Source organism: Haliotis rubra, unplaced genomic scaffold, assembly GCF_003918875.1.
Source record: "Haliotis rubra isolate DU_JTF1 unplaced genomic scaffold, ASM391887v1 Scf1442, whole genome shotgun sequence".
In the NCBI taxonomy this organism is placed as follows: Eukaryota; Metazoa; Mollusca; class Gastropoda; order Lepetellida; family Haliotidae; genus Haliotis; species Haliotis rubra.
Window position 1 is genome coordinate 36,848 of NW_025765384.1, and position 144,179 is coordinate 181,026.

General features: G+C 40.2%; 6 protein-coding genes across 6 annotated transcripts in view; 2 read left to right on the top strand and 4 right to left on the bottom strand.

Annotated features, from left to right (window-relative positions):
• Positions 1-2,983, bottom strand: part of LOC124269366 (serine/threonine-protein phosphatase 6 regulatory ankyrin repeat subunit B-like) — a 10,268-nt gene extending 7,285 nt beyond the window's left edge. The window contains exon 1 of the mRNA XM_046704383.1: positions 2,980-2,983. Within this exon, the coding sequence (XP_046560339.1) occupies positions 2,980-2,983 (4 nt within the window). The remainder of the gene's footprint in view (positions 1-2,979) is intronic.
• Positions 2,984-15,653: 12,670 nt separating this feature from the next.
• On the top strand, positions 15,654-23,218 carry LOC124269371. Its single transcript, XM_046704388.1, has 2 exons — positions 15,654-18,306; positions 22,758-23,218. The coding sequence occupies exon 1, from the start codon at positions 15,918-15,920 to the stop codon at positions 17,073-17,075; it is 1,158 nt and encodes a 385-aa protein (XP_046560344.1). The 5' UTR covers positions 15,654-15,917; the 3' UTR covers positions 17,076-18,306; positions 22,758-23,218.
• A 1,864-nt stretch (positions 23,219-25,082) lies between these two features.
• LOC124269368 (ankyrin repeat domain-containing protein 29-like) lies at positions 25,083-25,373 on the bottom strand. The gene has a single exon (XM_046704385.1). It carries the CDS (start codon positions 25,371-25,373, stop codon positions 25,083-25,085), a length of 291 nt encoding a protein of 96 aa, XP_046560341.1.
• Positions 25,374-32,389: 7,016 nt separating this feature from the next.
• Positions 32,390-72,323, bottom strand: LOC124269370. Its single transcript, XM_046704387.1, has 12 exons — positions 72,248-72,323; positions 71,607-71,999; positions 62,281-62,625; positions 50,610-50,665; positions 50,176-50,272; positions 49,859-49,918; positions 49,325-49,381; positions 48,472-48,527; positions 47,967-48,075; positions 35,376-35,432; positions 34,983-35,042; positions 32,390-33,160 (listed from the first exon to the last, which is right to left on the bottom strand). Exons 1-12 carry the CDS (start codon positions 72,309-72,311, stop codon positions 32,544-32,546), a joined length of 1,971 nt encoding a protein of 656 aa, XP_046560343.1. The 5' UTR covers positions 72,312-72,323; the 3' UTR covers positions 32,390-32,543.
• A 19,868-nt stretch (positions 72,324-92,191) lies between these two features.
• On the top strand, positions 92,192-98,116 carry LOC124269369 (ankyrin repeat domain-containing protein 29-like). Its single transcript, XM_046704386.1, has 5 exons — positions 92,192-92,218; positions 94,169-94,314; positions 95,865-95,878; positions 96,061-96,099; positions 96,427-98,116. Exons 1-5 carry the CDS (start codon positions 92,192-92,194, stop codon positions 97,737-97,739), a joined length of 1,539 nt encoding a protein of 512 aa, XP_046560342.1. The 3' UTR covers positions 97,740-98,116.
• A 4,894-nt stretch (positions 98,117-103,010) lies between these two features.
• On the bottom strand, positions 103,011-105,189 carry LOC124269367 (scavenger receptor class F member 1-like). The gene is made up of 2 exons (XM_046704384.1): positions 103,523-105,189; positions 103,011-103,216 (listed from the first exon to the last, which is right to left on the bottom strand). Exon 1 carries the CDS (start codon positions 104,869-104,871, stop codon positions 103,876-103,878), a length of 996 nt encoding a protein of 331 aa, XP_046560340.1. The 5' UTR covers positions 104,872-105,189; the 3' UTR covers positions 103,011-103,216; positions 103,523-103,875.
• Between the last annotated feature and the right edge of the window lie 38,990 nt (positions 105,190-144,179).

The window sequence follows — 144,179 nt, forward strand, 5'->3', positions numbered from 1 at the left end:
TGGTGAAGGCTTTGGTGTGAGTTATTTTTCTAATGTTTTGTTGATATCTCACAGGCGCGAGCTTTTTATATGTTATGACAGTAAATTAACTCTTTATATAATTTCATTTGTCTATTTCACCACACGTTCTCCTTACCGAGTCACTTTCTCAATTCGATACTTAAAAGCAATGTCATTATTTAGCGTTGACAGAATTTCTAACTGTGATATAGATATGTCGTTGTCACAGACAAAACTCAATGTCTTGGTTTATTGACACTTGTGTGTCTGTCTGCCTGTCTGCTAATGACAATATTCAATACACAGCTGCTATCACTGACCACATGCAATTTGAACTTAACACCAATCAGGCTATACACCATAAACAAAATGCATTGATTTATGGCCCGAGTTCGGTCTCTGTCACATTATGTAATTACACAGACAGGCAGGTGTGATACTTGAACACATGACATGTTATGATGTCTGTTGATTGCAAAATGTTATACACAAAAAATGAGCATGTATTTACAAAACACAACATCTCTATATATACACACACAATAAGCCGTGAGGGCATCTGCAATGAACCAACCGTTACACTTGAGTGCACACCGACCCGCTCTGACTGGGTTCGGTATCCCGGCTGCTTCGTTTCTTGGGAAGTAAACCCAAGTACACAATATTGCACTTTTGATTTGCGATTGTACGCTTATAATTTTGTTTACCAGCAATGTATATTATATGTCATGAATAAGTGATACTTGTGTTTTAATTATGTTTGATTTTTTGGTTGCATGTGACCTTTAATTCCAAACTTTCAACGTTTGACAGCAAATATCTCAAGAACTAATTGTTCCAACACTTCCAACTTTCTTGTACAGATGCACAATCAAATTCCCAACAATTTTGCCTGGACGGGTCAAGTCGCTAAAACGTACCGTTTGGCAGTTATTTTTGTTTTCAGTTTTTGGCCATGTTTTTCAGCAGTTTTCTGAGTAGTTTGCTCCCAAAATGTGCACATTCTGCACAAAGAGTGCCAGTATGGTAGATGGTGCCTTGGTGATTCCAGGACACTAATTGGTTTGAACGTAGACCCAAGAACAACTAAGATACAGCCTTTTAAAGAGGGAACTATATCTTCTGCGGAACTTCTTAAAAGGTACATCACCCCCGTGACCCCGGCTGTATTTGGGAGATCCGCTCGCCTGTCAAAACACGTGTTCTGGCTCCGTTTTGGACGATGATGTTTAGCCCTCAGATACAATAGATAGAAAGTAAAGCCAATGAGACCTCATCGTTGCCTGCAACTATATCTTAGATGAAATATGTTCTTAGAAAGTATTCAAGAGTCAAGAGGATTACCATTGCATTAGAAATATGTATAATGCCGTTTGTAAACAAAAACGAAGTGAATATTTTCAAATTGAAACGAAAACAATTAGAAAATAGTGTCAACACTTCTAAACAGTTTTGTTCTTCTCTGAAACGTTTGAATGGGGAAGCAAGCCAAACAAATGACATTCAGATCAACGAATACTATTCGTATTTTAAAGAATTATTTTCTACATCTAAAATTAATGATGGATAACCATTCTGACAGCCAGTGCGATGAGAATAATTATCAAAGATGTCATATAACTGAATGACAAATGACATACATGACGCTCCAATAACTTGAGAAGGAATCCTAAATAGTAAAAGACACTTGAAACTGAACAAATCACCCGGAATAGATGATACTATCCCAGAATTTTTGCTACACTTATTAGATATTCTACTCCCGTATCTTGAATTTTAGTTTTTTGTCAATGTTGAGAATGGGGCTTTTCCACATTTAAGGTAGGTTGGTATCATTATACTGATTCATAAGCATGGTGAAAATTACAAAAACTCAAAATTATAGGGCATTACTCTTCTAAGTGTATTCAATAAATTATTCACTGCCAAAATAAATAAACATTAAGTATTCTGGGCAGAATCCTTTGATAAGATAATAAAATTCCAAGCTGCTTTAAGGAAAGGATATACTACTACTGACAGCATATTTGTTTTCCATTCACCTATACAGAGCTACTTAAATAAGAAAAGTACAAAATTTTATGTTCTCTTTGTAGATTTGGAAAAAGGCTTTCGACTCGTACAAAGAGAAAAAATATGGAATCTTCCAGATAATCATTCCTTAAGCAGTAAAATAAATACACTTCATTTATTATTTATGCTAACGTAAAGATGTGTGTGAGAAACAATAATGAAATATCTGAAACATTTGAGAGTCAACTATGAGTAAGACAAGGTTGTATTTTGATCCCATTTTTATTTTCTTTCTTTATCAATGGGCTAGCAATACAGATTCATGAAAACTGTTCAAATGGTATTCAGTTACATCCCGATATAACACAGCTATTTCTTCTATAATTTGCTGATGATATCATTCTTTTGGCTAGCACTATACGAGCATTACAAGCTGAAATAGTGAGTGAGTGAGGTGATATTTATCGTTTCATCGGCAATATTTCAGCCATATCGTGACGAGAACAATTGATTAATTAATTAATTATCAGCAAAGGTCAATGATATAAGAAGCTAAAAAACTATTTACGATGAACAGTAAAACTACTAGTTTATCACAGATAGAGGACTCAGGTATAAAACTAGCATGCAACTAAAAACCTATACTATAATGCAAGACAATATAATATAAAAACGGGCTATAAATCAGTAGCAACTGAAGGTAGATCACCCTACTAATGTCCATGGGGACTTACAGTCCCTTTGCTACCTGCATGGACCCTAGTTGGATTTACACCATCCCTTCAGCCGCTGGCGATTGTAGGAAAACAAGCTGAAATAGACGAATTGTTAAAATACTGTAATGAATGGAAACTAACCGTACATAGAGATAAAACTAAAATAATTGTGGTCAAGAATGGAGGTAAACTTGCTGCAAACGAGAAATGGTATTACAAAGGTGAAATGCTAGAAACAATTACGTCTTACTCATACTTAGGAGTTTATTTTACAAACCACTTACTGTGGTCCATACATGCCAGAAATGCATCGATACAAGCAAAGAAAATACAATTGGTATTATTAGATATATGTATATTTTAGGTGACTTGTCACACAAATCATTCTTTAGAATGTTTGATGCTAAGATTAGTCCCATACTTCTACATGGTTCTGAGATTGTTGACTCCTAACATTTGATATACTAGAAAAAGGACACTTGTATGCAAATAAAAGATTTCTCGGAGTGAAAGTTATTACTTTAAACACAATGGTTTATGGTGAATATGGTAGATGTCCTTTATTGGTTGAATCAAAAATGAAAGTAGTAAAATATTGGTTAAAAATCTTAAATATGCCATCCTACAGATTACCCCGACAATGTTGTGATATGGTGATTTTGTGCGATAGAAATGGAAAACGTAATCGGGTCACAGATGTTAAGCATTTAATATTTGGTAATATATGCCTTGGGCAGTGGATAGACTCGCATCCAAAGTTTCTCATATCCATTAAACAAAGGTTACAAGATATCTCCAGAATTGGCTTGACCAATTATCTGTATCAAATAAATGTTTATATTGCATAATGTTTAAGCAGTCTATATACAGTGAAACCTATTTATCATCTTTGAATGTTCGGAAATATAGAATCACGCTTGCAAAATTTCGCTGCTCATCCCATGATTTGTTAATAGAAAAAGGTAGATAGATTGGAATAAAAAAAGAAGATAGAATATGTAAAATCGTTCGAAATAATTATGTTCATGCAGTGCCCTTGTACATTAATTAACCCCTTTGCCTAAATCATGTGTCACGCAGAGAGTTAAGAAACCCTTTCTTCATTTGACTGATGTCGGAGAGATTGTAACCTTCATATAAGCATAAAAGCTTACCTTTAGGTATTATATGGGTGGACATATCTGTGGTAGACATCCTTCAGGAAATGAAGATAAACTGAAAAAATCCATTTGCTAACTTGTATAAAGTTCCGGAATGTCGAATTACAAATTCCAAACGGAACAGTGTAAGGAGAATCACGCTGCCTTCCCAACTAACTATATAAACTCTTCATTGAGCACAAAAAATAAAGGCTTAAATTTGTTCCCATGCACAAAGACAGATTACCTATAAAGGGCATATAAGGTGTATTGCACAACCGTGTTCGCAACACAGCCCCCTAATAATATCCCTTTCCCTACATAATTCTAATGATATTATGTTTGGTTGGATATATTAGACAGTCTCCTATCTTAATATATAGAAGGATATTTTGTTTTATAATATGTCTTCTCTCTAAATACAAGCACTCTCAGTCTCCTTAATGCAATTTCCCCTTATGCTTCCTGAGAGAAATTATAGGCGTATTTATTTTACTATTTAAAGCCAAACTTTGAACACGGAGAGAAAAAAAATAATGGAAGGAGAAATTTGTAAGTTGCTACCAAAGATTATGTCCAGTTTGCAATTACGATACAGAGGAAGTATTCCAGCCTCCGTGTATTTTGTTCTAATTATGAGGATCTGTGGAAAGGTTCATGAATACATCATTACTCTGTTACATTTAAGTCAATAGTTTTTGTTTAAGTTCACCAGTCTTTCACACGGAGCGTGCATTGCGTGTACATCTTTTCCTTTGATGTATGTGTGTCACCTTTTCTTTTGATGTATGTGTGTCATCTTTTCCTTTGATGTATGTGTGTCACCTTTTCCTTTGATGTATGTGTGTCATCTTTTCCTTTGATGTATGTGTGTCACCTTTTCCTTTGATGTATGTGTGTCATCTTTTCCTTTGATGTATGTGTGTCATCTTTTCCTTTGATGTATGTGTGTCATCTTTTCCTTTGATGTATGTGTGTCATCCCTTTCCTTTTTGATGTATGTGTGTCATCTTTTCCTTTGATGTATGTGTGTCACCTTTTCCTTTGATGTATGTGTGTCATCTTTTCCTTTGATGTATGTGTGTCATCTTTTCCTTTGATGTATGTGTGTCATCTTTTCCTTTGATGTATGTGTGTCATCTTTTCCTTTGATGTATATGTGTGTAACCTTTTCCTTTGATATATGTGTGTGATTTGTATGTTAATTGTAATGTCTCGCATTATGAGAAAAGCACTAGATTTGTTTAGATGTGCGGTAGCGCTGCTAAGAATCGAAACTGTAAAGATTTGATTGAAGATGAGTGTCATGTTTTATTGCATTGTCCTTTGTATGCTGATCAGCGATTGCAACTTTTATCTAAATGTACAAGTCTTTTAGATGTTTTTTTTTTAAATGTTTAAAAAGTTAGTTTTCTTCTAGCTTGTCCAGGTGTATCGTTTTTATCTGTCAAAACCTGCCTTAATATTCTTAAAAAGTGTACTGCAAATTTGTATGTAACTTCTTAAATGTAACTTGTACCCTTATTATTGCATTTTTACTATTGTGGCACAAATGTCTCTCATAATTCCGTACGGAATGGCTCAACATTTTACAGTGATATAGCATCATTCGTTTTCTTTATTGAAGAAAGACATTTACCTTTAAACAGACTAGGCCATTCATAGAAACAACTTGGAATATACATCATCCCGCTGTTGAAGAAGAGCTTTGGGATATGGGTTCGGGAAGGAAAGGGTATTTTTCAAAGCACATATTTCATGTATGTCCTCAGCGTCTTCTTTCTACGAATAATGTGACAGTGGACTGTTTCTCCACACAGCTGTGATTTTCGAGTCGAATTGTGGTGGTCAGGGTTTCCATAAATGTAACCGTTGTCCTAACCAGTGTAAATCGATACCTTGTAAATGTTTTAATGTGCTACTGAAGCTAATATTTCAGTAATTTCATGAAATCCCTGGAAATTGTAGGGAATGCATGAAATCCCTAGGGGTCACAGGGATTTCATGAAATCACTGACTCTTTCAGGGATTACGTGAAATCCCTGGTTTCACACATTCCCTGTAACATATATAGTCCGTACAACAAAAGGACAGATCTGGTATTGGCAAAGATACAAAATCAAATAAAGAACCGACCCATCTCCTTATTTTAAAACACTTTACGAACTATATGTCAGTTAAAGTTTTCTGTTACAGAACTAGAACATGTAATAACAAAATGGCAGAAATATGAACAGCTTACCTTAGATGTACATGCAACACTACCGCCACCTGCCAGCTCGACAACACACGGTCTGTACAAGCTAGCATTGTAGTCCTACTTATAGATAGTGACATTGTTCAGATTTGGGCACGTCTACACTCGAAGAAAAACACCTTTTGACATGACAATGAAACTGTAGTTCGTTTGATTAATGCAGGATATTTGAATGATAAAAGCGTCCCTGAATGATCATTGCGCTACCATACAAATATCTTCATAACCTCGCTTTTCTAATGTCACTGACTAAGCGTAGAGGCTTTGAATATGTATTGAGAACCACCATGTGTATAGGATTAACACCGAGACCTTCAGGCGAATAGCTGTTGAGGTGTTTCCTTGTTTATCTGAGCGCAGAGGAGCTTGTCTATGGCAAAATATGTTGACAGTTTGGTAATGATTAACTACTTGGAGGGGCATTTTAGAAGTTGTAAAGATGAAGGAAAACCAATTCTATGGATAGTCAACTTCTTTATTGCAATGTGACGGTTTGGTGTAGATACTAACACCGGTATGAAACAAGTGATATCACTTGCAATACAGAAGTTCCATTCCCCATATGGTTACTATATGTGAAGTCCATTTAGGCGTCCCCCGCCACGATATTGCTGGAATCGTGCCAAAAGCAGCGCGACACTCACTAACTTACTCTATCGAATTCGTACACTAAGTTGATGCAGAAATTTGTACCAGAGAATTTAATGTCAAAATACAACACAAACAATTAACTAATGGTTTACAAATAAAATCAAATTATTGTTCGTGTCACCACATTCACAGCACGTAGTGTAGCGGCATTATAAATTAATTCAATGTCTCTTTTAGAACTTCAAGAGTTTGTCACATGCTGAATAACACCATGACGGATAGATCGATGCTAATCTAAAAGCTTCAAAATTTCTTTTGACTCCTAGTCTAAGTAGCACACTACTGCCCGCTGCAGAATCTAAACAGAAACAATATAATACTAGTGCTTCCCCCTGGATCCCAAAACGTTGAATATTCATCACAATACAATATATTAAGAGGTTATAAAAATACTGAGTATGTTACAGATTAAAAAGAATTTATGGTTATAAATAACTATTCCAATTATAAAATATATTCCACCTATAAAGAATAATAAAGATAGAATCACATTTACCTTTCTATTTAACTGTCATCAAACACGCATTGTAACCAGAGTACATGTAACTTCCCACCAGTTAACTGTCCTAACGCTGTCTATGCATGGAGATACAGGATAGTAGTAGTTTCTGAAATGTCCTCGGATTTCCCAAGAAAAGATGACGTCACGCATTCCCACAATTCCACTGTATTAACTTGAATCAAAAGCTATTGTATGTTCAGTATCGGCTACACGAGAGACGTTGACTAGTAACGAGGAAGGTCGAAGCTGCAGTTTTATTAATTATTCCAATATAAACTGTCACTTGGTTACTCTTATCCCTTACTGCTCGCACCGGCACTTATGTTGCACGTCTCGATTCTGTCCCAAACGGGTTTCCATACACTGTACTGTCGTGGCGCCATTGACAAGCACAGACAGTGGGGACCATAAATATTCACAACCCGTTTGTTTGACGTTTTAAATAAAAACAACTTTTTTAACGCATGAATCGGTGAAAAGAGCCATTATAACACAGCACACATAACAACATCGCTTTTTATAGTATATATAGTATACTTTACAGTATACTTTTTTCGCACATATATACATATACGTTTCTTTTCACCAGTCAATTTAATATCAAGACTCAATTTTTACTAACGGATAGCTACTATATACAAAATGCAATAATTCCCTCTTCAACTAATTCCTTTTGGAAAGACATGTTTTTAGAATGGTCAAACTTTATATCCATGTGTAAAAGAGAAATTGTAAATGGAGAAGAGATACAATGCCAATCCTTATGGAATAACGACAATATTAGAATTGATAGCCATCCCTTTCTGTATCTTGAGTGGTACAAAAAGGTGTTGTTTTCGTGAGTGATTTGCTACGCTAAGAAGGCAGACTGTTCACATATGAAGAATTTTCCAATAAGTTTTCAATAAAAACTACCTTTTTAACGCATGAATCGGTGAAAAGAGACATTATAACATGTGCTCGAACATTGAATATAAAGAAATTTAAAAAGAAATGATGCGAACCAATTTATCCTTTTAATGTTTCAGAAATCTAAACCATAATTTGGAGTAAAAATCTATACGCCTCCCTCTTGAATTCCAGAGTGATTTTACTGAAAATGACTGCAAAATGTTTAACATTATTGCAAATAAATGCTCGCGAAGCATAGACTTGAAATGGTTGCAATATAGAATTATTCACAATATTCTCCCAACAAGGCAATTACTTTATAAAATTGGATACACATCTTCGCCAATATGTCCATTTTGTGAAAAAGAAAAAGAAACTATGAACCGTGTGTTATGGGAGTGTGAATCTGTTTTTAAATTATGGACAGAAATAGAATCATGGTTGAACTCAGTACAAGTACAACTGAAATTTACAAATAGAATCGTTATATTGGGTCTGAAAGGAAGAACAATAATCCTATTAATGAAATCATTTCAGTAGTCAAGCAGTATATCTATAGATGCATCATAAATGATTTCAAACCAACGTTAGAATATTTAAAAAATGAAATTGTCCGTCACTATGATATGACAAGATATGTTTACCTATCAATGGGAACTGAGCAATTGTTTTTCTCAGTATCGGTCTACTTTACATTGATTACTTGGAACATAATCCTGCCAATTGTCTATTTTCAGTCAATTGTACATTTTTATACATGTATACATATACCATTGTATTATTACGAGACTTATCAATACATGTTTGCCTGTACCCTAAAAAACAACAACACACAAACACACACACCCCACACACACCCCACCCCCTAGATCCCAAATAAATATGATAAATATAGATTTTTTGGCACATATATACATACATTGGAAGAATGATATATGTTTCATGATATCAGTTTGTTGTGACGTCAGTTTATGAAAACTATTACTTGTAAAGAATAATGTCCGGAAAACTACCACTTCAATTGGGTAAAAATATATCAAAATATCACCCTATTGAAAGGAATAGCATGTGAAAACTCTCACTTCGTTGTGAGGAATAGCATGTGAAAACTGTCACTTCGTTGTGGGGAATAGTACATGAAAACTATCACTTCGTTGTGGGGAATAGTACATGAAAACTATCACTTCGTTGTGGGAATAGTCTAGTACATGAAAACTATCACTTCGTTGTGAGGAATAGTACATGAAAACTATCACTTCGTTGTGGGGAATAGTCTATGAAAACTATCACTTCGTTGTGAGGAATAGTACATGAAAACTATCACTTCGTTGTGGGGAATAGTCTATGAAAACTATCACTTCGTTGTGAGGAATAGTACATGAAAACTATCACTTCGTTGTGGGGAATTCTATGTGAAAACTCTCACTTCGTTGTGGGGAATAGTACATGAAAACTATCACTTCGTTGTGGGGAATAGTCTATAAAAACTATCACTTCGTTGTGAGGAATATTATGTGAAAACTATCACTTCGTTGTGAGGAATAGCATGTGAAAACTATCACTTCGTTGTGGGGAATAGTCTATAAAAACTATCACTTCGTTGTGGGAAATAGTATATACAATATTTGGCATCACAGAGCGTTGTCCTACCCTGTGGTACCTTCCAGTGATCTGTGTTATCAGCGAGAGTGCACCGTACGGGGCACTAAAGTGTAGTGTAGTGTAGTGTAGCGTAGTGTAGTGTTAAGAAATTAATTCAATGATGATACTAGAAGTTAACTGGGAATCTGTCAAGCAAGCCGTTTTCACTGATATCGTACTGATATTTCGAAAAGACAAAATCCATTGAGAAATTACTGATATCGTAACTAATCTAAACATATCTTGAATGAAATATATTGATTTGAATTGGAGATATCTGGAAATGAATTCCTGTTCCTTTTATTACATATATCATTATACTACATATATAAATAACTGATACAAATACATCTTTAATTGAGATATCCTAAATATATTTCTCATATAACTATGTGCAATGTGGTGGTAATTGTTTTACTGTTATCCAAAACACATTTAGCGATATCACGAAATATTTTTATGATATCTCAGCAACGTTTTACTATGTCAGTAAATCTGTTCGGATATTAGAAATTAATTAAAGATATGTTCAAATATTTTGTTTCTTACATACAGTGTGGATATTTTTAAACAACTGAGGATATCAGTAATTTCAATAATCCCATTACATATTCATAATTGTATAATCGACTTTTAGCAGAGATTTCTTGTGGAAGTGGAAAGCTTGTTGTCGCTTCTCTTTAATAAAAAATGAATACGTTTGCCATGAGCCTGTAAAAGGATGTGAAACCAGTAAGCAACACAACAATATAATATAATTAACAATTGTATTCTAAACTTATCCAAGTTTATAAATTGATTCAAATTACAACTCAGGTGGCATGGTGACAATACCTGACAGACCGTCAGTCCATATTCAAAGTCAGTATCATACAAAAGCAGTGACTAGAGCAATACAGACAGTGATGGAGATTCTAGAAGATTATCTAGTGGAAAGGGCCTTAGTGTTGTCCAACACTGTAGTACCTTCCAGAGCTATGTACTATCAGTACTATGTACTTATAAAGATTTACATGCGGATGCAACTACCTAAGGATTGAACTTGGACGAAGACTTGGAATAGATGAGGAAAGCAGATTATTGTAGCCGCTACATTGTAGCCGCTACGGAATAGATGTAGTTGAGAATGAATTCCATTTCTTACTTGTATGCAAAGCCTTTTCAAATCTACGAAAATCATATATTCACCCTGCATACCATGAACATCCTTCTGTTGCAGCATTTGTAAATCTCATCAATTCCACATGTCCTCAAACACTGCTAAATTTAAGTAAGTATGTATTTCTAGCATTGAAACTTTACCCATCGGTACACCAATAATGTTATTATCGTGCATTGTGTATCACTATAGTACTACCTTGTGAAATATATTGAGGTATAACAAAATATGTATGTGCGGTTAATGCACGTACTATGGGCCTGTGGCCTTTGACTTCAATGAATAAACAATATTGTACTATCAGTAAGAGCGTATCGTAGTACCATCCATATGTGTATCGTAGCGCTATCTAAGAGTGTGCATTTGTAGTGCAATGCTATCCTAGAGTGTATTGTATTTGTCCTAATGTTAATCGTGGTGCTATCCTAGAGTGTATTGTAACTGTCTTAATGTAAATCGTGGTGCTATCCTAGAGTGCATTGTAACTGTTCTAATGCGAATCGTGGTGCTATCCTAGAGTGTATTGTAACTGTCCCAATGTTAATCGTGGTGCTATCCTAGAGTGTATTGTAACTGTCCTAATGTTAATCGTGGTGCTATCCTAGAGTGTATTGTAACTGTCCTAATGTTAATCGTGGTGCTATCACAGAGTGTATTGTAACTGTCCCAATGTTAATCGTGGTGCTATCCTAGAGTGTATTGTAACTGTCCTAATGTTAATCGTGGTGCTATCCTAGAGTGTATTGTAACTGTCTTAATGTTAATCGTGGTGCTATCCTAGAGTGTATTGTAACTGTTCTAATGTTAATCGTGGTGCTATCCTAGAGAGTATTGTAACTGTCCTAATGTAAATCGTGGTGCTATCCTAGAATGTATTGTAACTGTCCCAATGTTAATCGTGGTGCTATCCTAGAGTGTATTGTAACTGTCCCAATGTTAATCGTGGTGCTATCATAGAGTGTATTGTAACTGTTCTAATGCGAATCGTGGTGCTATCATAGAGTGTATTGTAACTGTCTCAATGTTAATCGTGGTGCTATCCTAGAGTGTATTGTAACTGTCCCAATGTTAATCGTGGTGCTATCATAGAGTGTATTGTAACTGTTCTAATGCGAATCGTGGTGCTATCCTAGAGTGTATTGTAACTGTCTCAATGTTAATCGTGGTGCTATCCTAGAGTGTATTATAACTGTCCTAATGTTAATCGTGGTGCTATCCTAGAATGTATTGTAACTGTTCTAATGTTAATCGTGGTGCTATCCTAGAGTGTATTGTAACTGTCCTAATGTTAATCGTGGTGCTATCCTTGAGTGTATTGTAACTGTCCTAATGTTAATCGTGGTGCTATCCTTGAGTGTATTGTAACTGTCCTAATGTTAATCGTGGTGCTATCCTAGAGTGTATTGTAAGTGTTCTAATGTTAATCGTGGTGCTATCCTAGAGTGTATTGTAACTGTCCTAATGTTAATCGTGGTGCTATCCTAGAGTGTATTGTAACTGTCCCAATGTTAATCGTGGTGCTATCCTAGAGTGTATTGTAACTGTTCTAATGCGAATCGTGGTGCTATCATAGAGGGTATTGTAACTGTCCCAATGTTAATCGTGGTGCTATCCTAGAGTGTATTGTAACTGTCCTAATGTTAATCGTGGTGCTATCCTTGAGTGTATTGTAACTGTCCTAATGTTAATCGTGGTGCTATCCTAGAGTGTATTGTAACTGTCCTAATGTTAATCGTGGTGCTATCCTTGAGTGTATTGTAACTGTCCTAATGTTAATCGTGGTGCTATCCTAGAGTGTATTGTAACTGTTCTAATGCGAATCGTGGTGCTATCATAGAGGGTATTGTAACTGTCCCAATGTTAATCGTGGTGCTATCCTAGAGTGTATTATAACTGTCCTAATGTTAATCGTGGTGCTATCCTAGAATGTATTGTAACTGTTCTAATGGTGCTATCCTAGAGTGTATTGTAACTGTCCTAATGTTAATCGTGGTGCTATCCTTGAGTGTATTGTAACTGTCCTAATGTTAATCGTGGTGCTATCCTAGAGTGTATTGTAACTGTTCTAATGCGAATCGTGGTGCTATCATAGAGGGTATTGTAACTGTCCCAATGTTAATCGTGGTGCTATCCTAGAGTGTATTGTAACTGTCCTAATGTTAATCGTGGTGCTATCCTAGAGTGTATTGTAACTGTTCTAATGTTAATCGTGGTGCTATTTTAGAGTGTATTGTAACTGTCCTAATGTTAATCGTGGTGCTATCCTTGAGTGTATTGTAACTGTTCTAATGGTAATCGTGGTGCTATCCTAGTGTAACTTGTCCTGTGGTGTGATCTAAAGAAAGTATACACCGTGTTTGATTGTGGCTAACAATTATACGACAGGACATGTTCCATCTCCAGTTTTGTTTTGAATATGGGCGATATTAGATGTATGAGTATATTACAATACATGACGTGCACAAGGCGACGTAGGAATGGACCCAGCATGGTTTGAAGGACGTCATCCGTGTAGGTCTGGTCGCTGAGGTTGCCACTAATGAAGAAGAGGTCCCGTCCGTTGCCACAATATTCTCTCTGATCTATACTACTGCTACTACAACTGCGACAGAGTTTAGTCAAATGCTTTTTGTGTATTTCAGCGTATTGTTTTTCATCCAGAACTCACTTTCTCTTAACGCTCACTTGCTCACAAATAACGGCAACCGTTGACTTGACAACATCTTATGTGATGCGGTCTTGAAGATTTTACGACTCCTCATCAGTCCAAAGCGGCGAACCATACACGATTTATCTCCCTTGACTTGTCCTATCGCCTGATGTTTCAGTAACTCTGTTGTATAACGCGGCACTCAGCAATCTTCCAGCTATGTGACCGCGGTCTGTAAATAATCGATTCTTGTCCAGACAATCCAGTGATTGACATCAGGAGCCTCGATCTAAGCGATAGGGATAAGATGACCGAATCCGTTTGTAGGCTCTTACGACAAGCATGGTTTGCTGAAGACAAATTTTAACCCGGATCTCCACGGGTTGTTTCAGTTGCGGAATATGTGTTTTTATATGCTGCCTTTATTCTTCTTTCGTCTTAAGTAGACTGATTCTTCTGGGGTTATATTGTTGGATTGCGGGGGGTAGCTGTTTCAAAACGTAAACTGAAAATCTTAGAGTATTTAACAATTAAATAATATCATGTTATTTACTTTTGAATAAGAATCCTGCTTATTGGTAGATGTGGTGAGTAAACAAGACCGCGAGTTTCTTACCCGAGCTATCAACAGTATTTACAATCATAAAAGTATCCAATTACAAGCTTTAAACATATCTACCATATCTAAATATTGGTGATTCCCTGAACACAACCAGTCTAGTCAATTTCATGAACACGAGGTGCGCGTGCGTGTAGTAAATTATTGCTGACCGTTGTTACAATCAACACGTCGAATTTCTCTACTTACGATCTAAAACCGACTGGCGTATCTCGCCGTATTTTGGGTACGATCGTCCGACCACTGTATTTAGCTGCACTGCCAAGCTACATTTCAGGGAACAACTCATTAACATGACGTCAACAAGTGCGAGAGTATGCTCAAAGTTTGAGGCATGAGGTCGTTATAGGACACAGATGTTATGACACGAGAGTGTTCTGTCATGGTAAATATCCTATATCCTTGTATTTAGTGAGACTTGGCGAAATCAAACATAGTAATTATTGCTAATAAAAGATATTTAGGTAAACACAGAGAAGGTGGGTAGTTGGGGGCAGTCCATCAACAGACATCAGAACAATGACTTGGAACTTGGCTGGGTGTACACCTGTCTAACACGCCTTTATAGAAGCTATGGTGTTGTTTGTCTCCTTGAGGTGTGGTCAAAGGATGAAAGTGGACTCACTTAATTGCTGTTTCACTGTTTCTTATCATCTCACCTTGGTCGAATTCTGAGAGGAGTATGTGTTCATGTTGGAAACTGTTTGAAATAGATACACTGTTTAAAATAGATGACATGACGCTCATTGAAATCTTGGTTAAAAGGAGTGTTATAAGGTAAAAATTCATCCCCAAAACCATGAGAGAATTATATCAGATTCGCATTTAGATTTGCAGTTTGTTCATGAGTCATAACGGTTAGGCATGGTATGGAGACGGAAAGTTTCCATACAATGGCGTTTAGCCGTAGGCTATGGAAAGAGAGACAGAACACATTTGTTGTGAAAGACATAACAGATTAATCTTATATTGAAACAAACAAAAGGGATGAGTAACCGAATGATTTTTACCGGTACTTTTCCAATCGTAATATTCATGAGTGCAAGGTCGGATACAGGCTAACCGAATCAAAATGATTAGTTGAAACATGTGATCAAGATCAGGCCAGGCTCGAACCATATAAAAAGATAGGTTGGGCACTGAGTGAGTGGTGCGCGCTTTTGTAGTGACGGAAGCCAGTCCACGCCACTCAGTTGCCTCGTGTGGTACGAACCTGCCTTGTCTGATGTTGAAGTTGTAGAGATGGACTGAGACTGAGTAAAAACTATGTGAGTATAAACTTGTTGTTGCGTTTATCTTTGAATGTATGTGTGCCAGTACATGACTGTTATGTGGTTAATTAGGAGTCACGGTCGTCAGAACCCTCACTCCTTGACTTAGCGTCCTGCAACGGACCATGCGAGTGGAGCGCCAGAGCTACCATCTCCCCGACAATGTGGAACGACCATAATTAATAGGTAACTGTGGTAGGGTTTACTAACACCCAATCGCCAGTTACGACATGGTGGAGATTGCGGGTTCTTCTTGAACAAAATGTTTAAGACGATCCCTTTAGCTGTTTTTCTTATGGTCGTTCCTACCCTTTTGTTCCCTTGCATTGACGTTTGACGGTAGGTTCCTTTTTCACGGCTGGGATATGTTATCTGCAGTTTTCCTTCAGGATATTTGGAATTTTTGTAATGCCTCGTGGAAATGATTCAGATTCATCTACGTCCTATGACAGTCTGGTCCAATCTCGTCCCATTACGTCTAACATTTTTACTAATCCAGTCCGACTTGGCATAATACAACCACCGTTTCAGCCTCTATCTGCTCCTCGAGACCTCTTTCTATCTCTTTCCCTGGAGGATTTAGACTTGTCACTTTTCAGTAACGAACTTCAGCACCAGGCCGGTCTCCCTGATCTGTCCTCTTTAGATTTGTCATCATCTGTCAATAGTTCTTATTCTGCCCCTGACTTCAATATGGGTGACTCCACTTTAATGCCAGAACATTTCACAGGTAGGGACACGTCTCATGCTGCCGAGTGGCTTGACCGTTTCACTCATTTTGGTAACTTTAAAAGGTGGACTGATGCACAGAAAATTGAAGTTTTCCCACTGTTTTTAAAGGACGCGGCGTATCTATGGTACAAAGATCTGATAGAATCGGCAGAGGAAGAAATAGTCCGTTTTGATGAGATTGAGAAATTGTTCAAGGACAAGTATGTCCATCCGACTGACCGTTGGGCCCTTTTGGAAACTTTTGTGAGTCGAAAGCTTTCCCCTAAGGAAGCTATAGATACTTATTTGGCAGACTTGACCGAAACGGCTAGCTTGTTAGGAAAATCAGACACAGATTTAATGGACGCTTTTGTTCGGGGATTAGATGACAATACCAGGCGACATGTGTTAATGAAACAACCAACTGTGCTAAACGAGGCAGTCTCATTTGCGCGACTGGCTAGATCGGTCATTCCCCAGTCTGAAGACAGTACAAACGTTATGCTAGCAATAGATACGCTGAGATTACAGATTGCTGAACTTTCGGCAAAACTCGCTCCGGTATCGTCACAGATCAATACTTATGAGTCCCGACAGAATCAACGTCCCCAGTTCCCCAGACAATCCAGGTATACAGATCGACCGTGGCAGCCCACTCCTCAATGGACAGACCCAATTCAAGGACACAACATGGCCCGTGGAAGGCAGTGTTACAGATGCGGTGGTGAGTATGATTTTTCTCATTCTGATTTCTGTCCCGCACGGAATGTTCAGTGTCATTTTTGTCACAAGATAGGACATTTTCAACGAGTATGCAGGGCTAGGTACCAGTCAGGTAACCCAACTAGCAGATAGCAATTACAGTCAAGACCACGCAGGAAATTTTCCCATTGTGCTGAACAAACGTTCGACCATACTTATTTAAAATCACAAGTTTGTAATTCTCCTCGTTACAAACAGCCGAAATCTAAAGTTTCGCAGACTACATTTGAAAGCGACAACAGGCTTAATACAATTCATGTTGTTTTGGGAGAAAAGTTAGTTCCAACAATTGTAGATTCAGGCGCTGGTTCTAGTGTTTTAAGCCTAGAAGTTTTCAATGGTTCAGGCCTATGGAAAAAAATCCCTATTCAAAAGTCAGATGTGCCATCTATTCAAGGGATAAGTCAAAATATAATGCCAGTATTAGGACAAATTGTACTTCCCATCACTATTGGTGATTTTCAAACAGAACAATGTTTTCTAGTTGTTGCAAATTTTGAGTCTCCCATGATTTTAGGATTAGATTTCTTGATAAGTCAAAAGACTGTCATGAATTTTCAATCTTATACTTTGGCTATTCAAAATGGTTCAACAGTTGTTCCAATGAGGGCGAATGGTACTTTATTACCACCTGTTGCTGGTAAACAATCAATCCCCACGAAGTCAGAACAAATTCCTGCTCGCTCGCGGCAAAATGTCACAATTGCTCCCCCATCAAATAAGGAACACTGCCTAGGTTTTACAGTTCAGTATCGACCGGGCAAACACTGGCATCCCACAGAGATTCTGTCAAGCTTTCCGTATTCAGAATGTTCACCGAATTCAGACAGTGGTCTTCCCCAGTCGGATAACAACAACCAAATATCGATTCCAATCGCAACAGATTTGTCATCAGACTTGTATGATGACAGCTCACTTAGGGTAACCGCTGTCCCGACAGGAGATTACTCCACATCAAACAGACAATTTGACGAGTCCAATCAATTGCCACCGTGTACGTGCAAACGACCACGTTATGACAATCGTAAACGACTGAAAGTTCCTGGTCATGCTAAACGGCTTAGGCGGTTTGTCAACCGCAGACACAGGCCAACTAACCCATTTCCAGTTGTCGGTCATTACAATCAAATTAATAAATTGGATAAATCTGGTACGGATACAGACATCATAACCCCCATTTCCCAGGCGTTAACATCTGACAGGCATAAAAAGTCACCTTGGATATACAGGAATACTTTGCATAGCAAAATGGATGCGAGCGCGTAGAATACTCAGTGGAAAGAAATACTACAGGATTTACTAGGAGAACTGCACTTTACATGAGGTAACTGCACTTTGCATGTGGTTACAGATAATCACGAATCCAAAATCCCTGAAGGAGACCTATGATTATATGATACTGAAGTCGTTAAATGAGAAACGAAAGCGTTAGAATTTTTAACAAAATATTTGAAATATTGTTTTTGACAAATTGTTATAATTCGTTACCTTTTTAGTTACGACACTGCAAATATCATGCTGAGGACTGATCACCCACAAATTGATTTTTGCATGTGTTTTATTTCAGGATTATTACTATATGATGCTATACGCATGGTGCTAGCCCATGCTATAGATCCTTCTTTACGATGTTACATGATTCAATTGTCACCAGGTTACAAGGAAATAGAAGTGTGCATATATGTTGAACTGTGTATTGTTTCTTGTCAAATGTCTTGTTGAATATATTCAGAATACTTCGACTGCATACAGTCACGTGTTGGTTGATATTGAAAAATGTATTCATATTCACGGGTTAGTGACCAAACGCTGCGAAGGTTTGGGTCACGTTGCGTACTACTACTTGAAGAATACATTCCCGGGTTACTGACCAAAATGTTTGGGTCAGGTTATACATATTCATACTACTTCTACGGGAAGGTTACAGGTCGCGCTGTCCAAAAGGGACGTTGTACATATTCGCGGACCATTACAAAGCGTTTCGCTATGCGTGTATATACGAGAAAAAGAAATGAACTACGATCCAAAGAGATCTGACGATGATGATACGACATACATACAAATACAATGGTATTCAATGAAATACGATGACGAACAATGAATTACAGTTACATGACTCGAAAGGAAGTCAAGAGAATTCAGTGTTCAATGGTTATACCGTACCGATACATATATGTTCCGTGGTGAGAAATCTTCTGATGAAACAGGTTGATGAGAATTTACTACTATTGTTGAATGTTGTTTATTCGCACGAATACTAGTGTGAAACTACCATTACCTGCATGTGACAATTGTTATCATATGTTTAATACAGTCAGTTTCAATTGACAGGAGAAGACGTCATATGAATGCAGTTTTACATGGACGGAAACTTTTCATAAGAATATTGATGAAGTATATGATTTCATTTCAAGTTTCTATTTATGTTCATAATCACGTTCTTTGAATTTTAGAATCCAGGAGTTTCCTTCGACCAGTTTGGGTCTTGTTCACGCTGATAGCGCTTGTCAGCATCCAGAATCAAGTTAATTCTGTCCATACAGAATTTCGACTTCCATGGGGAGTTGTATTTATCCATACGTCACGTATCGACATTTCACAAAATAAATAGATTTGTCTGAAATGGGTAATAAACCACATTACCAACAGTTTTGTAAAACGCACGCGTAACATTGTTATTCTGTGAATGCTATAGATGGATATATAAAGAAAGCGGAACAAGAATTGCTCGTGTATTGGACGAATGTCAGTAAGGACATTAAAATATTAATTCCGCATATTAACACTTTTCAAAAGGATTCACGCACGAGACGGGCAATTCTTCCATTTATCGGATCCATTAGTCGTTCAATTGTTGGTACTGCTACAGTCGAAGATGTAGAACGGCTGGCGCAGTATGTCAAACAATTATCAATGCATGTAACTAATACTTATCGCGTTGTACAAGTGCAAGTTCGTCAAATGTCGTCATTTATAGCTAAAACCAATGACAGTATTTCTTCCGCTCTTACAGGTATTGAAACGAATCATAGGGACATTTCTCAGGTCGCTGAACAGGTACAAGATGTAGAAAAAAGTATTTTCATTTCTATGAAAATTTTGCTAGATCGTCTGACATTTTTGACGACTATTCCACAGGAAATTGATGAAATGTATCTTGGAATACAGCAATTAGTTAACCAACGTTTGAGTCCATCTTTGCTCCCAGTCACGGAAGTAAAGAAAGCTCTACATATGATTCAAAAACGTCTCAACACAGAATATCCGTTGTTTCACGTTGCTCACAAGGATCCAGGCTATTATTATTGGGAACGCACTGTTCATTGTTCTAGAACTGGAGATTCAATTTTAATTTCGCTCATTGTCCCTATCCAAACTCATTCAACTCTCCTCGATGTATATCGAATCAATTCATTTGGCTTACCAATTACTCAATCAAGTTTATACATGTTTTTCAGCTCATGAATTTACCTGATTATTTGGCAGTTTCGGAAGCGAAAGATCAGTATATTGAATTTTCTACCAGGGATTTTCAAACATGTTTTGGTGAACACGAAAACATTGCCCAATTTTCTTAGCCCCAAACCAAACACTGTTCTCACCTGCGCACTTGCTCTGTTTAATCAGGACGCACCAGGAATTAAATCCTTGTGTGATGTTAAATTTAAATTGAACGGGCTTCGTTCGATGGCTCTCGAAATCGAACCAGGCCTTGTTTTGCTCAGTGGCATAAAAACTATTATATTAACTTGCAATGGTCGCATTGAGAAGCGTCCAGCTTGTCAGATTTGTATATTTAAAATTCCTTGCCACTGTGCGTTGAAACTGGATGAATTCGACATAGACATGAGAATTCATCACTGTGAAATAAAGTCAACATCTTCAAAATTGTATCCACCCAATCTTCTACTCTTATCGGAATTTTTCAATTCATCCGCACTGAAACCTTTCGAAACTTTACAGCCTCTTTTAGAAGATTCTGCGTTCAAAATCCCACATTTATTAATCGATGATAAAGTTTTCGATGACATTCGGAAAAAGGACAAGAAATTTCAAGTTGATTTATGCCTTATTTCCAAGCGTATGAAAAAGGCACAAATTATTTCGGATAATTTAATTGAACATAATTGGATGGATTCCCTTCCATCGTCTGCTTTGGATGGGTCCTTAACCAAGCCCTATCATTTAACGGCTAGTTTTGCCGCAGGTTTGTCCTTATTTCTATTTATACTGGTTATGTATTTATGGTTAAAAGTTAGACGCCTATTTTTGGCTTTAACGTTACTTACAGCAGGTTCCCCGAGTAATGGTTTGACAGATTGGAAAGCATACCACACAACCACCCCTCCGAACTATCCCCAGCCATCTTTTATGTCTTTGATTAAATCAACTATTTCAATGGATGTTTTCCTCATATCGACAGTATTTCTGGTGTTTATTTTACTTCTTGGCAAAGTGAAAAAGTTCAATCGACCGGTTACGACCTTAGTTTTACATTTGACGAATTCTTGTCATGAGATTGTTCTGTCACAATTTTATCTCTGAACCCGTGACCTCACGTTGTCAGCTGCAAATTTTTGACTAACTTTCGTATTCAACGAGTTTTCATTACATATTATTTACTGTTCGATAGCCCCAATTCAAACCCCATCTACATATATATATATGTCTGGAACAAGTGTTATCAGTTGGTGAAAAGCGTTTCAATTCAAACAATTCCTTCCAACTATAGCAAGTTTTTTTTTATGGTTTTACAACATTATGGCATTACAACCGTACCCTTAAATCAGACGGCAGACCCCGGTTATCCTATTAGCAATAGAAAGCTTTTGTTCTCCGCCAAATGCCAGATATAACGGTCGCAGCAAAGTGTATTTGTGTCGATGACGAATTCAACCGTTGTCTTATAATGGTTGACTGTCACCGTGTAAATGCATTGTGCAGAAGACGAAATCAGCACCTAATCTTGATAATGGAGTTCAACAAACTTTTAACGACCAGTCATTTTTCAGTGTTAGAACACTTGTCATTTGGTACATTGACCATTTGAGTCTACACAATGGTTTAGAATTGGAAAAGCGATAGTTTTCGATAAATACTCCATGTTTTAAAGTTATAGTAATATTTTGTTAAATGTTTTAACAGTAGAGATCATCGTGCTCTTCCCTCCTATATAATTACCAAGTCACAAAGTGAATGTTCAGTCATATATTAATATTCATTCTTACGACAATATTGTATAACTTTTCTATAGAGACAATACCTGTATTCGGAATTGATGTCTCATACATTACGGATAGATGGAAGTTATTTATATTACATAATTCTACTGTGGATTCTCTTCAATGTTACTTGTTAGGAAATGTTCTTATCCGTGTTCTCAATGTATACTTTCAGTCCATCCCATATTTATCTATGTTGTTCGTTCCTGTTGTTTTAAACTGCAAAGCATTTACTGAATGTTGTGAGTAACTTGCACCTATTTAACCTATTACAGGTATTACAGATGTCGTCCATGGTTAAAATAACATTTGATTCCTATTTATTGATGCCATGTTACATAGGTATCAGAGAATATTCATGCAACATAATGGACTCAAATTGTTTTCGGCACGCAGTCGGCAGTCAAGAATGCTGTAATTGTCTACTGTGATCTGTACACAGGTTGCCATTTATTTGAGCGTCATGTTTTAACATGTATTGCTGTCGTATCTAATGTATATTATAATACTAATTATATTCGCCGTGGTTTAACACTCGTTTCAAGTGTTGTAGATTAATGGCCGGACCTCCATTCAGACGGGAGAACAGATTAGCTCCTCCCTTGCTGTCGTCTGGTCCACGCCACATCGATTATCTGGCTCCACACTTGCTGTTACCGGCGAACGCTATCACAAGGGTTGCGACGCTGAACACCGCCCATGAAGGCGCAGTATTGACGATAGACACTGCAAGACCTCTACGATGTCCCCCCCTCCAAGTTGTGAAAGCAACAGGGTACATCATCAGTGAAAATACAGAGCTCACTCTCGCAGTGTGCAGAACATTTCGTCTCCTCACTTTGATGACCAAGCCAAGAACTATGCTGTGTGATACACGGCCCTGTGTTCAGACATTAATTTTGTTGTGGCCTCGCACAGAGTGAACAGCGTTCAGTGTATATCCAGTGACAATCAGAATATGACTTTTCCAGTACACGTGTGCCAGTTTATTCGATGGGACCAGAGACTTATGAACTTTTTTCACATTTAATATTGACTTTAATTCATTGTTGTGTTTTCATCTTATAATATATATGATGTATATGCTTTGTGGTTCCCCGAAGTAACATAGGATCATTCTCTTATTCCTTGGCATGCTCGTTTTTTTAAGGTACAGTGTCCTCGAGTTTTTCCGAATATTTCGAAAGTTTGAAATGGGTTATCATTTCCTCTCAGAAATTACCGATCCTGTTTTGCTTCGATGGTGTTCAATGTGTTTAACTTTAACATATCTGACCTGTGCTCATGTTTAATGTATCCGAGCTGTGGGCAGCTCTTGTCCACAGGCGGAGGATGTTATAAGGTAAAAATTCATCCCCAAAACCATGAGAGAATTATATCAGATTCGCATTTAGATTTGCAGTTTGTTCATGAGTCATAACGGTTAGGCATGGTATGGAGACGGAAAGTTTCCATACAATGGCGTTTAGCCGTAGGCTATGGAAAGAGAGACAGAACACATTTGTTGTGAAAGACATAACAGATTAATCTTATATTGAAACAAACAAAAGGGATGAGTAACCGAATGATTTTACCGGTACTTTTCCAATCGTAATATTCATGAGTGCAAGGTCGGATACAGGCTAACCGAATCAAAATGATTAGTTGAAACATGTGATCAAGATCAGGCCAGGCTCGAACCATATAAAAAGATAGGTTGGGCACTGAGTGAGTGGTGCGCGCTTTTGTAGTGACGGAAGCCAGTCCACGCCACTCAGTTGCCTCGTGTGGTACGAACCTGCCTTGTCTGATGTTGAAGTTGTAGAGATGGACTGAGACTGAGTAAAAACTATGTGAGTATAAACTTGTTGTTGCGTTTCTCTTTGAATGTATGTGTGCCAGTACATGACTGTTATGTGGTTAATTAGGAGTCACGGTCGTCAGAACCCTCACTCCTTGACTTAGCGTCCTGCAACGGACCAAGCGAGTGGAGCGCCAGAGCTACCATCTCCCCGACAATGTGGAACGACCATAATTAATAGGTAACTGTGGTAGGGTTTACTAACACCCAATCGCCAGTTACGACAAATTGTACCTCAAATGTTGTGAAATGTAAACATCAGAGGCTGGAGCTGTTGGAATATTGTTCGACATGAACTTAAAGTTGACTATTGGGAAGCTGAAATCATCCCTTTAGGGATTTTTGTCACTCTAATTTTTATTGATAGATCTAAACATGAAACAGTTGAGGCGGTCTCACGTGGCTCCTTCATTGCAAATTCAGGTGGGTAATTCAGTGGAAGTCAGTTGGCTATTTGATGGCTATTGAACGATATCAAATCATCGATATACCAGCTGAAGCTTAAGTTAAACTTCTAGACCAGGTTCTTTAAAACATATAAATGCCCCCCCCCCAAATAATGCACACAAACAGTTTGTTGTTGTCTGTTTCATATTTAATTATTAACTTATGACACCTAATTAAACAGAGATATACATGTGGAGTTCACATATCGTCCGTATATCATCAATATTTACACTCAGTGAAAAATAATGTCACCTGATTATGCGAAGGTAAAAAAACAACAAATGACAAAATTGTTTTTAAATGTTTGAGGACGTTTTACTTCTCCTAAACAAATATTCTCACCTTGACACTGAAGTATAAATAACGCGACGACGAGGAATGACACACCACGTCAGTGTCAGTAACGACATGTCCTCCATCACCGTCTACATCGACGTTAACACTACATTGGCTTCAGGGAAAACCACGTGACTCCAGGAGTTCCTTGCGTCTCGCCACGTCGGCCCCTCTGCCCCTTTTGTTCCTAGAGTTGATGTCTACCACTTTCTGAGACAGGACAAAACTCCACTCTCTCCCTGTCTCCTCCCCTCACTAGTGAAAGATGTTGCTACCGTCATCGTCCACCAGTGACACATCAGCCCCTCTACCCACAAGGAGCTCCACCACATCTCTGTGACCCCACCGTGCTACCGCCATCACCGGTGTCCCCCCGAACACTCTTCTAGAGTTGACGTCAGTCCGACCTGTGTCCAGGAAGAACTTCACCTCCCCCAAGGTTCCCCTCCTTGTTGGCGTCAAGGAGGTCGGCGTCTTCCCGGGTGTCTCTACGTTGGTGTCGCTGTAACACAATGTAAACTCGGAACACAGGTCGGACATCTTCATCTTACAGCTACAGTGACGTGGCAAAAGTATTGCAACAAACATGTTTGACGTCACCGGCGTTGAATCAATAGCGCTCCATAAATAACGTTAAACAAGAAGAATACATGTATTGACTTACCAAAACTTGTTAATATTTTGTAAAATAACCCTTCTGGATTATGACACTTGGGATTCTTTTAGGGACTGATTGGTATAATCTTCGAATATAGACGTGTGGGAGAGTGGTCCAGATCCGCTGTACCGCAGCTATCAAATCATCACGGGAGTTGATGTTTTCATAGGCATTCTGGGGTTTAATTTTAACACATCTCCACATATTTTCTATGATGCTAATGACTAGGGATTGTGCAGGCCAGTCCATTCATGGGATATTATTATTGGTTTCTCCCGAGACCGGTGTACAGGCGCATTGTCGTCCTGAAATATCCAGGGGGTTGTCCGCAAATTTCATGGCTACAACAGGCCACAAATTTGTATCAATGTACTTTGCTGAGTAGAAATGTCCTTCACCTGGAACCAGTTCACCTATACCACTGTAGCTAACACATCCCCAAAACATTCCACTCGCCGTGACAGGAGGTTTCAGTACATACAGACATTCCACTCGCCGTGACAGGAGGTTTCAGTACATTCAGACAGTCCACTTGCCGTGACAGGAGGTTTCAGTACATTCACACAGTCCACTCGCCGTGACAGGAGGTTTCAGTACATTCAGACATTCCACTTGCCGTGACAGGAGGTTTCAGTACATACAGACAGTCTACTCGCCGTGACAGGAGGTTTCAGTACATTCAGACATTCCACTTGCCGTGACAGGAGGTTTCAGTACATACAGACATTCCACTTGCCGTGACAGGAGGTTTCAGTCCATTCAGACAGTCCACTCGCTGTGACGGGAGGTTTCAGTACATACAGACATTCCACTCGCCGTGACAGGAGATTTCAGGACATTCAGACAGTCCACTTGCCGTGACAGGAGGTTTCAGTACATTCAGAAAGTCCACTTGCCGTGACAGGAGGTTTCAGTACATTCAGACAGTCCACTTGCCGTGACAGGAGGTTTCAGTACATTCAGACAGTCCACTTGCCGTGACAGGAGGTTTCAGTACATTCAGACATTCCACTCGCCGTGACAGGAGGTTTCAGTACATTCAGACATTCCACTCGCTGTGACAGGAGGTTTCAGTACATTCAGACATTCCACTCGCCGTGACAGGAGGTTTCAGTACATTCAGACATTCCACTCGCCGTGACAGGAGGTTTCAGTACATTCAGACAGTCCACTTGCCGTGACAGGAGGTTTCAGTACATTCAGACATTCCACTTGCCTTGACAGGAGGTTTCAGTACATACAGACATTCCACTCGCCGTGACAGGAGGTTTCAGTACATTCAGACATTCCACTCGCCGTGACAGGAGGTTTCAGTACATTCAGACATTCCACTCGCTGTGACGGGAGGTTTCAGTACATTCAGATATTCCACTCGCCGTGACAGGAGGTTTCAGTACATTCAGACAGTCCACTTGCCTTGACGGGAGGTTTCAGTACATTCAGACAGTCCACTTGCCGTGACAGGAGGTTTCAGTACATTCAGACAGTCCACTCGCCGTGACAGGAGGTTTCAGTACATTCAGACAGTCCACTCGCCGTGACAGGAGGTTTCAGTACATTCAGACAGTCCACTTGCCGTGACAGGAGGTTTCAGTACATTCAGACATTCCACTCGCCGTGACAGGAGGTTTCAGTACATTCAGACATTCCACTCGCTGTGACGGGAGGTTTCAGTACAGTCAGACATTCCACTCGCTGTGACAGGAGGTTTCAGTACATTCAGATATTCCACTCGCTGTGACAGGAGGTTTCAGTACATACAGACATTCCACTCGCCGTGACAGGAGGTTTCATTACATTCAGACATTCCACTCGGCGTGACAGGAGGTTTCAGTACATACAGACATTCAACTCGCCGTGACGGGAGGTTTCAGTACATACAGACACTTCACTCGCCGTGACAGGAGGTTTCAGTACATTCAGATATTTCACTCGTCGTGACAGGAGGTTTCAGTACATTCAGACATTCCACTCGCCCTGACAGGAGGTTTCAGTACATACAGACATTCCACTCGCCGTGACAGGAGGTTTCAGTACATTCAGACATTCCACTCGCCGTGAGAGGAGGTTTCAGTATATTCAGACATTCCACTCGCCGTGACAGGAGGTTTCAGTACTTTCAGACATTCGACACGCCGTGACAGGAGGTTTCAGTACATACAGACATTCCACTCGCCGTGACAGGAGGTTTCAGTACATTCAGACATTCCACTCGCTGTGACAGGAGGTTTCAGTACATTCAGACATTCCACTCGCCGTGACAGGAGGTTTCAGTACATACAGACATTCCACTCGCCGTGGCAGGAGGTTTCAGTACATACAGACATTTCACTCGCCGTGACAGGAGGTTTCAGTACATTCAGACATTCCACTCACCGTGACAGGAGGTTTCAGTACATTCAGACATTCCACTCGCCGTGACAGGAGGTTTCAGTACATTCAAACATTTCACTCACCGTGACAGGAGGTTTCAGTACATATAGATATTTCACTCGCCGTGACAGGAGGTTTCAGTATATTCAGACATTCTACTCGCCGTGACAGGAGGTCTCAGTACATTCAGACATTTCACTCGTCGTGACAGGAGGTTTCAGTACATTCAGACATTCCACTCGCCGTGACAGGAGGTTTCAGTACATTCAGACATTCCACTCGCTGTGACAGGAGGTTTCAGTACATACAGACATTCCACAAACCGTGACAGGAGGTTTCAGTACATTCAGACATTCCACTCGCCGTGACAGGAGGTTTCAGTACATACAGACATTTCACTCGCCGTGACAGGAGGTTTCAGTACATTCAGACATTCCACTCACCGTGACAGGAGGTTTCAGTACTTTCAGACATTCGACACGCCGTGACGGAAGGTTTCAGTACATACAAACATTTCACTCGCCGTGACAGGAGGTTTCAGTACATTCAGACATTCCACTCGCCGTGACAGGAGGTTTCAGTACATACAGACATTCCACTCACTGTGACAGGAGGTTTCAGTACATTCAGACATTCCACTCGCCGTGACAGGAGGTTTCAGTACATACAGACATTCCACTCTCTGTGACAGGAAGTTTCAGTACATTCAGACATTCCACTCGCCGTGACGGGAGGATTCAGTATATTCAGACATTCCACTCGCCGTGACAGGAGGTTTCAGTACATTGAGACATTCCACTCGCCGTGACAGGAGGTTTCAGTACATTCAGACATTCCACTCGCTGTGACGGGAGGTTTCAGTACATACAGACATTCCACTCGCCGTGACAGGAGGTTTCAGTACATTCAGACATTCCACTCGCTGTGACAGGAGGTTTCAGTACATTCAGACATTCCACAAACCGTGACAGGAGGTTTCAGTACATTCAGACATTCCACTCGCCGTGACAGGAGGTTTCAGTACATTCAGACATTTCACTCGCCGTGACAGGAGGTTTCAGTACATTCAGACATTCCACTCACCGTGACAGGAGGTTTCAGTACTTTCAGACATTTGACACGCCGTGACGGAAGGTTTCAGTACATACAAACATTTCACTCGCCGTGACAGGAGGTTTCAGTACATTCAGACATTCCACTCGCCGTGACAGGAGGTTTCAGTACATACAGACATTCCACTCGCTGTGACAGGAGGTTTCAGTACATTCAGACATTCCACTCGCCGTGACAGGAGGTTTCAGTACATACAGACATTCCACTCTCTGTGACAGGAAGTTTCAGTACATTCAGACATTCCACTCGCCGTGACGGGAGGATTCAGTATATTCAGACATTCCACTCGCCGTGACAGGAGGTTTCAGTACATACAGACATTCCACTCGCCGTGACAGGAGGGTTCAGTACATACAGACATTCCACTCGCCGTGACAGGAGGTTTCAGTACATTCAGACATTCGACACGCCGTGACAGGAGGTTTCAGTACATTCAGACATTCCACTCGCCGTGACAGGAGGTTTCAGTACATACAGACATTCCACTCGCTGTGACAGGAGGTTTCAGTACATTCATGTTGAAACATGTTGTTTTGCCTGTGTCACACAGTATAGATGATGTATACAAACAGTCGTATTCTGAATGATGCGTCTCACGGCTCAAATGTGTGTGGGTATATAGAGATGTTGGGTTTTGTAAATACATGCTCATTTTTTGTGTATAACATTTTGCAATAACAAGTCATGTCTACAAGTATCATATCTGCCTGGGGTTATAGCTAAAACTGCACGACAGCAGAACGGCATTAAATTTGTTTGGCGAAAACGGCACCATATTGGTGAAAACGGCTACTGATTTCTGGGCTAAAACGGCACCTTATATAAAACAAAGTATGACGTTGACTTATGTTTTATTTCATATCATTATAACATTAGCAAGATTATATCAACATATGAATCATTCTCAAAATCCGTGCATATTTATGTCAGATGTTTGTATCCGACAAACTTAAGCCTTAAACTTATCCCAGTATCTTCTACACTTTACAGTAACACAATTAGGGAAAATTTATTTTTATATTTACTTTACACCACCCAATTTTACTCAGTGTTCATGTGTCACAACTCCAGTGGCTGATGTCACAGATGTGGCATTTGAATTTGATTTCAGTTGAGTAAATGTACTTAAAACATCAAAGGTTGCGATGTTTTCACGCTAAATTGGGATGCCCTTTCCAATCACTGTCGGCACAGTAGATGTATTTACTATCTAAACATTCTGCAATCCGATTATCAGCTATGGGATGCCCATTTCCAATCACTGTCGGCACAGTATATATATTTGGTTTAAACACATTTTTATTTCGTCAAAGAAACCTGGATAGGCGAACAAACGTAGTGGCTTATATAAACGCAACTCCAGTACATTGTTCCAATAGCTGGATACATAACTGAAATAATTTGACAACAAAAGAAAAATACTGTGACAACATAACAGATATATGTTTGAATAATAAATATGTTCGATATGGTGTTGGTTATGCCCAGCAACGAAATGAGCAGCCGCAGAAAATCTTATATAAAACTTGCCATACATTGAATATATACGTAGAGTTGATAATTACTGGAAGCGGTTACTTTTAGAAATGCGCCGTTACCGTCTAAAGTAGTTTTCACATCGTGTCACATTTATTGAGTATTTACAAAAATTCAAGCGTACTTGTACGCAATAGACTTAATAGGAATTGAGTTTTCACATAAATATTTGCGTAATTTACGCAGATACGCAGCTTATCTGTACCTCTCTAATACATAATGTGACAGAGACCGAACTCGGGTGCACGAGCCATAAATAAATGCGTTTTGTTTATTGTGTATAGCCTGATAGGTGTTAAGTTCTAATTGCATGTGGTCAGTGATCGAAGTTGCATACTGTCATTAGCAGACAGGCAGGCAGACACATAGGTGTCAATAAAACAGACATTGAGTTTTGTCTGTGACAGAGGCATATCTATATCACAGTTAGACATTCTGTCATTGCAAAATAATGACATTGATTTTAAGTATCGAACTGAGAAAGTGTCTCGGTAAGAAGAACGTGTTGTGAAATAGACAAATGAAATTATATAAACAGCTGAATCTGTAATCTACTGTCATAACATATAAAAAGCTCGCGCCTGTGAAATATCAACAAAACATCAGTAAAATAGCTCACACCAAAGCCTTCATTGAGTATTCACCGCCAGCGAAGTTTTTCCGTCTTGAAACGTGGAACGCCTCACTGGTTGACACATACCTGAGTAGATCTAGATCCTACCAAGGTTCTTTTATGTAACGAGTAGATTATTTACTATTTGTTTTGATTAGACTACTCCTGCTCACAGCCTTATCATTCGGACATCCCGCTTCCAAGCTGCGCGAACCTATTCACTGCGCATGCGCAATGAGCGCAGTCCAGCACAGCTGTTGAAACCACTTTTCACCTGAAGCTGGGGTGAAATTAGCGAATTTTTAAACTTCGATTTCGCGGGGTTTTGTTTCATCACGTTATGTTTCAACTTTATAAGTTGAATTTGCATTTTTGATGATTTGTATCTGAAAGTCCATACCGACACATGTCATCATATCTCAACTGCCTAGAGCGATGCTCATGATGTCAGTCACTGGATTGTCTGGTCCAGCCCGCCAACATATACCCGGAATATTGCTGAGTGCGGCGTCAAAGAACAAACAAGCAAAACAACGCCCCTCAAACGCAATTCTCCCACAAAGATTCAGACCTTATCAAAATGTGCGTCAGAGAAAAAAAATATCTAGGGTTAGTTTATTTATGTATATGACCGAAAAACTTAAGTCGAAAAAAAACCCGAGAAAACTATTTTTATATAACCGACTGAAACGCTAATCCTTGAAGATTGAGTGTGTGGGTGAGCTTAGTTTTAAGCCGCTTTTATCAACATTCCAGTAATATCACAGTAGGGGACACCAGAAATGGGCTTCATTGTACCCATGTGGGAATCGAGCCCGGGTGTTTGTCGTGATTTAACCATTAGGATTCCCTACCGCCCCTTGAACACAGAACAATGAACAGCGGATGACTGTGTTGTTCTATACAGGTGATACAGTAACCCTGTCATCAAGCCAGCAGTGTGCGGCAGTGTAACACTTGGCACAGAAAACAGCTGGTCACGACCACAACACCGTGACGTCATCAGCAATGTGACGTCACTGTACATTTGGCGCCACGCCAGTTGGCGAGCCTCGGCTCAGTCTGAGGTCACAGAGTGCAGCGAGATGTAAACAAACAGTTTGTTGTTGTCTGCCTCACGATTAATGATAAACTTATGACACATAATTATAACAGAACTACATAACGAGATGCGGGGTTCATGTACCGACGACATATCATCAATATTCACAGTCAACAATATCCTAACCTGTTTCTGTAAAGTTCCATAAACAACAAAATGTCTGAAAATGTTCTCAACAAGTTTTATTTCTCCTCAAACACAACAAATATTCTCACCTTCATACTGAATTATAAACAACGTGACGTCGTGAACGGCACACACCACGTCAGTGTCAGTAACGACCTGTCCTCCATCACTGTCTACATCAACACTACATTCACTTCACTGTGTACCACGTGACACCAGGAGATCCGACAGTTGATGACGTCGCCCGTCTCTCGCCACGTCAGCCGCTGTCTTCCCGTCGTTGTTCCTGGCGTTGATGTCCATCCCGTCCAGAGACAGGACAAACTCCACTATCTCCCTGTCTCCTCCAACACAGGCCCAGTGAAGGGTGTTGTCACCGTAATCGTCCACCAGTGACACATCAGCACCTCGACTCACAAGGAGCTTCACCATATCCCTGTGTCTCAGCCATGCTGCCCTCATCACCGGTGTCCAACTCCCATCTCCTCTACTGTTGATGTCCAGCTCGTCCAGAGACAGGACAAACTCCACTGTCTTCCTGTCTCCTCCCCGACAGGCCCAGTGAAGGGTGTTGTCACCGTCATCGTCCACCAGTGACACATCAGCACCTCGACTCACAAGGAACTCCACCACATCCCTGTGTCCCCACTGCGCTGCCTCCATCACCGGTGTCATCCCGAGCACACCTCTACAGTTGATGTCAGCCCGACCTGTGTCCAGGATCCGCTTCACCTCCGCCAGGTTCCCCTCCCTGCAGGCGGCATGGAGGTCGGCGTCTGCCCGGGCGTCTCTCCGTGCGGGTGTCGGTGTCGCTGTAACACAAAGTAAACTCTCTACACAGGTCGGACATCTTCATCTTACAGCTACATTGTTCACATCTTACACTGATGATACAAAACACTTGTACATCATCTATACATGCAGTATGGCTGACAGCAACATGGCGGGTGTACAGGGAATCACAAGAACTGACAGCAACATGGTGGGTGTACAGGGAATCACAAGAACTGACAGCAACATGGCGGGTGTACAGGGATCACAAGAACTGACAGCAACATGGCGGGTGTACAGGGAATCACAAGAACTAACAACAACATGGCGGGTGTACAGGGAATCACAAGAACTGACAACAACATGGCGGGTGTACAGGGAATCACAAGAACTGACAGCAACATGGCGGGTGTACAGGGATCGTGCTAACTGACAGCAACATGGCGGGTGTACAGGGAATCACAAGAACTGACAGCAACATGGCGGGTGTACAGGGAATCACAAGAACTGACAGCAACATGGCGGGTGTACAGGGAATCACAAGAACTGACAGCAACATGGCGGGTGTACAGGGATCACACGAACTGACAGCAACATGGCGGGGGTACAGGGAATCACAAGAACTAACAACAACATGGCGGGTGTACAGGGAATCACAAGAACTGACAACAACATGGCGGGTGTACAGGGGGCGCGGTGGGCGAACTGGCTAAAGCGCCAGGCTAGTGATCCAGCGAGCGTGAGGTGACGGGATCGAGCCCACCTGTGACCGGGTGTAAAAACCTTGGAGTCAACTTTGTGTGCAGACTCTTTCAGTGTTGTCACAACCCCTAGTGTACAGTACACAACCCTGTGCACTTAAAAGAACCCACGAATCCGTTGGTATATGACCAGATGGTGGCCACATGAATACGTGCAAACACCCAGTTGCGGGTACAGCAACGTGCAGCAAACTTGGACAAAGTACTGTGACTATGTGTCCCAGTCCACCCAGCTGTGAATGGGTACCTCGTAAGGATGGGAATGCCCCATTAACTCGGTGCGCCTAGTGGCTGCAAGAGTTGTATGCTCCCAAGGGAGTTGAGATTGACAATACGATGTGCCGTTGAGATTGACATCCAGTGAACGAGGGGAAAACAAAGCGCCTTTGAGCAGCTGAGCTGAGCTGGATATCGGCGCTATACAAATGTTAGTATGTATGTATGTATGTATGTACAGGGAATCACAAGAACTGACAACAATATGGCGGGTGTACAGGGATCATACTAACTGACAGCAACATGGCAGGTGTACAGGGAATCACAAGAACTGACAGCAACATGGCAGGTGTACAGGGAATCACAAGAACTGACAGCAACATGGCGGGTGTACAGGGAATCACAAGAACTGACAGCAACATGGCGGGTGTACAGGGAATCACAAGAACTGACAACAACATGGCGGGTGTACAGGGAATCAGAAGAACTGACAGTAACATGGCGGGTGTACCGGGAATCACAAGAACTGACAGCAACATGGCGGGTGTACAGGGAATCACAAGAACTGACAGCAACATGGCGGGTGTACAGGGATCATACTAACTGACAGCAACATGGCGGGTGTACAGGGAATCACAAGAACTGACAGCAACATGGCGGGTGTACAGGGAATCACAAGAACTGACAGCAACATGGCGGGTGTACAGGGATCACAGGAACTGACAGCAACATGGCGGGGGTACAGGGAATCACAAGAACTGGCTCATGTTTTTACACGTTGGTTATTTACATAATTAGAATGTCATCTAACAGTTCTAACACAGTTTTGTGTGTGTGTGGAGAGTGGTCTGCCAACTACAACACACGTGACATTGTCTCCACCCACCTCGTGTGTCAGGTCTGGAGCGGGTTCCATACTTCCGTGTGTCCCCCTCTTTGATCGTGGCTGTGGAGACAAACAGGAGGGTTAGAATGAACACCAGATTCATTACATTACATTTCATAACATTACATTACATTCTCAGAGTTGTTATCTTGTTTACATTTATCACCGAAGATGTCACACTACAGATATATAAGATATACATCAATAAGCTGAATGCATAGAGTTAATTTCTATAAAGGATAACTTTTGAAAGCCACACAGCTTTCCGGTAGATGACACCGGGATTGTTTTTAGAAAGGACAAAGCTTTCTGGCAGATCTTATAACCTGATACCATGTATACTCAGTGCGACGTGCGACTATCACATCTGGTACACAATATACCCCCACCTACCGGGTACATCAGACTTCTGTGTAGGTCCAGGTCTCCGTGCTTCCATCCGTCTCCAGGCTGCAACACAGAATATGTTATGTAGAACACTTCAACACAGAATATATGTCATGTAGAACACTTCAACACAGAATATGTCATGTAGAAGACTTCAACACAGAATATATGTCATGTAGAATACTTCAACACAGAATATGTCATGTAGAACACTTCAACACAGAATATGTCATGAAGAAGATTTCAACATAGAATATGTCATGAAGAAGACTTCAACACAGAATATGTCATGTCGAATAATTCAACACATAATATGTCATGTGGAAGACTTTAACACAGAATATATCATGTAGAAGACTTCAACACAGAATATGTCATGTCGATGGTATTATTATGTATAGTGGTATTAGTGTGTATGGTGGTATTATTGTGTATGGTGGTATTGTTGTGTATGGTGGTATTATTGTGTATGGTGGTATTATTGTGTATGGTGGTATTGTTGTGTATGGTGGTATTGTTGTGCATGGTGGTATTATTGTGTATAGTGGTATTATTGTGTATGGTGGTATTATTGTGTATAGTGGTATTATTGTGTATGGTGGTATTATTGTGTATGGTGGTATTATTGTTTATGGTGGTATTATTGTGTATGGTGGTATTATTGTGTATGGTGGTATTATTGTGTATGGTGGTATTTTTGTGTATAGTGGTATTATTGTGTATGGTGGTATTATTGTGTATGGTGGTATTATTGTGTATGGTGGTATTATTATGAATAGTGGTATTATTGTGTATGGTGGTATTATTGTGTGTACAGTGGTATAATTGTTGTGCATGGTGGTATTGTGTGTGTATAGTATTGTGTGTGTATGGTGGTATTATTGTGTATGGTGGTATTGTTGTGTATGGTGGTAGTATTGTGTATGGTGGTATTGTTGTGTATGGTGGTGTTTTTGTGTATGGTGGTATTATTGTGTATGGTGGTATTATTGTGCATAGTGGTATTATTGTGTATGGTGGTATTATTGTGCATGGTGGTATTATTGTTTATGGTGGTATTGTTGTGTATGGTGGTATTGTTGTCCATGGTGGTATTATTATATATGGTGGTATTGTTGTGCATGGTGGTATTATTGTGCATGGTGGTATTATTGTGTATGGTGGTATTGTTGTGCATGGTGGTATTATTGTGTATAGTGGTATTATTATGTATGGTGGTATTATTGTATGGTGGTATTATTGTGTATGGTGGTATTATTGTGTATGGTGGTATTTTTGTGTATGGTGGTGTTATTATGTATGGTGGTATTATTGTGTATGGTGTTATTATTGTGTATGGTGGTATTATTGTGTATGGTGGTATTAGGTGTTCATGAGGGATGGTTCTTAATTCCTTGTGCAACAAGGCTGCAACATTATTGTTGTTTCATAACCTGTGATACTCATCGATTCAGATTGTTAAGTTAAAAACATATTGTAAAGGTATTTGTTAAGAAAGACCTATAAAAAGAAAATATATATGTTCCGGAGTCATTTCTTTAAATTACAAGATTCGGTGTTTTCTACATTGAGCTGTGATGGTGTGAACTTCCATATGTCTACATTTACATGAATCAAGGTTTTAAAACTGTAAATACCATTGTCTTGCCAACCTGACCAGCTCATACATCTACAATGTATTTACAAGTTGTATGTCGTGTCCTGTAAATCAGATATTGCTACGTTCAACCAAGTAACGGCATTCACTCACGGCTGCTACAACAGTTGCCGGTGAGTGTACAAAACATGCGTGGTCACACGTTAATTATTTTTGCCCTTTTTGTACAATGTAAATGCAGCATTCTAAGCATATTTTATTTCTGAAGTTTATGAACAGAGCACCTTGTAGGAAGGTAATGGTGGCGGCTATACACTGGTGTCAGTAGTTTCTCAGATCATGAAATCTTTTGTATGGTCTTCACAGTAGCATTATTATAGAACCAAGTCTGATGACAATGTCACATCATAGGTGTACATTGATCATCATAGATCTGCATGTCCATGTGATTCCTATCAGGAAGATCTTGTAACTTCTGTACATTAAGTTATGGAAAGTATCTAGGATACGGAGAACGGAAACTACATCTAGAGGCTGTCGTTATTGTTCACCCGGGCACACAACGATAGCATACTTGTACACATACAAGTACATACATAACGTCTACATACAAATATAGGAACGGCATACATTTGCCACGAACTTTTCTCCTCGACACAAACTTTCTACAGTATATTGTACTGTACACATGAACCCACCATGCACAAAGACTGAAAGAGCTTGTATCTATTCACATTTTAACAAAGCAAGTACCTGCTGCCTAATCCCTACAGTAGTCGTTGTCCACTCTGCTCTGTTCACAACCTTATCTACTGGTTCTAAAAGTACAAAATATAGAGATAAACAAACTTACCCCGCTATCGTCCTCACACAACACACACATCTCACTGTCAACCTGGAAATGCCCTGACTAGCGACACCGGTCGCGCTAAACTGCGAGTTATGACGTCATTGTGACGTGTCATATCAGGCGCAACACCGAGTTTGGCGCTCGATATTGCTTGTGATATGGTCAAGTGGGCAACCCGCCACACTTACAAACAGACATCCCCACGTCTTCCCCATTCAGCCACACCTCCCTATTTCATGCACGGTGGGGTGAAATCTGCCCGACTTACAACAATAGCCAACATTAACTAAGCTTCTTCATCATGTACTACACGGTGCTGGAGATAAATAAGTAGCGAGATCAAAGGCACCGCTGGCCTCTATGTTCCACATTCACACAACAACAGATGCACTGTATGTAATCAGTGTATGAAATAAGGCCCGTCCGACCGCCCGACACGGGCTAGATTTCTTCCGGACGGTCTAATTTTACAGGTAGCCAGCCCGATGGACGGATGAAAAAATATATATTGATAACGTGTCCACTGGCACTGTCTATTTAGTATTTAAGAAGGACAGGTTAAAGCTCTTCTGGGCTGGTAAGTTTTTCAAGTTACCAGCCCAGATGTCTGGCTGGGGTTTGGCTTATTTCATACACTGCGTATATGCACTGAATTACAGTAATACGGCTTCACGTGGTGTCTATTTATCTACTGAGGTCTCAGTGTTATTCGAGATGCCTAGATACATCTCTATAACAATTATCACCAAAAGCTACACTGATTACTAATTGTAATTTTAACACAGAATCATATAACTTTGACGTCAGAACATTTTCATCCCTGTACAATTCGAGTTTTAGAAAGAATCGCTTCAATGAAAATCATGTTAGCTGTGCCTTCAATATAATGTGGACATTATTACCTGAATCACATGGAGTGAGTGAGTTTAGTTTTACGCCGCACTCAGCAATATCCCAGCTATATGGGAATCACATGGAGCAAAGGTTATGGTAAAACTGTTCTCTGTCTATACAAGATGCCTTGTTTAACTGGAAATACAGTAACTGTTGCAAAAGTATAAAAGCATCCAAAGTCGTAATGATTTATCACCAAATGTACGTCAACACACGCTGTTACATTCAACACACGCTGTTACATTCAACACACGCTGTTACATTCAACACACGCTGTTACATTCAACACACGCTGTTACATTCAACACACGCTGTTACATTCAACACACGCTGACTCATGGTGCTCACAATTTACAAAAACCTACCAACAATCATTATGTACCAACACAGATGTATTTGATGCTCGCGATGATGCTCCTGATATCAACCACATGATTGTCTGTTCAAGACTCCATCATGGACGCAACGTACACATTCAAAAACATTACCAGAGAAGATCCTGTTTAGAACTGGTCTTCAGTAACCAATGCTTGTCGTAAGAGGCAACTAACGGGATCGGGTGGTCAGGCTCGCTGACTTGGTTGACACATGTCATCGTATCCAAATTGGGTAGATGGATGCTCATGCTGTTGATCACTGGATTGAATGGTCCATACTCCATTATGTACAGACCGAAGCCACATAGCTGGAATATTGTTGCTGAGTGCGGCGTTAAACATCAACCAAACCCAACCTAATTTTGCAACAATGACTCTTTCCCCAACTGAACAGTAACACACGAGAATTGTCTTTTAGCAATTTTCTTTCCAGTAATTTGGTTTAACACATAACATTCTGAAACGTTAATGACTGGAGCCCAAATTTAAATGTGTATTCGAAATCTTGTTTATTTTAATTTGATTCACCTGTATACACATACATCCGTGCACCACCCTGTACTTTTACTAATTAATTTTGCTTGAAATGAATATTCTAAAATCTTAAAAAAAAAATAACCTTTATAATTTGATAGAGTAGGCAGTTAACATTTCAAAACGAAAACATCATTGAAATTACCATGTACTTGAATTATAATAATTGCCTTTATTTATAACAGGTGTTTTTCTGTTCTAAAACACTTTGGCTTATTTTGAAAAGTGAAAATAATAATTGATTGTTATGTGCCCTATATATTCGTTATTTATTGTGAATGGATGAAAGTTTGTAAACTAAGATTGAGGAAAAAGTTACAGTCAAACTAAAAATAATAGAATTTCAAAATGCAGTGAAAGTTACAAACAAAACAGACATTTAGCTGTAAGTATCAGTATCCGACAAGGAAAGGTGTTTATTCAATACAATAAACTCAAAACCATAATTTTTTTATTCCAAAATTTTATTAATGTGGCCTTTTTCAGTTTTTTTTAATTAACAATCTGAATCTTTGACATTCGGGTTCTTCCTGATTATGCATAATTAAAGCTTACTTGTGTTGTTTGAGCAGGAGAGGGATAGATATTTTGGGTAAAAAGTCAGTCCCATCACATTTTCATCAACATATTCTTTTATAAAGAATCGAAAAAGGTTATGGTATTTGTAAAACTGTCAATGGATAAAGCTTCTTTAACTATAGGTTGATTAAATTGATGGCCATACCCTATATTTTCTGTACCATCACATCTTATTTTCAAATAGGGTGGTGCTGAATTAATGCACGAGTGTAATGAAGGACATAGATTGCTTCTGGGTGTTGGAAGTGCGAGGGATCATACACCTTCTCTACTCACCTACCTAGACGTTTTCTTAAAGACCAAACCAGACCAGTGCTATACTTTGACAGGGGCGGTGGGGTAGCCTAGTGGTTAAAGCGTTCGCTGGTCACGCCGAAGACCCGGGTTCGATTCCCACATGGGTACATTGTGTGAAGCCCGTTTCTGGTGTCCCTCGCCGTGATATTGCTAAAAGCGGTGTAAAACCAAACTCACTCACTCACTATGTCTTGACAGAGCCAAGTAACTAATCACGTGAATTTCCATCAATTTCGTCTTGATGTCAAACAAATATAACACGTTCCAAATTTTCAATGAGTATATATTTTGACATAAATATAGACGTCAAATATTGTACTTAACAATGACATGAATTACCTGACAAACAAAGGCACTTATTTATCTGTTCTTGCCACATTGGCAGGCCTCGATATTACGATTGATGTGAAAAGGTAACCAACTTAGAATACCGGCACTTTCACACCTGTTGTATTGGATGTTGGAAAGACAATAAACTCAAGTTGATCTTTATATCATTCAGTGTCACTTGGTGCAGAAACAGGAACGTTGTAACACTTTTATATACAATGTATACCTTCTTTAAACCGCGACGTCAGAGCGTCACAGAGCGGTACACAAAGCCAGCTGACGGCCAGCCACCATGACGGTAACTTAGTGTGATGAGACCCTGCTTGATGATTCAACTAATGGTGGTCTCTGCCTGCCGGGAACTATCGTTTAAAAGAAAGCTATGATTCTATCTTTAGGTTGTCAGCATTAGTTAACTTCTATAAAAGCAGAAGGTAAATGATCCTACCAGACAAACCAGTGATCAATATTGGGAGTAAGGCCCCGTGTCCAGGACCACGCGATACACACACCGCCGCTCATTGAGTTTTACACAAATTCTAAACCAGATTAAACCTGAAACGTACCGGGAATGTACGCGTGTAGCTAACTGTTCTAGTCCTGACTTGTGTCAGTGTTACAGTACAGAGCTAGTCCCGCAGTTTAACATGTGTACCCCAGTCACACGACACAGACAGCTTCACAACCGGATATCCCGCTCAGACCACACAGATGGCTTCAAAACTGTATACCCCACTAAGACGACACTGAACATAACTACATACCAAACTCAGACGACAGAAACGGCTTAACAACTGCATACACAACTCAGAAAACAAAGACGGCTTCGTTACTGCATACCCAACTCAGACGACACAGACGGATTCACAACTGCACACACAACTCACACGGCTTCACAACTGCACACCCAACTCAGATTGCACAGACCACTTAACAACTGCACACCAAACTAACACGACACAGACGGCTTCACTGCTGCACATCCCACCCACACGACACAGACAGCTTCACAACTGCATAAACGACACAGACGGCTTCACAACTGCACACCCAACTAACACCACAGAGACGGCTTCACAACTGCATACACGACAGACACGGCTTCACAACTGCATACCCAACTCAGACAACACAGACAGCTTCACAACTGCGGACCCCACCAACACGACACAGACGGTTTAACAACTGCATACACGACACAGACGGCTTCACAACTGCTTACCCATCTCAGGCGACATATACGGCTTCACAACTGAATACCAAACTCAGACGACACAGACAGTTTCACAACTGCATACCCAACTCAGACGACACAGACAGCTTCACAACTGCCCACCCAACTCAGACGACATAGACAGCTTCACAACTGCTTCACAACTGCATACCCAACTCAGACGACACAGACGGCTTCACAACTGCATTCCCAAACTCAGACGACATAGAGAGCTTCACAACTGCACACCCTACTCAGACGACACAGACGGCTTCATAACTGTATACACCACTCAGACGACACAGACGGCTTCACAACTGCATACCCAACTCAGACGACACAGACGGCTTCACAACTGCAAACCCAACTCAGACAACACAGAAAGCTTCACAACTGCACACCCCACCCACACGACACATACGGCTTCACAACTGCATACATGACACAGACGGCTTCACAAGTGCATACCCATTTCAGACGACACATACGGCTTCACAATTGCATACCCAACTCAGACAGCTTCACAACTGCATACCCAACTCAGACAGCTTCACAACTGCATACCAACTCAGACGACACAGACTGGCTACTACACACCCAACTCACAACTGCATACCCAACTCAGACGACACAGACGGCATCGACATAGATCAGCTGCACAACCGAATACACGACACAGACACCAACTGAATACACGGCACAGACGGCTCACAGATCTCGACGACATACGGCTTTCATACCCAACTCAGACGACACAGACATCTGCGCTGCCAACTCAGACGACACAGACAGCTTCACAACTGACGGACCCTCACGACACGGACGGCTTACACAACCGCATACTCAACTCAGACGACACAGACAGCTTCACAACTGCTTACACGGCACAGACGGCTTCACAAGTGCATACCCATCTCCAGACGACGCAGACGGCTTCAGACGACACAGACAACAACTGCATACCCAACTCAGACGACACAGACGGTTTCACAACTGCACACCCAACTCAGACGACACAGACAGCTTCACAACTGCATACCCAACTCAGCCGACACGGACGGCATCACTACTACACACCCAACTCAGACGACACAGACGGCTTCACAACTGCATACCCAACTCAGACGACACAGACAGCTTCACAACTGCACACCCAACTCAGACGACACAGACGGCTTCACAACTGCACACCCAACTCAACTCAGACGACACAGACAGCTTCACAACTGCACACCCAACTCAGACGACACAGACAGCTGCATGCCCCAAGCGGATACACTACTGCACACCCAACTCACGACGACACAGAGACAGCTTCACAACTGCACACCCAACTCAGACGACACAGACACATTCGACAGCTTCACAACTGCATACCCAACTCAGACGACACAGACAGCTTCACAACTGCATACCCAACTCAGACGACACAGACGGCTTCACAACTGCATACCCAACTCAGACGACACAGACGACTTCACAACTGCATACCCAACTCAGACGACACAGACAGCTTCACAACTGCATACCCAACTCAGACGACACAGACCGTTTCACAACTGCATACACAACTCCAGACGACACAGACAGCTTCACAACTGCATACCCAACTCAGCCGACACAGACAGTTTCACAACTGCACACCCAACTCAGACGACACAGACGACTTCACAACTGCATACCCAACTCAGACGACACAGACAGCTTCACAACTGCATACCCAACTCAGACGACACAGACGGTTTCACAACTGCACACCCAACTCAGACGACACAGACAGTTTCACAACTGCACACCCAACTCAGACGACACAGACGGTTTCACAACTGCACACCCAACTCAGACGACACATACGGCTTCACAACTGCATACCCAACTCGCACGATACCGATGGCTTCCAACTGCACACCCAACTCAGACGACACAGACGGCTTCACAACTGCACACCCCACTCACACGACACAGACAGCTTCACAACTGCACATCCCACTCAGACGACACAGACGGCTTCACAACTACATACCAAAATCAGACGACACAGACGGCTTCATAACTGTATACACCACTCAGACGACACAGGCAGCTTCACAAGTGCATACACCACTTACACGACACAGACGGCATCACAACTACAAACCCAACTCAGACAACACAGAGAGCTTCACAACTGAACACCCCACCCACACGACACAGATGGCTTCACAACTGCATACCCAACTCAGACGACACGGACGGCTTCACAAGTGCATACCCAACTCAGACGACACAGACAGCTTAATAACTGCAAACCCAACTCAGACGACACAGACGGCTTCACAACTGCATACCCATCTCAGACGACACAGACAGTTTCACAACTACATACCCAACTCAGACGACACAGACAGCTTAATAACTGCAAACCCCACTCAGACGACACAGACGGCGTCACAACTGCATACCCAACTCACACGATACAGATGGCTTCACAACTGCACACCCAACTCAGACGACACAGACGGCGTCACAACTGCACACAAAACTCAGACGACACAGACGGTTTCACAACTGCACACCCCACTCACACGACACAGATGGCTTCACAACTGCACACTAAAGTAACACGACACAGACGGCTTCACAACTGCATACCCAATTCAGACGACACAGACAGCTCCACAACTGCACACCCCACCCACACGACACATACGGCTTCACAACTGCACACCCAAGTTATGTCGTACGTATATCGTTTATGGCATTATGTGACTGAAAAATAGACATCGTCATTTTGACATTATAAGGAACGTAGCTTACAAAATTGTATTGCCTAATGCGAAAGTTTTAATAAGGATAGGGCCGTGGACGGTGACAGTTTAAAATACACCCACCCACAGAGCGGCTCTCACGTTGAGCGATTTCTACGACCATCTTGCGGGCTTGCTGTGGAGATTTTACGCGCGCTTTCCGACAGTTTAAGCTACTCTTACATGAATAACTACTAGTTGTAAAACAATACATTTCTATAAAACTCATCAACTTTTATCTTAAATACTGTGCTTACATTTCACTTCACTCGGGATATTTCAATCTGACGTTTCTGGGATCCTATTGTTAAAACAGGTAAAATCTGTTTAAAGCAGATATTTTCTTATGCTTATTACTGCTGAAGGGGTCGTTGTCGGCACGGGTACTATAGATATGTACCCATAATGAAAATACAGAAACGTACCCTAGGACGATTCCATTCCTATTGTGTCGTATTCTGTCATGCTGTTGTATTAGATACATTTCATTGCGTTATGTAAGTAATGAGAATACGCCATAACGGATATTTCGCGATGCACATGAATTCCACTCGGAATCAGTTGAACGGGAACAACTACATACGGTTTCGGTTTTGGATTGCGGAATATGGACTCGTCCGCCTTTTAGGGTACCGGGTACGTTTCTGTATTATGACTTTGTTTAGGGTACATATCTGTATACAGAAACGTACCTGGGGTACATATCTGTAGTACCTGTGCCGACAACGACCCCTTCAGCCTTATTACTGATGGAATTAAACAGAAATAGAGTTGTCGTTCTTGTTTGAAGTTCTTCTCATGTTCATACGCCAATATGAATCTTTCCTAAGGGGCACGGTATTCGGCTTGTCCCGGAATAACACGAGTTGTTCACGAATGGAAGTGGTCCCTCTCTTATTCTAGCTGTGGATGCATAAAGTATGGTCACGATAGATACCAATGCTAGCAAATGCTAGGTCGTAGGTCTTATTTGAGATGTTGCTGTGTATATTTGGTGTATTATGGCGAAAAGGAAACCTCGTGGCGAGAGTCAGACGATGTGTCATGAACGGATTGCCTTTCACAGAACACTGACTCTCATAGCTGTTTGTTGAGCATCTTGGTATGGGAAGAGTACGTGTTGATGGTATTGATGTATAAAAGAGGATAGTTGCGTTGCTCTTTTATTGTGAAATATCTGCGGAAGAGGCATTTGTGACCAACTCGTGTTATTCCGGGACAAGCCGAATTGTGACTCGTGCCCCCTCTTGAAGGATTTCATATTGGCGTAGGAACATCAGAACTACTTCAAACAGGAACGATAACTCTATTCATGTTTCATTCCAATAATACTTAATACCTTCAAACTACTCATTCATACATTGTATTGCTGTTTTTGTTTTTGCTTATTTATTTTAAAGAAATAAACCTTGGTACAACTACAACTAAAACAAAGAGAAAAACATATTTGTTATAGACATATTCTGACGTAATTATTACCAGATGGTCACCTTATATTTCCAATTATATTTCTGAAAAAGATTTGATAATCACAAATGGGATTTGTTTTATTGAATATGCAAATAAAATTTATAAAAAACCGCCACATTAAATTCCAAAGGAGAAACTAAATATGACTTTTATAATAATTCTCAAACTGAACATACGTGTAACCTTGCTGTCATACCCCAAATGGAATTTTAAATGAATTCGCTGAAAAATATATGAATGACCCAAAAAGGGTCAGACTAAAATATTCCTAGTGAATTGAAATATATGCCCAGTTCAGTTACATACAGATATAATATTATTGTTTTGAAACCCGTAGCGATCTATAACTACGTTTCAAAAAACTGTTGGAAGCGCACATACAATCACCACAACAAGCCCGCAAGATCGCCAGAAATACATTCAGTTGGTCCCTGAGAACCGTTATGTCAACAAACTCACGTGCGTGTATTTGAATCTCTTACCGTCAATCGCATGATTCTTATCAAAAACCTCACATTAGACAGCGCAATTCTGTTAGCTACGTTCTTAGTACTTTCAATAAGACGATATATATATTTCATGATTTTTAAACAATAACATAATGCCAAAAGCGATTCAAGTAGTCGGAATTATTTTTATGAAAACACCCCAACCATTACGCGCGTTCTGATTAGTTTGTCGTATTTTCGCACATAACAAGCATCGAGACGGGGACGAGTCTTCCTGGAGGTTACCGAAAGGGGCGAGTGGTGACAAATGTGCTATTTCTTGTCATTAAGGAAACAATTGATTATGGTGCTGACTTGGAATCAAAGATTTATGCAATATTTTACATCGTTTTTCAATAAATATTTGTTGTTGTATAATGACTGTGGTGGTGTGCGGTCCTGTGCATAGAGATCAGGTCACAAATCGGATGAAGTCAAGCAACGTTGAGCGCGGAGAGCCCTTGGATGTGTGACCGTGTTTGGCAGCTTGACTCCTGAGAGTTTTGAGGACTTCAGTCCAGCCCCACAACGAAGCACATGTGATACATGTGGTCTCATCTTAGGCAAGTGAGTGTGTTCAAAACTCTGTTCACCCAGCAGAAAATGGGTACCCGGTGGAAAAAGTCATGTCACTAATAACCTAGCGCCCCACTGGCAGTCTGGGTTATCCGGGATAATAATGATCAGATTGTTAGTGCTATGAGCATTCACCTAGTGAATGGAGTTAGCGCATTATAAATGCACTTATTTTTATTGTAATGGGTGGGTGTTGTTTTGCTATTCTTCTATTTACCTGTAGTGAACGTGCTGAGAATGTCTAAACATGTAAACAGAGATAAGCCAAAATGTGTATATATTTGCATTACATACATAAACCGGCAGTAATGGTTTGATTAAGCGTAATATCATTACAGGTACACTTGTATATGTGTATGTATTATTTCCATCAAGGGAACATGGAGAAGTCTAAAAGAAGCAGGAATCGTACATATTGTGTCTTGGGTGTACCGTGGACATTTACACTGTATACGGCGTACTGTATCAGCATCAGCTTGCACACTGAGATACTTTGGTCTGTGTGCCGCTTGAAACACACTAAGTGTGACATTTCAGGATTGGTGTAGGGCTAACACATGCTACGCACACAACCGTGAAAATACTGTAACACTTGACGGGGGTTACCTTTGCGGTGTGCGATCTCAAGTCTGTGCATCCTCTCCTTTGTGGCCTTCAGTTCCTGCCTCGTGTCTGCGGGTTGTCTTCTCACATCAGTGATGGTTCCAGACGTGTGCTGCAAGACATGGGTTTTAAACATGGTTAAATGAGCGTGAATTAGTAAGAGCTGGTTAATCAGCATTGTACTTGTTCGCGATGATTGGTAAACGAGTAGCATTAATTAGACATACGATCAAATGCTTGTTTGGTTCAGCTGCAACCAATATCATCTGAAACTGTTGCTGTTGCTTTAAAGTTTAGGTATATTTGAGAGGTATATGTCAGATCAAGATCTCGTGTTGTCAAGTACCCGTCTGTTTGCCGTGTGTACAATTCCAACACTTCTCAAGAGGAATGATGGACTCCATCAACACCAGGTTTGATCCGTCTGTGATGTCGCTTGGAGATTGTGAACCTAGCCAGCATGGGAGTCTTACTACAATGATTTTCAAACATGCCAAATAGACTATACCTGTGGGTTACTGGCGCCCCCTTTTTGACGGCGGCCGTCTTCAGGTTCTGACAGATCTGTTAATATATTCATAGCAACACATGTTCTCACAGAAACCAGTAACTAAGTATCCTTCTGTCATACTGAAAAATATAGGAAAACATGAAATTATTTACGCTAAAACTTTCACAAAATAACTCCGGGATCACATGTGATCAGATTTACTGTGATCAGATTATACTTATTATCAAATTTCAACTGCAGCATCGTGTTCAAATACACAAACTGACAGTGACTGACAGTTCGATAGGTGGTTTGCATAGGAGTAATATTCTTCCGTGACAGTGTTAGTACTCACCCTAACCGGAAGTTGGTACGAAGCAACTGCCATCCCGCAAAACGTAAAACGTGATTTCGGCAAGCCTTGGGTTTATTTAATTTATACGTAAGCCCGACTAATGACAAAAAAATCTAAACAAAAGATTATTGAGCATACTGCTTAGTGACACTATACGTAAAATACTGTAAAGATTATGGTTCAGAAGTTTTTCTACAGAAATCAAGGTTATTACATCTCTACGACCTACCATTATCTGATCAAGGCCAGTCAAGATTAAGCGGCCCCTACCCTTCGTCCATCTGGCTTCATGACCATTATCTATTACCACAACATCTGTTAGTAATGTCATCAGACAGTACATCAACCTCGGTAATTGTATAAACTCAAATAGCATCCATGTATAATTCTCCTTGTCCGTAATGTTGTGTATCAGTTGCTTGATAACGGTGTTAGCATCTATACTGACACGTCGCATCCATTGCAACAAAGAAGTTGTCCACACATAAAACAAATACCGATCCTGTTCCACTTTACCTGTGGTATCCTGAAACTCCTCAACACCAACATCTGTCATTGTGTTTGTTGATGTACCTGAAACAGTAAGGTCTGCAGCTATAGGATTTACAGTTTTACTAGAGTCATTTATGTAAGAATTTAACATGAACTAAACACAAATTCTGATATTCTATTGATTGAAGTTAAAATGTCTTTTGCGTTCCAACTGTTCAAGATTTATAGCTGTGGATGTATTTAACGAGATAACAAATTGAAAGGTCTTTGCCATCCCATCTACCTATTACATTTCCACAGTAAATAGACGCTTGGAAGATTCATATCGTTTTTCTGTCTGCAATGCCTCGTGCCGCTGTCCTATTTGCCTCTGCCAACTCACAGCTACAGAAGTGAGTGAGTGAGTGAGTTTGGTTTTACACTGCGTTTAGTAATATTCCAGCATTATCACGCCCAGGGACAACAGGACCCAGCTACAAGACGGGCTTTTCATGTAATGTGTTACAGTTACGTACACAACTTCATGAATAATTGTTCCTTGTGACAGTTTGTACTCACAGATTCCACTGCTTTCTGAGGGCTGAGGAGAACCTGGCCTCGTCTTCCACAACCATATGTCTAAAGCAAACCGAGGAACATGTGAGAATCAATACATGATAATCAAACAGTATTTATCTGCTAACCTCGTTAACTATACTGTATTTCATAACTAACTGTAGTTCATAACATACATATTTCTGGCTAACTTCCATTAACTCATACCTTCAGAACACGCCACTCCATGGAATTAGTCACTTGTACTAGTTTGAACCTTTACGATTGGTTAGAGTTTCAAATATATTTAATCTTTCAAACACACGGTGTACAACGTGTACCTGCCAGTTGTGCTCGTTCCTTCTCCTTCATCTCTTGTAATTGTAGCGTCAAGGTTGCCACTTGTTCTGACAGGTCCTTTACCACATTGTCGTGTTCCTACAAAACTCGGACAGGCTTCATTAATTAGATATTTTGTGTATGTTAACGTAATATTTAGTTAATATATACATCAGGTATTCGTATATCAGGACAAATGCATGCCTTTTATAACAATTACGAAATCACTGGGGGTACCTTTACGAATGTGGTTAACTCTCACTAACAATGCAACACTGAACAGGGAATACTTTAACCGTTAACACGTATAATAGACGGACCGATCAATTAGGTGGGGTGTTTGCGTCATATTTGTTGGCTACAGAAAGGTTCACAGATTACTTGCTGGCATGATGCCATAAACAAGATGAGTGACAGGCGTGTTGATTACAGATACCTGTTTGTCCACGTATCTTTTATCCTGGTCGCCATGTTCAGGCAGTGAACGAGGATCTGAAATGAAGTTCATAGTCAACAGTTTGTTTTGAACTTTTTACCAATCTATACATGTTTAACAATTTGTCAAAACGGGTACATTGTTTCCACAAGATACACATGTTTGCCAATAGCACTGGTATTATGAGGCTTGAAGCTGTACATTTATACATTTATACATTTATACATACAATGAGCATTACAGTGGACCTAAAGTCGGATCGATTCCGTCTGTAACGTCACCTGTACACATGACGAAAGAGGCTTGCAATGATCAGAAAAGCAGGAACATTGTTTCCACAAGATACACATGTTTGCCAATAGCACAGGTATTATGAGACTTGAAGCTGGAACGTGTACACGCAATATGACAAGAGCTTCTCAGTGGAGATGGAGAATCCTCCGTTTTCCAGGACTTACAGGACATGTTCAGGGTCATAACCATGGCTAATAAAAATGAGGCAAGCCATTGTGACGTTTTGTATTCAGAAGTTATTATTCTATAATTATGTTTTACAGATTAAGATGAAAATGCAGCAGGGAGGGTTCGGATGATCCTGGCACAGTCAGGCTGGTAAGGCTCATGGAAGTTTGTCTTGAATTTGGGCATTCTGGAGCTTGTCTCGAACTTGCATTCCTGGTGTTGGCCTGATCTTCCACAAGAAGCTTAATGACTCCTCCCCCTTATAACTTGACCTATCCATCATTAATTACATTACCACGTTTCAAATGAAGAGTATTACGTTAGTCGAATCCAAATGTCATGCCAATATCATTAGAAAAGGACTACACGAGGAGAACCTGCTCTTTCAAACTGGTATCTCCTTTTATTATTATCATGCTTTGCAGTTTAAGATGAAAATGCAGCAGAGAGGGTACGGGCGATCCTGGCACAGTCAGGCTGGTAAATGCTCATCATTGGCTTAGGGACCTTGTCCCCTCTACAAACAGCCCAGACAGCGAATGGGTCTTCTCACCGTTCATAGCATTATTCTTATTAGAAGCTTCACGTTAGGCAACACAATGCGGTTCTTTGTACCTGTCAATATGACGATACATATGACGATTAATGCACTCTGGAGTATATTTTATCAAAGTTCCGCAATCATTCCGTGCGTTCTGATTGGTTCGTCGTATTTTCGCTCATAACATTCATTCCCCAAGGTTCCCCTGTTTCAATGCCCCTCCAATGTTAGAGTCAGGAGAAACGTATAGGCTTAACTATTTCAAGCATCTTTTGTTCTATTTGAGTTCATTCACATTTTACAAATATATACTGCTTCTTACATGACACATATGTTTTCATATGAGAACTGCAGGAACACGCCGTATTTTGATAGTATCCATTTCTGCTTTATATTAATGCAACTGCACCTCATGCGTGAAGATACAGCATAAATACTGAGCTGTTATCCCCACAAGCGCATTTATGTTTCTTTTTTCCTTTTTCCCAGAGATCCGGGATAAAGAAAATTGTATATGTTTAGAAATAAAACCTGCATCGAGAACACAAAGTCATTCTGGAAGTACGACCTTACAAATACCAATTTCTTGTGGATGCACAGAGGGGCGATTCCATGTTTATCCCTACACTGTTATCAAGATGGTGGTTACTACAACCAGGTGATGAGAAGTATATATGTATAGTATGTATGACAATATATGTATAGTATGTATGACAATATATGTATAGTATGCATGACAATATATGTATAGTATGTATGACAATATATGTATAGTATGTATGACAATATATGTATAGTATGCATGACAATATATGTATAGTATGTATGACAATATATGTATAGTATGTATGACAATATATGTATAGTATGTATGACAATATATGTATAGTATGTATGACAATATATGTATAGTATGTATGACAATATATGTATAGTATGCATGACAATATATGTATAGTATGTATGACAATATATGTATAGTATGTATGACAATATATGTATAGTATGCATGACAATATATGTATAGTATGTATGACAATATATGTATAGTATGTATGACAATATATGTATAGTATGTATGACAATATATGTATAGTATGTATGACAATATATGTATAGTATGTATGACAAGCAGCAGATTAACAACAACAAGAACAGGTAACCGAGAGCAAGTTGCACACAGTTTGATGAGACCAGACGGAGAGTACAATCAACAAATAGCACAAGTTTTATAAACCAATATACAGAAACTATTACATTGTAAACAGGATGATTAGATGCTAATTCAACAGCTGATTGATACATTCTGTCTGTAAATCAACTTCGGTATCGAATTCCACTACCTTGTCCAAGTGATGAACTTAACCAACTATTGCATTAAATCATCCAATCAGCCTGTTTTTGCTTAAAGATGTAAATGGAAACCAGAAGTTGTTATCACTAAAGCGGTTTGCTTCGTTATGTATCCCCATACTGTTTATTGCAGTATAAGTGAGATCCCCATACTGTTTATTGCAGTATAAGTGAGATCTGCTTGAGAGTATTCAGTTTGTGAAAGACCAGTCTTTTGAAGTTTGGTTAAGGCTTTAGTAAACTGCTATCTTCAAAATAGATCTGAGATAAAAATATCATATCAAGAGTTATTGTACGCTTCTTTAGGTTACCTCGAAATACTCAATCTTTACATATAAAACATAAATCTTCCTGTACCGAGTTGAAGTTTTGCGTCATCAGTTAATTTACGTGGTAATTATGTATTTCGTACCATCACATGTGTCATTAAAGTGTCATTTATGCCATATGATGTTGTCTTATCCATATCATGACACAGCCTATATATCATTCACAGTTTTGAAGCAGTATATGTCAACATGAAAAATATTACTGTTCGTTTTGAAGTGTGAAATTCTTTTGTTCTTCATATACCACAAGTGCTCGAGCCAATATAGTCATTATGTTTACAAACGGCCTGATTTTCAATATCTATCAGTTAAGACACACACCACACCACACACGCACGCACGCACGCACGCACGCACACATACATACACACCATGGGCTCAGTTCTAATGGATTGGTTGCCTCACCCTCCTTGTTCACTCGGATTGCTATAAAGGTTTTTCTTAGCACAATAAATGCTTGAGATGGGGAATTAAATTTAAACTTTACGAAGGTTTGCGTCTTGAGGCATTGTTTGACATATAATAACTCAGATTAACTGGCACCCTCCAGCAACATCCCTTACAACAAAGCTGTTACGCTGTGTAAGACACGAACCATCCCACACCACACAGACCTTCCCCACCACAAGAATAAGCTAACATCATATGAAATGTGTGAATCCTGTTCGGACAATTAATAAATATCAATTTTAATTAGTCAACACTATATAAATTATGTTCCCTTGCTCAGACAGAGAAGCATCGTTTTTGGATGATTTCTTTTGCATAAATGAAGGGAACATAAAAATGTGAAAAAACCTCTATAATATCATTTTCATCAACATTGCGATATTGACCAAAGAACAATATAAAGCGGAGTTCAACTTGGTTTCAATGTAATAATATACTAAGTTCCTCATTCACACGTACCATGCAAATGTACAGCTGGACACAAACCAAATTCAGCAATCTACAATCTGTAATCTTAGTTACAGGAGCCAAGCCAGGATATAAACGGCCTGTCTATGCAGTTTGATTCAGGGAAGCCTACAGAATATTTTTAGGTACTATGTAATCCCAAATTATTGGGTAGGCTAAAATCTATAGGCATTTTAATGGAAGGCATCCATTGTAAAAACTATGTTCATTTTAGAGATATATGTGCATGGTGGGATAAAGGCAGCATCTGTAATAATTGTTACAGGAGTCATAATATTATGAAACATAGCACTAATCACTTCGGTGACCAACAAAGATTTCCAGTAGATATATCACTATTATAGCCAAAGACAGCGAGTTTTTAAAATGGCCGACATTTGACAAATTAACCCTTCTGAAAACGGTATTGTACATACAAATTATGACCAATGATTGCTTGAATATGTGTAATTCACACATACAACTGAGATCGCTTAGTGTATTTTAGTATTTTAACAATTCCTTGATGTAAATCCAGTCAAGAAGCACTATATGTTGCCATAATTGACATAGTTGACGAACTACTGCATAGAAAAAAACTAGTGCTCAAAAGAAAGTATTGAGTGTGTTTGACCAAACGTGAATAGAAAAGAAAAGCATACATAAAGGAACATCTGTTAAATTTCAACAAAGTATTCAATTCTACAGCAAATGTGGACTATTAATTTCATACAAAGTCGAAAGTACCTTTCGACTGACACTGAAAAACACGTGGTATCATAGTCTGAACTTTTACACAAACCAACAAGGCGGGTTTTTTTCTGCATAATGTCATCAAGTGTTGAATCAGTAGTGAGTGTGACAACCATTGGCTTCAATACACGCCAAAACATGTCCTAGGACACATTGTTCCAGTTGTTGAGAGGTGACAGGTGGCGCTGGTAAGCTTGTGATTTGACGATCTAGGTAGTCCCATACGTGTTCTATGGGATTCATGTCGGGTGAACATGCTGGCCACGGCAAAACAACGGTGTTAGCGTTATGCGGAAAGTTGTTTGTCAGTCTTGTACGTGGTTGTTGCTGGATAAATGGCAACACAACTGGTCGCAAAACTCATCCCTGTATCTTCGAGCATTCAGGTTGCCATGAATAATCACAAATCTCGTTTTGAGATCGCCGCAGATCACTCCCCACACCATCACGTTGCCGAATCCAAACGGTTGGACTTGCTAAACGCAATATGGCCCTAAACGTTCACCTACTCGTCTGTAAACACGAGCCCGGCCGTCATTGCTGTACAGAACATCACACGTCGCCAATCACGCATCTGCCAACGTCGAACTCGCCTCGTCCGATGCACTACGCGGTAGAGTCGACCTGCTCGAATACCATGTTCTCTTAGTCGCCGGTACACTGTATGTCGACTGATACGGTGTCCTACTGCCGTCGCTGCCGTTAACGTCGCCGTTACAAAACGATTTCTCTGATGAATTGTCCGGATGTGGCGATCATCACCGGGCGTTGTCACACGTGCTCGACCACTCCTAGGTCTGTCTGACGTATTGCCTGTTTGTCTTAGTCGTTGCATCAGTCTGATGACAGTTGCTCGGGTGCAGCCGAAGGTTCTTGCAATGGCGATGTGGTTAGCTCCTTCTTGGGCCATTCCTACAGCTCTCTCTGTTCTAAATGCCCTTCAAAGATTTGAGCTCTCTCTCTCTCTTTCGATTTCCCTGAAACGTGGCATATTGTTTGTGTTTTTTTACTACTGTGTTACTCACGTGTCGCGTAGGCTGTTTTATACCGTCGATATGCACGTGCATTTCGTGTTACAGCAAAAAAAGTCGTTTTGGATTTTTTGCGACGTTTAGGCGATTCGTTAACTTGTTTCGTCGTTTGTTCCAGGAAAGGATGGGTCTGTACGTGTGTTCCAGGAAAGGATGGGTCTGTACGTGTGTTCCAGGAAAGGATGGGTCTGTACGTGTGTTCCAGGAAAGGATGGGTTTGTACGTGTTTTCCAGGAAACATGACTCAGTATGGTTTTATCACTTCACTTTTATTTTTGCGAATTTTTATGCAATATTTTGCGGTATATAGTTAATTTGGGCACTAGTTGATAATGTTCGTTCATGCATTTTACAATACGCTATTGGCATACATATATTTAACGCAATAACAGGAAATTAGCAATCCAAACGTTTAGCGTCAGTAGTGGACTTGGCGTCAGAGTTCAATTCTTTTACGAATCTTTGGGATTGTGTCACATTATTATCTGCATATGTACTGTATAAATATATACAGAAAAGTGTACAAAATATTTAGCAGGTGTTGAACGAGGAGTTCATTTCACATGAGACTGTGTGTAAAGCTGGACTCTGATTTCCATCAACATCGTCAATCTTTAGTACATTCATTCATGCAGAAACAGGTACACGTCCAAGGTAGTACATTGGTTGGACTTCATGGACTGAATTGTCTTCATAACTGTGTACACAATTCTGAACTCTTAGAAAGGGCCTTCAATTATTGGATAATAACCAACGTTTGTATGTGTAGGAACAGTTGAGAGTACCATAGCATGTAAGTCACTCCAGCTTGGCACAACCTGATGATCTGCTTTGAACTGAAATAAGTTCAACATCAAATAGTTTTGGTATACACTGTTTGGCAAAAGCCCATGCCATATTCATACTGCAACTAGATGAAAGCAAACCACAAGTAGAAGGGAACCATACTTTGTGTGCTTGCCCACAAAACTAGTAATGATTTTGGCTCTACAATGAGTGCTAACCTTCTGGTAGATTTAAAAGTCTGTTTCCACTGACAGTGATCAGCACATGCCTTGCGTGGGACTTCAGGACCAATCTGGCTGCAGTATGTGTTGTATTTTTCGTCAAGTGTCTCCTCACTAAAATCATTGCTACGTGCAACCACTTAAACAAAGACACCAGTACCTGAACAACAACACCATACATCTCAGATTTTGCACTGATTTTCTGAGCAAGAAACTTCAACATCATCATATGAAGCACAGTTCCATTCTTTTCAACATTGTGATCATCTGCTTTGTGCCTGTAAGGTGACGAATGGACACTATGAAACCATTCGTGTTTAGGTGTTTTAATACGTGCATGGAATGCACAATGTACTCTTCCCTGTGCATGCAATATACTTTGTCTCTCATCTGCCTAACTGTGACATACAAAAGTGATGAATTCTTCTCGCCATCCTTCCCTGCATTTGAGATGATCCAACAGAGAAGCCAATACAAACTATCAGGTAAAGTAGCTCTTGACACAGCTAACGTTGCTTCTGTTATTTGAGTGGTTTGGTTTGGTTTTTGCCGTGGCACTCACTAATTTCTTATTTACCGGTACGACGTTTGGCTGTGTGATAGATTTTGTTTTTTCTTTTCAGCATTTTCAACTGTATTCTCGCCATTAGAATAGGTTAAGTGAACAGATCTCACTGTTGGTGGTACTAGAGTACCTGTATATGTAACGGGGAATGTGTGAAACCAGGGATTTCACGTAATCCCTAAAAGAATCAGTGACATCGTGATATCCCTGTGACCCCCAGGGATTTCATGTATTCCCTTAACATTTCAAGGGATTTCATGGAATTACAGATTTTCATGGTGTTCCATCACACACATTCCCATGGTAAAAGAGACAGAATAAAAATAACTAAATGACATATACCTTATACCTAAAGAAACTTGAGATTAGACCTGCTTATAATTTGAGAAACAGGTCTTGTAGTATTTTGCTTCTGAAGCCACGAAATCACTACGAAGACTGTACAGCCAATCTTCATTACCCTCGAATTCTGCTGCTTTCAAAACAGTCTGGCATACGTGTTCTCACATTTACAACGTCTGTCACACATTTGCGGTTCGTGTTTTCACAAAATATACATTTTGACCAGTCTGTTGGGACAGTGAGTGAAGGTGATAGTAGGTGTGCAGAATCTCTTGAAGTATGTATATTAACGTCAATGACAAACTCTCTTGCTGACAATGTTGAAGAAAAAAGACTTTCTTTTCTCAATACAACGTTATGTCTACTGGTTGTACTTTCACGATATTTTGAATGACAGAAAACTTCAAAATTTGAATGCGAGTAGACGAATGTAAACCATTTGTCAGATTGGGCAAATCGTTTTACGAACCTTCAGTGTTGTAACTTAAAGAGGAATTGGCGGGTCTCTGGCGTTTCTGAGATTATTGCTTGTAATTGTCTGCCAAATAATGCACTTTTTAAAACTTTATCCTCTTACAAACAGGTTCCCATATCTCCATAAAAAGTATAACAGTGCTGATCATTGTGTCCGAGGTCACATGAGCCTTGAAAGAAGTAACGTGCAATTATCACTCTCGATGTATGTGTTATACCACACCTGTTCAAATAGCTTGTAAAAAAACAAGAAGTGACCCAAAAATATAACTGAGGTAAAAATAATGAATGCCCCCTTTTCGTTTAGTCAGTGAGAGTAGTCTCAAAAGGAAGAGCAGACAGGTAATATTGGGGTCTGTTTCTCTCATTTGTTTGTGTTATACATTATTGATGCTACCTTATGATCTCTGATTCCATTAGACACAATATACCACAGTAAACGGACATAAACTCACTTCTTCTCTCTGAAGAGTTGTCAGTGTTCCATCACATTTGTTATGGAACAGGCATGAGACCAGCCATTATTCACACATTAATACTAGTATATATATAATTTCAGAGACATAGCAGATTATGACAAACTTCAAAGTTAACAGCTCTAAAAAATGCTGGAAGGATAAAACAAATATTGTTATCTATTCATAAATATTTATCCTGTTTCCAAAATAGGATTGATTTTTGTAAATATGGTGCTATAAATACGACATGTATATTGCTTAATACACTACACATTTTCTCGCAATTAGGTGTATCATATTGTTCAAATCTTCATTTGATGCCGTTGTAGCGATATACATTTAATTTCATTTGATGACTCAACAGAATATTGAAAGGTAGCAATGTGTGCTATTTTCAGAATTTCTTTTTAAGAATGAAACAAACATTTTTTCTGATCCATATTTACATAGTGTCACAAAAGTTTAGGTAATTTGGCATAATCTTGTAATCAACTTCACAGAATCATATAATGAAAATGATCACTACAAGGAAAGTCATGCGACACTATTTTTCCAGAACATTTCATGCATTTTGCCATAGGGATAGGAACAAAGAATGACCCCTAACGTTTTACCTACCCTATAATTTGGGATTACATAGTACCCAGAAATGTTGAGTAGGCTAAACTGGATCAAACTAAGTTGTCAGACCTATTATGTAGTAAGTGTTGAACACGATCTTTTTTCTGTTCCTCCTACAGGAATTAGCCTCTAGACTAACTCCGTTGACGAATATTTTAGATGAAAATCTTAGTGTTTAGGGCAATAAACACATCGCGATATGTCGAACTAGCCTACAGCTAAGCAGAAACAATTTCAACCCGTCTGCTTATCCACTATACAAGGACCGTCTTACTAATTATGGCTCATGGGCAAATTTACGTTAGGTGACACGCCACATCTTGTCTCTGATATGAAAGTATTTTCAAAAGAAATGGTTTCTAAATTACATTAATGCAATATGATAAAAAGGATCACAGAGACGTTCTTTGCTTGCTGAAACTGTGGAAATCTAGACTTTCCTCGTGTTGTGTATTGGGATCTGTATGACACACTAATGCCGCTACAGCAGGACGTACATACTGTATTCAGAACAATCTTTTAGGATTACACACCAGTTATCTCTCTTTGTGAATATTTATAAAATTGTATTTTTTGTAAATCTCATCTTTACAAAATTGTAAATGTCTCATCTTTACAAGACATTTACAAGCTTGTACAGATAGATTTTTTTGTAGTGTTCCTGCATCAAAACCTTTCGACATCTTACTTCTTTGTGGCCATATTGGATTCCCATCACAATTACTTTCGCAATAAAAATATGAGCAAAAGCTTTTGACAGAAAACATTGGAATTTGGATAATGAAATAGAAATTGTTTAAATGGCGTGGATCATGGTCAAAATGTTTGCTTGATTAGCCAAACGAACAAATCTATGTTTTCTATTCAAAGGTCGCATGCAGAAAGTACACGAATTTTTGAAAACTGAAATTTACATTTCTTGGTTAGATTATTGCTGACTCTTTCATACACCATGGTTACTTCGCGATACACACATGGGTGACATATAATCCAGAGGTCAGTGAGAATATAATCAGCATGTGGACGTGAAAAGCAAGAGGCAAATTGTATCGACGCATATGCTTTATATACAAAGTGAGTCGAAGTCATAGGACTTTGGGGTTTTAAGTGTTTATCTACCTCAAAACATTATTGTTAAGCTTCAAAGAGTTCAGAATGCAACTGCAAGGGTTGTCTGTCGTACAAACAAATATGACCACATTACTCCTATCCTCAAGGATCTTCACTGGTTGCCGGTGTGTTTCTTAGTTTAGTTCAAGACTCTGACTTTGATCTTCAAGTCAAAACATGGCCCAGAACCATCATGCGTTTGCTATAAATGATTAGCTTGGCTGATTGAACTAGAAAGTTTCTCTTTGCTGCAACCGAAAGTGACAGATGCAGACAGGCGTATGACTGTTCTCGTGTTAAGGCAGATGAAACCAAATGTCATACTTAGTTACTTTAGTAAATAAATATCTGTGATCAATAGTGGCAATAGTGATGATACCATCCATTGATAACAAAGCTGAACTAACAAAAACTAATATTATTGTGTTTAGAAATGGAGGTGTGTTAAAAAAGGATGGTATTATGGTAATACAAGGCTGAAATGTGTTTCGTATTATAAATATTTGGGTTTAATATTCTCATCCAGACTAAACTGGTCAACAGCCTGTAAACATTTATCTGTTCAAGCATCAAAGGCTATGCAATCTGTATATCAGTTATTCAAAAAGAATTCTTTTATTTCTTTCAAAACTGCCTGTACCATCTTTGATTGTAAGATTTTACCGATTCTTTTATATGGGTCCGAAATCTGGGGAACTAAATATTTTCATTGTATAGAAAAGGTTCATGCATCATATTTTAAATGCTTCCTAAATTTGGGAAAGTATGCTTCAAATAAGGCTGTACTAGGGGAAACTGGTCGTTGCAATATATTTGTACTCACCAGATTACGAGTAATAAAATTTTGGCCGAAATTATTAAAAATGGATTCTTATAGGTACCCAAGGCAAAGTTATATTTTCCTAAAGCTACAAGATGATATTGGCAAGCTTAATTGGGCATCAGAGGTTAGACAGTTACTTTTTTCGACTGGATTTTCTCATGTGTGGATTTCACAAATGGTTTGAAATGAATGTAAATTTTTATATGTTTTTAAGCAACGTCTTCAGGACATTTTCTTCCAAGAATGGCCTATGTCTATAAATAATTCAAGTTTCTTAGAACACTATTCTTCTCATAAATCTTTGTTAGAACCGGAGTTTTATATTATGAACCTACAAGACAAATCGTTAATTCGGCGTTGTGTAAATTTAGAATTGGCTTTCATGATTTTAGAATTCACTATTTACGCAAACCCAATAGAGCTTTCAGTGATGTAAATGAATCCATCTGTAAAAATTGTAATACAGGTAATATTGAAAGTGAATTTCATGTATTATTTGTGTGTACCAAGTATTTAGGTTTAAGAAGTAAGTATTTATCATTTGTACCAACACCTGTAAGAGATGAACAAATATTGTCCAGTCTGTTAAATTCTAAAAATATTGATATTATCAAATCTATTGCTATTTATTTAAAACATGTCTTCAATGCAAGAAATGTCACCACAACCACCACGTGCATATAATTGTAGCAAGTGTATTTGTACTATAGGCCTTTAGGCCCGAAATACTGAATAAAAAAATGAATCTGAAAAAAAAAGCTGAGATACCCTTGCCCACAATGAACCATTACAATGTAAGGATACCTCTTCGGGTAGGATGACACACAATCAACCAGGTCACAGCATCAGGACCGACACGGGATACTGTGGACTTAGTTCCATCCGGAATTCCCAGGGTAACTTACCTATGAAGTCTTGCAGCTGGACCTGAATCTGGATGTCCGTCACTGTAGAATCTATCCCATGGAGACACTCCAGGATCATGGCTGTCACTTCCCTATGTTTACTGACCATCTCCAGAGCGTCTTCTGTGTGTTCATGATGGAAGGTAAATATCACGGAACCAGTCGAAACTCTCCTCAAAAAGGCTCTAAACTTTTGACAAATATCTTCCTTGAAGCGGGTTAAGTGACTCTTGTGTGCCTCATCTTCAGTCAAAATATTGGTGCTATCAGATTTGCAGACCCATTGCGTTTCTGCTTTGTAAGGTGGAGAATGGTTCGGCGTCCAATCAATTATAGACTTGTTCCCTGAAATAGAAGAGAATGTTGTGATGTTAGGCTCAAAGTGAACAGTTCATCGCCTGACAATATGTTTACTAGTACTACTGAAAAGGGTCTATAAATAATAATAAACTGAGTCAAATATAAACTTCAGAATTATATTTGTAAATAAAAATATGAATTGTTATAGTAGACAGTTTTCGGGTATCATAATATTAATCCCCAAGTATCGACTCAAGAATAAAGTAACCACAGTACATTGAAGTCAATCCAAACACCGTGCACCCCACAATAGTGCTTAAACGTGTTTTTCACGTGCCACTGGCCACGTGATGTTATCATTGCACGTGCAGTCGATGGCACGTGTTCCCATCAACTGTACAAAGTGAAAAATGGCTTTAAAGCACTAACAAGAACAGCCAATTCTTACGCCGCGCCTCTCAAATGTGCAGTGTGAACTTGCCGTTGGCATGCTGGAAGCGGGAACGTCAGTAAGTGACGTTGCACGGGACAACGCTGTGCGGCCGTCGGACTGATTTACAGACTCGACTGTAACAAACTGGCACCACTGCTGATCGCCCTAGGCCAGGTCGACCACGTGTGACGTCACAGTCGGAGGACCGTCAAATTGTGTTACGTCACCTCTGTGACCGTTTTTAGACGGCTACAGGAACCAGAAATGAGATGACACAAACCATCCGAAACCGGCTGCTCACTGCTGACTTTCCTGTTCGACGACCATATCGCGGAACCACTTGGACGCCATTCCATCAACGTCAGCGTTTGCGGTGGGCCCGACGACACCTCCGATGGACTCAGAGAGACTGGAATCGACTTGTCTTCAGCGATTATTCAAGATTTACCCTCCGATTCCCTGATGATGGGATGAGAAGTGTGGAGGCGACGCCGTGAACGTCATGCTCAGTTTTGTGTACAGGAAGTTGACAGATTTGGGGGCGGCAGTGTCATGGTTCGGTGTGATTTCTGTGGGATTGCCCATTCCCGATTTCTGCTGCAGCCCCTGAACTTATTCCATGCCTGGCAGCACATGGCCCAGGTCTGCACTTTCATCATGACAATGCCAGACCCCATACAGCCAACTTGACCAGGAATTACCTGCAGAACGCAGGAATCAACGTTCTTGACTGGCCGTCAAGGTCACCCGATTTCAGTCCAATCAAGCACATCTGGGATGCTCTTGGAAGAGGTCTGCACACTCTCATGAACCAATCCTAGAATTTGCAGGATCTTGGTGCTGCTTTCCTGGAACAATGGCGCCGACTCCCCAATAATGTGTTTACATGCACCAGACAGTCCACGAGGAGGCGTTGCTTGACACTTGTGAACGCACGAGGTGGCCATACAGTTTCAATTTCTTGTGAGTTGACACTGTGTTTACGCCTTTTATTGATAAATTCTGTAACCACATTGAACCAATTTTGGCATTATGGTGATTCTCAGTTCACCCTATGTGAATAATAACCTCTATACCACATTTTTGTGGCCTTACTTTTATATATTATTTAATATATGATTGTGACGTTTCTAGTTTGCTTCAGTATAAAAACAAAGATGAATGCGAGATTTATGATAATTCTTTTATCAGAACAGAAATACTTTTCCAATTATTTGTTTGAAAATCCATTGAAATGTTGGTCTTGCATTCGCCGCAATTCATTAAGAAAGAGTCAAGGGGTCAAAATTAAACATTATTCAAATCAGAGTTCATTCAAAAAGTGCATAATGACACAGGAGTCAAGCAATAATAAGTCCAAGTGAGTCTGTTCAAGTTCCCGTGGTCTAAGTTAACGATGAAGACGGCCCCAGACATGTTTAATGGGGTCATGTCTGGAGAAGGCGTTGACCAAGGCAATACGTTGACGTTAACGTTGTGCAGGTATTCTCGAACAATTCTGGTGGTGTGAGGCCTTGCGTTGTCGTGCTGCAAAATGACTCCTCTTGGCTGTTGTCGCTGATGATAACCGGTCTTGTTGTTCTCTGGCTACAAATGACGCCACCTCCATTGAACGCATGAAGTTCTTGAATGCAGTTTGGTGCCAGTCGCTCTCCTCAAACTCGAACATCGTTTCGACACCGACTGACCCAACTTTTATCTGTAAAGAGCACTGTCGTACCCATTTGCTGTCTGCTTGACCAAAGTTCACCTCTGGGTGTAGGTTTTCACATTTCCTTTCGATTTAAAGAGAAAGCTCGTGTCAAACACATCTTTTCTCGTTGCTTGATTAGGTTACAAAATTGAACTTCCCACAACAAAACAATAACTCAATCCATTACAAAGATTCATGGTTAGTGTGATGTTTCCTTTCTATTAGAAAAGTGTCATCAAATATGATTCCTTCAAAACTCCTGTAAACTGGGTTTACATTTTGATAGGTTTAGAAATGCACATGCTTTTCATGTTGTGAAAATGCCACATGTATAATCATTGGCTGGGTACATCGACAGTGAAATGACCTTTTCTATGCTGAGAATATGGAAACAACAGTTCATCTAAGTTTCGTTTAAGTTATATTTGGGATTACATTTTCTCAGTAAAGTACAGATTCTAGTACTTTTGTTGGGTTGAGTCCCATCCGGGACTCGAACCAACACCCTCAAAGTCAGGCACCTAATCGTCAGCACACAAACTCAGACGTCTAACGTATATTTTGACCTGGAAAGGTATGACTAATGTTGTTGTGAATAACTACAGTAACGAGCAGAAAAAATGCGACTTTTCACAGAAGTAGTTTCAAAATTTATTTACTGATAAATTCAGTTATATTTTGCATACATCCACTCTTGATACTGAAGTACACATTTATGCAAGTCAATAGTCTGTTAGTCCATCGTTTCTCTCGATGCACTGCTGCATACGGTGTCCCATGCTGTCAATCAAATTGTCTATGTAGTCCTGGGGTAGGTCCACCCATGTTTGACTGGTGAGATTAGACCGCTTTTCGGTTCCAACTTTTCTAATTTGTCCTTCATAATCTGCCACGCATTTTCAATTGGGTTCAGGACTGGTGATGCCGCTGGAAATTTCTGTAAGGTCTCGTTTCAAACCAGTTACAGGTGTGTCTTGACTTGTGTACAGGTGCATTGTCCTGTAAAAGTTTGAAAGGTATTCCACTCTGTCCTATATGGGATTCCACTATGCCTTCTTGTATAAGTTGACAGTACTTGCGTGAATCCATCCTTCCTGTAATAGTTAGCAGCGGCGTTACACCGAGTTTGCCTATACCACCCCAAACCATGACACTGGGTGAGAACTTCGCAACCATTTTGCAGCTACGTCCACCTCTTGACCACCTCTTTCTTGTGATCCTATAAAACTGAAACTTTGATTCGTCCGTAAAAATCACATTTGAAAAGTCTGTACCCTGCATTTCCATGCACCACTCGAGCCTTTTCTCCATGTGTGCTGTTGTCATCAATGGAACTTTCTTCGGCACTCGCTTGACAAATCCAGATTGCTTTAAAGATCTTCTGATTGTCCATTCTGATACCTTAGGGGTTTCTTGACTTGACGCCTTCACAAGCTGTTTTGCAGACCAGTTTGGGTACGCCGCCGCGAGACGCGCGATACGTCGTCTGTCATGTTCCCCAAGAGTAGCACGACGTCCCGATCCAGCCTGTCGCTCTGTCCCTAACCCTGTGTCAAATTTCTTCAAATCTCGGTAAACAGAGGCCCGATGCAGTCACATCAGTTTCACAAGTCTAGTTACGGATGTAATACCTGCTTCATAATATGCCAAGATAATTTAATGGCCGCCGGGTGCAGACAGGGTGTGCGGAGCTCCGCATGGAAACGCTGAACACTGGTTTATTATGCTAACACGGAAAGCATACTTATGAGGAATACAGACACAGGAATGTGAAGAATGGGTGTGGACATTAATACGTGGAGAATACGCATAGGTTTGCACAAACAACCGCAGTCTTGGCGTGTTGTTAGTCTGGACAGGTACGACCCCATGTCAACATGGTCGCCAACAAACGATGTCATGTTTCGTCTAACTGCAACTTGCGGTGTTCTTTTGCTTCTTGGAGTGGTCGGTTATCTGATGACAGAGGTATGTGAACGATTAGGCATATTGGAAACGTTGAATGTTGTGTACGAAAAATGCCTTCTTGGCAATATGTCGAGTATTGATGACGTCACAGTAAACAACTCTGCCTCCCTGTACCGTGGAACACTGTATACAAACACAGAGTTTGGTCTAGAACCGGATAATGTGAACCAAATGCTGTTACTAAAGGCGGGAGACATTGAAATGAACCCAGGGCCGTTTGATTCTGGAACTGAAGCTGTTCTAGACCAAATGAAGAAAGATAAACAAGAGGTTTGTAATCAAGTGAGTCAACTGAAGAGTGCGGTTCAACATATGCAACAAACATACATACAACTGGATCAGAAATGTGGTGAAATCAAAAAGGACATTTCAGAAACTCTAAGTGTGATTCGGAACGATTTATCTTCAATTAAAGATACACAGGCACAAATGAAACTTGACATTGATAATGTTTCTAAAAAAACAAGTCATCTGGAGAATGAAGTACAGTTCATTCATAAAACAGCCAACATACACGAGCAGCTCGAGCAGTTGAAGGACGAAGTTGATAGGCTGGAAGCGATAAGTAGGCGGGACAACTTACTCATATATGGCATACCTGAGTCACGTGACGAAGGTGGTGACGCATGTAAACAAAAAGTTGTAGACACTCTGAATACGGTAAGATCTAATGATCCAGTTGTGCTACAAGACATTACCAGAGCTCAGAGGATAGGGAAACCCGTCCCTGGAAAAGATAAACCCATGATCACTAAGTTTGTGGACAGTATGAAGAAGATCGCAGTACTGAAGGACCGGCCTGAACTTGGTAAACAGAACATTGGAGTAGCTAACGACCTGACAAAGCGACAACGTCAGACACTGAGCCAACTACGATCGGAGAACAAACGAGGGTTATACAAGAATGGAAGGCTGGTTGTGGAGGATCTAGCACCCTCTGAGAGTCCTGAAGTGACCAAGAGTCCGCCCGTCTGCTGGCGTGCACGGATGAAAGAGGATCACACGCTTCGTCTGGTACATCTACACATGACCGTGACCGTGTGCTCAGGTCAATGTCGAAGGTCAAGTCCACCTCGAGAAAATAGCAGGGAGGCCAGGGCTTAACAGACAATTACTTATCAATTCTCTCATGGAATATTGGCGGCTTATCAAACAAATTACATGATAATGACTTTATTCGCTTTATACTATCAAATGATATTGTTGCTTTTTATGAGACATGGACAACTGACACAGACTTTGGTTTGTATTTTCCAGGTTATAGATATTTTTGTTTACCAGCAACAAAGCTTGCCAATTTTGGAAGACACTCTGGAGGAATATTAGTTATGATAAAATGTTTTTATGTTAAATATATTATTGATGTGGTTTATGGCGAAAATGCTATTTTGATATCGTTTGACAAGGAAATGTTTGGATTTGACACAGATATTATTTGTGTTTTTAGTTATGTTCATCCACAAGGTTCAAGCTGGTATGCTGACAAGGATGGGAGGAATGGAGTCGAAATTTTGCTTAATTTTATACTGAAAGTGGTAGAAACACACTCTGTTTTCTCAGTCTTTGTTTTCGGGGATATGAACAGCAGGACTGGCATTTCGCCTGACTATATGAAAGATTCAATTATCCAACATGTTGAGGGTAAAGATTTTGTAAGTGAATTTTTCACAGAATTTGAGATGGTAAGATATTCATGTGACAAGACTGTGAACAGTTTTGGACAAACATTACTGAATTTGTGCGCAATACTGAATATACATATCGTAAACGGGAGGTGTGGAAGTGATTCCGGCATTGGTGATTTTACCTTCTTAGGTCATTTAGGATGTAGTATGATTGATTATATTCTTGCGACCACGGATATGTTCCCTTTAATCGCCAACTTTCACATCGTGTCACGGTCTGAATCTCAGCATCTTCCCATACAGCTAGAGGTCAATATACCCGGTAGCTCTTTGCCGAACCCGACCTCTACCCATATAGATCAGTGCAGGTACATATGGAAGGAGTCGTGTAAACTCAACTTTCTTCATCATATGGAATCCTCGGAGACTTTAGCATTACTCGAACAAGCAGCCATGTGTTCATTGACTAATGTAGCAGAAGCAGTCTCGATATTCACGGACGCCATCCTTTCAGCTGCCTCCATGTTTAGACGACCAGAAAGTCACAAAAGCAGCACTTCACCATGGTACGATAGTGAATGCCTCTCTAAAAAGCATGAATGATGTCAGTTTCTAAATGCTTTTAGAAAATCAAAAGACAAATCTTTCTTGATGAAATATAAGAAAACATGCAGTGAATACAAGTCCTTATGTCGAACAAAGAAAGAAGAATATATTCAACGTCAGAGAAATGATTTGGAGACCTCGACAACTGACTCGAAACGTTTTTGGGGTACAATAAAACGTTTATCAGGTCGTAAACCCCATAGCTATTGGAGACTGGGTGGATTATTTCTCTACCCTATACGACAGTCCAGATAATTTAGAATGTATTAATGACGATATACATGATATAGAGATCCCCCAGATTCTAGAAGAGAAATCACTGAAGGTATTCTGGATTCCCCCTTAACAAGATTGGAGATCGTTCGCAGTCTCGAGGCGCTAAAGAACAACAAATCTCCAGGACTTGATGACATATTGAGTGAATATCTTAAACATTCCTCCCATGTAATCGTTCCATACCTCGAGATAATATTCAATAGTATGTACCAAAAGGGTAAATTCCCAGAGACCTGGTCTACAGGAATATTAATTCCTTTTCATAAGAAAGGTGACGCTTCTATCCCTGACAACTACAGAGCCTCCTGAGTATCCTCAGCAAAGTCTTCACGTACATCCTGAATCAGCGATTAGTGTGCTGGGCTGATGTGTTGAGTAAAATTTCTGAGTGTCAATCAGGTTTTCGAAAAGGTTATTCAGTTTTTGACAATTGTTTTGTTCTGAATTCTATAATCGAGCGTTATCTTTCCCGCAAAGGTGGTAAATTCTATGTAGCTTTTGTTGATTTCTCGAAAGCTTTCTATTCTGTTCAAAGACATTTTCTTTGGAAGTTATTATATAAACACGGTCTAAGTCGTAAAATGGGTAAAATGTTAGAGTCTATTTATAATAGTGTAAAATCTTGTGTTCGCTCAAATAGTAGTTTATCTCGTGTATTTGATTGCCCAATGGGAGTCAGACAAGGGTGTATGCTCAGCCCCTTTTTGTTTCAGTTTTATATAAATGAATTAGTTAATGTAATTGAAAGTGAATGTCGGTTTGGTGTCCAGCTACATCCAGATGTTACTCATATTTTCCTTCTTTTATTTGCAGATGACCTTATTTTGTTTGGGAACAGCGTGAGAAGTCTGCAGTTTAAACTAAATGTTCTTAATAGGTACAGTTCAGAATGGAAATTGTCAGTCAACAGTGGTCGAAAGCGTTTGACAATATTTCTATTTAAGCCAGAAAAAAGCTGTCATTACTTCTTAGTAGTATACATTGTTTGAAACCACACTCGCCTCATCTGTACTTCAAATTATTTGATACAAAGATAACACCAATTCTCCTCTATGGGGCTGAAATTTGGGGGCTTAATAATATTGAAGTACTGGAAAAAGGACATTTATATGCCTGCAAACGTTTTCTAAACGTTAAGTTATCAACGTCCAATAATGGAGTATTAGCCGAGTATGGTAGATATCCTGTCCAACTATCTGCTGTTTTAAAACGTATTAAATATTGGTTAAATCTTATTAACATGCCTGGATGCCGTTTGCCTCGAAAATGTTACAATATGATGCGTATGTATGATGAGCAAGGCTATGAGAACTGGGTTACCAAGGTTAGAAATATCATATTTAAATTAGGTTTTGGTGATGTTTGGGTATCACACACTTACGGAGATAACAAGGTTTTTGTTAAAATGTTTACGTATTGTAATTTTAAATTAACGATTTCTTGTGAAACATACTTAACTCATATTACTGTATCCAAATATAGATCTTGTTTATCACGATTTAGGTTAAGTTCCCATAGTTTAGAAATTGAAAGAGGACGTTACTATAACATTCCCCGGGACCAAAGAACATGCAAAATGTGTAACTTAAACGTAATTGAAAATGAATATCACTTCTTACTTATCTGTCCAGCCTACATTGAATTAAGACGTAAATATCTTTTGTCGCAATTCTATGTTTTCCCCAATATACTAAAATTCAATTCATTGTTATCATCCAAAAATGAAGACATTTCCTTGAATACTGCTTAATATCTGTTTTATGCATTCGAAAAAAGGAAATCAATTTTGTCATATTAAGATTGTATATATTAGACATGCTTTCATTGTTATCATTTTATTTCATGTCTGCACCGATGAGGTGTTTTTGTACTCATAGGCCCGTGGCCTCATAGTATCAGAAATAAAGATTTGATTTGATTTGATTTGAATATGCCAAGAGTCGAGTTCTGTTGTTTTGTAACGTCATGGCAAAGCTTCGGTTTCGTCTGCTAGCAACGAGGCCACGTGATCAAGCCATCCCGAACCCAAGGGAGATAATTCCATACCAACGAGGCAAGCTACTGGCGGCTAGAAACAATGTATTTCGGCTTTTTTGATAGTAGGATCGAGTCTACAGAATAAAGTTTTTGTCGCATTTTTTCTGCTCGTTACTATACACCCTCGACCAATACAGAGAGGCAATTTACTGGTGAATAAAAACTGGATTCAACATCGAACTATCTTTATGCATGGCGCCGTCTGTTACCGTTGTTAAGTATCTCGCGGCCATGCTTCATTAGTTTGCTAATGAATTTGGAGACGTGCCATTTTAAGTTAATATATTACATATCGCACCACAAAAAGGTAAACGTTATGTGTGCTTATCAATCTAACTACAGGTTGTGATAGATATGATGTTTTTGTCATAAACTGAGGTGATATTACCTTTGACATCCTGCTCCGTCGGTTGATTTATTCCAACGTACTGAACACTCACTTTCATATCCTCGACGGGTATTTGCACGTTGTGTAGAAACGTTAAGACCCTGTTTCTCACATCAAGGAATTCAAGGATCGTGTTAAAGGCACTATCCAATGTGGCATGTTTGAAGACAAGTATTACTTTCCCTTCAGGATTATGCAAACTCGCCAACGTCACATTGGCTAATCTGTTCAAAGAACGCATTAGCTGACACAAATATTCCTGAACTTCTCGTGTATGTACGATTTTACATTTCCCATATGAAGGTGTATATGTCCACCTTGTAGCGTGAGACCACGTCGTCTGTTCCGTGTGAGGGAAATCCACTGTTAAGACGCCATCTTCATCAAAATACGCTGTAATGATGAAATATAATAGATTATTAGTACCTTTTAGAAAATACAAGGGAACTATCAAGTGCTATGATTAGATCTTTCTTGGGATTTAAAAGAACACTATTTGAATCTCCCATCTCACGTGACTCCTTTTCATTTTAAATAAAGTTATAAGTTTCTATGTAAAATGCATATTCCAGAGACTAAGCGTCTGTATAGTTCAGAACCCTGATGTGACATACATCTGCGTGTGTCAGAGGAAAGTTTACCTTTGAGTATCATTTGGGTAGATGATTCTGAGGCCCCTTGCCTCGTTGTCTCCTTTGATGACATCCTTCAACAGATAATATAATATGATTCAGTTAGATCATATCAACTGGTTCTTCACAATTTTTAAAATTATTGCACGCACGTTTACCTTGAACGCTTCCGTTAATTACAGTTTGCAGTATAGTTTGTGTGGCATTTTAATTCATTGTAATACAATGTTCCAAGTGTAATACATTTTACCTGTTGATATCCATCAGGTAGAAGTGGTGCGCTCTATATTTTGTGTAACATTTAGACAGAATAATGAAATGTACTACTACAACACTTATTTTATACAGAGAATATTCATGAAAGACCTGGTAGCTTTTCATGGGCTTGACATACATGGGAGATAACTTTTGCCTCTCCTGTACATCTCAATTTACAAGAAGACCAGCAATTGTATCAAGATCAAATCTTACCCTGGATACTCAGTCTGGGAAACTGCAATGAGGTGAATATTACCAACTCTGTCTTTATTGCTTTAATCACTGATTATGTAGTACATTTGTACTGCCACGCTATTTTACACTGCCGCTGTAATACCGTTTTTAGTGATTTGTATTAACGTGTGAAGTTTGTTTTTACTAATTTTAGAATACAGTTGTTGGTTATTTCACATTGCTTTGTTTGCTGGTTTCTCACCAAGTTCTTTTAGGACTGATTTCCGGTTAACTACTGCATTAGTGACAACTTGCACTAGTGACAGCTTACTCACCGAGTACAGTATTTCAATTTTCAACTGCCTTGTCAGTCAAATCTAAAATAACATCACCCCCACTAGTATCTTGGACATGGGTATTGTTAATGCATTTATTGTTAAGTCAGCCTCAACACTTGCCATAGAATCAATTGTAGCAAAAACGCATTAATGTCCTTGCAATTGAAGTTTCCTAAAATCTGCAGTTTATTTGAATTGGTTTCAAATGGAATGTTTCATGACAACGTAAAGACATGCACATCGGTTGTTGTTTTGTGCCCCGTCAGAAAAACCTTCTTGAAAACAATTGTACAGAAGGTGTCCAAAGACCTATTCAAGCCCTATTAATTATGCTGAAACAACCAGCCTCAAACCTGTTAGGATCGTAATTCAAAATGTTTCACAACTGTAAGCGTACTTTAGAAACGTCTTCCGAGTAGAGAGTCTGGTGTGTATGCCATTCATCCTTTCATGCATGTGTATAAACATAAGAGCTTATATATTACAATATATTGAGTGAGTGAGAGAGTTAATATTTAACGTCACATCGGCAATATTTCAGCCATATCGTGACGAGAACATATTTGCCATTGAAATGTTATATGTGTATATTAAAAAACCTGTCTTCAAAGGACAGTAAAACAACTAGAATATCACAATTACAACTAAAACTAGTGTGGAAAGTTAAAGCTAAATGAACAATATAAAAACTGGCTGTAGATCGCCAACAACTGATCACCATACTAGGAACCATACTAGTGTGTAGTGTGTGTGGGAGAGATGGTTATTATGATTGTGAAAGGACGTTTGACTGGCTAGAAAAATGTTGTCAAAAATTGGTGTCCGCCCGGGAAAGCCATATTTAAAAAATACCAATTGCGGCTTAAGCCCCATTTCAAGTACAAACCTCGGTGGCTCGAAACGCTGCGAAAGCCACAATGGGTAAGGGAATCAATACCGTTTTTTTCTAATACGCGTCATCCATTGATGACAATGGATTAAAATTATTTTAGTGACTTGTCCTTTGTTTGTCGACTTCTTTATTCTCGTTGACGTTTTTAGTTAACATATGATAACTTTGGCATTTTCTGCTTTTATTGTAGATTATATTATCTTACTTCCTATCTATAGAATCATTTCTGAGATAAAATAATATATGCTAGTGGGTCATTCTATGGAAAAGGGCAAGGGTTTTTGCTCTTAAGAAAACTGTTTGTATTTTTTAAGTCTTCATGTAAACTACTTTGGTTTGTATGACTGGTATATTGCATCAGCAGAGAAGTTTAGACAAGAATTGGTGACGTTTCAACGTTAAATCAAAATGTCATTACCGCAACGGCGGTTAAAATACAGATTTTAAACAATCTAGTCATAAATTTTGCTTGAAAAAAGCTATGAAATGGAAATAGATTTTAGGCGTCACATATGTGGCTGTTTATAATATATTTATGCAATGAATGGTCATTCTTCTAAATTTGTTTTTTTTAATTAGTTTTTAGCATGAATGTATACATAATAACTAAGGCAACAATAGCTCTTTTCTCAAACAGTTATCCGAAAAGGATAAAACATTGAATTCCTTTGATCCTCCCATAAGTTAAAATGCTTCAAAGAAATAATGTGTTGTATAATCATAAATATTTCATGAAAGGTGTTTGAGTACCTGCGTGAGGCAGCTAGTTTGCGTGATCTGGACTTTTCTCCACGAACAATTCAACTAGATTTGTTGATTTCACACAATGAATATATCATTATTTGATACCCATTGTTTACGGTAACATGGACTAGCTGCTAGCCCATAGCCGGGAGAGCCACATTCATACGACCACTCAACCATGCCCATAGCCGGGAGAGCCACATTCACACGATCACTCAAGCATGCCCATAGCCGGGAGAGCCACATTCATACGACCACTCAACCATGCCCATTGCCGGGAGAGCCACATTCACACGATCACTCAACCATGCCCATTGCCGGGAGAGCCACATTCACACGATCACTCAAGCATGCCCATTGCAGGGAGAGCCACATTCACACGATCACTCAACCATGCCCATTGCAGGGAGAGCCACATTCACACGATCACTCAACCATGCCCATTGCAGGGAGAGCCACATTCACACGATCACTCAAGCATGCCCATTTCCGGGAGAACCACATTCATACGATCACTCAACCATGCCCATTGCCGGTTGAGCCACACTATTTTCAACTCTGTTTTTGTTAAATATGGCTTTCAAGGGCTATAACCCATTGGACTCGGCCTCGGTGTCCCTTGTTATGTCCCATATGTAATACCTGAGGCATGTTCTTGGGCTGAGAGTTTATGCTAGAGAGCCAGCACTCACGGACATTAGTTGTGCTTGGGGTAGCTCTTCACCTAGAATAGTCTGCTATACAAAGGGCAGTACCAGTCACTGCCATCAATGTGTCGTGCATGTATCGCGGGATATGTGGATACCAAGATATTGATCTACACACTCGAAATATATTGTACCCACATATATTGTCATCCCACCTTATTTAGTAAATATACAACACAAAGTTAGCCCGCTCTGTTACAGACCCACAGCATACAACCAAACATAATGAGTGAGTGAGTTAATATTTATCGTTACATCGGCAATATTTCAGTCATATCGTGACGAGAACAATAAATAATTATATTATAGTTAAATAAAATAAGAAAATAAATGCCTGTTGACGAAGAACTACAACCAAACATAACTTACCTTAGATGACAGCTTACAGGTCGACCGCACACTGCCCTGTGTGCATGCAGTGGTAAACCAGACCTATAGGTTGTAAGACATGATCGACGTGTCTTACAGGCGACCGCAGTCGAGAACAGGTCTTCAGGACATCCAATGAATGTGTATGCTTTTGTTACAGCAAGATCTGTGAATAATAGAAGCATTCTTAAAGGGTAAAGGTGATATCTTTACACCCTGCGTTTCTCATGTGACAACGTGATATGGTTCTCAATAAGGATTTGAAAACCACCAAGCCTTTAGAATTGAATTTTAGAAACGCTGTGAAAAAATATGTCAATGTTGTTACAGAATGTTGTAACTGTTTTACTGTTTGTTTGTTTTTTAACCCCGCACTTAGCATTATAACTGCTGTATGTGGGCGATCTGTAAATAATCAAATCGTGACCAGACAATCCAGTGATCAATGTCATGAACAGCGACCTACGCAGTTGGGATACGATAAGATGTGTCCCCATTAGTCGCCTCGTTTCAATCAAAATACATGACTCCGTGTTTCAACACCAGTTAGTTGTCATGAATATATTACTTTCTAATTTAAGCAGTGGAATGGCAGTTACTATATTGTGAGTCGTTTAGTGTCTAGTGTAATGCGGGATCTTTTAGAACGGCTATAAATTAAAACCTGCATGAGACTATTATTTTTACTTTTTACAGATTAAGATGAGAAGCAGAGAGAGCTCAGGTGATCCAGGCACAGTCTTTCCGGAGAATATGTAGACTGCATTACCAAGAGTGTCAGAAGGGCTGTGCTCCATGCGGAGAACCCGGCCACTGTCCTGATCTGTGCCAAGAGATCAGGAGGTACCAAACCAAAGGCCCTGAGAACAATGGGGAGTCTGACGACAATGTACTTGGGATGCAAGCGAGACATTTCAAAGGCGAGGTCCGCATATGTAGCATGCTTTTCCTGATTCTTACCTGGGTGAATAGTATCATCACTGAGTTTATTGGTATTACCACTGCTTTTCTATTTTATAATGATTTTAATGGTACAGCAATACACTATGCTACTACTTTTTGTACTACCATTGTGATTCCTTTGCAGTTACCTATATTGATTTATGACCCTATCTAATTCTATAGCACACTTGTTAGTTGTATATCATGTTGTTACTGGTTGGTTCAAAACTGGGTTCTTTTGTATATGTTTTTGTTGTTGTTATCTTATTGTGTCGAGACGTAGCATACAACATAGAGAATGCAGTGATTTTTTAAAAATAGATCAAAGGACATCTAATTCCGACTATAAATCACGCAAACTACCTTGGCTATGAAACCAGCAGCTACATTCTGTGACACCTGGAGAGTCCCTAAGGCAGGCTTATATCCCAGCAGACAAAGAGATCACAGAGGACCATATAGTTCAATAAACATGGATTTATTCTGAAATGAAACAATGCATTTGTCAATATATACATGTTCACACGAACATATATCCTTCAATTTAAGGGGGTGATTTTATACATTTATACACAGCTCATTTGCCACGAATCTATGTGTGACATCAACAAGACAACAATATGCGGTTGATGCATATACGAAATCAATCACAAACTGCCCTGATACCCCCAGTGCTGCTCCATATATTTACAACATGTAGTTCGAGCAAAACGTATACAGTCATATGGAGAACGTTTTATGGACGTTTGCTTTACAACTCAATGTCGTCAATTTAGAAGCGAAAAGGTAATGGTGTGGAGTGACATTATAACTTTTGGGGAAACAAGTATCATTGTTGATGGCCTACAACATCGTTCAAGATCATGTTCTTCGTTTAGAGCGAATGATTACATACAAAACAACGTTGTAGCATGATAATGCCCGCCCTATGCTGCATCTGTTGTAACCTACTTTGTGCTGGACAGAGTAACACTGCTCGACTGCCGTGGATCAGGCAGTAACGCAAGCTCAATTGGAACAGCATTTGCCCATCACCCCATTGTGTCTTCAGTGTGTCGCCTGTGCCTCACTGTGTCTATGCCATGATGAGTACATGACACGTTTTATGGGTAACCATTTCTTTATATTCTTTATCACCACGTTTCAAAGCTAGTTCCTGCTCCTTCACCAGAATTAGAATTAACTCTGAAACTTCGTGATAAAGAATAAACAGGTTGTTATGAGTAAAATTTGTGATGTATGACTTGAATTTTGTTGATATGCTCCATAATGAAATACTGAAATATGTTTTTATGTAGCACAATCACTTTTACGTCACACAAGTGAATGATGGCTACCTTCACAGAACTGATAATAAACAAAAATATTATGTATGGTTAAACTACTGAAACATACACAAATCAATGAACTTCATAGGAAATCTTATTTCTGAAATATATTGGCAAATCGGTCATAACAAAATTATTAACACGCATGTTGTAGCAGCGTTATTGAAAAGGTTGTTTCGGCCGTGAGGAGAGGCGAGTTACACACGCACGCACGCACACGACTGCTTGTACTTGTCCTGACGAATTCAACGCCCCGGTTTAATATTGATACTCTAGCCAGACACAGTTCACTAAATCCGGGATCACCTGTCTCGTTTTGCACAGTACTGAAGCTGAAAGTTACTTTGGGTTATGACAAGGCTCGGGATCCATCAACGAACGCCTGCTTTCCGGAGGTGCCGTGTCCGTTGTTATGGCTTGCGTGATAGAGAGGACAGAACAGATACTTTCTGTAATGTGCATGAAATCATAATACGCAAGAATTATTAAAGAACAAATAAACTTTTTACATATGAAAGACATGAGGTTAGTCTTAAGCGGAACACCAAAGTCGTTCTTAAAAAACTTGTGGTTAATTAATACCGAGCGATTAAAAGTTGCCAAAATGTCGCCTGCTTCACTCTCGCCCGCCAACGAAACCACAGAGAGGTTACGTAACTCTGTCGCCAGAGCACTGCAGCGAACCGGAAGTGACGTCATGTGAGGGAGTAAGTTGTATATAAAGTGTGTAACGAGCTCGACACTTTGCTGATTTCGTGACGTAAACGAAGACATGTCGAATCGTTGCGTTGCCGTCAATTGCTCCTAGGGGTCGGGCGATGGTGTCACCATGCACTGATTTCCACCGGACCCCGTAGTTCGTGCTAAATGGGTTATGTTTGTGATTGCGAAGCAAACGTTGTGGACGCCTGAAACGATATCTTACTTGTGTTCAGATCGCTTCACGGAAGTTAAAGAATCAAAACTACTTTCTAGTTGTAGTAAATTATGTACATGGTTGATGACCAAAAAGATTTTCCATTAAATGCTTGTAACATAACGATTTCTTCGTCGGAAGCGAGGCTGTGGTTTAAGTAACAATAATATTGTAAGTAGTATTATATTGACACCCACCTCGCTTCCACGAGAGAAATTGTTATGTTATAAGCTATGTCATGCAAAATCGTATTGGCCATTAATCAAATACATATTTTACTAAGTTGTTGTAAGAGACTTGAATTAACAAAAAGGAGCTGACGGTTGAACTTACTACAACGCATCCTACATTCTTCGCAATAAGTATTTATTAGGTCATTGCTCTGTGTGTGTGTGTGTGTGTGTGTGTGTGTGCGTGTGCGCGTGTGTGTGCGCGCGCGTATGTGTGTGTGTGCGGTGTGTTGTGTGTGTGTGTGGTGGTGGTGTGTGTGTGTGTGTGTGTGTGTGTGCGTGCGTGCGTGCGTGCGTGTGTGTGTCTGTGGGGGGTTATGGCCACAAAACAGCTATCAAGCACGTGTTCATGATTTCACAAGTGTATAATTCTTGCATGGTTATTTCTGTCAAAGAACACGGAGCATGCTAGTCACAACTTCATGTTATATGCTGCAGCCACACCTCAAAAGTCTGTTCACGCACACATGTCCAAACTGACAAATTTAACGACCTGTCAAAATTTATTTAACATGTTCCACCAGATGTAAGTGCCCGTTTATGCAAATCAGTCTAAGGACTCCGAAGCCATCACAGTCAGCAAGAGTCAGGTCGGCTCCTCTGTTTATGAGGATGTCAAACACTTCCTGGTGTGCACGTGCGGATGTTACCATTGCCGGTGTCCTCTGAGACTGTCCTCTACTATTGATGTCAACAAGTTCCTTTGACAGGACAACTTCAACAATATCTCTATTTCCTCCGATACAGGCCATGTGAAGGACTGTGTTTCCGTCTTTGTCTAACTGGGACATGTCACATCCGTTATTCACAAGTAAATGAAATATATCTCTTTGTCCATTCTTTGCTGCAAGCATTACAGGTGTCATCTGGTTTTGTCCACAACTGTCAACATTAATACGACCCTCTGTCAGAAAACACTTTACTATGTCCACATGACCCACAGCACAACTTGTATGGAGGGTGTTGTTTCAAATTTCATAGACTTGAAATTTACAATCAGCTTAAGTATGCCTGTCAATCGTTGGACTGTCTGGTCCACACTCGATTATTTGAAGACTGTCCTCATATAGCTGGAATATATTGATGAGTGCGGTGCTGAACAGCAAACGCCCCCATTGTATTCCAGTTCAACAACACTCCACACAGGTCAACATTAGTGAGTCCTATATTTCATAACAGCCAATCTGCTGATACACAAAGCTTGGTTAGCGTTGATATGAACATAAGCTACTCTTTTTCGAAGATTTTATTTACATGAAAAACGTACTTTTATCATTTATAAGAAATCACACAGAAGTATGATCCATTGAACGATTCTGAAAGCACTATATAATAGTGATGATATAAGGTGCTACTTTCAACAGGTGTTCGTAACCTGTCCCATCACGATCTAATACAATGACAAGCAGTCATCTGAGCATTAAATACCTCCATTTTTTGGGTCATTGCATTAAAGGAAAACTATGACTGGTCCCATTTCGTCTTCGTTGACCTCATTGTAGATATGTTCCGACATGCGGTGCCTCCTGGATGAGTTGCCCTGTCTATTTGTCTCATTTGGATGACGGATGGCTGCCATCTGGTGGGATTCCTCTCTATAATAGATAATGATGATAACAGGTACAACACATGCAGTAAAAGGGTTCTTTCAAAGATTATAGACAATTTTTACTAATTATGTTCAAATTCAAAGATAAGTATATAATTGGTCTGGCAATTGACTCGAGTTGCACTGCAGTTGCACTGGAGCGAGTCCAAAGTGACAACGGAATAACCTATTTCGCTTAAGATTCAAAAGAATATCTGAACTCAGGTTGCACCAAACAAAACAGGTATATAGTCTGCAAAAACAGAAACTCAACGTGGTTTTCACACTTGTTTTTCACTTTAAGTATAATGTAAAATATAGAACGGACCATCATAAAGTGCTTAATTGTCATTTTCACTGATTGGGATTCGCCATGGCGCACCTAAAGAAATCGAATATTAAGGTGAAGGTGATCTGTTCTCACTATCTCAATAAACCATGAGTGTCCAGAACTGCCTGGCATTGTCGCTCCATGAAGCCAATCAGACTATGAATTGTGGCCTGCGTAATATCTACCAGTCTTCCTGCAATGCTTGTGTCAACGGTTTGTGGTTCTGTGGATGTTGGCGACGTGATCAAGAACATCCCATAAATGTTTGATGAAGTTTAGATCTGGAGACCTTCAGGGTCATAGCAGTACTTGGATATTGTGGTACGTACAGAAGACCATTGTCAGGCATTGTTGAAAAACGACATTTGCTCCTTGCATAATATTAGTGAGTGAGTTTGGTTTTAAGTCGCTTTTAGCAATATTCCAGCAATATCACGGCGGGGGACACCAGGAATTGGCGTCACGCATTGTATCCATGTGGGTAATCGAACCCGGGTCTTCGACCTGACGAGCAAACGCTTCAACCACTCGGTTACCCCACCGCCCAACATAAAAGGAAAGAAGGGGAGCCGAAGAATTTGATCTGTGTAACGTTGTGCTGCTAAATTCCCTGGACGTGTACCAATTCCCTTCTGTCGGTTTGTGAGATCGCGGCCCACATCATTACACCTTCGTCACCAAACCTGTCCACTTCCTGTATGCAGTTTGTAACAAAAAGCTCTGTAAACACGAAGTCTTCTGTCTGTACGGAGAAGTAAAAAAGTTGTGATTCGTCACTAAACAGCCGACTATCAGTCAGATTGACGCCTCAAACTGGTCGTCACGTTGATGGCTCCTCACTGTCTGGGCTGAAATCAGGCCTACACAATCCTGGATTTGATGTATCTGTAGAGGGGTCCATCACATAAATTACTAACCTTTATGAACCTGTCACGTGGTCGACCGGATCTGGATAGGTCACGTGTTGCCCCCTATGTATAATAACGGTACCATAGGCTGGTAATGGTGCTTGGCGATACTTGAAAACACCTGGCGACGGCAGGAGCCGAGCCGTTTGTGTGCAGTCGGCTGATGGCGTTTTTTCTATTCACATGCTGTACAGATACGAGGGCTGACAAATGAGACGCATCCTGCTGCACGTGTATTACATGTTGGTCTCCATGCTCTCACATCCTTGCGTTTTTGCGTGTTTTCTGCTTTTTCGTACTTTATTGCACCTGAACAAATCACTGCCTATGCATGCAGACATGCGAATTTCATAGCTGGTTTTCATTTTGTTTGAATCTCAGCCAAATATTCAGATATCTCCAAATGTTCTCTACTACACAGAGTACTAGTATATTAGGTACAGTGCCTAAGTATCTAATAAGGTAAATGAGAGGGATTCTCGTTGTCTTGGAAGAGTTTATACGCACCCTGATACAATGATTGCGAAGACAAAACGCACAAATGCGGTTGATATCCCGATTATGGTACCATCGCTGTTACTCTGTCCTGAAGCAAAAGGAATAAAACAAAGCAGTTGTCAGCACATGTATGATTCGTTATAACCCAATCCATAAACAACCTTCGTTAGTTTTGTCAGCCTTTACGATCGGTGCATAGAAATCATTTCACAAACCAGAGCTGGTAAATGTGTTGGTTCAACTACTTACGTCATGCGACAGCAATCAGAAAATAAACATGACAATAAGTTATCGATGGACCGCCAAAATCGCCTCTCAAAATACGAATGGAATGGATTTAAATCGCGCTCACGAAATACAAAAGTTGCTATCCATAAAATGTGTCTATAGTCTACATTCCTACTTCTAAATGACAGCAAAAGAATTACCTAATACACTGTTAAACTATGTATCGCATTCAAGATATATAATTCATAGTTGTGACAACGTTTTATTGAAAATCCCCTATTTTAAATGTGCATCAGTGAGTGTTTTATTCACACTTTTAAACAATTAATCTCATAAACGATATAAAATATAAATAGTTTTGATACCTTTTTTTGAATATCCCTTTATCTTTTAATAGGCTACGGACGGAAAAACGTTTCTGTGCTTCAGTTTGTCAGTCATTTGAGCAAAGTTTTATCATAACCAATCACTGGCAATACTGTCATCTGGTAACAGGAGACACCCCAAAAGGTCACTATCATTTGCCTTGATACTGACGCAACGACAGCGGAGCATTGAGTGAAGCTACTGTGGCAACCCGAAGCCTGTAGGCCCTGACATGACGACCAGGGCTCCCCGGATGAGTTAGTCACATCTTGAATATGATATTGTGTAGTAATCTGAACCCCAGGCGCTGCCTATATAAAACTAGGCATACACAAACATCCAAATTGTGTAACGTTCAATAACATGAACGTGAAGTTGCAAACTTAACATGGAGAAAATATATTCATGACAATGTATCATAAAACTAGTTTCCTTAACCTTCCAGGGAGAACACCTACATTTTCGTCAGTATATGAAGATGCATATTACCTTATCCACACAAATCTCTCTCTCCTGCTTTGGTATTAATCAACGCATTATTAAACATCAAAGTAGCAAAATAAAAGACGATCGTTAATTAAAAGTACATACATGTGTGTGCATATATGTGCATATACATTTACATATATGGGTGTGTGTGTGCGTGTGTGTGTGTGTGTCTATGTACAATGTAAAGCAGCTTTTAATTGACAACACACGAAGTAATTGCTTTGCTCTTATGTACAGTATTGAATCGTGACCAGATATGTTAAGATATGTAGTAGGTAAACCGTTACCTTCAGAACATATCCCAGTACGTCGATGACAGGCGCCCCTCGGACAGTTAGTGCAGGACTCGTTACAGAACTGTCCATGATATCCCTGGAAACATCCAGTGTCACAGGAACCGTTCTTGGGGTGACATGTCTGATTGAAACAGGTTTCAGAACAAGGCTTACAGTCATCTCCATAGTAACCAGGTAAACATCCCTCAACACAAGAAACAGTTTCATTGCAACCAATACAATTCGGGTTGCATTTGACTTCAGAGGAACAGCTAGGCCCAATCCAATCATCCACACACCCATTGATACACTCTCCGCTATGTCTGTGACATTCAGAAATACAGATGTTGGAACTGGTACTTGTCAAACTGTTATTGGTAGCAGGGTAAGCTTGGCAGTTCTTGCTGCATTTCTTGGAGCATGTGTGTCCATATAATCCAGGTGCGCACTTCTGTACACAGTCAATTGTTGAACAGTTTTCACGCGAAAATTGACAGTCTTGGCCTGAATACGGATCAAGGCACTCATCGCACCTGCCTGTTATCATGTTGCAAGACCGACATCTGTGTGAACACATCTTGCAATTTGACCCATAGTATAAGTCGGGGCACCCAGGAACACAAGATGAGTTAAGATGACAGAATTGCCCATCACATCCTTGGGGACATTTCGTACAGTTTCCTGTTGGACTTGGGCACGGGATATTGCATTGGGTGCCGTAGAAACCAGGAACACAACCTTCAGAGCATATTGGAACGCCATTTAGATCTTGACTACATTTCCTATTTTTGCAATTCTTACTGCAGCGTGATTTGCATTTGAGGTCGAAATACCCAGGGTGGCAATCTGTGAAGCAGTATTTTGATGAACGGGAACAGTTTGAACAGTGCTGCCCATCCAAACAAATGTCCGCTGTAACAAATAGGATTTTTTTTGACCGTGAATGACATGACCATCGAAATGTAGCGGTAATGCAATTTCCAAGTCCCGTACCAGGATTCCAACCAAGGACCGTCTTATCCGAAGTCGGACGCCTTGTCCACATGACCAAAGATGTTAACCTCGTTATCATTTCCACGGCAGTGACATGTACGTATACTAAGCCATCAGTTTTTTATAAATAATAAAAGTTGCATTTATCTTGTGTTATAATAACAAAGTACCCGTTGTCATTCAATACTTACCTTGTGTTGACAAAAGCGTCAGCGCTGCAGTCAGAACAACCTGAATGTCCATCGCTTTCCTGAAATGGCCATAAAACATACATTAAAGTTAATCTGTAAGTGTATTAAATTTCTTTGTTTATCCTCACCTATGTGATGTAAGTTAACAGCTGAATGAGAATAACATTAATGGGTGATTGATGGGTTTTGCTCTCATATAAAACTTACCTGTCCTCAGAAATACGCGCCAATAAACTAATAAAAACACGAGTTTCTGGCTTTGCCTGCAGCATTGATCTATGACACTAAACGAAGGTCAGAGTTCATAGAAACAGATTCAATGAGGTTTCAACTACCCAACTACACCCTCTGTGTGAATTATGAATATTCAGAAGAAAATGTTGATATCACAGACATCTCTCATAAATTATACCTCAGAGGTAGTCTCATTCCAGTGACACCTTAATTCACGGTCGCTGGGGATATGTATTCCATACAATATTTCAAAGCAGCAAACTGAGTTTTATCTGTGATATTGTGGTAGGTACATGTGTGTGTGTGTGAGTGAGTGAGTGAGTATAAATATATTTATTATTAATGTAATGCTTTTTTTCAACACAGCATGGCTGTAAATCGCAAATAAGAGCATTCGTTCACAGAGATGACTGCACCTCACATTTAACTGGGTAATTGCTCTCCGATAAATACGAAAACACGGTCATTGATTAAGTTAGGCTCCTCATGAGGCGCCTCAGCAGTGGATCGGATGTCCAGTCAATTTGGTTAATTATATTATCATCATGTCGCAAACATACTGGAAGATGGCAATGGTATCCATGAAAGTTATTTCTTTACCACTCTCGACTATTTAGGAGTTGGTGCAAATATCGGCCTTAGACAACACTGAGAGAAAACAGAGACATACACACATCATGATTTATATAACGTGATTGTGTGGAAGATGTCAATACCTTTTCCATAGAATATATGTTGAAGCTCAAAGAATACAAGAGGACATAAAACGCCTTTGAAAGGTACTAACATCTTATTTTGATATGTCGAAGTGAATCCATCAACGTGAAAAAGATTTACTAAACTTTTTTATGTAACCCAAGTATATGTACTCTACCAAAAAGAAACGCATAGGTGATATTGATGTATGAAATTCAAAATATTTTTTAAAACGAGTGCTTCCTTGTTAGAATGTCGCCACTATAATGCTGGTTTGAATACATGGAACGACTGCACAGCGCCAAAATGCATCTATGGAAGCTTTACTGCACGTTTACGTTCGAAAGATTTAACTTGCATGAAAATGTCACGGAGAACAAAAGGGTTCGAATGTGAACTTGCAGATCTGAGGAATCGTGAGAAGGGACACTGCTTATATAAGGCCGTTTTGCTTTTAGACGATCATTGGCATTTTTAATCTTAACGAAAGAATTTCATAATGCTCCGACTGCTCTAAACCGAAACATTGCCATTGGAGGCTAGGGAGTCATCTCGATGTTCACCAGAGTACCATCAGTTGTTCTACGGTCTCGAAGTGATGAGCCTCGGATTACCGTTACAGCGGAGGATAGGTACATCCGGGCACTTCATTTCCGGAATCGAACTGTACAGCAGCAGTTTAAGTAATTCATTTTCGCTTACAAGAAGCTGGACTTCGAGATAAAATTTTGGCCCTGATTAAATTACATGGACGTCGACGGATCCAGCTTAAAAATGCCAATGATCCAGTTTCGCAATAACTTTCGATTCTGGAATCTACAAAACTGGCGAAAACTGCAAAACTGTATGGTTCAGTGACAAAACTATCGAAGTCGAAAAAGAAAGTTTTGCCCAGAAATGTGTCGCCCTGAAATATGTCGCCCAGGTTGACGGATATGGTGATGGGAGTGTCATGCTGTGGGGACCCATATCCTACACGCAGTGTGTGTGTGTGTGCGTGCGTGCGTCCGTCCGTGTGTTAGTGTGTGTGTGGTGTTTGGATGGATGGAAGTGTGTGTGTGTATACATGGTAGTTTCTGTGTGTCTATGTATATGTGTGTCTATGTGCGAGTGTATGTGGGTATGTATGTATATATGTGTGCCTGCGGTTGGAGTAGAACAAACTTCTGACCATAATCATGACAACTTATTTGCTGAAAGCTGATTCAATTTTATATTCCGGCTATGTCATTATTGTGTGTTTACGAATCACTATTGGATTGTTTCCCGAACATACATTGCATTGGGCCTCATTTCTTACTCTAAATTGTCATATTTAGGAATGCTCCTTAATGGTGATGTGAGACACATCAAGTATACGGCACCCGAGGGGCAATTATTGATTTTAAGTGGTGTACATGCGTGTATGCGTGTAACCATACAGCGGATTCCGGTCATATATGAACCATCCTTACATTTGTTATTGCTGGCAATCCCATCCAAAACCTTCACATTTTCAACTCGCCGTTAGTCCAGGAGATATTGTAGATGCATGCACTACTACAGAATACCAATGGAATATCGAGCATAGGGCTCCCTACTCTTTGAACTGTCCCATTCATCATATTTACCTAGAAATACCTACCCAGCGTAGATGGTTGAAATTTGGGTCACATGTCAATCAAACCCTGACTCCATGTGTGCTCTAAACTCTTCGATGTATTACTCATAACTTGTTTAAAGTGTTAGTCCATGTTTACATCACCCGACCTATCAACATATGAGTTATTAGTGTATGAATCAACAATATCTGGGGTTAGCATCACCGTGTTTCATATTCCTTTTACGGCTACGAGTGTTACTGTGTCCTGCTATTGCGGATGTAATGTCTGGTAGTTGAATACGCCCCATGTTAAAATTCATTGATATATGCTGCACGAAGCCAATTATATTATTACGTTTTCATTTCTATTTTACCCAGTTTTCTACAAGATGAAACTTAATCACTCTTAATTCATTGCTAAAGTGTTGGGGTAAACTGTACAAGGGCTGTTGAATACATACAGCAGTGCTGGGAATGCAAGTCCATGTTGTTGTTTTTCGGAAAAACTATGATGTCCAATATCAATAGCTTTATTTCTATTCATTTCTTTCAACAAAAGCGACAAATATATTGCATAAAACTAAGAAACATCTGCTGAAAAACCCTTCATGTTAGAGATAAAACAACGAGAAGTTCATGACTTCTTGAATTCTATGTTCATGTATGGTTACATCTACTTTAGTTTGAACGTTTTTAGAAAGTAATACTTTAAGTTTACTGTTGTGACATATGCTATTTTTTTTATTATACATTCTCAGTAAAGTACCGATTCTGATACTTTTGTCAGGTTAGAGTATCACCCAGGATACGAATCCACTCACAGGCACCTAATCGCTAGCACACAAAGTCAGCTATCTAACCCACTCAGCCTCCTGAAGCCTACTGTTGATATTTTGAACAAAAGCAACAAAATAATGACATTGTTCATAATATCAATAGTAATCATTTTTATATTTTACAATTATCAGTACATTGTACAATATTCCTATATGTTTTTGCATCATATTTACGTGTTATTTCTCTTGTTCAGCACTGCACGGATATAGTAGATAAACTCTGAAGCTGGGCACATTCCTCTTTAAATGGCCATTAGGCATTGAAGGAAGACCATTTTTTGACGCCATTAACAAACAGACAATTTAAGGGTATGTGCGCAAGCGTTATTAAGGTTTGTTTATACCCATTATACTCAACTTCATTTTCATGAATATATTCGTATTTGATTACACTTTATTCTATTTGTTCATCAAAATGAGTGAATTCGTTTACAGAAACTAAGCAAAAGGCGTTAAAGGCGGAATTTTATAAGTGTAACAAGTACATGAGAACCGATCTTTTAAACACGCTTTTGACTTTTTACAATAGTCAATGGCTGCGTGCTGGTGCAAATGTTAGGCATGTATGTGTATCTGTGAAACAATCAGCTATATATAAGACATCCTGTAAATACTTATGACTTCAACAGTTTTAGTGTTACACATTGTATATTTGATATATAATTTATAACTACAACATTGAAAGGATGATGTTTATCATCAATAATTCCAACTACACAATTACTGACGATCAGAAAGAGAAGCTTAACATGGACATTCTGTTACAATATCTTAAACTTAATGAGGATAATATAATATATTCAGATAAGTAAATCTCTCTACAAAATTGCCTCTGAAATGATTTTCAAACACACACTTTAGGTTAACATTTGAAATAACAATAGAATGGAACTAATATGTGTCAGCAACGATAAGCAAAAGATCCCATGAATTGATATTAGTCGTATTAGTTGAACGAGGTGGACTTTGGTGGACCGAAGTTCAGCATCAGTTCCGTAGCATTCATTGATGATGTTGAGTCACACATAAAAGACGTATTGGTCCCGAAAATACCAATATGACAAAATAATATGTTTAAAACGATATTATTCTTAAATGTTTTCTCTCTTTATCGGTTAAATACTTCTGACACTTTAATGCCTGGTTTCTTAAATGCCAAAGTCTATTTAACATTATTTGAGCCTGTACTTTACCCTTAATAGAAATGGAAGTCTAATGTGGATACTGGTTATTCTCAGACGATGACGTTATACATATATATTCAATTTAAGTAGCAGGGGGCATGAATCTCCATTGTCAACATTTACAACCCTAACAGCAGTATTGTGGTCCAATCTTATCCACCACTTTCTCTTTAGTGTTTTATACTCACAATCTGATGTCACTCACAACGTAGGTTGCACGAACTACTCTTACAACAAAGGTACTTCATTCAGCAGATTCTCACATCTGGATAAATATTGTGTGGTCAACTATGGTGGTTTTATGTTCCTTTTACTCATTCGGGAAATATTTCTGGTTAATGCCTTTCTTAAAATGAGATGAACATTTCCTTTTCGGCAAATGATCGGTATGCGAAAGGAGATCTATGTTTCCTTATAGTTTGATGAAGCGGTACAAGTAATGACATTGTCGGGTTTAATTGTGACTTTGTCCCGGGAGGGTCTCTACAGAAGTGAAATCAACAGAGTGATGTGAAGATGTAGGAATAGTTTCCCGTTTCCGACTATAATATCTGAACCTCTCTGCACATTCCCCACACATCATGGTCAAATTCACAGTTCGCGAGGAATCACGACAAACGAGGTATAATCTGTATACAGACAGCAGTGCGGGAAAACAAGGGGAAGTTACAGGCTGATATTTTAATCACTATTTACGGTCGTTACAAACCCTTCCAGAACTGATAGGATTTTAATGACGATAATCTGATCTCACGGCAATAGTATGCAGATCACGTCAGGATCTTCACTTCAGTCCGTTGATCGCGAGGGCTCAATGGTTCCACATTGTGTTTGATTATGACACTTGCAGTTGTTAAGCTGTCAAATAGCTGTCGTAGTCAAGCAACCACAATATTTTGTTTACATCAAGTATTTATACAGCATAGAAAATAACCAACACGTTACCAGGATATTAGTGTACACATATCAGTTGACATCCTCATCACATATGCAATTTCACCTCATGACAGCCCGGGATCAAGAGCAAGAATTGATCTGGGAACCAATATAATTACAACCAGCTGTCTGTGGTTCACAATGTAGGACAATGTATATAACGGTTCAGATTACACTTCTAATACTTGCGAATTTAGAATGTTCATAATGTAGACATAGTTCATAGCAACAAGTCCTTTGACTTTATGACAACACTACGGCACATGAAAACCCCACATCAAACGTACATTGTTCTAGTGAATTGTGGGTCGTAGTTCAACTGACTTGTTCACCCGCGACTAAGTTAAGTTTCCGTGACAGTCTATGGTGCAACACGAGAGATGTGCATTGCTAGTGTGATGTGTCTCATATTCCACATGGTGGTAATGCAATTTACTGCATGTACAGATTATGACTTGTATCAAATTCTGTATTGGTCAGGCTCTGATCTATTCTTCGGAGGGGTAGCCTGATCGGAGGGAATATTTCTATAGGCGGTGTAAAACCATTCTCACTCATTCACTCACTCTTACACAGTATGAGGTAGCTCAATAACAAAGATAATTTTGCAACCAATAAATAGTTCAATGTACCTTAGAAACAGATCAGTTCAATGTACCTTAGAAACAGATCAGTTCAATGTACCTTAGAAACAGATGAGTTCAATGTAGCTTGTGCCCTTAAGATGTGGACCTAACTGATTGAGACATGAGCCTATAATCATCGTCGCCGAAATAGTGAGAAACATTTTGATAAGATTTCTTTATTTGGTCACACAAACATCCACGCGACATCCTTTAGCTGATTAAGAAATATCATTATAAGATGATGTTTTAATTCCCTTAACCATACGTATTTGAAACTGTGTATTACAGAGGAGCGTTTACATGAGTAACAACATCTCCATAAACTGCTCCTGGATATATTCATTTTCGTGTCCATCAATATGGATACACTTTAGGCATGCGAAATTAAATTTACATTCGCATTGATATCAATTCTTCAATTTGAAATTCAAATTACAATGAAGTATTTGGACTGCTTTCCACTAAATTAATCTCTTCGGGGGCCAAAGCACAATTTTACAGAATGTGCCTATTAAACTGTATTAATCTGTTGAACACACTGAGGAATGACATTTGTTGCCGAGAGTTGTAACCCGTATTTATCGAATCAATGTAAAGACGTAATAGCATTGCAATTGTAATGCAGACATCATGCATAGAGCAGTTTGCAGTTGCATGACTAATATACGCTACGCTATGTGTATACACTTTATGGACGTCATATTTGATGTCTCTGTTGATGACAAACGAATCATGATTGACAGACCATGTACAAGAAGGACGTCTTGTGTATATTCTATACAACTACACCATGTCACTACACTACGACATGCCTGTTCTATGAAACATGCTCTTCACAAGTTATTGTGTTGCAGCAGCGCTTGTAACATTGAATTACATTTTGCTTGCTTCTCCCTGTTTCAGATATTTCATTGTAGAATAAAGGTGCCAATAAACACTGAACTGACAGGGATAGTACACATAGAATATCACATGTGTATTAGCCCACGTTTCTATATTGAACTAGATTCAGTACTGAAAATGGGACAATTATTTAACTTTGATCTGACACACATAACTCTCATGTTTAAAGATAGCTCTTGTGTTCGGATTAAATGCAGTCCTTGGACATTCAGCGACAGGTCAGAATACAGAATGTAGTGACACTTGATTGTGGCTTGAATGGTATATGAATATTTATAAGTCTCTTTGTGTGCTTCAGTTGACTGTAAATGCCCGTTAGATTCAAACTAAATAAAATACTTAGGGAACACGAAAAATGTGCACGTGAGAGTCGATCTGATGTGATGGTTGTACAAGATGTCATACAACAGGAATGACTGGGGTTTTTTCTCTATTGACGACGTACTAACCATTAGTTTGTATGTCATTGCGTCATCTGTGTAGTCAAGGTGTCGACTGAGGGGTGTATAATGTCGTCCCTGTCTCTATGTTTGGAGTGGGCTGGGTCTTCTATACATCTATATGTCGCATCTGTGTTTGAGATATTTTATTGTCTGTTAATTCACGCATATGTGTTAAAGGTTACACTGATCAATACATAGATAGCAATAGAGGTAGCATGTAAGTTTACACGCAGCACACCGAGACGGCGAAGGCACAATGAGAGGAGAGGCACATATCAGTCACCTCTGAAAGGTATTTGATATTAAGCACAACTGACGTGATCAGAAAAGAAAAGTGGATGTGAATTTGGGCATCTTGGAGCGAAACTTGGTAAGTAGTCATACATGGTTATCCCTTTTGATATTTTAAAATAAATACAATACAGACCTTTTACTGATAGGTTGAACTTAACGCTGGTGAGAAGTATTTCAAGTTCGTTGTGGGATAGTCTGGGGCTGGGATGTTCGTGTGAAGATTCAGGTTACTCGAGCCTTGATGTATATGAAGGTCATTGTTGGTGTCATCCACTGTGACAGAACACTTTCATTTTGTGCTTACTCCATGAATTTGGATCTGCGTGTCAGTATTTGCACCATATAATCTATAAACTATATTAAAATGTATATGACCAGATAAGCTTCTCATTACATTCCTCTTATATGTAGTATGCTTGTTGTTCAAACAAGCTATATTCTGGCCAGTGGCCTGACAGACAAAACAGTGATTGATAGCATGAGCAACGCTACAGCCATTCACGCCATCCACTCTACCCACCCGACCAACTTGCACAATCGATTCTGATTCTAGCAGAGATTTCTTATGGATGTTGAAAGTGTTTGCCGTTTCTATCATGAGGACAAACATTGATAAAACCTTATACGTGGTGATCTGAAGTGTGATTTACCTACTGAAGAGTACACAGTGTCCGATGACAAAACGGTTTTTGTAACATTTGTGACTCTTGTGCTTATTCATCTTTCTTCACAACCGCCTTCGGAGAGCAGAAGGTGGCAGGTTCGATCCATACCAGAAGACGTAATTGTTGGTCCCTGCCTGGCGCTTGGCATTAATGGGTTCATCAAGGACTGGTCTGCTCGGAGTCAGTATAATGTGTGGTATTTGAGGGGCATGGTATCTCAGTGAGCTAGCACTATAAAACCAGTTCAAGTCTGGGCAGCCACACATACACACGCATGCACGTCGTGAAATGAGCGAAATATTCTTAAGTGCGACGTTAGACCTCACCTCACCTCACCTCACCATTACCTCACCTCACCTCACCTCACCATTACACAGTTACAGTTATTAATACAGATCACCTTATTTCAGGTGACCATCATGAATTCTCAATACGGGGAAAAGTGGATATTTGTGATAGTTGCTTTTATTTCCAGTAAGTACTTTTGATGGTTTCTTGTACATATAGTTGTGATTGCTTCTAGTAAGTACTTTTGACTGATTCATGTACTTACAGTAACCTTTGTATCAATTGTATTGTGTGAGTGCATATCGTAGATACCTCTATGAGAGTTATGCTGTCATTTATCATGTGGGTTATCATCAGGATGTGTTGCGGAGAGATTTTGTGTATGTGTTAGATTATAGCCAAATATATACATAGTCTTGGATGTTCATATACCAGTACACTGTTTTTTTCTTTGACAAACGCACATCCTATACTCTAGGTGTTTCCGTATACGGTGAAGAAGAATGTGAGCCAGGGAGATATGGAGACGGATGTCATCTTGACTGTCCTCCAAACTGTCATATTCGTCCACAGAACTCCCTGCACTGTGACAAAGAAAACGGACGATGCTATGAAGGATGCAATGTGGGTTTCTATGGAGATCAGTGTGATCAAGCCTGTAGCACCAAGTGCAAGCAACACACCTGTACACAAGTCAACGGGCACTGCACTTGGGGCTGCATTGATAATCACATCGGGGACTTTTGTGAGATTAACCCAGGTATTATGACGACAACGCACAAGACGAACATACTATTACACAGCTAACGATAAGTTAAATGTTAACGTAATGCGAACAATAAATAAGTTGTGAATTTCATTTTCACTGCCATCGTATTATAATTTTGAAAAGTATAGATAAGGTAAAGTTAAATAGGAATAGAACGTGCATAACTATAAGGTGTGGATCAGATATATTGCAACTGGTTAACTGCCATCAAAACTTTTCTGTACAGCGCCACCTTTAGCTTTTTCCCATGTTGATCTTCAGTAACACATGCTTGTCGTAAGAGGTGACTAACGGGATCTGGTGGTCAGGCTCACTGACTTGGTTGGAACATGTCACCTTATCCCATTTGCGTAGATCGATGCTCATGCTGTTGATCACTGAATTGTCTGGTCCAGAGTCGATTATCTACAGACCGCCACCATATAGCTGGAAAATCTCTTAGTGCCGCGTAAAACGAAACTCACTCACTCACTCCCATGTACACATTCTCTGACTCTGATCCTCATGTGCAGGTAAAACCAATGTCGGTCCTACCATCGATAATAATACAACCCTTACCACGACAACCCTTACCACGACACTGGCACAGACAGACAGTACAAGCTCTGAGAATGATATCCAAGTCATCATACCAGTTGTTATCGTCGCATTACTTGTCATTGTTGGCTCTGTCAGCATAGTCGTTATCCTAATAAGGTAGGTGCTGCTGTCACAAACAATTAAAAAAAGTCCATAATTTGATATGATTCAAAATATGATTTTCAAAAGAGAATGTTCCATGTAAACTAGTGCATCTGATTAAATAAATTGAAAGTAAGATTTGCTACTACAACCATGATATTGTACTACATATTCATATGATTCATATGTATACGATATAGCATTTGGCAGTTATTGTATTGTTATTTCTTCTAACACATTTGAATTCCTGAGCAAACCGCACTGCTTAAATCACGCATAAATACATTTAGGAGTATTTTATGCATTTGCAGCCAATAATGCTTAACCGGTATAATGTGGTTTAAACATATGACATTGATCATCCTCCATGTTTTTATATACATGCAAGGACGTGTTTGAATGGAATAATCCAACCCAAGACCTGGCATCACATATATTGCTCAGCAACATGGCAGTAATTGTGCTGCCAGGTGACCACTTACACATAAGTAAAACGTTTCTGGTCATCTGGTTCAATATGACTTATCCCCATTTGTAATGTAGCACACTTATTCAATTCCTAAATAGAGATTCTCCGAGCTTGTGGCGTGTAATAACCAGTTCATACATTGTGCAATCCTTGGAGTGATTACTACGATCTCTTGCTGAACGTTACACCAAGACACAATGAAGTGTCAATATCCAATAGAGATCCCTCGTTTAACTCTAGCTTTGTTATTTACAGACGTAGAAAGAAGGGTAAGTATTGCATAAAAGGCTCGGAACAGTTTATAAATCAACACAATCAGCCACGAGAATGTCTTGTGTATGCTCGTCGTGGCTTTTGTTTAGTCTATATTACAATTCTACATGTGAATAAAAATGACCTGCTTCAAGCTAAATGTGCATAGAATATCTGGTTTCCTTTCATGTCTCTTCAGGTATGGATGATGCGGAAGTTGGGCAGAGATTAATCTCAGGTACGAAAAAAGGCGTTATCAATATCATTATCAAACTCCGCTTCTATTTCTACTCCACCTATGGTATCTATTACAATGCCAATCTTCTTTCCATAATAAATTTCGGCTTCGTTGTTTGCGTTTTCCACACAACACCAATCACCACCCCAAAAACGACGTTTATCATCAGTTTAAATATCCGTTAGCAATTCTGTGTATAATATGAATATTTACAAAAGATGTCTATGGTTTCCAACAGCTGGACAACTATTCATAGTTTTATATGCTTCTTTTTACTTTATTATACAATTATTTCTGAATATTTTTGAAGCTTGTTGTTTCTTTCAGCTACAAATCTGGATGACAGTCGCCAAGAAGACAACATCCTGCATAAAGCCTGCAGAAAAGGGACCCTCGCTCAAGTCAGACAAATTTTATCTCATGAACTGGTGGACATAAACAGCAGAGGAAGGTGTGGCTGGACACCAGTCAGGATAGCAGCTGAGGGGGGACGCCGGGAACTAGTTGACCTTCTTGTGAGACAAGGGTGCGACTTGTCACTGACAGATGATGACGGTAACACTGTCCTTCACGTGGCTTCTATCAAAGGACATTTGAAGATAGTGAGATATATTCTGTCAAAGAAAACAGTTGATGTAAACATTACAGGACACTGTAACAGGACAGCAGTGATGGCGGCAGCAAGGTTTGGACATCGGAAAGTGTTTGACGTACTTGTGAGGAACGGAAGTAATCTTTCAACTGTTGATTCAGATGCAAACAACATCCTTCACATCGCCTGTATTGGAGGACATGTGAAGATAGTGAAATATATCCTCACCAATGTCCAAGTTGACATTAACAGCAAGGGGTACAACGGGATGACACCTGTGATGCTTGCTTCAAACTTTGGGCACCAAAGTGTCTTTCAGCTTCTCATCAAGAAGAAATGCGTCTTGCGAATAATAAATGAAAACGGTATGAATATCCTTCATGTCGCATGTGCAGGAAACAATGTTGAAATTGTTAAGTATATCCTCAAAGAAAACATTGCTTCTATTAACAGTAGAGACAATACTGGAAAGACACCAGTCATGCTTGCAGCAGAGTGTGGACATACAGACGTTTTTAAGCTGCTTCTAAATAACCAGTGTGACACACAAGTCTATGAAGATGGAAACACCATCCTTCATACAAGTTGTGCCCTGGGCCATGTGGACATAGTAAAGTGTATTCTGACACAGGGTCTTATTCATATTGACAGTTGTGGACAAAACCAGATGACACCTGTAATGCTTGCAGCAAAGAATGGACAAAGAAACACATTTGATTTACTTGTGAATAACAAATGTGACATGAAAAAATGTGACACAAACGGAAACACCGTCCTTCACATGGCCTGTATGGGAGGAAATGAGGACATTGTTCAAGCTGTCCTGTCAAAGAAACTTGTTGACATCAATAATAGAGGACAGTCTCAGAGGACGCCAGCAATGGTGGCGGCCGCATGTGGACACAAGGACGTGTTTGACTTAATCGAAAGGAGTGGAGCCGACCTGACTCTTACTGACTGTAATGGTTTTGGAGTCCTCCAACTGATCTGCATGTACGGACACTTACACCTGGTGGAACATCTTAAAAAAAAGATTGCAGTTAGTTAATTTGGTCAATTTGAACAGTACAGTGCATGAAAAGTCTGTTGAGGTGTGGTATCAGCATATAACACAAAGTTGCGACTTGCATGCTCCAGTGTTCTTTCAAAGAAATCATCATACAGGAATCATGAACACGGTGCTTGATAGTTGTAGTGACCAGTGGTAGTTTGAGCAGTAATGACCAAATGAAAACTTAATGTGCCAACAATATATATGATGCGCTGTAGTATGTTCAACGTGAGCTGTTTTTTTGTTTTTTTCAAGTCACTTACAAATCTAGACATAATACAGTCTCAGTAGTAGTTAAGTCCACTTGTACAACGTACATTTCCGATCATTAAAAATCCGCAATTCTGCACATAATAAACGCATTGTTAGATGGAGTATTAGTAGATGGTCACTTGAGGTTTCTTCAAAGCCTGCAATAGCATACTTACGCCCTGCGTCAGGAAACAAACAAACACGTATGTTCCACGCAAATTGTTACACAGGCGTGTTCGGGAAGGACAAGGTTGCCAATATCGCCAACACTGACTTTCAATGAACCAGTGATTTCACTTCCACAGTTAGCTTGCATTTTAGGGCAAAAGAAATCTGTTCTGGTCTGGTTCTACAGTCAATAATTCTTGTGTATTCTTATGTCATACAACCTACAGGAAGTACCTGTTCTGTTCTCTCTATCACTCAAGCCATCATAATGGACAAAGCACCCCCCGGACACCGGGTGTTCGGTGATGGATCCCAAGCCGTGTCATTACCAAAAGACCTTAATACAGCAACTGTTGTTTCCCTGCCTGGCGCTCGGCCAAGATTCAGTATCAATGTTAAACTGGGGCATGGTATCTCAGTGGAACTAGCGCTATAACCGGAATTAGTCAGGACAAGTACAAGCAGTCACATACATGTGTATTCTTTATGAATTAACCCAATTTCACCTCAACTCATTTGTAGGCCAAAAGAACATTTTCAATAACACTGCTACAACGTGCGTGTTAACAATAATTTTGTCATGACCGATTTGCAACTATATTCACAGATTGGATTTCAAATGGAGTTTACTAATTTGTGTATGTTTCAGTAGTTCAACCATGCGTAATAGTAATGTTTATCGGGGCGGTGGGGTAGCCTGGTGGTTAAAGCGTTCGCTCGTCACGCCGAAGGCCCGGGTTCGATTCCCCACATGTGTATAATTTGTGAAGCCCATTTCTGGTGTCCCCCGCCGTGATATTGCTGGAATATTGCTAAAAACGCCGTAACACCATACTCAGACAATCAGTCAGTACTGTTTATCATCACTTCTGCGAAGGTAGCCATCATTCACTCGTTTGAAATAAAAGTACATGTGTTTCATATAAAAATGTAAATATTTAGGTTTTACGTTATATTTATAACAACATCTCTTTAGTCTTTATCACGAAGTTTCAGAGCTAATTCTAATCTAGGCGAAGGGACGGGAACTAGCTTTCAAACATCGTAATAAAGAATAAAAATAAATTGTCGTCCATAAAACATCTCTTCTATTTATCATGGCACAAATACAGTAAGGCGCATGCGACGCACTTAAGACACCAGGGGGTGATGGGCAAATATTGGCCCAGTTGAGCTAGCGTTACTGTTTGATCCTGATCGGGTCAGTGGCGTCTCTCCACCAACACATTCTACGAAGACAGGCCACGGCAGTAGAGCAGTGTTATCCTGTCCAAAGTAGGTTACAGCAGCATGGGCGCGGGCATTATCATGCTACAACGTTGTTCTGTATAATCATTTGCACTAAGCGACGAACATGATCTTGAACGATGTCACACATTTTGTTTACGCCTGCTGCCCCATTCATGAAATTGCCTTGACCGATCAATGTAGACTGCAATGGGCACGAACTGTACGTCGGTGGCACTTTACAGATGAAAGTCAGTTCGGTCGGTTCAGAAACGATGGCAGTGTTCGAGGTTTTCGAGGAGAGCGACTGGGTTCAAGAAGTTCAAGAAATTTATCCGTTCGATGGAGGAGGCGTCATGTTATTGGGCGGCATTTGTGGCCGGAGAGCAACAAGACTACCATCCGCGGAAATCTGAATGCCCAGCGATACATGATGAAGTGTTGAGACCTCTTTTGGTGCCTTTTATTCGACAACAGTTAAGAGAAGGAATTTTTCAGCACGACAACGCAAGACAGGATTTTTAAATATTATGCACAACGTGAACGTTAGTTTAACGTATTGCATTGGTCGTGTTCTCCAGACATGAACCCCAATGAACATCTCTGGGATTATCTTGATCGTTAACTGAGACCGCATGTACCACCAGCGAACCGACAGACGACGACAATGACGAGACGTCTCTTGACGTGTGTGGATGCCCGAGGTGGTCCAACTCGCTACACATGACGTGTCCACTGACTTTTGTTTCATTATGATATTTTTTTATTCAACTCTGATTTTTATAATTTTTATTTTTGACCCCTTGACTTTTTCTTAATTAACTGCAGCAAGTGTAAGACCAGCATTAAAATGAATTTTCTGTCAAATTAATGGAAATTATTTCTGTTTGCGAAATGGTTATTCGCCATGGTTTCAATTCTTTGATCAAGTGAAGTCGGTGATAACTTTCTTTTGCCGGTAGTTTATGTTAATTCAAAAAATTCAGTTTATCATTTTCTTTCCAATACATTTCTCGAAATGCAAATGTACTGGTATGTACCGGAAGTTTCACCTCGTGGAATTTTGCCCTTAAACCTGAAACAATAATTTTGTTTATTAACGTTTATGTGTCCTGATTTCCCTGTTTTTTCTTTTCAGGACAGTAGTCTCTTTTGTGACTTCAAGTGCTCATGTGAGAGGGTAGTTACTCTCGAGTTACCCACACCTGTTGTGGATCTTTGAGTGCTTTTCCAACCATATTTAATGCTATAACTGTTTTGATGCTGATGCTGATCCTGACGTGGATGCTACTGGGGTTGATGATGGATCTGGTCAGTGTCGCTGATATGTTGCTGGCAATATATTGTTGTATGAGGACCGTTTGATGGATACATGTTTAGTAAGGAATTATGTAAAGTCTGAACAAGAACCTTTGAGGTCCTCTAATGCGTGGTATTCATTTGCAATGCTGACAATGAAGAACTTGGTGCATCACAATTTTCCAAGCACAATGAACAACGAAACATAAGTGTATGTTTTAAGATGTGTTTTATATGTTTTATGCTTTAAGAGAAATTTGAGATTACAAGAAAAATAAAACAAAAAAGCAGCAAGTAAATGAAATCTCTAAAAGCTGCTGGAGCGTTGGATGTAAGAGGTTGGAGACCATAACTACAAAGTGTACTATTACTGCAGCTGCTAGATTCAGAGGAAACGATTGCGGAAGAAGTTTATCCTAAAAACCAGTGAAATGACCTGTGAAAATGTTCGATTCAAAATGGCCGTCACATCACATAACATATTACGACCATGAACAGAAGATCATCAGCAATCAGTACGATGCAGCTTATGCTTTACATTTCTACTTTAAATACGAGAAACATCATACACAGGTCATGCGAAATGTTTTATGACAACTGATGTTGGCTCAGAAGAATGTCTCAATATAGCGGCCATCCAAGACATATCTGGACATTGTTTGGTTGGTTAGTTTGAACAGTTCCAATGGTGTGGAGATTGCTTTCAGTGAATTATTTATGAAGTATCTGCAATTTCGTCATTTCACATTATATCAATTGCTGATGACATTTGGAAGGATTTTGGTAGTCAGTTGTAGAATTGTACTTGTGACGTATTTAAAAAATGTAGGGCCAGACTAATCTGCATAAAACTTTTTGTATCAAATGATATGTGTGGTGTTATTGAAATAAACATTGAATCCTTTGTGCTATATTTATCTCTTTAAAGTTCCCAGCTTATGAAAACACATGGACATAAATCAAATTGGAGACACGCATAACGAACTTTCCAGGAGTAAACGAAGTAGAGGCGACTAACGGGGTCGGGAGGTCAGGCCGCTGACTTGGTTGACACATGTTCCCAATTGCGCAGATCGATGCTCCTGTTGTTGATCACTGGATTGTTTGGTCCAGACTCGGTTAGTTACAGATCGCCGCTATATAGCTGGAATATTGCTGAGTGCGGCGTAAAACGCAACTCACTCCCTCACTCACTTAAAGGACAATCAATTTTTTCAGGAGGGAAATATTATATGAAAACAGAAATTATCGAAGAGAGTGCACTTTATATAGTAATATATTGTATATATATAAACAGTAATGCAGACAAATGTTATAAAATACGCTGTAAAACGATACTGTCTGTACAACAAATGAACAAATAACTTCAAGGTAGCTTTCATTCCCCCTTATCCATCTTGTTTCAAGGAAAAACTAAATAATCGCGTTTTACTGATACAGATTCTAATATCAAGTACATGGGCGCAAAATCATTTATTGCACGCCTCGTGTTGTATGCAAAGCCGAAATGTCCATTGTAATTACAAGAATAATAATTCACGTTCCGAAATGGAAACTTTGAACATTATATCTATTGCAATATTATGCGAGTCTGTAGACATAACCTAATCTAATGTTTATTTTCCAATGTTTCAAGAAACTGTTATATGTATCCTAAAGTTCCAGTGTTCACATACTGTAGGTCTCACATTTGGGAAATAGAAACAAACCCAAAACAATAAGCATACAAAACACAAAACAACATAAACAAATATAGTGATATGAAATAAAAGGTGGTGCCTTACTACTCTTAGTAGTACACAACACGAACGTGCATTTGAGTGATAGAAACAAGCGTCAAGCTATATACAAAAGTTCCATTTCACCACATCATTGAATGACGACAGACGCCAGGTTCAGTTTAATGGTCATCATATCATTGCACCCCTTTGTTCATCAGATGATATCAAGACGATAAGGATCTGACATTTGAAAGTCAAACAAAACGAACTGGCCTTAAACTTGAACGCTGCTTATAAAACTAAGTTTCGTCATGGGGTATATACTTTCAAATTTATGAGTCAGTCCCAGTTTCCCTTTGGCTGCTATCTTCAGTTGGTGTGATGTATGTAACAACGGTTCTCGGCTCATCCACAAAAACGTCTCTAAGTGAGTGAGTGTATGACTGGTAACCACTCGCTGAACTGCGTGAAATGTCATCACTGTTGTCTCCAGTGTTCAGTGCATCTGGGAAGTTATCCGCCAAAACAGGAAGTGCTGAAGCACCACAATTGTCCTCAGTATTATGTTTCCCGGGAATGTAATCAACTGAAACAGGATCTGCTTCCTCTGCTCGTCCTTGTTGCTGTCCTTGCGGCTGAGACACTTCATCGTAATCTTCTTCCTCTGCCCGTCTTTGTTGCTGTCCTTGCGGGTGAGATGCTTCATCGTAATCGTCTATTTCCCAGTATCGATGTAATGTGTAATATTCTAATCTCTCCTCTTGCCTTGATCCCTCTGTGTGCATCGACTCAACTCCGTCCTGGGCCCTGGAAATGTACACGTGAGTGTTATATGTGGTTAGTACTTTCACTACAGTGTTTCGGGTACATGTTATGATCTGTAGACATGCGCTAATTAGTTCTTTTTCTCTCAAAATCAGCTTATGGAAACATTTAATACATTAGTTCACATGGTAGAGCCGTACAGGCAAACTCTCATTTGACTCGTAATTTGAACAGCTGTTGAAACCATGATAATGCAAGTGGAAACTGTTCAACGTTGAACATAGTCCCTTTCTATTCGATATTACAGTTGGACTTTTGCGCCAAATGCCAGTTAGGTTTTGCACAAACCTGTTTGCTGCGGGTCTTTTGCAATGGACAAATAGAATTGTAACAACGATTCCGCAGATCAAAATCACCAATGAAGTTGATGTTCCAATTATTGCACCAGTGATGGAACTCTGGTCTGAAACTATAAAAACAACAACCCAAAAACAAAACAAATTAAGAAGAACGAAATGCTTTTCATCCATTCATGATACCGACCGAATCCGTGCTCGCATTATTATAGAGCTAATAATAAACTGTGTGCATTCCACTCTCATCACAGATGGTACTCTAGGGTTGGTTATATAACTGCAGCGTCTCAAGTAGGAAAGGGTATCCACAAACCCCACAGCTATAGCATCACATATAAAGGGCACTCAATGATCTGCAATCTCGGGGTTGTGGATAGGGGAGTATCCAATCACATGAGCACTTGACGTTACAAAAGTGACCACTCTCTTAAAATAAAACTCCGGAGTTTTTCCCCTGATTATGCATAATTCATAGCTCTCATCATGGATGTAATGCAACAGGCACCCGCCACTCAAACGAATTGCACACAGAATATTTGCGTTTGGTTCCGGGCACCATAATCCCTTAATGGAGCAACGACCCAAAACACCCAGCCATGTGATAGTACATTTACTGAATTTCTTGAAATACAGACTGACAGTAAATTTCGAATGACTTCTCCTGTGAACCGGTGTGGAGATTCTGCAGCTCGTCTTCAAGTCTGCGAACAGGAATCTTGAAGGGGATTGGATCAAGATGTATATATATATATTTTTTAATATTCTAATTATACCTTCACCTCCGGCACAAATCCCAGTACTTTGATGACAGGCGCCTCCCGGACAATGGGTGCAGGATTCCTTACATAACTGTCCATGATATCCACGGAAACATCCAGTGTCACAGGAACCGTTTGTGGGGTGACATGTGTGATTGAAACAGGTTTCAGAACAAGGCTTACAGTCATCTCCATAGTAACCAGGTAAACATCCCTCAACACAAGAAACAGTTTCATTGCAACCCATACAATTCGGGTTGCACTTTACTTTAGACGAACAGCTAGGCCCAAACCCATCCACACAGCCATTGATACACTCTCCGCTCTGTCTGTGACATTCAGAAATGCAGACGTTGGAACTGGTACTTGTCAAACTGTTATTGGCAGCAGGGTAAGCTTGGCAGTTCTTGCTGCATCTCTTGGAGCATTTGTGTCCATATAGTCCAGGTGCGCACGTCTGTACACAGTCAATTGTTGAACAGTTTTCACACGAAAATTGACAGTCTTGGCCTGAATACGGATCAAGGCACTCATCGCATCTGCCTGTTATCCTGTTGCAAGACCGACATCTGTGTGAACACATCTTGCAGTTTGACCCATAGTATAAGTCGGGGCACCCAGGAACACACGGTGAGTTAAGATGACAGAATTGCCCATCACATCCTTGGGGACATTTCGTACAGTTTCCTGATGGACTTGGACACGGGATATTGCATTGGGTACCGTAGAAACCAGGAACACAACCTTGAGAGCATATTGGAACGCCATTTAGATCTTGACTACATTTCCTGTGTTTGCAATTCTTACTGCAGCGTGATTTGCATTTGAGGTCGAAATACCCAGGGTGGCAATCTGTGAAGCAGTATTTTGTTGAACTGGAACAGTTTGAACAGTGCTGCCCATCCAAGCAAATGTCCGCTGTAACAAATAGGATTAAATGTGATCGTGAATGACATGACCATCGAAATGTAACGGCAATGCAATTTCCGAGTCACGTCCTAGGATTCAAACCAACCACCGTCTTATCCGAAGTCGGATGCCTTGTCCACATGACCAAAGGGGTTAACCTCGTTATCACTTTCACGGCAGTGACATGTACGTATACTACGCCATCAGTATATCGTCGCCTGAAAACCAGAGTGTTCTAAGTCCACTTTTGACAAAATTAGAGTTAGTATGCTCAGGGTAGATTTTAGAGCATAATCTGTTACTCTAGCAACTGTTTACAGTGCTATCCAGCTTTGAAAGTGTTTTTTCAAACAGAAACTTCGTTCTATCTCCATGAAAATCACATGTTGTTAATTTTCGAGTGTTCTAAGTTGTCAATTGACCAATGGGCAAGCACAATTTGATCACGTGACATTGAGATTTACCAATTTTGAAGTGATTGTGATCATTGAAATGGAACATTTTAACTCTGTTCTTATTTCTGCTATATCTAATTAAATATAGTGAAAGAAAAACAGGTTTAAACGACAAAACTACAACCTGGTAAAAAGGAAATAACAATCAAATATCGATATAATAATAACAAAACTGAGTTTTAGCTGTGTTTTTTGACACTTAGAACACTTTGGTTTTGAGAAAAATCACCATTTTCTTTGGTCAAGTGTTCTATCTCCAATCATTTTTCGTGAATTTCTTATTTATTTCAATAGATTGAGCATATAATTTGATATCTTCTGATCCTGTTTAACATGCCACATGCCTGTGCAAAATTTGAAAGAATTCGATTGAAAAGTGAAGAAGATATTGTTGTCCTAAACTTCAAGATCGAATTTCTCGAAAATAGGTTTTTGTGACTTAGTACACTCTGGTTTTCAGGCGACGAAATGATACACGATGAAGCATTATCTTGTGTTCTTATAACAAAATACCAATTGTAATTCTACAGTTACCTTGTGTTGACAAAAGCGTCAGCGCTGCAGTCAGGGCCACCTGAATGTCCATCGCTTTCCTGAAATGGCCATAAATCATACATTAAAGTTAATCTAAAACATGTATTAAATTCCTTTGTTTATCCTAAGTTAAGTGATATAAGTTAACTGCTTAATAACAATACAATAAAGTTGGGAATGATGGGGTTTTGTTCAAATATATAACTTACCTATCCTCAGAAATACGCGTCAGCTGTAGGATCAGTTGCGGGAGGGGAGACTAATGAAAACATGAGTGTCTGGCTTTGCCTGCAGCATTGAACTATCACACTAAACGAAGGTCAGAGTTCATAGAAACAGTTTCAACTTCCCAACTACACCCTCTGTGCGCTATGTGAATACTCAGGGAAAATGTTGATGTCACGGACATCTCTCATAAATTATACCTCAGATGTAGTCTCATTCCAGTGACACCTTAATTCACGGTCGCCAGAGACGTTTCTTTCCTTTAATATTTCAAAATGACAAACTAAGTTTTACCAGTGATATTATGGTAGTTATACAGTCCTTAAGTATAACTATATTTATTATTAATGTAATGCTTTCTTTCGGCACAACATGGTTGTATATCGTACACAAGCGCATTCGTTCACAGAGATGACTGCATCTCACTTTAAATACAAAAACATTAATTACGTTAGGCTCAGGGGGGTCCTCCTCATGAGGCGTTCCTGTGGATCGGATGTTAATTACATTATCATCATTGCACAACAACACTGGACGATGGTTATGTTCACACTGTCCAGGATAGGAACATACGGGTACTTCATTTGCGAATCGAATTGTCACAGCAGCATTTTGAGTTATTCGTTATCGTTTACGAGAAGCTGTACTTCGAGATGGAATTGTGGCCCTGATTACGTGGACGTCGACGGATCCAGCTAAGAAATGCCAATGATCCAGTGGTGTGATAACGTTCGATTCCGGAATCTACAAAACTGTATGGTTCAATGACAATTTTGTTTTGCCCAGAAACGTGTCGCCAAGGTTGACCAATGTGGTGCTGGGAGTGTCATGCTGTTGGGACCTAAATCCCATACGCAGTGTGTTTGTGCGCGCGCGTGTGTGTGTGGCGTTTGGATGGATTGAAGTGTGGGTGTGTATATACATGGTACTGTCTGTGTGTATGTATGTGTGTGTATGTGTGTATATGTATGTGTATGTCTATGTGCGAGTGTATGTGTGTGTCTATGTGCGAGTGTATGTGGGTATGTGTGCATATGTGTGTAAAGGCTGGATATTTTGTCCTAGTCTTTTGCACAAGTAACTCAATATCCTGACCTTTACCAGCTATCTGATAGGGTTCTGGGGCTCAAGGCACTGGTGCCATGGTCTCCATAGCAACAGTTTTTTAGCCAATCCCCAGGGGCTATGTTGTCACATGACAGGGGCAAGAGGGAGCGTGGGACGCCCAAGCCTGAAATCTTCCTCTTTCTGCCTGCACTGTCGAGGTGACAACAAGCCAACTTGTTTTTTAGGTAAGAACCCCAGTTTGCTTCCATATGGCAACTGGGTCTTCTGTATTAAATTCCAATGCATAGTTATGTTGTTAGCAGGATAAGTAATTATCTGCGGCTTTTAAATTAATGCATTATTTAATTTGATAAATCACAATTAAAATAATTGTTGGGTCACTGTCATCAATTATTCTTGCTGTGCCAAACTGGCGAAAGGTCACTCATCTGTGACTGTCCAAACGATGCACTCGATGGCAGAATAAATGACATGTACTCATTGTAATATATTTTCATCTAAAATTCATTTTAGTAAAGTACTTTGTGTGTTTAGCATTAATTTGCTTATTTGACCTACCAGTCAAATCTGTCTCTAGCTCATTGCTCAATTCAAAATTCCATTTATTTACAACTTGTTGCTGCTAACAACAGAACTCTTTTGCCATTTTAATCTAAATTAAAAAGTGGCTGTATCACTGTCCCGGTTTCCAAACCATGTGCTCAGTTAGAGTATCACGGTGTCAGCTGGAACCAATTAGTGGCGGTCATGCTCACTGACCAGTGCTGACCTCTCCACTGAGCAGCACACAGCCTGGGCTGTCTTCGGCTCTCCTCGGCATTCTCCGGCTCCCGTCCGGCTCCATTACAAAATGGCTGCACCGGATGTAAACAAAACTAGGGTCCGTCGTCTGCTTCATGGTTTTCTTAACATAGCATTGACTACCGGTACCATGCAACTATATCAATCATATTTTAGTATGTTTCCCCACTTGATGTGAAAGTGAAGTCACAGTTTATCCAATAATAATATAATGTATTATATTATATGGCCAATAATACACCTACAAATTGTAGTAATATAAATCATGTAATATCCGTTTATTACATATTATCAATTTATTTACTATAATTAGGTGTTTATCCTGGGTAGCCCCAAGTGGTGTACCTACTGGGTGTATTGACATTCTGTTGGAGCTAGCCTCATATTGACTAGTATGATCATCCAACAGGCAGTCATACCCCATTTCCTTTAGCCACATGTGTCGTACAGGCCAGGTGTCCTGTCGTGGTTATTGTTTATATCAATCAAACCGGTTTTCATATATTCCAAATGTGTTGGGTATAGATATTGCCCCACTTTGTGTATATATATGTATTTTTATACTTCCCATTGGCCATTAAAGTTATTGTGACTTTCACCTCACCTCAGGTGGGGCCCCATGTAAATCCTCTGATAGGAGGGGTGTGACGATTCTTTTGGGTCATATAATTAAAGTTATTTATGTAAATACTCTTTGGGGTTGTGTGCTCATATATGCACACATACTTTTGTTCCAATATTGTGTTTATATATTCTCTAATAATATTGTTTCCCCTAATAAGTATTGTCGTCACATCCTATATATCAGTGGGATTATTATTTATTTTTTCATTATTGTATCTGTAAAATGGCTCTTTCTGCCTGCACTGTCGAGGTGACAACAAGCCAGCTTGTTTTTTAGGTTTCACCTGGACTGTGCAGTCGGAACTTGCACCTCTGTAAACCAAGACCCTTTTATTTCAATACATATTATTACTGTCTTTTTGTGTTGTGTCATCTTTGACTGGAGCACTTCGCGCAATAGACACACTTGCCCATCCCTTTTACCGTGAGACGTAATTGTTACGCAACCACCGCAATTACCCAAGTCTTACATGTGTATGTGTATGTGTGTGTGTATGTGCGAGTGTATGTGGGTATGTGTGTATATGTATGTGTATGTGTGTGTCCATGTGCGAGTGTATGTGGGTATGTGTGCATATATGTGTATATGTATGAGTATGTGTGTGTCCATGTGCGAGTGTATGTGGGTATATGTGCACATATGTGTTCCTGCGATAGGAGTAGAACAAATATCTGAATATTATCATGACAAATTATTTGCTGAAAGCAGATTCCATTTTAAAGTTCGATTATATCATTATTGTGTGTTTACGAATCACTATTACGAATCATATTTAGGAATGCTCCTTAATGGTGATGTGGGACAGATCAGAAATACGCTACCAGAGGGGAGAATTATAGAATTTAAGTGGTGTTCATGCGTTCAGGCGTGTAACTATACAGTGAATTCCGGTCATAGATATGACGAACATATCGAACATAGGGCTCCCTACTCTTTGAACTGTCCCATTCATCATTTTGACCTGGAAATACCTACCCAGCGAGAATATTTGAAATTTGAGTCACATCGTGTGGTCTAACTCTTCGATGTATTACTCATAACGTGTTTAAAGTGTGAGTCCATGTTTACATCACCCGACCTATCAACATATGAGTTTTTAGTGTATGAATCAACAACATCTGGGGGTTAGCATCACCGTGTTTCATATTCCTTTTACGGCTACGAGTGTTACTGTGTCCTGCTATTGCGGATGTAATGACTGGTAGTTGAATACGCCCCATGTTAAAATTCATTGATATATGCTGCACGAAGCCAATTATATTATTACGTTTTCATTTCTATTTTACCCAGTTTTTCTACAAGATGAAACTTAATCACTCTTTGAGTAAATTCATTGCCAAAGTGTTGGGGTGAACTGTACAAGGGCTGCTCAATACATAGAAACGTGCAGTGCTGGGAATGCAAGTCCATGTTTTATGTTTGAGAGAAGCTATGATGTCCAATATCAATAGATTTCATTTCTTATCATTTATCTCAACAAAAGCGACAAATACATCACATAGACCTGAGAAACCACTGCTGAAAAACACGGAATGTTAGAGACAATATCATGAGAATTTCATGATTTCTTGAAATTCTATATGCATGATTACATCTACGTTAGGTGGAACATTTGTAGAAAGTAATACTTTAAGTTTACTCTTGTGACATATGCTATTTTTGAGATTATACATTCTCAGTAAAGTACCGGCTCTAGTGCTTTTGTCAGGTTAGAGCCTGAACCGGGGTTCAAATCCACCAACAGGCACCTAATCGCTAGCACACGATGTCAGCAATCTAACCCACTCAGCATCTTGAAGTGTACTGTTGATATTTTGAATAAAAGCGACAATTTCTTTTTCATAATATCAATGGTTATCATTTTCATATTTTACAATCATCAGTAATTTGTACAATATCCTATATGTCTTTTCATCACATTTACGTGTTATTTCATTTTGTGCAGATCTGCGTGGATATAGAAAACAAACACTGAAACTGGGCACATTTCTCTGTATATGGCCATTAGAAACTGAAGGAAGACCATACACTGACGCCTTTAATTCAACAACAGAGAATTCACGAGTATGTGTTCCATCGATATTAAGATTTGTTTATACTCAACTTCACTTTCATGAAAATACAGGATGTTTCACAATATATAAGATATTATATATGAGTTTAAAACAATGTGTCGATTCGTCAAAAATGGGCCAATAGAAAAGATGAACCTGTAGAATGAATATCAGAGTTGGTTAAGTCAGTGCGTGATGTTGTCATTGGTAGAATACACACACTGAAAAAGAGGAAACAGAATTGGAATAAACCTATTCTGTCCCAGCCAGCTGTCATCCAAAGTCTGGCTGTCCTGAAAAGTTTGTAATTATTCCCACTCACAAGGCCTTAAATAACATAACCATTATATGTAAACATTGTTACATAAATTGTTTGATCAAAGAGCTTGGCATACGTGACATATCAAATAATGCCACATGTACGGCCAGTATGTTAACTGAGGAAGAAATATGCCTAAACCATTCAACGATGCTGTCAACGTTTGGCTTGACCTTGGAACCTGAAGACATGCCAATTTCTCCTTTGCACTGGATTCCAAAGCTACATAAAAATCCGTACACATTGAGAGATATTGCTGGATCCAGTGGTAATGTAGCACAAAATCCCTGTCTCAAAGATTAACCATATGACTTAATACTAAAGGAAAGCCTTTCTCGATGCTAACAGAACGTATTTGAGATAAGCGGAATTAACACCACTTCGATTCTCAAAGACTTTGCTGACATTTTTACAATCTCAAAAACGGAAAAATGAAAAATCTCGTGGTGAACGAAGACACAGATACATATCTGTCTTCAGAGGTTCAGGACAATTTGTCAGAAATGAAAGCAAATTTCATATGAAGTTTACCGAGAAAACAAAATGTAAAATGCTGGACTTTCTCATTGATAGCATCTTTGTTCAATTTTGGAGTAAAACGTGTCGCCAAGAAGTAAGCATCCCCATGCTTGCTGATCTGTTTCTGTATGCATATGAATCAGAACTTCTGCTTGGGCTGGCAAAATGAAAACAAGGTAATTTGGCCACGATTTCTAACTTACGTTTCCGGTACATCGGTACATCTAATATCGTCCAATAACCATCAAATAGCCAATTTCCTTCCACAGACTTACCCACATGAACTTAAAATTAAGGATACAAGTCAGACCGCCTCAACTGTTTCATATTTAGATGTATGTATGCAGATTCAGATTTCAACTTTCCAATAGTCAACTTATGTCGAGCAATATTCCAACAACTCCAGCCTTTGGTGTTTATGCTCACAAGTTGTTGGATCAGGGTTACAATATTCAAGGTCTCAGTAAAGCGATATGGCTGAAATACTGCAGATGTGACTTTACATTTTAACTCACTCACTCACTCACTCTCAGTAAAGCTTTCAAGAAGTTTTATGGTAGACACGTGGGGGGTAGATGTCCAAATCTGATGCATCAGTGACAAACCTCCCTATGCAATTCCCAATTTTGACACCATACGTCCCCGAATTATTTCAGGTGAACAATTGACTAAACATTGCATATGTTTATGACGGGTGCCACATGTAGGGCAGGATACGCTCATCTTTTTGCGAACACCTGGTATTATCGCTATTTCATAGAGATTCATAAACACATACTTTGTCATCGTATCTCATGGTGACAATTGCTGGATTGTCTGGTCCAAACTCGATTTGTTTACAAACAGCATCACACAGTTGAAATGCGGCTGAAACAAATATTTGCTCCTGATATAGCCAAAAATGTACAATCGACTCTGCTTTTAGCAGAGATTCTATTTGAATGTGGAAAGGGTTTTGTCGCTTCTGTTTACATTAACTAAGCAAAAGCGTTAAGGGTGGAATTTCAAAAAGTGTAACGCGTACGTAAGAACTGATCGAATAAACATTATCATTTGATAGTTTACAATAGTCAATGACATAGTGCTGGTGCAAATGTTAGGCTGTCTGCTAATGTATGATATGATCGGCTATTTATATAACACGCTGTAAATACGTACATATGACTCAAACAGTATTAGTGCTACCCATAGACGAACCAGCTGCTGTATATTTGATATATAATCTATAACTACAACATTAAAAGTATGATGTTTATCGTCAATACGTCGAATTACACAATTGCTGATAATCAGATGTACTTACGAAATAATACAAATAAATATGCACCCATGAGTAAATACTGGTGGCGCTACACACTTAAATAGAGACGCTTGATATGGACATTCTTTTAAAATATCTTCAAACGTAATGAGGATAAAATAGATTCAAATAAGCAAATGTCATTACAAGAATGCCCCTGAATTGATTTTCAAACGCACACTTTTAGTTTAACATTTGAAATATCAATAAAATGGAACTATTATATGTCAGCAACAATGAACAAAATGTTCCTTTTACTCATGCGGGAAATATTTATTTCTGATTTCTTTCTTGAAAATAGATTAACACTTGCTCTCCGGCAAATGATCGGTATGTGAAAGGAGATTTATGTTTCCTTATAGTTTGATGAAGCGGTACACGTAATGACTTTGCCGGGTTTAACCGCGACTTTGTCCCGGGAGGGTCCCTACACAAGTGACATATTCAGAGTGATGTGAAGATGTAGGAATAATTCCCATTTCCGACTATAATATCTGAACCTCTCTGCACATTCGCCACACATCATGGTCACATTCACAGTTCGCGAGAATCACAACCAACGAGGTGTAATCTGTATACAGACAGCAGTGCGGGAAAATACGGGGAAGTTGCAACCTTTGCAGATTGTGTTTGATTATGACATGTGCAGTTGTTAAGCTGTCAAACTGCTCACAGACGTATTCAATAATCGTAACAGGTGTTTTCAAGTCATAATCAGGCATGTGATAATGAATAGAATTGCCTCTTTTATATATCGGTCCCATAAATGACTGATGGTGCTCTAGTTAACACTGAGGTGACGTGCAGTGGCAAACTGAAGTGTCAGTGTTTCGATCTACAACAGTGTGTCGCGGCGGATCGACACTCTTTCATTGAGGTAAAAAATTACAATTACAATCTATATACAAAACGACTTAAAACAATGAAACCCATAGGTGATTTTGAGAAAATAAAGTCATGTAGATGCGGCAAAAACAATACAAATATTCTATTTCAGTCCCAAACGTCATCTTTGTGTGACTGTAAACAGTTTCAGCGCCAAAACGCGTCAATTATTGTTCCCCCCTGTTCTAGATGCATTTGCAGAAATATTCGCCAAAACGGCACCAAGAAAACGTGCAAAGCAAATTCCACTATAATTTTACTTCGATCACTATCAAACGATACCTTTAAGACCGTTTCCTGCAAACCAATTCCGCCCAAGATCGCCCGAGAAGCGGCCATCCAAGAGTTTCCACCCAAGTCCGGAACCACTACATCAGGGTTGCTCACTCACATCATCGTCTTGTCCCCTCCCTGGAGACTGCACAACGCATCCCTGGTTTGAGAAGAAACTGTCCGGAATCGATTGCGTGAAGTAGGGATTCGACCAAGAAGACCAGTTGTGGCCCCTGTTTTGAGAGATTTTACCGGTGGAGTCGCTTGCGGTGATGTCGTAGAGTCCGAAACTGGAACTTTTTCCATCACAAGGGATAAATATTTCTGTGTCAAAACAATTAAATATATTTTTCAAACGTAAATTATCATTAAATATTTGGTTTTTTTAAAGGAATTGAATTATTAGATCAACTTTGAACGATATGTTTTGTAAATAGATGAATGTTATTTTATTTTGAATAGTAGCATAAATTAACAACTGTGATTGTAAGTGGCTTTATCCTCAAAGGGGATTAGAGTATCGTAAAATTATTGTCCTCCTGAGAGGTCCCAAAACATTCAAAGTCAATTGTCTCAACCATGCTTTTTCATCGTAGAATACTTGATTTTTCTTTACATTATGGCTCAAGTTTCCTACCATATGCATCGCAAGCGGCTGAAGGGATGGTGTAAATCTAAGTAGGGTTCATGCAGGTAGCAAAGGTACTGTAAGTCCCCATGGTCCCTGGTATGGTGATCTACCTTCAGTTGTTGGCGAAATATACATAGCCTGGTTTTGTATTGTATTGTCATTTATAGTTAAAATATTTAGATTTAATTACTAGTTTCAAATTTATATCTGTGATAATCCAGTTGTCTTACTGTCCTTCGTTGACAGGTTTTTACAAATTTGCATTTAATCACTATAAATCTTGATGTGACTTAAAATCTTAACTCACTCCGGAACTGGCTTGGAACCTTAGAGCAGGGGCTTGTGTAATTCCGTGGGAATTACATGTTAATTGTTGGAACCAATGCTATTAATAATCACTATTGTGTATGGATTCAGAAAAAGAAATGATTCCATTTTTTTCTGTTTGTTATAAGTGTTATTGTGGGGTGGTTGAATACTAGTGTGAGTTCCCAATATTGCTTGCGACACCATTTCGAGACAAATATATTTTCATAAACTTATCAGAACATAGTTAGGTAGCATATCAAAAGGTAGCGTATGATGCATGATATAGAAATAACCATACAATATGCTTCATTTAATAAACTAACATGGCACAATTAAGTAGTAATAATAGTATCCATGTTAGGTTAATGTGACTATCATGTATCAGTCTCAGTGTCAAATCGGGCCTACCAGTATTCAGTTCAAAGTTTTTCGGTTTAAAGGCCATAGACCCAAGTACAAAACTCACAAAATAATAATTATAGTGACAATGGTTAGGTATATCGTTTAACCTTTCTCGTGCCAATATTCCCATATGGGAACATGTCATAAAAAGCTTTGTAATGGTTTTCATGTGTGAAATAAATTAATAATGATTTAACTATATTGATCTTAATGCTGCGTTTACACTAGGCCACGATTAGGCCACGTTGGCCACGGTTCGAATTTTGTTTAATATTTTGCCACGATTAGCCGATAGTTTTAACTATCGTTTCAGAACGTGGTACTGCGTAGTAGAGTGTGGGAATCGGAAAAAATCGTATAAGAGCGTTAGAAAGCGTGAAAAAGCGCAATGGGGCGTGTTGGGATGATCGTGATACATCGTAATAAATAGTAAGAGAAGCTAGTTCCCATTGTCCCACGATTCTAACAAGATCTATTGCGATTCTATAAAGATCTATTGCGATTCTATAAAGATCTATTACGATATTATTAAGATCTCCTACTCTGTGTCACGTAAACAATCTATCGTGATCTTATACGATTCAATGCATTTCTAGGAACTTTTTAACAACTCTGTACTACAAATAATGTCCACCATCTATCGCGATCTATTACGCCCCCTTGTGCTGTGACATGTTCTTCTGCATTTGGTGTGTTTTCCTATAAAGTACGTCATGCTGCCAGGCGAAATTCATTGTGACCCAACCGCATCACACTATTTTATCGTAATTTTCATTGAAGAATATAGGGCAAGGGCTAAGGAAAGGGCTACGGATAGGTTACTCATGCTGTCCGAGAATCGTGTTACAATCATGTTTAATCGCCCTTCTTTGTCTAAACAGAAGGTAACGAAAGGTAGCAGATCGTTATGAACGTCTCACAACGTACGAAATCGCAACAGATCGTATATTCAAATCGTGATGGTCGTAAAAAGTCGCTTCAGATCCTCAAATATTTGCAACAAATCTTCATTGAAGCGTAACTGATCATAAGATTGAGAAACATATCCTATCAGGGCGTATGAAACCGTAAAAGAGCGTCAACAAAGGGAAAAATATACAAAATGTTCCACGATTATGACGATCTCCTACGAATTTTTTTGGTTGGCGTCCAATTGGCATAATTGTGGCCTCGTGTAAACGCAGCATAAGATAATTGCCAATGTTCTAACATTTCTGAATTCTATTTTGAAGTTTTTTTAAAAGAATTGACGAAGGTTCAAAATGCCCTGAAAACGGTCTGTAGAAATATTGACAAATACAGTTGCATTATTTTCACATGTCCTTATGAACAAACATACGCAGGATCATCGTTAAAATCAAACCATTACATAAACTGCATTAATAGAAAAGAAAAAACACACGAATGATCTGTTCAATTCTTCATTTCAAATAATATAATAATAATTACATAATCTTTATTCTATAGCGCCTAACTTCCACCCATACAGGTTGCTCAGTGGTTCTTTCTACAGGAGATATCAGAAAAGGTCATTCAGAATAGCTGTTGAAAGTCTTGCTTGAAGAGGTGTGGCTAAGAGAGTCTTAAAATGAGGTTTGTCACAATCCTTTCGACAGAACGAGGAGCGTGTGGTATGTGTTCTATGGTTCTAGTGCTTTCCGCGTTGGCTTGTTCTAGTTGGCGTTTTACATCACATAACTGTTTCAAGCGGAACCCGTCTACGGTTTCAAGGGTCTTCGCTCCTTCATCTACGACTTGGTATAGCCCCATTCTGTGTGCCTATAATATATCTGATTAAATATTTTTTAATTGATCTTCAGTTAATGACCGTCAAATGTACTTGAAGCTTATAAGCCTTAAATCTGTCTGCAGGGAAATAGGTGAGAGGCTATTTGGTAACACTGAGATCACACTAACTCCCCCGTAGTGTAAAGTGTCTCTAAAATCCTTTTGGGGGTCCATTTGTATAATGAAACGGTGAAGGGGTACGACGTCACTTCTGCGTCTTAAAGGCAGGGAACGCCAGGTTATTGTCACCCCAGGTAAAAATTGTAGTTTTGTTGTTTCAGGCGGGTATATATCGCGTCTGCTGAGATTGAATTCTATGATGAGTGTGAAGTTTCGTCTAGCAATCATAAGCTCTTGACGGGGATTCGGATCGGGAAACCTTAACTCCCCCTCCCAGCGTGTCTCTAACATGTTGCTCGTTTCATAATGTGTTAGCTCAGGACGTATTATATCAGACCCCGGAATGAAATCCCCAGGCAAGACACCGTTGTTCTTAATTTTAGAGATATTCCCATCTTGGTCTAACGAGATATAAGGTGAGGTGAGGGTAATGTTGAGCAACCATTTGGGTTCTGCCAGAGGCACTCGTGTATACACACGACCTCTTAAGTGTAGGACGTATAAGTCTTCCTTGCCACGCTGATAGAATCCCTCCGTGTCTCCTAGGCCCCCGAGTGTGATTTTGGGTAGATGATCGGCTATTGCCGCCCGCCTATACACGTTGTCTTTCAAGTGCAGGACGTATGAGCCACCTTCCTCACCAGGCTGATCGAATCCCTCCGTGTCCCCTAGGTCGTTAAGCGTAGTGTTGGGACGATGACTGGTCATTGCTATAATACTACTACGATATAGTTTCCAACTGGTTTTCTGATAATAGTTCAGGGGTTAACTTCACCCCCATGAAGTGTATGTTGTCAGGTAGGAAGATCTTGGTTAGTGATATCGTGTTTTCCACGATCACGGTGACACCCTGCAGACTGGTTTTGGAGTCGACACCCACCCGCACGTAAACTGTGCAAACGTGATACTGGTGTCGTTTCGCCCACCCGAGTTTGATCCCCTTCACGATCTCGACATCACCCCGCGATGGTTCCCCTAGGTAGACTTTGATGATCAGTGTTGAGTTCGCCGGTAGACTCTCCAGGATGTTGACCACGCCTTCGAATTCAGACACCAACTGCAATGTCACGTTTTGCATTCCCGGTTTACTCGATAGCATGTGGGCTGCCATACTGGCGACTGGGCTGATGATTACGCTACGTCTCTGAGTCGGGACGTAAGCCACGAGCAGGGTTCCGTTGTTCACGACTTTGTTTAGGTGGTTGTCTTTGTTATCCGTGAACACGTAGGGGGAGCCGAGCCTAATATTGAGAAACCAGTCGTCTTTATCGGGTAACAACACCCACTTGTCATCTTCGGTGAAGACGAGCGTATATGGCTTGTTTCGGGCGACGGTAGTGCTCTCAACATCGTCTAAGTCGAACAGTTTGCCCCCGAACGATGGGTATATTATCCATTTATCATCACCGGTGTTGACTAGGGTGTACCGAGTGTTGACGACCGCTCTTGAGGTATCTACTATATCACCTAGGGCTCCACCGGAGGGGACTTCAACGCGTTTGTAAATGTTGTTTTTCAGTTGCAAGGCGTACAATTTACCATCTACTCCGGGAGCGTCGAATCCGCGTGTGTCCCCGAGGTCGGAGATCCCCACATTGATGCATTTTTTCACCCCGGGCCCTTGTGCGCTGGTCATTTTATGTGAAGCGTTAAGCTGAGGTATCCTATATTCACGGGATTATGATTTATATCTAACACCGATATTATCAGCTCAGGTATGTTGCCCTGAGTCAACCTCTTATACTGCCGCGGTGAAAACGACTCGGTTCTACCGTCGTTGTATTTCTCCGTTTTAACCGGCACTGCTCTCAGTATAGTGGAAGGGTGACCCCCTTGAATGTTGTACGTTGTGCTCACCTGGCCGAGATGAATGTACAGCTCTCGGTACGGTACTAGGTCGGGTAACTTCATGCCTGTGACGGTAGTTGTTGGTTTTATCTCGTCAGGCGACATACCGAGTGTCCTCGCCAATGGTCGACCGAGCCTCAAGGAGTTTCTTCCGTTGTTGATTAACACCACTGTGCCGTTTGAGTCGTTCATCTTGAGTTCGGCTCCCAGGGGTTTGAAGACCTCGTCGCTTAGCGAGCACACGCTGTAGTAGCCGTCAGTTATCTGGCTGCGAGCTCCACTGACGAACAGCTTATTGTTGCTGGCGTTGATGTTAGTCCATTGCGGTAGGTAGGTGATATCGCAGAGTGCGACTTCGAGTTGACCCGACGTATTATCGATCGCGTGCGTCAGCTGAACGGCCTCACCGCTCGTTATTCCTGGAAGTGTTATGTACATGTTAGAGTATATATGCTCATTATATAATAGTTTTAAAATGTACTCCCCTGGAGTGTTTTACCCTAAACTGGACGTAGATTTCTCACCCATGAAGATCGCGGTCGCTGATGGGATGTATTTCAACGCCCAGCTTTTAGATGTGTTCAGCCTGTATAAATTTTCGGTGACTAACGCTAAGGTAGTTCATGCTTGGTTCAACAACCCGATGCAGTTCTGGCAGAATCAACTCAACTTCGCCGTGTGGTGCGCTACAACGGGGTGTGGTGTGACATTGACCGACACTCGGCGTGGACCGCTGAGTCAGTCTGTGTTCACGTTCCACGTGTACTACCAGGTCAGGCGTATCCTTAAAGAGATCAGCGCTCCGGTCCCACAGGACAACGCATGGAACGCAGTAAACAACAAGTACGATAGACGGGCCTACGAACGTATTTGCAACGAATTCGAACTAAACCCGAAGACGGATTGGCGTTTGCCGGGACCGAACCACGGGTTGGGTATCCCCATCGTTCACAACATGCACCTCGTGGATGCCAGCGAGAAGTTGAAAGAATGGGGATACAAGTCGTATCATCACCTCACAACCAACGAGTGGGATGACCGTTACATGGCTTTCGACAACAGCAAGGATTACCGAGTCTGGAGGTTCGAGCAGGGGGCAGCGGATGACTGGAAAAAGTTCATGCTGGACACGTCGAAAGGGTTTACTCGTGCCGGGGTAATCAGGTTGAACGACTCGATTCGAACGTACGTGTGGGCGCTGTTGGGTGCGCAGATGCAAACGCGTTCCAACATCCTCGGTAAGGGGACTGCTTACGACGCTCAGAAACAGTTCGTTGTTAACGTTGAGGATGCTATCAATTCTCCAGTTGATCTCCCGAGTGCCATCAAACGCTACCAAGACGTGTTGGAATACGCCAGGTCGAAAGTCGACTACGTCTTCGACGTGGGGACTGTACATGGCCCCGAGTGATATGCAACTGAGAGTAAAAAAAGTGGTGGGCTACAACAACGAAATAGTCATAGCCACGGCGGACCAAAAGTTGGGCGTCAACCCCGATGTTAACACCCCCACGTCCCACCACCCACGACCGGTGAAACGGGTATAGTGGCGCCACCCCCGGAGCCTAGGGTTCAACCAACACCCCCTGTGGGGTCACACACAGCACAATCAGCAGCACATCGATCGTAAAACAGCCCTGGTGGTTGGTGGGGTAGCTTTGGGACTTATTTGGTTAAAAATTCCTTAGCCGCTACGTACACCAGACCCGCCACGGCGACGATGGCTGCCCACAGGTTTTGACTAAGCCACGTGGCAGTTTTAGCCAGAGCACCCAGCAGCCACGAGACGATGCTACCCAGGATGCCGGGTAGGGCTTCGGCAGCCTTACCAGCCAGTTTAGCCAGGGCCTCCCCGAGTTTTTTTATCCAGGATTTGACGCCCCCACCACTTGGTGGTGTGCCGCTGCCGCCGGCGGGGTGTGGGGGTACCCCCTGTCAATGACACCACCAGGGTTGATATGATGAAGCCCAATGCAGTCAGAATGCTGGCGATGGTGATCCCTTGCTCCCGGAACAGTATCCGAATCCTGTCAGCTAGCGTGGTGTCCTGGTAGAGGACTCGATCAACGGTTTCCCGCGCACGGCTGACCTGGGATCGAAGCTGGTCTCGGAAGGAGGATGCCGTTTCCAGCCGGGTCTTCCTTTCCTCTTCCAAATTACGTATTCGTTCCTCGATGGTGGCTTTCAGAGACTCGTCCTCAGTTTCACCGAGTTTGGCCTTTTCATGGGCGATGTGGTCGTCTATCGCGTCCAGTTTGGCCGTGTTGTTCACGAGATGTCCGCGAATGGTTTGCATGGCCTTGTCCAGCCCCCGTAGTTCCCGAACGGTAAATTCGAACCCGGGTAAGGGTTTGTTATGGTAGGTGGCCAACAGCTTTTCAATGTTATCAGTCATGTCTTGATCCGATGTGGCGCCCCTGACGTCTTGCAGATCTTGAACGGCCTCCTTGGGAAGCTTAGGCCGTGCGCCCCCGTAATCTATGAAGCCTAGTTCATCGCGGATAAAGTCACCCCCATGGCGACTGCCGAGTGTTGATAAGGCAAGCGGTTCTCTAGTGCGCTTATTCATGAGATCGATCTCCGGGCGACCCCTCAGTCGCAGCGTGCCATTGCCATCAACAAAAAACTTGGAATAGTCTCGCCCCCACGGCTCTACGTAATTTTTATCCCCTTTTAAACCATCATAAAACCCGTTGACGGCCTGCTTCACGAGTTCGTTGCCTTGCGTGAATGAGGTTTCATTCTCGAATGTGGTGTCATCCTCGAATGCCTGGGCACTATCATCCCACATATCATCCATAGGTATGTATTCAGCCATTATTTAGTATTAAAACTTATATATTTCATTTATATAACAATGTATGGTAGAAAACTAGATCCTTTCAGAAGATCAAGAGAGCCTCTAGGCGTCAGAGCCGTGCGCCAGTCGGTGACCATCACCAACAATCCCAGCAAGATAGACCAGAATCAAACGCTGCTGGTTAGATTCCTAAACCTTGGTGAGAATGACCTCATTGTACCAGGCACGGTTCGACTGGCGTTCAACCTCACTTTGACCTCCATCATCCACAACATCTCTCTGGAGTTCGACATGGTAACTAGCCCGGAGCTGGCCAGGCAGGTTCAAAGACAGTACGACCGCATACTGAGGCATAGATCAGTCGTGTGGGATAAGAGCGACACTGTGTGGAATATCAACCTGGTCGTCCCCGTTGAGGATTACGAGCCGTTCCGACGGGACAGCGAGAAGTTTTTCAACCCCGAGATTGAAAAGGTGGAAGTTACCATAGAGGGCATGCCCAACCAGCTGTTCAGTCATGGTATGAGGGCATACCAGCAGTGGGATGAGATAAAAAGCTACCGGCCATCAAACAACACCCATACATAGAACGCTAAGGACCTGACTCCTTCGCAGATCCGGTGAATACCTGACCACCAAGTACGCGCTGTGGTTGGGATCCACGGATGCCCTATAACCTGCATCAGTAGCGGTGTCCCCTACTATAGGAAAAACATGCCATGGTCAAGCGTCAAGATTATATAGAGGAGACGATTGCCTGAGGGTAGCGTACCAGGTCAGCCTTGTTTCCAGTGGCGACACTCATTCGGACAGGCTTTCTAGAACTGGGATGGTATAGATGAACCAACCCCCATATCCCAGATCACTAAAATAGAAAAACAGAATAATCTAGCTATAAATGTCTTTGGGCACGAAGGTAACACAACAATAGTACACAGGGTCAGTCCGTTTGGGGGACCCCAACTGTTGGGGAACCCCTCGCCGCGTTATCAATATATTCATGATCCAGCGAGGTGACAAGTACCACTACACGTGGATAAAACACTTTAGCAGGCTGTTGTATGACCAATCGGCACACAGAGAAAAGAGCCACTTCTGCGAACGGTGCCTACATGGCTTCACACGAGCTGATTTATTAGAATCCCACCGGGAGGATTGCCAAGGTGTGGGGCAGACGGCCATACGAGTCGACATGCCTAAGGAAGGTGACAATATCCTAAAATTCGGTAACCACAAGAACCAAATGTCTGTGCCTTATATCATATACGCCGACTTTGAAGCCTTGGTCAAACCTGTTGAGGCTGCCGGGGTGGGGTTGTTGGGTACCCACAGGTGAAGCTTCACACAGAAAACACAGGAGCATGAAGCCTGTGGGTTTGGATACGTGGTCGTCCGATGTGATGGGGAAACGAAAGCTCCGGTAGTGTATAGGGGTCCCGACGCGGCTGAAAGGTTTCTAAAGTGTTTGCAGGAGGAAGAAAAAATTATTAGGAATGCACTGTATACAGTCGCTCCCATGCGTATGACCAAAGCCGACCGGCTAGCTCACGCCTGTAGCACTAATTGTCACGTGTGTGACTCACCACTTAACGGTGATTCGGTGAGAGATCACTGCCACGTAACCGGTAAGTATAGAGGCGCCGCTCACAGCCGTGTAACCTCAAGCTTAGAATCACCCCTAAGACAATAAACATCCCCGTGGTCTTTCACAACTTGAGAGGGTACGACTCTCACTTAATCCTGCAGGCCATCGCGAAAATCGATGGCAATATAACGTGCATCCCCAACAACATGGAGAGATACATCTCCTTCAGCTTAAACGGCCTGAGGTTCATCGACTCGGTTCAGTTCCTCCTGTCGTCACTCGACAGTCTGGTCAAGGCCAACGATACCTTCCCTATTACCGATCGATACACAGACGCCGAGACTAGACCCCTGCTGATGAGGAAGGGTGTGTACCCCTATGAGTACATGGATGGTTGGGCCAAGTTCGCCGAGACCAGACTACCCCCCATCAGAGAATTTTACAGCAATCTGACCGACTCAGCAATATCCCAAGACGATTACTCACACGCTATTAACGTATGGAATAAACTGGGTTGTAAGAATCTGGGTGACTATCACGACCTGTACTTGAGGACAGATGTACTGCTGTTAGCCGACGTGTTTGAGACGTTTAGGCGGACATGTTTCAAGCAGTATAAACTCGACCCCGCATGGTATTACACCAGCCCAGGTCTGTCGTGGGATGCCTTGCTTAAAAAGACCGGAGTTAAGTTGGAATTGCTTACAGATTATGACATGCACCTATTCATTGAGAAAGGCTTGCGAGGCGGGATCTCCATGGCAACCAAACGATACGCGAAAGCAAATAATCAATACGTGAAGGGCTACGACCCGAGCAAGCCAACCAATCACATTCTCTACCTCGACGCCAACAACCTGTACGGCTGGGCCATGAGCCAGTATCTACCCACAGGGGGGATTCGAATGGGCGTCACATGAGGTCGATGTTATGAGCATCGCACCAGATTCGAACAAAGGTTATATCCTCGAGGTTGACTTGGAATACCCCAAGGCATTACACACATCACACAACAGCTACCCCCCTGGCCCCCGAACGTATGAGGGTTAACCCAGACTGGATGTCTGAGTACCAACATAACTTGTTAGGTGGGCGGGTGGCAGACGTTGAAAAACTCGTGCCCAACTTAATGAATAAGACCAAGTACATCGTTCACTATCGCAACCTACAGCTGTACCTGTCGTTGGGTATGAGGCTGACCAAAATACACAGGGTGCTCGTGTTCAACCAGAGCCCATGGATGGAGCCTTACATCAGAATGAACACAGACCTCCGAAAGCTTGCCACCAGTGACTTTGAGAAAAATCTCTACAAGCTCATGAACAACTCGGTGTTTGGTAAGACTATGGAGAACCTGAGGAAACGCGTGACCGTGAAGCTGGTTCGGTCGAATGAGGAAGACAAGCTCAGGAGACTGATAGCCAGTCCGGCATTCAACCGTAGCAAGATATTCACCGATGACCTAGTTGCCCTACACATGAAGAAAAGCCACATAAAATTCAACCGGCCTGTTTACGTGGGGATGAGCATCCTCGATTTATCCAAACACCTGATGTACGACTTTTACTACAACGAGCTTAAGAAACAGTACGACGACAGGTGTGAAGTGCTGTACACTGACACGGATTCCCTGCTGATGGAGATTCGAACCGAGGACGTGTACGAGGACATGAAAAAACACCTCGATTTGTACGACACCAGCGACTACCCCAAGGACCATGCCATACACAGCACGGTAAATAAAAAGGTCCTAGGTAAGATGAAGGACGAGTGTGCTGGCACGCCCATAGCCGAGTACATAGGTTTGAGGCCTAAGATGTACTCCATCCTGAAGGCCGACAATGGTGAGATCCGGAAGGCTAAGGGTGTTAAGAAGTACGTGGTTAAACAACACATCAAACACGCCAGATTCAAGGAAGCCCTGTTCAAGACCCGTACCTTTAGACATAAAATGAACACACTTAGAAGTGATGGGCATAGGATATACGGACTGACTATAAACAAGACGTCCCTGTCGCCGATGGACACTAAACGTTGGATAGCTATTGATGGGATAAACACGTACGCGTACGGGCATGAGAAAATTGAACCAAGAACATAGGTATATATAAATACCCTGTCGGGGCGACATGTCACGGAACCAGAGAAAGTTTGAGGCTATTTACTACAGCCCGCGTGGGTACTGGAAAGGAGCTAGCGCTGTAGATAAGCTGGCTAAAATGGCGCGAGTACCCCGGAGGAGGCCAAAGCGTGGCTTGAAAAACAAGCCCTGTGGCAGATCTATTTACCGCCACCACGCTACGTGCCTAGAAGGAAGTTTGGTATTAACATACCTAATAGCGTTCACCAGGCAGACCTCCTATTCCTACCCCACGACAAGAGGTACAAGTATGCCTTAACCGTAGTGGACGTGGCCAGTCGCTACAAGGAAGCCGAACCCTTGACCGCGAAAGATTCTGCCCAGGTAGCCAGAGGATTCGAACGCATATACAAACGCAGTCCGCTGACGTGGCCAACAGAGCTGCAAGTTGACCCCGGGCGGGAGTTCATGGGTGTCGTGTCACACCTGTTAGACAAACACGATACAAAGGTCAGGCGTGGCACGGCTGGAGCCCATCGCAGCCAAGCCATAGTTGAGAGATTCAATAGGACTTTGGCTGAGCGCTTATTCGGGCATCAGTATGCGAGGGAGATGGCCAACCCGGGGAAGCGATCGACTGAATGGGTCGCGAGGTTACCTAAGGTGGTGTCGGCAATCAACCATGAAGCCACCCGTCTCACCGGCAAGAAACCGGCAGACGCTATCAAACTAAAATCAATAGTGGCAGAGTCGGCTGCTCCATTGCGTGGGAAGGAGAAACAGATACCAGATAGGGCCCTAGTGAGGTATCTATACCAGCCGGGGGAACACGAGGGTGATAGCCGTAAGCGAGCCACCGATCCTATATGGTCAGTCAAAACTTACAACATAGATAAAGTGGACATGAAAGCAGACGAGCCTAACTTGTACTACTTGAGGGATGGGCCAGGTAGAGGGCTCGTTAGACAGGAATTATTGATCGTACCGTACGGCACAATGTTACCTCCTGTCAACACGGCATAGCGGCACGTGGAGCGATGATGCAATCCCAGGATAGACCCGTTAAACCGACATACTTCAGCCATGTCCCCGGTAGCTCAGTCGGTTAAGTGGTGCGGTTGTGAGGTATACATGTGGAGTTCGTATCCCGCTGGCGTCTCAAACTTTTTATATAGTAGGGGTAATGGTAGCTGGATCTAAGGGTCCGACCAAAGCCTTATTTGGGAAATAAGGCTTTGCAGAGGCTTTGTTGGATTGGTATGGCAATCAGGCTAGAAGAAGTTTGCTTTGAAGCTTTGGATTATAACATATCTTACCCAATTTCTCCTGGATAGGTTAAGGAGAGTTCACACAAATATGTACCACTGAAACAAGCCCTTTAAAACCCTGATTCTGCAGAGTTTCTCTAATGTCAGGTTCTTGACATATGTAATACTTGCCTTGGTGCGGAAAAAATCCATAAAATCTGTTGGCTTGAGGATAAATTGTCGGCATGTCCTGGAAAGGAAGTACAATCTGTATCCCGCTTCAAGAGACTGTTCAACAAGGATAACTTCCTTGAAATTTCTGTAGTTGCGTTCTGTCGAGGTGGATACAAATGTTCGTTTGGCTGTTGCTAAAGTTTTATTGACATTATTCCTGGCAGTTTTGAAGAGCTGGCGATGATTTTCCAATTTTGAAAGACGCACGGCATATCTGTTTCTGTTTCATTAGAAAACTGTCTAATATCTATATTTCAAGTCTTCTTGTAGCTAATTTCTTTTCTCACTTGCTTAGGTTTAGTGAGTTTGTCAGAGCAAGTGAATGATCAGATAGCTATAACACTAACATCATCGACATCCAGAATATCACAACCATCCTTGGTTATAACTAGGTCTAGTGTATGACCTGACTGATGACTTGGACCAGACACGTGTTGTAGGATATTGAAAGATGCTAGCATGTTACAGCAAGATTTAGCAAAGGACTCAGACACAGAATTAACATGGATATTGAAATCCCCCATTAGAACCAGATGACCTGGTGACAAGGCTGGACTAACATCCAGGAACACTTACCACATGATTTTGGTCGCTGAAATCTTGCGAAGAAAACTCGGAAGTAGCAATCAATACCAATCTACTGTAAGTTATATACTTATCGTAATTTATGGGATTGTTTAACAAACATTACATTACCTAGCTCTTCGCGGAACATTCCTGAATCATCGATATGTCTTAAAGAAAGTTTTGTTCATTCAAATTCAAAGAAATAAAATATGTGTTTCAAAAATATAGTTTTGTTTCATTTTGGGATCGTGACCTGTGCCTCTGGAACCGTTCGTGATATCACTATATGAAATTTTGGGTGAAATTTCACTTAGTAATGGTAAGACATAATAGAAATTATCCTGTAAAAGTGTTTCTGCCCACAATGCCTGGGATCTAGTACCACCGGTATGATAAAGAGATTTAAACGCTTCTCAACCATAAAGCTTTTTCTTACAGAGTATTTGCCAAGTTAATTAGGATATTCACTTTATGTAATAACACATTAAATTTATAGATACAAGAGGATGTTTACCATTCGGGACGACGCACTTACGTCTTAAGAATGGAATAATACTCCACATATTAACATAAAATTGGTATTCATCTTCTGCCATCCATTCATTCATAGAATTACAAAATCAACACATATGTACGTAACGGCTACGCTTATCAATTAAGGCAACTCCCAGTTCTGTAAAATAAAACCTTCTATAATTATTGTATTCACGATCGCTAGGTGGGTTAATAATTTTCGCTGTAAGTAACGAAGAGAGGATTTATATTCTTGCTAGAAACATAGTTTGATTCTACAAACTATAGAACATACACCAATGCTTTGGCTCTTCCTTTGCAAACTTACAGAATAAAGAACAATTATCAACTTCCTGAGAGACCAAAACAAATTCAAAACCACAAGAGAAAAGAAATATTTCATTTTAATCTCTTAGGCCCATGTAACACGATTACAGTCATCTAAAGTTTTACAAAGAAGATAGCTTTGCTTAGGATATCTATGATTAGGCATAGATAGCAACTTTAACCAATACTGAATACATCTTTTATGACAATCGACAAATAAGCCATATCTACCACATTCACCAAATGCAGCAACATTAGAGACATAACTACCTGCACCAATAACATATTTACAAAACTTAAGATGAACACGCTCGATGCGTTCAATTTTTGAATGACCCCACACTTCACTGGAAAAGAGTAAGATTGGCTTAATCTGAGCATCAGATATCTTGAATAAAACTAGAGAGGAAATATTCTGAAACTTGCACTGTAATTGTTTAACGGAAACTAAGGCTTTTGATGCTTTTTGAACAAAAACTTCAATACCCTTTGACCAACATAACCAGCTACAAAACGTTAACCCAAGATAATTATAATAGGTCGATGTCTAAATAATTTTATGTCCAAACATCCATTTTTCAGAAAACCTTAACTTGCCACCGTTTTTAAAAACTAAAATTTCAGTCTTATCTAAATTGACATCTAAATCCCATTTGATACTAAACTGCTCCAATTCATCTATCTTTCTCTTTAGAACAATTACAGCATCATCAAACAAACACAAATCATCAGCATAAATTAAAGATAAAATATCAAGAAACTCTTGACCAACAAATATACCTCGGACATTCGATTCCTGTAACATAGTTTCCAACTCAACAACAAAAAGAGAGAACAGCAAAGGACTTACAATACACTTTTGTTTTACGCCACTTAAAGTATCAAAGTAATTAGATATTGAGCTATTTGAAATTCAACATCAGATTTAACCTTAGAGTACATGTCCAATAATACTGTAAATATTTTACCATAGATACCTTTATTTAAGACTGAGAACAACAATAATTTACGATTAATAGAATCAAATGCCTTCCTGAAATGAACAAATAAACAATAAAAATGACCATTAGTTTAAGAGAAATACTTTTGACACTGTAAAATGAAAATATTATCAATGTGCCATATCCAGCACGGAACCCAGCCTGAGTCTCAGGAATCTTGTCATACTGCCGACAAAAACTTGTCAACTTCTTGTTTAATATAGACGTAAATAACTTCCCCGTGACATCACTAAGCGTTATGCCTCTATAATTACTAACCTCTGTCTTCTTGCCTTTCTTGTGTAGTGGTACAACCAGCTGCAGTCCTTTAGCCTATTATATAGTCAGTGAGTGAGTGAGTTTAGTTGTACGCTGCACCCTGCAATATTCCAGCTATATGGCGGCGGTTTGTAAATAATCGAGTCTGGACCACACAATCAAGTGATGAACAGCATGAACATCGATCTACGCAATTGGGATACGATGACATGTGTCAACCAAGCCAGCGAGCCTGACGACCCGATCCCGTTAGTCGCCTCTTACGACAAGCATGGGTCACTGAAGACCAATATTCTAACCCGGAACTTCACGGGTGCCCATTCTATAGGGAAATTGCCACTGTTCAGAATATTATGAAACAACACAAGCAAAAATTGAAACAGTTCAGTTTTGCAACATTTTATTATTTCTGGGGTACTGCATCAGGACCAGGAGCTTAACCGTTCTTCAGATTGTCGATGGCATCAACAAGTTCATTATGCTTCATTTCACTGTTATTTATGGTATCATTATTGCATGCACAGCAATTATGTACATCGTGATGTTCAAGAAACTGACTGGCTTCTCTCACATGGAATCGGGCCATGTTCTCATGACTTATATTCATTAAACTTTCGAAGTAATCGACCCACTGGGTTGCCGATAATCATGTAGAGTTTATATCAGACTGAGTTGATTTATCCGTTGTTAGGCGTTTAACGTATCCAGACGATAACATGGCTCCAGACGATTGGAATTAGACGATAACAAATTCACCATATTTTCCTCGAAATCTTCCTTTTTGGTGCGACAAAGCAGTCGATATGAGTTTCGTAGACTTCGAAATATAGTCCCAAAATGCAGCTCCCCAGTTGATCGAAAACAATCTAAGTCAGTTTATTTCAGCTGCTTCAGGTTTCTACATTCTTCGTCACACCAGATGGCGTTGTGGGGCTTGTTTGGTGAAACGTTTCAGAAACACTGCATGTTATTAGTAAAGTTCTCAAGTCCATAGGATGCCAGGGCAGTATTTAAGTGTTCAACAAAGTATGGTTTCTTGCCATCTATATATCAAGATAGGTTGCACACTGTCACTCCTCCCATTTCGTCTGTGGGGAGTAGGTGGTGCACCAGGTAAGTACAATGGGTAGATGGTCAGATTCACAGCGAGTTTCTACAATGAACTCGTGATCCATGTCAAATAAATCAGTTGAACACAAGCAATAGTCCACCATACTGGAACCATTGTGAGAGAAACAAGTCATGTCACCCCGAGGCTCAGATCTACTTCGCCCATTCATCATGTATGTTGTGAGCGCAACACAAATCTATCAGATCTCGTCCGTACGAATTTACAATATTGTGGACATTATTCCTGGGGTGATGAAATTTGTCAGCGCTATATTCCATATCTTCCAACCTAGGTATATGTTGGTTATTATCGTGAATGATGAAATATCTTAGGTCTCCCGTCCTTATATCTGATATATTATTACAACTTGTTACTTCCTCCAAATAGTCAATTCCCTTTTGGCCTGCTTAAAACAAAAGCCACACCACCAACTGTTGTTAAGCCAACTCTGATTGTTATATACAACATGATTCTCTAAAATATTTTATGTGACACCTGTAAGAGCGATTATTCATAGCTGACAAAATCACCATCTTGTAGCAACATGTAAACGCGTCCGCTATCATTCCAAGATGTTAATTCAACCACGAATCAGAGCTGTCGTGATTTGGTAACTGTTGGGCTGGGCCACCTTGCGAGGCGTGCGTGTTGTCGATTTCACGTGCATGCGTTTCACTCTCAATGCCTATCTTTCTCGCCTGTTTTACCGTTATGACAAAATCTGTCGCCATATCGTAAGTATAAACATTTATTGAAATTTTAACACTTTAGATGCTTTTAGTATATAGTCTTTATGACTATAATAGCCTTTCCTTTCATGACACGATATGTTCTCTGGATGTTAATGTCAATAAGTTTAAGATGATCAGTTAATATTTCATTCACAATATTTTCACAATCTGTCCACAATTCGGATTTTGGAACACCATGAAATATTAGATTGGATCTTCTGCTCTGGTTCTCAAGATAATCTAATATTTCATCCATCGATTCGATTATCCCTTTAAGTTCCGTGTTCTCTTCTTCCAACGCCAAACAAAGCTGATTTGTTTCATTAAATTGATCAGACACGTTTTTTCAAGGTGTCTTCAATCATAGTTAATTTATCCACAACGTTATCATTTGAGCGTTGAACTGTGTCAAATTTGCGAGATATCAAACTGACTTCGTCAATCAATGATTGGAACATTTTGTCACTTGCCTGAGATGTTAATGTTGCTTGTTTGTGTTTTGCTCCGGTTGATGAGGATCGCAACGCTGTCATTGATGTCTGGTCCCGGGTAGGACACCACCCCGCCGTTCTGTACTAACATCAGGATCAGGTTGATGACGACAAAGCGCCTGTATATTCCACCTGACGCGTATAAACGGGGTATCAAGTACAGTCAGAATTGACACACTGACACTCGTAATGAAATGACAAATGACATAAAGCCAAATCTGCAATCCGAATGTATTAATACAGGAGAGACAAATTATATCACAGTAAACAGATATCTACATATTACAAGTAGGTATGCAAGTGCAATATATAATGTACTAGTATATTTGTTTTAACCTTTCTTACAAGGTTGGCATTGTTAAGTAACTTGCATTATCAATAGACCCGCCATTAACCTGCAAAACATGCTGTTGAAATACATGCCGGAAATTATTTGACATACAAATACAAGCATGAATTCTACGCATATTTTTCTTAATTTGGAAACTGGAAGGCCCCTCGTTAGACAACATGCCTCCGTCTTGCACAGCAATCTCTATTCACTATTATATTTGAAAGTACTACTGTGTATTTGTACTTTCATGTACTCTCCCTAAACCGTACGCAGATAACCCTTGTGTCAGACCTAACATAACCACCAAGGTTCATTCAAATCCATTCATTACTTTTTTTAGATATTATGCATATTCCCCGTTTACTTAACACTACGATTATTTTCAAAGTACCTATGTGTTCATGTACTTTAACAAACACTCTTCCAAAGAAGGAACGCAAAATATAATTTGAAAAGAATAATCGAACGTTTGTACGCACCTGCCCAAATTAAGCATGTTTTGAGGGTTGAATATTGTTGTTGGTATGGTTGAGAAGAACGTAATGTTAGCCTTGACTATCAGCAGAACTCATAAACCAAACGCCGGAATTACTGCTTTTCACTTGCAAAGCACTGAGAGTACCAACCTATGACAATAAAAGACCTAATGTCTCCCTCGCCACAAATTCATCCAAGACTCTTTGCAAATACTGGATGAGAAAAACGGGACGTCTCAACGCTGCCGACCGAAATATTGCCATGTGGACGATTGCAAGCCGACGAGATCCAATAGTGTCTTTGCGGGACCTTCCGCATTCATCCCTGCCAATAACAACTCGTTGCTGGTGGGATCGCCTTGTGCATTCCAATTCAACAAACACTCCAGCGACCGTCCTAGATCAGGAAGACCGCGAGTCACCTGCACCAGCGCTCGATCAGTTACATCTCGGGTAACCCACCTACGTGACTGCCATCGTTCCGCTCCGGGACCATACACAAAAACGGTTTGAGCCGCGGAGAATGTCCGACCAGACATTCAGGAATCGCTTCGAGAGAGGCAGGTACCAGACGTCCAAATGTTGCCCCCTTCTCTGACACGATTACATCAGCGTCCGCGATTCAGGTGGTGTCACGGTGCAGCCATGGAACCTTTGAGAGCACATATGGTGAAGTGATGAATCGCGGTATGCCCTCAAGCGAAGTGACGGACGACAAGCTGTCTACGGACCACACAATGAACGTTTTGCACCCAACTGCAACAGGCAAGTGGACAGATTTGTTGGAGATGGTAACATGGTGTTGGGAACCATCTCATGCACCTGCAGATCGGAATTGGTGGTCGTCCAAAGCAACCTAACAGCCCCTCGATATATCGACCAGATTCCCTGTCCTCATTTGCGCCGCCTTCTCGACCATTAGAGGGATCTGTTCCAACAGGACAATTCCAGACCTCACACAGCACGTGCTACAGTGATTACCTGGCAAATAACAACATCAATGTCATCCCCTGGCCCTCCAGATCCCCGGATCTGAAACCAATTGATTATCTGTGGGATCAGATCGATAAACGTGTACATCAACGTCGTAATCCGCCATTGCCCGTGTAACAGTTGTTTGTCTTGCTGCAGGAGGAATGGAGAAGGATTCTACAACGAAACATCCAACAACTGATTCGATCTGTGTCAAACAAGGTGTCGTGCAGTTCTAACAATAAGACGTGATCATACAAGGTAGTTACGTCGAAGTCACCTCGTGGACAGCAGTAGTGGCTACGATGACTATAATTCTTGCGAAAATTGCACGAGTTACCAATGTATTGCCCTACATAATTTCAATGCAGTACCGTTTATTTTCGTTGATTTATATATAAGTGAATAAGACCAAAATTTTCAATGGTATTTTGCTTTTGCGTTTCCTTTTTTGGAGAGTGTACGTTCTTCAACATCTAATAAATTTGCCCTGGAGACATACCCAAGAGATCCAGTAAGTTTCATTGAAATCCATCAAAACTGACCATCAACAGAAAGTATACAACGTTTTCAAGAGGTCATTATCATCGACCCAGACTACGTAGACACAAAAACATAAAACATTGGTGTTAACAACATCTCTACTCAACCTGAACTAAATATCTACATCATACCACAGAAACACGTGGCGTCAGATATGCGCATGTTCACTAGGGGTCCTGGAAACCAGTTTTCAATCACATAGAGGATAAGCAGGTACTGAGATACACAGAATAAATGTTCACTACCATCACTTTAGTATCCTGTATGTCCACCCTTTGCATCAATACAGGCCCGCCGCCTCATTCTAGCCGAAGCCGTCGGACATCAGTCAAGGTCACGTGGTCTGTGGTGGGTTGGGGCGTTTCTGCATGCGTCTGTCTAGTGCATCCACATGTGCTCGATCGGGAACATGTCTAAGAGAACGCTGACCACTGGCAGGAACGCAGACGTTGTTCCTCTGATGTCGCCGCCAACGACGAACAACTCGACCAAACGCAGTCTGGCGACGTCTTCGTTTTCAGGGGTCAACACCTCTCTCCTTTGAAGGGTCGATTCCCCACGGGCACAATGTGTTAAGCCCATTCTGGTGTTCCCTGCCGTGTGATATTGCTGGACTGTTCTGCTAGCCGCTGGCGTAAACTAAAACTCAATCAGTCTGAAGGATTCGTAGGCTCTGATGCCTGCCGTCCGAAATACGTCTACGCTTCACCGTGTCCTCGACTGCATCCACCCAGGATCAATGAACTAAACGCTGATGACGTTACCGTCGAGGAAACGGTTTCGGAACAGGTGCGTTAACGTCTTGTGGCAAATCGCCGGTTTTCGGCTGGTGTTGTTACTCGCGGCCTCCCACTTCTTGGTCTGCCTGTGTCTGGCCCGTCTGCCTGTAACATTGCAGCAGTTTGAGACGGCCACACGGTGCAGCCGAAGGTTTTGCAACGTTGGTACGTGTCGACCCCATCTGGAGCATACCTATGGCCCAATATCTCATTCAACTGCTGATAGTCGTAATGTAGGCATATCGGTGGTGATCTTTTCAACCCGCATGTGTAACCTGTCCGCAAACCAACAACTATACCCTTAATTGCAGTAATGGAACTCTGATAGAGGCCCAAAATCATGCCAGTTCATACAATTGATCACTTCAACGTTTATTCACGACGTACGTGAATTTCACTGCAGGTATGAAATTGCTACGTTGGGGCAACACGCATCAGTGTGTATAATTTACCCAACAAAGTATTCTTTAAATATTGAGAAAGGGTAACATTTGGTCTCCTTTCTTTACTATCAAGGTTTAGTAATTGTTTTAGTGTGCCAATAAAGTTATACAAACACACACACACACACACACACAAAGAGGTTTGGCAGAGGCAATTATGATCACATAGTAATTATTTCAGCATACATATATATTATTGAGATTCCTTGATATAAAATGGTGAAGTTGTAAACACCCATCACAAGGTACATTTGATATACTATATGCCTAGGATAGTCATATGTTTATAAAAATATGTTTTTCACACATAAGTGTTGCAGCTCGATTATGGGTACCTATGTTAAGTTACCCCAGATTGACACTTTTATCAGGAAAATGGAACCATGTTTTTTCTGAATCCATAGGTAATACTGATTACAATTAATTAATTGCTGCCAAAGGTCGGTTTACAAAGTACTAACTTTGACGCCAAGTGAGCTCAGGTACACAGAAAGGCTGCTGTTGTGTTGGTGAACATTTGGATTTTAACCTTTTTATCATTGAAATAACATCGAAATAATGGCTGTTAAATTAACGCAATATTCTAGGCTGACTTATGTATATGCAATGTCCCTACTACGATTCCTCAGAACTGCACGTGCATATTGCGAATTCCACTTTTTCTCGAAGACATACCAAGTGACCCTTTTAAACGTAAACGTGCATTTAAGTTTCCGAAGCAAAAGAAGCCAGCATTCCTAATAGCTGTCAAACAGTCAAAACAAATCGAACACTAATGTTGAAAAATATTTGAAATTTTACATATCAATATTACTACGCATTTCTTCTTTGCAGGAGGTATATATAAAACATTCTTAGCATGAGTACGAGGAAACGTTCTAACCCGTTAGGATGTTTTATGTTTCTGTTTCTCTTTCCTGAAACGTTGATAACATGAACCGATATTACCATTTTCGTTACCAGCGAGTGTTCAAGATTTACATTTCTTTACAAACTGATGTATTGGTTTCGGAATTCGTATAACACGGACAGTTTCACACGGGCTCAAAGTACAACGTTATATCAGCATTTGATGAAATTTCATCAAAGTATTCTCCGTCCTGTTGAACCTCATTTGATGTTAATACCTCACCTCCATGATATTGAAGCTGAACTATGACAATACTGTGAAGTATAGAACTGTAGTCAATGTCATGGTATGTGTCATGTCGACATTACCAACAACAAAGTCCAAAACATACCCAGTCTCTTGTTACCGGACTGTTATACATCTCTGGGCATGGCGCTGAACACTATTGAGTGTGGCGACATATCTGCTCATGTAGAGTCGTGTTAAAGGTCCCCACAATATCCCAAATAAGCTATTGTAGACCAAACAGCACAGGCGAGAGTATTTCTGCATGCAGAATACGCAATTCAGTTTCAGAAAGTAAGGGTTTTACAAACTACTATTTCATTGTGAACGAGTATTCCCTATTCAGTGTGTGTGTTTGAGACTGGTGCAGTCGTCAATATGCTGTTTACAAGCGTATTCAATAATCACAAGTATGTTTACATGTCGTTGTCAAGGCGTGATGTTTAAGCGCTTACCTCGACTATTTATGGAAACCTGTCATGTGTTGGGAATGAAATGACATCAGTTCCATACAGAGCCATTTAGTTGTCAATAATATCCACAGGGCACTGAAAGGATCAAATGACTTTGTTAACTTACACCTTTCGCACTAATGTACTCCTCAAGAGGTGTCTCCCAAGAAACACTTAACGATCTACAGAACACGTGCAAACAGCGTTTGAAGTGAAGTAAGCTATGTTGTTATGAGGCAGATCTATACGTTGTGTAACTATGCTTCACCTGTTGTACATTGTATACCTGTAGAGTAAGAGAGGTAATGTGGGGTGCTATATTTAGACACCTAGAATATACTAGAAATCGCAGATGCACAGAATATTTTAGATATTTCTAGCAACATATTTATGTGTATAGAAAGACCAGCAGTTTGGGGGATCATACTATACTCTGAAAATATCTGCTAAATCCTTTCTTACTCTCTACCCAGCCCAAGTTGCAAATTGGATTACTGTTGCTGAGAGGTATATATCACCATCATTGTCGTTGTTGCTATAATCAATGCCCTTGTCTTGTTTTAGTTTCAACTAGGGAATCAACACGTAACAACTTGAACTCAAAGAAGAGTGAGTGTATGAATATTGCCTCAAGAAGCAGCACCAGTATTGTAGGTAGTTACGGCTAAATGATAAGCATATGTGATGAAACAGTTAACAATGTATAACCGTATCAAACGTGTGGTCTGTGTTATCCATTTTGTGGTCTGGTGGAACTGTGGAAAACATTTGTTCACTTTATGGCTCCATTACAATATATGGTTAACTAACTCGTTCTATTAAAGTGTGGGTCATGGGGCACCGGACATGTTACCCTGTCACTAAGGATCCTTGACAGGTTATTATCATTATCATTATTATAGTATACCTAAGCTAATGTGTTTTGTTTCGGGCCATTTAATTCATTCAAAAATCCTGCTCTCTCTTCATTATAGTTTACACCAACTTACAAACTGTTTCAGTGTATGAATTTTACCATATACTTGCATGGATGCGTGATTGATGATTCATTTTCATTTCACACGAAATAAGGACACACTTTTAACATTTGAAAGTATATTAACATTTGGTTTAAATTAAAGCTTTTATTTCAAGAGTAAATTTCAAGTAACAATTTACTACTCGAACTAGTTTTCATTAATTAATCTTCGAGCGGCCTCAATATAATTTCATGGCAGCGAGATGTCTGTTACAGTTCATTAATTTGTAGAATAGTGTGTAGACCCCATTGACTTTTAGTCATAGATAGATTGATCTCAGTTTCAACCGACTGAGATCAGTATGCATAATGCAATGGCGCATGTGCAGTGTGCAGTTGTCAGCCCATGTCGCCCGTTGAGCAAGGTACATTTCCATTTATGGTAGTATCAGTAACTGCCTTCACATGAGAAATTGTATGCGTCACACCGGGACATAAATAACTATTGCAAACTGCTACCTGCGTACATGCTTCGCTGCAGTCAGTTCTCAATCCGCTGATTCAGAATTTAATGATGATTTATTGGTCTTATACAAGAAAGCCACAAGTCTTGTCCAAAGATACTCTGCTTAGATGTTTTTGCATACTTAAACACAGTCTTTATATGTGCAGTTGTGTAGACGTGTTCTGTGCTAATAAAAGCTGGAATCAGTCAAGCTATTATGCTAGTTGTTTACCATGCTTGCTATTTCCATCTCAACTGTAAGACATTCTCGCCTTTGAAATTGTTTTGACTACTGGTAACAGTTGAATTAACTAGTGTGCTCCTTTTGAAATTGCTTCAATACAGAACCGTTAACGATTGCGCTGGCAGTGACAGTAGGAACCCTAATATCCAATGTGTGTTAATCGTTTTCATCTATAACGCACATGTAGGTATTCAACGTCAAACTAAAGGTGACACACCTGGCACTGCGAGGGCGTGAGAAGCATCTGACTCGATGGTGTGGAGTGTAACAGTGTCCCTCCATATCTCTGTACCGTATACCGTGTGATCTACCAGTGACGTTCACACACAATATATACACGTATTCCTCCAACATGGAGTTGTTATAGGCAGGCTGATAGGTGCGCATATTTAACATTCAATGAGTTTTAAATAACAACCATCTACTGAGACATTTTCACCTCAGCCGTCAAAATGACACCCATGTTATTCTTTAGACTTTCCGAATGTTCTGTAGTATATACATATCTATCAAATCTAGTGTACATGAAAAGATTTCGATTTTGAAACTCTTGCATGAAAAAACATTTTGTGTGAAAAGGCGTGTATCATGCTATTAGGATTAGTAATTACAAATGATTCACTGTCACATTTACAAGTCTTGTTGAACGACGATATCTTCAGGGAATGGAAATTGGTCCTTCCTTATCTGTACCGACAATAGGTTTACGTTACAATCCAGTTCATTTACCACCCGTGCCCATAAACAATCCCGTCAGATATCATATACACCTCATTCCTAGAGATTATGTTTGGTAAAATCAATCCAAATGGATGGGCCATACTCCGAATGTTCATATAGTTTCATATAGAACATATACGGAACGTCACCTGGGAAAAGAATTGTGTCGAAAATGGGCAGCATAAGGTGAATTATGCTGGGCAAATACCATAATGGCTAGGTTTCACCTATGCATCCCGTATAGCAACTTGGTGAACCACACGGGTGCATGCAGCGTGAAAACGCGACAATTTCGTGGGGCCCAACCACCAATAAAGTGTGCAGAATGTGCTGGTGATAAGACAAAAACACGTTATCAATCTTTAGAGACAAACCATTTGCTTGCCATGCCTTACAAATGTTGAACACGAACGTGCAACTCCTATGCTTCAGGCTGGTTAGGTTTACAGTGGCTGTTGCAAATGTCATGAGATGCAATAGACGGACAATCATAATCTGAGGTGACTTAGACATCAAACGGATGCGACACCTGATCGCCCGCTCAGGTCGACGACGTGCGACGTCACATGCAGAGGAAAGTAACATTCAGCTACGTCATTTAGTGTGATTGTTTTACACAAATAAACAGTAATGAACTGTGTAAAGGGGTAGTGTAACTGCATCACACGAAATGGCTTCATATCCTGCAAAATGCGAGTATTGACGTCACGTGGTGGGATATCGACAGATCACCGTAATGACCGCTACTCTCTTCGAACTTGGTAGGATGTGGATGTAGCCTTTGAGCAATATAAAGTGTGCCATGTTGCCCTACAAGCAATGCCTACCGCAAGTTGTTCTCGGGTGTTAGTCAGTTAATGAGACAATTCATCTTGTTCTGGTGAGTACGAAAGGGTGGCTAACGCGGTACTGAACAAGCTCCAGTACAGATGGCTGACCCTGTGAAATAAACATATGACCCCATCATACTACTGTAGTCTGTGGTCGGTGGACCAAGCACATCTGAATGTCTAATCCTGCTTTACTGTTCGCTCATTAGGTCCATAAACCATATTTATCCAGTAGCAGCACACTTTGTTCCAATATGGATTTGTTAGGAACATAAAGTAACTCGTGTGAAGTGTCTTTTTTTCCGTTTAGCATACATTGAACCACGTGATAGATACTACCAGGCACAATTTTGACAGTTCAAACTTTTGACATATACCGAAGATAAACCGTATCTTAAAGGGCCACTGATCCAGAGCGATTATTGTTTCCAGCCAACAGTCTAATTACGAAACCTAGTTGCAAACTGGTCAGCCCCTGCTCCCTCGACCGTGTCGGAGACGGGGCTACTGTCCTTCCTGGCAGAATTTCTTCAACCTAATCAGTGGGACATTAGGAAGGGTGGATGCCCATCAGATGCCGTTATTTGAAAATATCCCCGGTAGTTGATTGTAATAAAGTATCCCAGCAGTGTAGGCTTTTTCAGATTTTCAAATGTTTGGATGGTATAGTGACTGATCCAATTTGATCCTATTTATTATTTGCATCTGTTTATATCCTGTCCTAAATGTCTGTAGAGGGAATGTTGAGAATACAGTGGCAAGAAATCGTAACAAACACTCGTGTTCTGAGATTTCAGTATGGCGGAGCTGTCACGAGTGTACATTAAGGACACAAAAGATGTGTGCAAGTATTGAACTATGGTGACATTTGCTATCACCAACATTTTATGTGATAGAAATGAATGGCGTCTGGTTCTCGCTATTCGATTTGCATCGTAACCAATGGGTAAAGGCACAAACAGTTGACTCTCTGTCCATTGTGCCATAAGTGTTACAATCATTTCCCATAAAGCTGTATATTTGAGGGTCGGTGGGGTGGGGTTGAAACGTTCGCTCGTCACGCGAAGGCCCGAGTTCGATTCCCCACATGGGTACAATGTGACAAGCCTATTTCTGATGACCCCGACATGGGTACAATGTGTGAGGCCCATGTCTTGTGTCCCCTGCCTTGATATTGGTGGAACAATGAAATCACGGTACACCAGAGGTATTCCCACACACTATATGCACGTGTTACCCGAACATGGAGTTGCTGAAACAAATGTATACCAATATATGCTCATGATATAGTCACAACTGTACGATTGAATCTCGTGTAAGCAGAAATTCCTTATGGATGTGGAAAGGGTTTTGTCATTCTATTTTGATATGCTGGTGCTAGGTACACACATTTAACATACAGTGTTAATGTATGCTGATTAGAATCATCTACTGAGAGATTTTCACCTCAGCCGTCAAGTCATACCAGTGTTGTTGTTGAGGCTTTACGAATGTTCCTCTGTAGTATATAAATCTAACATATAGAACATCAGAAAACTCCATTAGGACTTTTGACATTTTTGTGTTCACCTATGTTCAAAAGATTCACTGGTAGAAAAGTGGTGTGTGCGTCATCCTATCAAGATTATTATTTTTGTATTTGCATTTATTTCCGCACTTTAATAATTAACTAGTACTGTAGAAATTGTTTGCACCACGAATTAAGGCAATCGAAATTAGTCTCCTCTAACCTTTGCTGATGTCATTTTACTTTCAATCCTCAGAGTCAGTTCATCATCAACCCCTGCACATAAACCGTCATGTATCATCTCAACCTGATTTCCAAGAGATTCTGTTTGGTAGAGATCATTCGATATCCACTCGTATATGAATCGCCATGGCTGCCCGGTGAGTGTTCATTGAGTCACGTGGTAGATACTACCTGGCACAAATATCGATATTTCCAGCTTTTAACGCATCAGAAATAAACTGTGTGTTAATTAAATAACTCCTTATTTCGGATGACTACATCAAACTTACTACTACTGAAGGAGTAGTTTTCAAATATAAGATGATCAAGAAAATACATAAGACATGGTTAGAATTGGGTTAGAATTGGTCTTCAGCAACTCATGTCGTAAGAGGCGACTGACGGGATCGGATGGTCAGACTCGCGAACTTGTTGACACATGTCATCGTATCCAAACTGTATAAATGCTCATGCTGTTGATCAGTGGATTGTCTGATCCAGGCTCGAATAGTCACATACTGCCGGGATATAGCTGGGATATTACTGAGTGCGGCGTTAAACAACAAACCAAACATAATATGTATTCAGTTACAAATCATTTCCTGTACATTTTTAATTTCCTGAAATAGAGACTCAGGTTTGACATTCCAGAATATATTAATGTTTCATTATAAATTAGCAAAGTTGAAACTAGAACAGCTTCATCTCTCATTGTATTGTATTTAATTTCCATTGAATTGTCTGAAGTGGGTTCAAATGTAAGTGTGACGACAGGGACGTGTGTGTTTTATCAATGTGTTGAACTTTGTTTATGAATTTTAACCCTATTCCTGACATGGCGACCTTTGTACACAAGTATGTTATTAGTCAGTCATCGTGTGATGTGGACATTCTCCACGAAGTCATGTGGTCTCATATTTTAAAGCTTATAACATAATGCAGTTTCGCTCGTCAGGTTTCATTGCCCTTGGTAGTAGGGGCCTACTGTAGTGCAATGTATTACCCGCCCCACCAAAGCAGTAATGACTAATATAATTGCTCTCGAGAAAAAATGCTGCATGCATGATATTGTCGACAGGTGATTTACTGATGATTTATTAATCGTTTACGAACCAGCCCGTCTTTTGGTGATAACAAACTTCGTGACAATATCTTTCACCACAGTCTTTCAATGTTGATGACGGCGCAGTGTTGAATATTCGGGAACGTTCTATGTTTAAACATGTGCATGTGTTCGAGTAACGCTGGCCTCGTCCTCTCTCTTAAACTGTTTTCTATACAAGATTTAGGACAACTGCGTTACATCGATCCGTAAGCTAGGGTGCAACAACAAATTGAAAGGCCCCTGTATAGATATCTTATTCTATGGACCTGTTTATAGTTTGTCATAAATGCATGTAGTTAGTGTTATGATAATGTTGAGAATACACAGGCATGACATCGTAACAAAGACCCGTTTTGAAAGATCTTAGTATGGTTGGGTTGTGAGTGCACGTGTAAATTTGTAGAGAATATTCTTTTCAACCACGATACCTCTTCTTCAGTTTGAACACAATGGAGATGTGCGCGTCTAAATCTGTTGTATTATCTGCAACCACCAAAGAAATGAACGGTGTTTGTTCTCGCTGCTGACATCGTTTTGTAGAAAAACCAAAATCTCTAGATGAGGTCACATTAGAACCAAGAGGCCATGAGAAACACCTGCACGGTTCGGGATCTGTTTGGGTGCCATGGCGTCTCTCTTTACATCTGTATGGTGGG

Coding starts and splice junctions, on each gene's coding strand:
- LOC124269371 (XM_046704388.1), top strand. CDS start 15,918: ATGCCTCGTGGAAATGATTCAGATTCATCTACGTCCTATGACAGTCTG.
- LOC124269367 (XM_046704384.1), bottom strand. CDS start 104,871: ATGTGTTCACACAGATGTCGGTCTTGCAACAGGATAACAGGCAGATGC.
- LOC124269370 (XM_046704387.1), bottom strand. CDS start 72,311: ATGTCATCAAAGGAGACAACGAGGCAAGGGGCCTCAGAATCATCTACC. Junction 48,076..48,471: donor GGGGCGCCAGTAACCCACAG/GTATAGTCTATT, acceptor CATGTCTTGCAG/CACACGTCTGGAACCATCAC. Junction 35,433..47,966: donor TGAGATCGCACACCGCAAAG/GTAACCCCCGTC, acceptor TCTGTGTTGCAG/CCTGGAGACGGATGGAAGCA.
- LOC124269369 (XM_046704386.1), top strand. CDS start 92,192: ATGCAGTCCTTGGACATTCAGCGACAG. Junction 92,219..94,168: donor CCTTGGACATTCAGCGACAG/GTCAGAATACAG, acceptor CCTATACTCTAG/GTGTTTCCGTATACGGTGAA. Junction 96,100..96,426: donor TGGGCAGAGATTAATCTCAG/GTACGAAAAAAG, acceptor TGTTTCTTTCAG/CTACAAATCTGGATGACAGT.
- LOC124269368 (XM_046704385.1), bottom strand. CDS start 25,373: ATGAAGATGTCCGACCTGTGTTCCGAGTTTACATTGTGTTACAGCGAC.